Below are 130,850 nucleotides of genomic sequence, written 5' to 3'. Positions count from 1 at the left end.
TAACGTCTCTTTCTGTCTGGATTTCTGGAAATTTAGGCCCAGGAATCTGGAAATACTTACCAGATGAGAAACAGATGGCTTGTCGGATTTGTCCATATAAATGTGCCTTTAGTCCCTATCTAGAATTAAACACCACTCATTATCCTCATCTCATATCAAGAGCATGGATCTAAAAGATCAAGTTAATGATGAATACATCAAGTCAGACTTTAACTCTGATCTCACAAAGATACGTATTGCATGTAATATACCCTTATCCATTGATAATCATCCTACGTTCAAAAATTTATGGAGAAATACACGGGTAAACCCGTCCCTTCCCGAGGAACCATCATTAAATTAATGGAGGATGTTGGTAATGATGTCATTTATAGAAATACCCCTATTGTAAATTGTGAAGTTGATATAATTTTCAGCATGCTTTGAGTCATCCACACCAAATTACGATCAATGTTATCAGTAAAAAGTATAAAATATTTACTAATTTCGAAATTGAACTCTGAATTTTGTACCATCTAACAGTAAGTATTCATTTTTTTTAAATCGAACCATAAAATATGATTCTATTTCATCTAATGTTATCAAGAATTATGATACACAGCTCATTAAATGGCAAAAACAAGTGCTTAAATGGTTCGCAACTAGTTTGTCTGACATTAGTTTCTTCACTTAAAGACTTGTGTATGATCATTAGGTTTTTAAGATTACATAGTCAATAATTATTACTTTTTTTATCACTTAAGGATTAGCTATGCTTGATAATCTCCAAGAAATGGTGTTCAGAAAACTCATAAAAGGTAAAAACAACTGCTTAAATGGTTACAACAACGGGGGTAGTTGGATTGGGTCTAGCATTATAATTAGCAATTGTGTGTATCCTTCATGATAATAGTATGTTGTTATACAAACATAAATAACGGGGAAAAAATCTTTTTTTGATGTTCTTAATAAGGAGTAATATTGCCGTACATTACTACATAATTAGCTTTTGCTTTAACTATAGTTACCATTCGGCAGTGGAATGTATGTAGGTACATAAGTATATTTTATGATATATTCATTTATAATATTTTTCACTATAAAAGTATTTTATGTAGGGAATAAGTTGAACTATTATTTATATATCATTTTAATTCCTACAGATTGACAATAGACGAAATTCTTGACATTTTGGGAGAAGAGTCGGAAGACGAAGCAGAGATTCATGCAATTGAGCTGAGCCCCTAGCAGAAGATGGTAACGTCAATACTGATTGCGACTCAGATGATGAGGCTTTGGGTGATCCTGATCACATACCGAGAAGAATTTTGTTTGCAAATATTATTCCTAAGTCCGAAGAAGGTATATTAAAAATGAGCCTTCTCAGCTATCAAGAAAGAGACTTAGAAAGGAAACCTTTGTCTGGCATAAAGACAGTTCTAAATTTATTGATTGTGTGGATGATTAGGAAGTTTTAAATAACTCAGCAAACAATGAAAAGGATTTGGATGAAATTTTGGAACTTATTGGACATTACTGAACTAATGAATGGCTTAATTATGTATGTTAACAAAGCAAACTTTATACTGAGGAAAAGTCTCTTTTGCATTGTGTTTTTAGGGATAATCTGAGAGTATTTTTTTTTTTTTTTACTATTATCATCCTTTCTGTGTATAATCAATTGTCAAATAGAAGACTTTACTGGACACAAAAGCCTGATGTCAACAATACGATAGTTTTCAATTCAATGAGAAAAGACGTTTCCGACCAAATAATGCAATTTCTTCATTTTCAGAACGATATGGCCATTGATGAAGATCGATTTTATAAAGTAAGGCTTATTTTTGAACACTTAAATAAAACTGCTAAAATCAACAAGGCAGAGGAATTTCTTAGTTTTGACGAAGTGAGAGTTCCATACTATGGGAGGCACAGAGATAAACAGCTTATACGTGGAAAACCTGTTCGATTCAGCTTCAAAATATGAGCTGCCATTAAATCCGATGCAAATTGGCTCCATGTATTGCATCTCATATAAAGGGTTTTTCATTAACAGCGCTCATATTTAAAGAAAAAAAAAAAAATGGTTTAAGATATCGACGATTTCTTTATTTGCCGTTAAAATACATTCAAGTTAATTTATGAATGAAATTCGATGTTGTTTGAATGACCACCACGCGCACGTTTTACAAATTCCAATCGTTGAATCCAATTTTCGACTACTTTTCCGCATAAATTGGCTGAAACTGCAGCAATTTCGCGTTGAATATTTGTTTTGAGCTCTTCTAACGTCGACGGATTATTGATGTAGACCAAGGCTTTCACGTGACCCTAAAGAAAATAGTCTAGAGGCGTTAAATCGCACGAGCGAGGCGGCCAATTTACTGGTCCATTTCTGGAGATAAGACGCTCACCAAACTTACTCTTCAATAAATCGATTGTAACATTTGCTGTGTGTGAAGTGCCACCTTCTTGTTGAAACCACATATCGTCCAAGTCCATATCTTTCAATTCAGGCCAAAAAAAAAAAAACCTGGTTATCATGACACGGTAATGATTTCCATTTACAATGACGTGGCGATTGTCATCGTCGACGAAAAAGTATGGCCCAATGACACCGCCAGCATGCAATCCACACCAAACAGTAATTTTTTTGGGAATGTAATGGCGCCTCATGAATCACGTGTGGGTTTTTTCCGGCCCAATAGCCCATATTTTGCTTGTTAACAAAGTAATTGAGCCAAAAATGTGCCTCATCGCTGAAGATGATTTTACGTTGAAAATCAGGATCATTTTCGAATTTTCCTTCAGCCCATTTTACGAATTCCCGACGTTTGAAGTGGTAAAGCGGCTTCAGTTCTTTTGTCAACTTGATCTTATACGGGTGTAGTCCAAGATCTTTTCGCAAAATTCGCCACAGCGATGTCACAGAGATGCCCAACGATTGAGAACGGCGCGTAAGAGACAAATTTGGGTAATCTTGAATTGATGCGCTTGCAGCAGTAATATTTTTTACACTTCTTTGTCTCACTGGCACAGGAACATTATGTAGCGTGTATGTGGACTCAATTTTTTTCTCCAAACGTTGAATTGTTGATTTTGCAGGTCAATTACGTTGACCATAAATTGGCGTTAACGCTCTTAAAGTTTGGATCAAGGACTCACCACTTTTGTAATAAATTTTAATAATTTGCAAGCGTTGCTCGAGTGTGTACTGCTCCATGATGAAATTACAATTATTTTTGAGCACAGCTGGCAAAGAAAGAATAACAAATATTACGTCGTTTTTTAAACCTATCAACGTAAAATGTGAGCGTCCCTATTGAAAAACCCTTTACAAGAGTTCCTGACCATGTGCTCGAGCATGGTGCTAACATTGTAATGGAAATGGTCCAAAAAAACAAATCTTGTGGCAGGACAGCATGTGATTTGCAACAACTACTTTGGATCTGTTGCCCTTCTGAAAAAGTTAGAAAGGAAAGAAATAGCGTGCACCTCTACGTTGCAAGATGATCGTCTTACAAAAGCAACTTTGGAATCCAGGAAGATTATGGATAAGAAATCTCGAGGACACATGGATGAAGCATTTTGTAGAGGAGTATCAATCGTGAAGTGGAAAGACAACAGAGTTGTAAACGTTGGTTCTAACAAACTCTGAGCTCATCCAGTACAAAAGGCAAAACCATGGGACGAGAAAACCTGCAAGTCCATTTTCTGTTCCTAACTCTATACAGACTTATAACCAGCACAAGGGCGGTATTATTCTGTTTGATCAACAAGTAGGTGCCTAAATGCACAAGTTGTGAATGCATAGATGAAATATAAAAATGAAAAAAACTCATCTACTTAATGCCACAATGCAACTTTTCTTTTCCATTTTGACGTCCTACGGCACTAAACGGAAGCATCTTGGTCCTACAGGAGTTGTTTCCAAATCTTAAATGGATGAATGAAGGTTCAATAGCAAATTCATTGGCCAGCGAAAAGAGATTTTAAGAACGGAAGATACTAGAATTGTGGACGTCGTTTAGTATACATTTGCAAAATGTGCAACTTACCTGTTCACCCAGAGTGTATGGAGGCATTATATACAAAAAAAAAAAAAAAAAAAAAAAGGTAGATACATGCATTTTCTGATTATAATTTGATTGTAAATAGTAATAGTCAGTATCTCACAAGACAATAAATATATTTATTTACACTAATGCCGATTGGTAACTATAGTGACCAGTTATATTTTCTGTTCTTCCGGATGAATTTTCAATTTCAAGTTTTTTTTTGTGTTGTATCAACCCTAAATAATTGATGAAAAATTATAGGACTAACATTAAAAGTTACATTCACAAATCAATGAGGGTATCTGTTCATTAGTTCCATGCTCTTTTTAGTTGAATAAATAATTATTCGATTTTCATCCATTGATCCAGAATCAAACAATAAAATTAATAGACATTGGACTATAGTATTAGTATTTTAAATGTATGTTTCTTACGAATTTATAAGACTTGTTAATGAGTAATTCCTCGTTAAAAAAGATGAATATTACTATAATATATTTTTTGAAAGTGCTAATTCGTATAATTTTCTAGTTCTTAAAATTTTGAAAACCTTAATAAATCATTTTTCATCCTCTTAGCTATTCCCCACGATTTTAAATATAAGTTCTTTTTTACAAACGCACGATGTTTTCCTTTATTTGGATATCAAATCATTATAAAATTGAAAATGAGTTCTACCTATAGCAGAGTGCAAGAATATGTCCCTGAATTGAAGATTGCAGGGGTAAAGTTTAACTGCATTGGGGCCCAGCACTTCAAGTGTGCAACCTGTGTACCAGGGTGTATTTTGGGATATTAGAAGGTTACCTTGACGCTCAGGGAAGCGGCGGTGGATAAATTTAATTTGTGTCGAGGTCCAGCAGTTCACCTAAACAACATGTGACCCAGGGTATATTATAGTAAAATAGAGGGGTTCCTTGGTGCTTAGAAACACGGTGGCTGCGGATAGAACACCTAAAGGTGCGTTCACTGAAGTGCATGCTCACAATTTAGTACGCATTATAAAAAAATCCAAGTAAAAATTTTTTTTCTTGTAAATATTAATTAGATAAAGGAGAAGATACGGATGAACTATTATACTTATGTCTATTCTCCAATAACTTTATATGCTTTTTTTATTCGCTATTATTATTTTTGTTATCAATAAGGTTTACTGGTGTGGCAATAGATTTAATAGAAATAGGAATGACCTGAATAGACATATCTTTAGTTGATTGATTTGAAATATTAAAGTTAGGTGTGTCTATATCCGAAGATTTAATATTAAGATTGGATGTATCTATATTCAAAGATGTAATATTTAGATCTTCAGACACTGAAGGTATATTAATCTGTTCTTTACACCAGTTTTTAAAATTATTTAGCCCTGCATGGAAGATATATGGAAGATTTTAAAGGAAATCATCGTGTAATTACTACTTATACGACAATATTATTATAACAATCATTACTATCATGATTGGAGTAATGATTATTTTTTTATGTGTATAGTGGCTGCATTCAAGTGTTTGATTACGATAACAACAACATAAATTTGAACACTATATAAATTTATATCGGTTAAGGGAAGGGAATTCTAGTTCATCAATAATTTATTAAACTTTAAGCAATTCCATTAAAGTAAAGAGGAATACGCTGTATTATATTTAATATTTATTATAAAATTTTGTTCCTTAAATTATAATTATTATACATATATTTATAAAAATTCACATTTATTTTATTTTTATACGATTATACGTGACTTGTATTATATATAATTGATTTTATTTCTTTATGAAAATTAAATAAATTCCCTCAAAAAAAATTAATTAACATAACTTGAAGCACATACATTAAACTACAGAATATATTTACACTCATATTAATAGGTGTGTAGCAAAAATTATTATTAATTGGAATTATAAAGTTACAATTGCTATGATTAATAAAAATATAAAGACTACATAGGTATGAACTGCAAATATGGTACGTTTTCATGAAATTTTGTCATGTGATAGATGATAGATTGATAAAATAGAAGGATTAACAAAAAAATACATTGGAGGTACGATTTCGAAAATATAAACAATTATCCGTGACTTGAATTAATATTACTGTTTTTATTACATAAATATTCGAAATGTATCTATCGTCTTTTTTATGTGGCCGAAGCGCCCCCTACAATGTTTTAACATACCCCCAAAAAATACAACAATTTGAAATTTTATGTCATAGCGTAGCTGCACATTTAATTCCATAATTCTGTTCTACCCTAGCTATTTTAGGAACAGACACCAAAACTTTACTTTAGGAATCTGTTCACCCTGAATCTCACATTCTCTACGACCTATGTTACTTCTCTCACATTATCCTCTTTCTGTTTCTACCCTTTAAGAGTCAAGACGTATAAATATAAATAGACAATAGTTAAATTAAAATTTAATAAACATGAGGGAAAAATTCTTCTAGACCCATTATAGGTACCTATGTGGAGATAAGTGACATTACTAGAAAGTTAAATCGATCCCTACCCTTTGGATGAAGCAGTAAGCAAGGAAGGAAACCAATTTTTTTTTTGGTAGACTGGCTATGTGATTAAAGGAATGGGAAAATTTATATGTTTCCTTCCTGGATCCCTTCATTTCTGTGGAAGGGCATGCTTTTCTCGGTGAAATGCCTAAAAAAGAATGGAAAAGCTCATTAAGAACGCTAGAAGGATACTTTTAGTGTCTTCTTTTAAAGATCCCCCTGAAAACATCTATCCTAGAGGAGGAATCTAAAGCTCCAAGCCATCTGATATTTGGTCCTTCATCCATCAAGATGATGTTGGACAAAGTTCGGAATTACAAAGCTTTGTCTAATACGATATGGAGGGGTTCAGGTTATTGAAAGATACCTTTTGGATAGACAACGGCTAACATACCTTCGAACCCTTACCCTTCCTTACGGTCAACACTCCGTCTAATAATTTTATGGGACCTCCAAGAGGTAATGCAATACCTCCAAGAGAAGGATACAGAACTACACCTCTTTGAGAGTTGAGTTGAGACTTTAGATAAAGCAATTCAAATACTTTCAAATTTGGGGTTTATCTTCTTTTCTGAAAACTTTTTCCAGATACTCACAGAATTATATTTACATGATTGTGCAATTTTAATTCAAAGTAAATCTATATTCAATATTTTGAATATGGTTATGAACCACAATTTTTATCTAAAGAACCTTCTTGTTCCTATGTGGGAGGCAATCCTCTTTTATGCTCTAAGGCTATACAAGTAATATATAATGAAGTTGTAGAAATGTTGTTTTCTGGAGCTTTTGAGACAGCTACTGAAAGTTATAAGTCTCCTTTCTTCATTTTCGGAATATTCGCCATTCCTAAGAAGGATAACTCTCGATGGAGAGTAACAAGAAATCTCAATACCTTTAATAAGTTTATTCTAAATTTCAATTTCAATTAGTTGATTAATTAAGATTTTGGCTAAACCAAGATTCCTTTTTTTTATGCTCTTTAGATCTGTTTGGTACATATAATTCTTTTAAGATTTTTCCTGAACACCGTCGTTTTTTCAAATTTCGATGGAGAAACAAATATTTAGTTTTTGAAAAAAGTGATTTAATATCTAAGATTACAACTCAAAATAAGTACTAAATTAAATAGAACGGATTATCAATATAATGGTCATCATTTTTCAACATTATTTTGAAGAATTTTTATTGCAAAAGTTATTACTGATACAACGTTAGATCCAATGGAGCATTTTCAGAACAGAATGAAATGACATATGTATGAAATCTGAAGTTAACGTTGAAACAGGAATAATTGCAGAGATATTCTTGTATGTGCCAGAAATACCATTAATGAAAAAAACAGATAAATGTTTTTGTAGGCTCTACATATGTTTTCTAGCCCTGTAATTTTCCCTTTTGAATATTCAATTTTTTGCATGACATACACTTCATCAATGAGAATAGATACTTTATGATCTTTATCTTGGATTGATTTGAATCTGAATTTTAGATATTTATATGATTTTAATTCTGTCTCTGGCTTAACGTTCAAATTACATGATAAATCCTTCAAATAACGTACCGTTGGTAATATAGGAAATCCTTCTTTAAACATGAATTTATATAAAGCGGCTAAAATATTTTCCCATACAGAAGCAACAGTCAAAAGAGTAGGAGAATAGTGTTTTCCTTTGTTAGGTTTTAATACCAAAAGAAACGGTTCCATAAGAAAACTGATTGATTTAGCGATATCACCCTCAATATCTGAAAAAATATTCAAAATGGAACAAAAGAGTTATACTTGCAATTACAAAAATGACACCAACAAATCTGCAATACGAAATATGAAATAATTTATATACAAACATGGATTAGAAAAAAAAAAATTCAAAAAGACACCAGAACATACCTGTAGAATGAAACGTGGAGATAGAGTGGCTAAAAATTCGAAATTAGACTACTTATTTATGTAGACGTGTATCTCTCCGTTGGTAAATGATAATTATTGGGCCCTGTTGAAAATCAATTCAGATGAAAATCAAATCATGATTATCCTACCAATATATTAAAAAAACATCTAGGAAGCAATGGAAACTGATTACTGAACTATTGAATGATAAGAAAATAGAGGAGAATATCATGGTGATTATGGAAGATATCAGTGGCAGAAGGTAGGAAAATAAAATAAAAACACTCAAATTCTCTCAAATTAATTTTTGACTCTACTATACGTGCTTATATGAACTGTGTGTGAGAATCAGCGTTGAAAGAAGACTTAAGGAAACGGAACTGAGTACAATAGGAAACAAAACAAGATATGTCTTTCGGGAAAAAGAAGAAACGAGAAAGCTTGACATTTTTTAATCTAGAGGAAGCTTAATCAGATATGGCCTACAACTGCTCCAAAGGAGGGTTCGTTCCTTAAGATATAAAAAAAATGTGGAGGGACCAAATGGCTAAAAAAGGAGACATGCTAGAGTGTAGTCCAAGGGAAATAAGTTTGACTGTGGTGGAATATTTTCGAGAAACGCATGGATGTTGGAGTTGTAGGTCAGGGAAAATAAGGAACAAAGGCATGTTCCAATGTGAAGAATCTCGCTCTCTTATATGGGAATTAAAACCCTGTAAAGGCTCCTAGTTATCTGAATATTAGATAATCTTATTGGAGAAAGATATTTCGTGTGATGAAATCAAAAGCTACATTGTAAACTGTTAAGTATAAGAAGAAGAAGAAATCGCCAGGTCCTGACAAATCTCATTTGAAATTTTATGTGAAATACCGTACACTACTATTTAAATTTTTTTTTTGAGAAGCCGTCTTTATGGGCAACCTAGAAAGACACATTACGGATGGAAGGCTTATATTGATTCCAAAAATAGTTAAAGACCCTTAGCACATTGGAAATCATAGACCTGTAGCAATGCTAAACACAGATTATAAAATATATAGTGGAGTATTAACTCAAAGTATGAAGGTAGTTTTACCTTCTATATTGCATCAATCACAGAAGGGCTTTTGTTATGGAAGGCTTATCTTCGACGAGGAATTAAACATTCTTTGAGGTTGCTGTAATGGCAGTTGATTTTAATTAAGAATTTGACGCTATATCACACGAGTGGATATTAATATGTTTAAAGTCTCATGGTTTTGGTATTAATTTTATTCACATGGTGGCTATATGCTACTATAATTTATCCCTATCTTCAACAATGAGGGCTTACAACTGCCTTGAACCTTAAAAATAATAAAAAGATGTATGGCCTTTTTCTGAATGCCACGAGAGAAAAAATAAGGTCATATTTGGAATCAAGGGATCAAACTGTAATAAGTTAAGCATACGCTGGTTCTTGTGCATAAAAAAAGTATGATTTTGTTGGATATTAGAGGCGTGGGAATTAAAAAAAAAAGAAAAATGTTGAAGTTTTCGCAGAAGACATGACAACAATGTACTCTGGGAAGGTAAAGGAAATTAAATAATCTATAATTAGTTCACAATAAATTATCGAAGAATTCACCCTGGTCTCAGGGTTGACATTTAACTTACAAACGTCAAAATTTGTGTATAGCTGCAGAGGAGGGTTAAGTATTACTAACTTTGAAATGGTTCCCACCCTTAAAATATTGGGTACTGTAGTGACCTTAGACAAGAGTGACATAATTGAGAACCAAAGGGACTCGAACATAGAATAAGCAGTGGAATATCGAAATATGCAACTCTGACAAAAAAAAATCGACTTTTAAAAATTCTTGTTAAAAAAAATCAATTTCTTATATATCTCCGGTAAACAACTGGATATCAACTAGCAAAATCTTTATAAAATTATTTTAGTAGACGTACACATTATTCACTTGCAAAATGTTGTTTCGTTATCAAATATTTAGTAGGGTACATTAAAAACGTATTTATCTATGGCTACGAATACATTTTTGTGTCAGCCATAGCTTTATATACATTTTTTTAGTTTAAATAGCTATAATACATTCATAATTGACTTCTTTAAATTTGTGTTTTAAAAATGGTTAATTTTCGTCAACTATAAGACATCTCCGGTAAACTACAGATATGATGCGGATAGCTTTAGGCTTTTTTTCTAACAACTGTCAAAGTTTATATCAAAAATTATATCAGCTGACAAGACATTATATAACTTACAAAAAATGGATTTTTAATAACATATTTAATTATTTGGCTACCAAACATAGTGAATGCATTTGTATATGGATAAATTTTTGTCATTTACAACTCAGTGAAGAAAAGTTAGATATTAAATAGCTCTTATACATTCAAAATTGACTTTATAAAATTTCTGCTATAAAAGCGATTAATTTTCGTTAACTTCCGGATATTTCGAGACAAATAAGGGGAGCATCGGGTCAACTTAAAACTTTTATCTATCAGGTCGCAAAATTTCATGAAATTATATCAGCAGACATATGCACCAACTCAACATAAATACAATGACGTCTAAGTTTCTTAAGTTTTGATTCAAGTCCAGGGGGGTGAAAACATGCCTAATATTTATATCGATGTGTTTAATATATTTTAGCAAATGTGAAGCAAAAGTACATATAATTTAACGATCTATTAGCTATTTTAATCATTTTATCATTACTTTTATATTTCTTATTTGCTCAAAATACTTAATCTCAGACATAGTAGTAACCTAAAAATTATAAATAGACTAAATACATTTTTCGTCAATAATTATGCATATAGATAAAAGCTATTAAAATTATGAGTTCATTCTTTTAAGTTACAAGTTGACATGGAATTATTCAAATACATAAATAAAGGTCAAAAAATCATTTTTTAAATTTGTTCATTTATAAAAATGATTGGGAAATCTAATATAAAAAATAAAAAATCTTCAAAGATACAATTTTATCTCTATGAAATTGATCCGTTTGATGTAGATAATGTATTTAATTTCTAGCAAAATCTTTATTTTATGACTTTATTTAAATGTAAAAAAGGTGTTCGATTATAAGTGTAAGCAAGTAGCTCCAGACCTATAAGGGCTATTGTCCCCACTTTTTTGACTAATTGTAGTATTTCTTTAATAAAATTGTAAGGTTGTTACCAAGATTAATTAAACTATGTAACATCATTCTTATTCATGTTCTAAAATCCACTACTATTCTTGATATTTAAGTAGTTATTGAGTAGTTAAACGGAGTAATTCTTTATTTTGGAGGATATCATAGATGCCCTCGATAACTTGAAGTGAACTTCTAATCTTGAAATTATACAAGAGCAGCTATTACTTCATTCAAAACTCCATATGACAGGAGATATCCTGCACTAATTCTAGGAATGCCCATGGTATGGCAAACAATAAATCCGATTTTATATCAACAAATAATTTCGTCTGTCTTAATTGTTTTGCCTTCAGAAAAACACATCAAAAGGCTCACCAGCATAATGAATAAGGAAATGGTTCTACCCCACTCCATATTGAAAATCTGTTCTCCATCTCAAGAGAAAATATATTCTTATTATTTTATTCAATCCATATTCTCACCATATTGTCGAAATTTGTCATGAGAAATGGGCCTATGAATCAAATATACATATCAAATCTCTCACCAAGTCTTATTTCCTCAACTTATTGAAAAAATCAAAGTAGTATATATATATATATCATTGAAGTTCTCTTATGATTCTACTACATATATAAGCTTTGAAACATTATGGAAATAGCAAGAGCTCACGTAAAACCTATTTTAGTAGTAAATGAATGTTGTAGAGATACGCTTAGCTCATCTAAATATTTTAATCGATGAAAGTGGGAACCATCAAGTCATTAATTCTTTTTTTTAATGAACCTAATAGGAATGAACATGTGAGACCGAGTGTTTTTATGTTTCTGACTGTATTTCATATTTATAATTTACTGAAGTTTGTATTTGTTTGTGATATTCTAAAAAATTGTTTTTTTTTATGATGATCCTAGAAATGTATTTATATCTTGTCTAAAAGAAATACTGATGTCTCAAAATAATTAGACATGGATTTTATACAGCAAGTGTGCAGATGGCCAAGGTAGCTTTAAAATTTGGGTGTGAAAGACTGTGAGCTGAATAAAATATTTTTTTAGGAAACTTGTTTGATGACACTATAGCTCTGAAATTTCTATCCGTCCCAAAACCGACCAAAACACCAATTCCAAACTTCCTAGTAACAAAATACCTTGCATTAAAATCCAGGCTACGTGGGTCGTTTGAAAACTGGTCTTGTAACACCGAATGAAGGAGGGGAAACATTTCAGATCTAACTTGAGCTATCAGTTTCGACAAGGTGTCAACCACGACGTTCTCTTTCCCCAATTTGTGTGTTAATCTGACAATGAAACTCAAATATAAAGAAGAAACATCTAACTGCTTGTTTGTGCATCTATTTTTGAAATAATTAAAGTAAATTATATTAGTGATATATTGCAACTTATATAGTGTTGAATTTTTGTTAATTGTCCTATTATGAACAAAAATTTACTGATTTTAACTCATACAATCTGTATTGAAAAACCATATTAATGTAATTTTATTAAAAAAATAACATATCTGTGAACTTTTTTCTAAGCCACCCCTTGGAGTGCTCGTTTTCTAGTCTGTTGCCAGATAATCGAGACATCCATGCAGATCATAAAATTATTATATAAAAACAGAAAAAAAACAGAAAAAAAACAGAAGAGAAGAAGAACAATTAATAATAAAAAAAGAATTGTCAATATTTCTGAGTAGACAGGATAAACGTCGGCAAGCATATCTACCTAACCAGTACAATTGAAATGTTTAATTGTACTGCGTGGTATTTATTTCTGTAAACATTAAAAAGAAACACCGTAATAAGTGTATTTTTCTTATTAGTTCTTAGTATTTCCCTTCGATGAAGTGGGACCCGAGAATCAATATCGCTTGAGAGACGTAACCACTAAGCCAAGAAGGGAGTTCCTGGTACATGTGCTTCACAGAGTACATTATACATTGCACTTTGGAGATTAGCCACTCAATTTTCCAACTTTCTTTATACCGTGAGGATGTTACACTGAACCAATCCGAGAAACCCAATCTCACATGAAATTTTTAAAGACTTCTTCCTCCAACATGTAGGGATCGGAGAAACGAGATAATTACCTCCGAAACCTCGTCCAGAGAACATCCACCGTGTTCTAAGGGATATAATGAAGTTATACAACACGAAATCCGGTCTGATATATATTAGCCTGCAGAATTAATCCCTGCATTACTAAGAAACTCACTCCTACTGTTCAGTCGAGGATTATAATTGAGTGGTTCGATTGAACCTAGTAAAGAGAAAACATTATCAATATGGAGTTCCATACTAATCACATCTTACTCCAACGATGACCAAATCTTTTCACTGCTGCAAACATGATCCATACATATCTATTGATCTAATTAAAAACCAATCTGTTGGAAAAAATTTGTTTTCATTTTAATTGCCCAAAAATCACCAGAGCTTCTGAGTCGTTTTAACCACGAGAGATTTACAACCAATTGTCGAAACATCAATATTTCCTTCAATAGGACAAGGAATCCGAGGGCTTCAATAGATTAAAATTTCTATAAATTTTTTAAAGAGGAAATCTTGATAGATGTTGTCTGTTGCATTTATTTAGTTGCTAGAAAGTAATAATTCCTCAATAAAAAAGTTATCTTGACTTTCGTGAGATTAAATGTTTGTCACTTTTCTCAAAGCTCGAAATGAATGTTACGCAAAGACTTCATGTTGCTTTTATTTACGTTCAAAAAGAACATAAATCTAGAAAATAAATAATTGCGTAGTTAAGATTTTTTCGAACTCTGCTTAAGTTTTTCATCTATTACTTCGGTCAATGAGTAATTCATGAATATTCATATTCTATTGAAAAATCTTAATTTAAAAAGGTGTGAACTCTTCTTTATCTCTTTGAGTCAATTTTTGGTCACTAAAGGATGGAATTCGGAGGGTTTAACTTCTTTGACATTAGCATGCACTATCTAAATGAGGATAAGAGCTACTCGAAACTCATCTAGGAACTCTTACCAATAAATATTTAGTAAAGCTGAGGCAAGAAGACTAGGTGGTTTCCTTCTAGAAAACAACAGCTTTTCATGGACACATCAGATAAATTCTAATATAAAAAAGTCATTTGTTCGAATAATTGATTACTACTCATAATCTGAGCAAATCAGAGTTCCTATTATTAAAAAAAAAAATATATATATATATATTTTAAGTCTTTATGGCCCAATGTGGAGGTTGTGGAATCTCTCTCAAATATATTTACAAAAACCGAAAAAACAAAACAAAGAAAACAACAACACAGAATTCTAAATTTTCACGCAATTTTTATGAGTCTCATTCATTTTCATATGTTCTTAGGGCATATGCGTTTAATAATAATTTTTTATCTCAAATATTCATTTAATCATAAAAAAGTACTTTACGATAGAATTATCAAGGACTTTGTAGAATTGACTAACATGTCGGCATAAAAAAAAGTGTAAATAAATGTATTTTTAGTTGATACAAAAAAAATATTATTATATAATTTATATAAAATAACAATAGTGTATGTAAAGTACTAAACATTAGTTTTGATCTCCGATTTTAGATGTATAACTTCATATGTTTAATAATGTCACAAAATATCAATGAATTACAAATCTCACACAATGTCAAGTTCAGTTGTTGCTTTACCAAAATATTATTTACTTTAAAAATTAGGTTCCATATCTAATTTTGGCGGTGACTTCGAAACATTAATAATTTTTTTTTCGTATAAAATCTGTTTGATAATTTTCGATTCAATTTTTTTTTGAGTATTTTTACACTTTTCAAAGGTTTGATCCATCTGTTTTTTCAAAAAGAATCGATAAATCATTTATATTTATTCTTTGCAAAATATAATTTTAATTCAAAATATAGTTTTATATTTTATGAGAAATCCTCCAATTCTGAGAAAATGGAATATATAGTGTATATATACGTCAAAAAATATGCAATATGCAAGTACTTTGTCTTAATTTTTAACATTTCTTTTTTTTAATATCTATCATTAATTGTCTTTAGAGCGTGGGAAGATATTCATAAACTCAAATTTAATATTATACAATTCAATTCCAGGTATTTAAAATATCAACTTTTGCACAATACTGTGCTCTGTAATTCCTGAAATTTCATTCAATTCTCTTGATATTTAAGAAAGTTGTGTTGTTTTATTGAAACATCATATCTATTAGATCACAGTTTTTGATGTAGGAAATTCGAATAAATAAATATTTTCCCACGCTCTCCTGACAATTAATCATAGATATTTAAAAAAAAAGAAATGCTAAAATTTAAGACAAAGTACTTTCATATCGTGCAGTAATAAAGATTAAAGGTGGAAATGATGGATTAAAATTGATGTACGTCTCATGAAAAATTAAATACAAACTTTACAAGATACTAGATACATAAATGTTTTTGTAATTTTGAAGGCTATCTTGAAATGACTTATTTTCTAGCAAATGGTGCAATTAAACGAAGCAATGGATGGAAAAAAAAACAACTTTGTGAAATAATAATAATTTATTTACATTAAATAAAAATGACATGAATTTTATTTCGCCCATTTAAGTAATGAATGGGAATCCCTAAAACACTTCTATATTTCCGTTTCTGCCTCTTGTAAGTTTTTTTATTTCCGTAAATTAGCATTATGTTACATAACTACTTTATTTCCTCTATTTTTGGGGAATGTATAATATATTATTGACACTTATATTTAGATTTTTATCGTAAGTCCAATCTCAAGTAATTAATTTACTGAAGCTCCAAAACACTATGAAATCAAACTCTCATATATTTGGGAAGTTGCCCACCATTAATTATTTAATAAGCTTAGAGAGAGAGACATATGCTTTTAAGACCCGGTAGTATACACAGCTTGATGTATGGGCTTAGTAAGCCATGGAGGATCTATTATTGCAATATTAAATTCGAATCATTTGTCTTGCAGTATAATTCGCAGTTGCGAGTCTTTGAGTACCTACATAATTTTAGTCGATTTTATAGCTTCATCTTTGAGTTAGTTACTCATTTATGGGCCCGAGGAAAAGCCAGTTGAAAAATAATAAAAAAGGAGAATGGATAAAATTTGACTCTTCTATCTACTCATATTTTTTGTATTTAAATTTCATTTATATGGTATTGTGATCAACCATGCAATCAAACAGGGCCAATCTGAATCAATTTGGCACACTATGCAAAATATTAGTCAATAATATGTATATTCAATATTAAAGTGTTACATAAAGTTAATTGCCTTAAACATTTATTATATTCGGAGAAAATATAAATACTTCTAATAATCTAATAAATAATTTAAAAATGTATCATAGCCAATGCAAAATATAAAAACTATGTACAAAAAGAGAACTGTAGACAAGTTTTACAGAATAAAAATATTATTACTGTACGAATATATGTATAGTGTATACCGTTGATATGCCCTTATTATTTTGATACTAAGAAATGCAGGTACTTAATGGTTGGATCAGTGTATTCAGGTCTGGTTGTAGCCGAAAATATAGACAAGTGATTCGGGACTAATTTTATCCTCTCACACATCAAGCACCCCTCAACCCCAAAGTATAGTATTAATGTCTCTAACTATAAATAATAATAATAAAAACAGAACCCACCTGTCTTGAGAGGTTAACACTATAGACAAACTAGGAACCCTGTGGGTAAGTCAGAAATGAACTCACAGTAGGAATTTACAACATTTTGAAAAAATTAGCAAAGCAATTAAAAACCAATCAAGGCCTCTCCTAAAAAATTCAGCCAGAAAATAAAAAAATGAAATCTAGTTGGTTAAACACCGACCAGACCCTAGTTTTATGGGCGCAACTTGGCCGAACTATAATGTTGGAAAAAATATGCTAGGCACAAAAGTCGGGTTAGGTTCGGGGTCACCTTTTTTTTTCATCACAACCATTATGGCACCCCTGAATGAACGACACACTTAGCATTTGCCTCGTTTGTCTATGCCACGTTTCAACCTTTCCACTAAATAAGGTAACTCAGAAAAAAGATGTTGGTTCAGCTATTTTTTAATGGAGGAAGGCTGTTGAAAATAAATTGGATTTTGCATTTAATAAAAGTATTGCCTCTATTTTAAGGATATAAAAAAACAAAAACAATTTCAAGAAATTGGACACGATTGTATATAAATTGAGAGTATCATTTTATGAACCCTGGGATTGCCTGTTTTGCTTTTAGTAAACTACATCCTTGAGGCTCATTTTTATGTATTACGAAACAAAAAGGCTTCATATATTAATGAGTATTTTTTTAGGTTGGACTTTTTATACTAGATAAATATTAAATGAATAATTATAAAATCTAAAATGATCAAAGAAACGCAAAAAATATGAACAACGAACTGAAAGTTTTTACAAAATGAACGATTGAACGGTAAGTAGTGAATGTGTACAAGTCTGCACAAATGTGTTCATTAAATTTATACACACTACGAAAAAGGTTAAGCGTTATCTATAATACTACTTTTCACCGCTTCAAAGGATATAATCCGTACTATATTTAATGGTATACCCATAAATATTGCTAAGAAAGATTAAAGACTCATAAAAACTAATAGGGATAAGAAAATAGGGTCATTTGGATAATCACTCTTAATGTATTAATCTTTAAAGATGTAAGTATTTGTCAGCAATAATATTTTATAATTAATGAGTTTCTTCATATAAATTGTCATTCTAATAATCTTTTTGAATTAAACAAACTTCTTTTTTTTTTTTTTGCCTATTCTATATTTTATAAACAGAGCTCGACAGCAACGCAAGCCCGTAATGTCGTATATTATTTCACCTATTAGTGCATATGGGGTTTTTAAACACATCAGTATTCAAACTAAATTAAATATTTCCATGAGTTGTTTTTTTTTGCTAACAACATTCATGATGAGCAAGAATCTTCTTTAGATATGAAGTACTTTTACATCGACAGTTGTAGCTTTATTTATTGGATTTAATTAAAAAATGACGCTCTTGAATACTTAATAAAATATTTTTTATTTTTTTGGAACTATTAGTGAATACGTTAATTTTTTAGTTGTACTTTTTATCCAGTATAAACGTGTGTTTCACAGGAAATTTATGACTTTCTTTTTTTACTCCCAAAACAATGTATGGTTTAGTAATTAATGATAAGAAAACACAGATATTGACAAACTCTACGGAAAAAATAAACAACATTAGTGCTACTTATCTCGTTCAAAAAACATTGGTCCTTGGCAATGTGGTTTCGATGGAGAATTGGAGATTCAAGAACATACGTCGGATAGATGAGAAAATATCTCACTCAATAAAAGAAGCCTAGAAGCACAAACTTGGGGTTCTTGATAAGATAAAATATTGGAATATGGCAATACTCTCAGGAATTAATCGCATTCTTCGATGTACCCCTTTTGACTAATTGAAGACCCAAGATTTAAAAAAAAAGAGCATAGTGTTTGTTGGAACTCCCAAATCAATCAGTCATCAGAGACTCTTCTTACCAAAGGCTGGAGGTGGACTCGGAATGATGGATCTAGAGTTACAATGGGAAATTTTGATTTTCTCTTGGTACAAGAGAGTGCATCTTGTTGATTATCCTTGGAAAACTCTCTACATGGAAGCATGCAGAGAGAATATCACAAATACGCCGACATCATCTCCGTTGAAGGAATTAAAGCCATCCAAAGACAACCTCAAGGTGTATTGGAAGTCAGTGGGGGCGAATGCCCCTCTAGTTGGAAACCTAGAGGTAAAATAGGTCTTCCTATTTATTCCTTCTTCAGAAAGGAGCTGGGTCTTATAAATGATGTAATTACCAAGGGTATAATCAACCATCCGATCGTGAGTATGCTCCGCAATTCCTTCCTAAGGGTCTTCAAGCCAACCAAAAAACACTTCATCTAAGAGTATCACTAAATATTAATAACAAAGCAATTAAGGAGTGAGTGAGAAAAAGACAGCCTCCAAACGATCTCTGTAACACTTTAAAATGCAAAATAAAGGATAGAATAATCCAGAAACAATATGTGAGGTCATTATTCGATCCATATCTCAGTCCTACCTGAGATACTGGGTCACCTTTGGAGTGTATTATATATAGAGAGACACGCTTTGCAAAGACTGCAACAAAAATAAAACGCTCGTCCATGTATTTCGTGACTGTAAATATCTAGAAGGAATATGGTTTATATTGGCTGGACGACTCACTCACTACCTCGGGAGAGGGCCCACCCAAGAGGAAAACATTTATGGCTTTAACGACAGGGTTCTTCCGTTTCGAATTGGATCCAATTCCATTGCAATACATGATTGCAAGGCCCAATTATGAAAACATTAAACTTCACAAAAATATAGCCTACGCTGCTCTTAATTAATTTTGCTTTTTATCACGTGTGTTGTGATTGTATTTTAAATTAGATATTTATTTAGTAATTTGCCAGATGCTATTTTTTTATTTTTATTATTATGTATTATAGGTGAGATTGTTTTTTTTTTTTCTCGCGCCCCTTCTTTTTAAGATTGTTTTGTTTCAAAAAAAAAAAAAATGTTTCTATAGTTAAAAACAATATCTATTTGTAAATGTTAGCATACTTAATCCTCAGACTCCACACATCAATATTTTACATTATTCTGGATATAACTTATAAATATTATGATTTTAGTGGCAATGCTGCTTATTTATATATGGTGACAGTAAGAGGCTATTATATTTTGAAAGGTCAAAGTCAAAGGTCGAGGTAACAGAAAACATAAAAAATGGACCATAGATTTGTATCAAATTGAGATACATAATTCAATTTAATATTAGGTGGAGTTTTGCGTTCTATCGTGTGCCCATTCTAGTTTATAATGTTTCTTGTTTTGGACGGAGGGGGGAGTTAGAGAAAGAGTCAAGTTAGTAATTATTTTACTTGCGAAATTTAATTTATCAAAATATTCTCATTTCTTTAAACTAAAAGACTTTGGGGAAAGAGGGGACAGACAAAAAATCAACAACAACGAGAAAAATATAACGGCAAGAAATAAATTTCTTGATAATCTACTCATTCAGGGAGCACTATAATATTAATACACATGGAGAGTGGACGAACAATAAGTTGTATTTTTGACATGTTAAAATTATTTCGATAGTTATAATTTAAATTATCATTGTCAGTCTCAATCTTAGGCTCAAAAATGGTCTTATATATTTCTAATCAAATATCAGAAAAAATGTTGGAATCCTCATAATTACTTTTCTGATCCACTTCATCTTAATAAATTATGAAATTGTATGCATAGTGTGAAAATCAAAAATAATGTAGATATCATTCTCGTTAAAATTTGTTATTATTATTACATTAAAACATGTGATAGAATAAATTTAAATCAACTTATTTGAAATAAGCCACAACCCATAGATTCAAAAATAAATAAAAATAATAGTCAAATCGACATAAAGTATGAGTCTGCAGTGTCTAACTCAAAAATGCATTAAAATTTATAACAAATTATTAAAATATTGATATTTCCCGGCTTGTAAGCGTTCCACTATTTTCGCCTTCCATTCATTTCTTTTCGTTCAGGGTTCATCGTTCAGCCATTATTTTCGTTCTGTTCAGTGTTCCAATCATACATACACTAGTGCACTTACTAAAAGGAAGCTGTACTGTATTTGAGCCCCAGAAAAGTAAGATACTTTAATTTCGATTACTAAATTAAATTAAACGTAGAAAAAAGAAAACACTTTCATGTATGTTATGGGCACCAAAGCTTTTTTTTTTAAAATATTTATGGAAATCATAAAAAATTAATCAAACTAAAGTTTAAAATACTAATAGACTACTTAAAATTATATTATTTTCTTTTCACATAAGTGGAATTATCCGTTCTGCTTCATATCCATCTCTTCTGAATCCAATATGTAAATATAGATGAATTAAGTTATAATGAATTATTAAAATCGATTATATATATAGCTTATGACCAACTCTTAATAGTACTGAGTCATTGTAATCAAATTGTATACTTGTAGCACGTCTACTCAAAAGGAAGTTACACTAATTTTTCTCAAAATTGAACATGGAATATATTTTTCAACAAATTAAATTTCATTTCTATGAGCGTATGTTTCTGATTCATCTCTTGGAGATGCGCAAATTTATACGGAAAACAGCCAAAACAGGAAATTATATTTCTAAGACAATATTGTAGCCAAATTAAGTCAAATAGATAAAACGGAGGGTTTAAACTGCAATTAACACTCTCAGGTATCTCAATTAATCCCAGAAATTTGAATTTAATCCCTATAATTGACCATAACGTCTCCTTTAAATAATGCCTTTCATTTTATAAATATAAATGATTGAATCTTTTTAATATATGATTTGTATATTTTTCATAAAAATAATTAGTTCTTTTAATTAATCACCGACATGTAGGCAACAGTGAAAAATATATTGAAGCCAAGGTTAATGTAAATACTATTAACCTTGATTGTAGCCAATAACGTTATAAATAAAATCCAACTCAAATATCCAACCAATATGAAGTACTTTAAATCCATACAAAAAAATTTGTGTGCGTTTTTGTTATTTATTTTTGGTTGTAAAGTACTCGTGAAATAATTAAGAGCATGAAAATATTTTTCATTGAGTACAAGAGAAATTAAATTATTACTGCGTAAAAAGGACATAAATAATAGTTATGTACTTTTTAGAGTGGTTAATTGACATTTACTATGTATGTTACTAAAGAGTTACTCTAATCTTTTTTTCTCCCCTACATATCAAGTTGCTCGAAGAGCTGTTCGATAAGAAGTTTTTTAAATCATAAATTTGATGACTTTTTCTTACATACATTACAAAAAATTTACCATAATAATGTTTTAGAGGGGTTTAACTATATTGCCATTACAAAAATTCAAGAAAAAGTTGCAATTTACTGCTTCATTTAATAACTAAAACGACTTCCGAATTGGCTTTGCCGTTTTGGGGAAAACAGGACCCTTCTAATTAATAAATAATTTTTTTTAAACCTAAGGAAGCTTGAAAATGTTTCTATTCATTAGTGAAAAAAATATAAAATTGATAGACAACATCAGTTTTTATGAGATAATGTATAGACTGTGTGGTAGTTTGGGGAGAAAAATTACCACTTGCAGTTAACAAAGAAAATTTTAAAAAAAATCTAAAAAAAAATGGAACATTTTTCTATTAGTTAGTGAAAAAAATGTAAAAATTAATTGCCATAATCAGTTTTAATGGAATAAAGAAATTTGTAGGCGCTAATAAATTATGAGAGGAGTGTCATATTTGTGTTATGCTCATTCCTTTCCGGTCACAGAACCTTGTACAATTAACATCTAGGAAAGTGTAGGCTCCATGATTCAAACTACGACATTCCTAATTTTAGAGGGATATAATTCAAGTGAGATAATTATTAACAAACTCCGTGCGTCATATTTAATACGCCAGTCTTAAGAAACCCGTTCTTAGTACTTGCAATTCAAGGAGAAGACAAATTTAATTTTGGATTTTAATAATTGATGTATTTATGGAAAGAGATACTCTATACACAACGTAAGAGCCCCTTTTCAAATTCATATTTTGACTTTATTCAGACTCTGTAACTTATCTACATTTACTGGAATATTAATATCAGGGGTGTCTGGAGTGGAGGAGACTTTAGGTCCCTCCCCAATTTCAAAAAGTGACATTGAATTTGCATAGTCGTATTTCTAGGATACATATCCCGTGGACAATTACACCCCTTCCAAAATTACTATGACCTATCGGAACTAAAGGTTAAAATCTCATTTTTAGCGTTAAATAAAATTCCGTTACGTTCAGTGTTTCGTTAATTGAACGCACGTTCCATGGAAAGCCGTTCAAAAGCCTGAATTGCACAATGAATCAGAATAAACAGATAAATATAGTATTTAGATTTCCATAAATTGTATGAAGAGAAAGTCTTCATGGATATTCGTCTGTTGCTGTTGCCTTTATTTATGAGCAAGAAAGTAATCTTTCCTAAATAAAAATTATCTTCACTTACATGAGAGGAAATATTGTTCACTTTCCTCAAAGTTCCTATTAATTACTGTTATGCAAAAAAACTATTTTTAAGTTGATCATCCGTTACTACGTGTCAAGGAAAAATTCATGAATATTAATATTCTTTTAAAGAATCCTTATCCAAAACGATGCGAGTTCTTCGTTATCTTCGTGAGTCAGATCTTAGTCACAAAAGATACAAAATTCCGAGTTATTTGATATTACCGTCTAAATGAGGATGAAAACCAGTCGAAGCTCATCTAGGAACTTTTTCCGAAGATCAGCAATACTTAGACAAGGTGACGAAAGGCAGATTTCCCTTGGCAAAAAACGAATATTTTTTAATAAAAAATTTAATTAAACATTGAAAAAAAGAAAAAAAAAAGAACAACTATTTTAACCAAAATATGTGTGGATACTATTGCACCCATGCCGTCTGTTAAGAACGTAAAATGATGCCGTCTGACTAAGGTTAAAACACGAATTTCAAAAAGTAAATTCATAATTATTTAAACTAAAAAATATTTTACACAAAGTTGTACCTTACATAAAAGTGTATTTGTATCAATATATAAAAATTTAATTTCTATGTATCATTTCCTGCTAAATTTTTTATTATGAAACAGCATTTAGCAAGGTCAATAATATCTATCTGAGCTAAAATAATTCTACAAAATTTTGTCAGTTGATATGAAAAAATTTAAATTATACTGGAACATACCCGTAGTTTACCGGAAATATCTGAAAAATTACGAAAATTAACTTTAAAAAAGAAAAAAGTCGTTTTTCATCATTTGTCAGCCTAAAAATGGAAATATTTTGAGTTCAGAACAAGATACATAATTTAAAAAAAAAACATTTTTATTATCTTAAAAAAACCTTTTTACATCAGTTTTATTTTTCGTACTTCACTTCGATGATTGTCCTAATGGTAAAAAATGTCTATGAACGATAAAAGTCCTGAATCACTATGAACGATAAATGTCCTGAATCACTATAATCTCAAATTTTTCTGAAATTTGATGATCCAAACAAAAACTGAGATAAGTTTTGAATTTGCTCACAAAGATAAATTATATTTTTGGCTCCATTTCATTGGGAGACATTTTGATCCTATAATTGCTCCTTTGTGTTTTTTGTAAACATCTGACGTATCCATCCGAAAAGTCGATGCAAAGTTTTTGCAAACTCATAATCAGGACTCTTCTAGCTCATCCACAGTAAGTGATAATGGTTATTTATATACAAATTTGACTTACAGAAGTTGCTTCTCTGAATAAAAAAAAAGTATGGATATTTGTCTTAAAAAATCTCTGAAATATTCGATAGGAGAACGGACACAATTTTCATTAGAGATTAGCTTCCGTGGACTTGTATATCAATTTTTTATTTTTGCTTTAAAAGAAGTCGACATGAAAGTATCTCCTAGGATGTCGATCTCTTCATGGACCATCATATAAATGTTGTCAATTTCTAAAATAGATTCTTCATCACTTCCTAAAAAATTAAACAAATTGTTTTAATACTTTGGCTATAAATGAGACAATTTAGAAAAAATAAATACAAGTTTTATTTATGTATTGATTTGTGAAGACGTGCATTGTGGATAAAGAAGTCTAAAAAGTAAAGTTAGAATTTTTTTTTTACTTGAAAAGTGAATATTTTGAATCCTGAAGTTATAAGCATTTCAAATAGTGCTGACAAGTAGTGTTTGGTATTATTTGAGGCCTTTTAAGCGGTGTTTTTCCTCTCATAGGATTTCTACTCATGGTAATCATTTTTTACGAATTGTCTAGAAAAGATCATCGCCATCTTTTTATGCAACTACTCTTTAAATTTCTTCACTCATAAATATGAGTCAATACATGAGAATTTGGGGAGGGTTTTTGTTATATGTTGACATGTACAATACATGTAAATAAACATTTTGAATATAATCACATTTAAATCCTATTCAAGATTATATTATTTATTAGTATTTCAAATTACCTTTATAATATTATTGAATATCATTATACGGCACAGTAGACGGGTTAAGAAGAAAATACCTGGGACTGTAACATCATAGGTACCGAAGACTCCTTGGTAAATAATTTGATCGCACCACATACCCTGAGGTACGTGAGAAAATACTGGACGAAGAGTAGAACGTCTAGTTAGCCACAATGAGGATATCCCAAGGTCCCAGAGAAGATCATACAACAAACAATATGAATATGTTAGAAAATTACTTCGAGAAGATAACTCTTCTCCCTTTAAACTCAGTTGGACACTTGAAGCTGTAAAGAAAATAATTCAAATCTATAGTGAAAAAATGGAGAAAGTATTCAATTGTTCGAATGAATCGTCAGATGAGTATTCGAAGAAGCGGATGAGTTAATTCAGATGTAGGAAGAACTCGTCAAAATTGAAGCTCAAGTAGATGTTTATTTGGAGAGACCTTCCGAAGATTTGATGGATCTTTCAATCAAAGTCAAGAGCCAAAGTTACCCGAATGTCCAAGCCAAATTTCCAAACCAAACCAAAAACAGCACTGAATACTTATAGTTCTTGAAATGGATTGAGACGATGCATAATTATGTTAAGTTAACCCATCTGAAGGAAAAAAACAAGAGAAGAACAAATTGCTATTTTATGGACATGTTGCTCACCACCTGGATTCCTCATCAAGATACGGCATATCGTCAAAATTCCATTGGACACTTCTAAAATCTTAGAGGAAGTTATTCAAGGCGTGAGTAAATATCTTAATGCTAAAAAGTAGATTGCAGTTGCTAGATGCGACGTAAGTAAGCGACTTTAGACAAAGCTCTACCGACGACGAGACAAGACGAAATTCTTAAAAAAATCTAATAATTCTATTATAAGTTTAAAATGGGTAGCATAGGAGGCCGAAATCTATGAGATGAAATTAGAGGATCGGTTGGCCACTCTGATCAGTTACGGAGTCAAGGATGAGTCAAGCTTCTGTAGGACCTTTGAAGCGGTCAACAGCAATCAAGACATCTTAAACGATCTAGTTTTTAAGGGTGTGAATCAAATTTTGAGTGCCCACGATGATAGTAGAGGTCATGGAAGAAGGAGTATTCAAAGTCGTGTCAGATCATGGACGAGGGGTGAAGAGTACCTCTGTGGAAAGTGTGGTTTCTAGGCTCCTCATCAATTTGGAAGACCGTGCCCTGCAAATATGGCTGATTGTCAGAGCTACAAGAAAAAATGACATTATTCTAGAATATGTACAGCTAAATATGTAAGTTTAGTCTCAATATTCAATTCTGCTTGTGATTGTCAGCTAAAAGATGTCCCAATTGACATATTGGACGTCAGTGGGAGTTCGTCAGAAACAAAATTGTGCTGCAATGGCTTGTATTGCTCGCCTACAAGTTTATAAAGACTTAGAGTTACCATAAAGAACCCCAGAGAAATCATCAGCCACTTCCAATATTGTCGATGTAAACGGCTCGAGATTGGAAGCCGTAAAGGGTTTTGACTCATTATAGTTTCTTCTTTTTTCATTAATATTTTTACTACTAAAGTAATTAAGATGTGAGAACGTGGCCTAGTGTTAGAATTGATATATTTTATACTTTGGAACCAAGTTGGCTCCTTTTGGTGTATTTTTTTTAATGATTTTATTTATTTATGTTTTATAGAAATTTTAGCACTTTAGGTAATACTTATAAAAGGTGATAGCCACCCCCACAGGAGAAGAAAGCTCCAAAAACCAAACTAATCAGAGGGATGAGTGTATTGGTCTAGAGCAGCGTTTCCCAAAGTGGGTGATACTGCCCCCTGGGGTGGTGCTTTGATGTCGGAAACGATAGTAGTTAAAAGGTTGCAGAAATGAATATGTTGAATATCATCCGGTTGATAGGATAGAAGTACGTTGTCCAGAGATTATTACTTTATTATTGTACTTCATTATTGGTGCCTTTATATTTTATCCTTTACTCATTATAGTATTACTCTCAAACGCAACAAACTACTTAGAATAAATACTTATACTTTAGTTACAATGTGGAATTACAAAAAAGTAAGATCCATAAATCCTCCAACAAGTACTATAGGACGTCCAGTAATTATACAAATGTATTAAGATATTTTTTGAATCAATAATCTTTTATTTCTGTAACTTTTTTAAACCAAAAGTCCCTGAGAGTCATGAAACCAATTTGTCTCCTGCTTCGGCAAAAGTTCAAGGCACGAAACACTATTGGAAATATGGTTTCAATCAGTTCTCAACCATCCACTAATGGTTTGCGTACTTCCCAACTACATATCCTTGCAGATTGCTAGATCTGACAAGGCTTACACGGTTGGTGAGTAAGAAAAATTATGCAGACAGTTGTACAGAAATCACCGGCCCAAAAAATGAATTCAATATGAAAATATAGAAAATAAATTGAGCAGCATTCTTGCTGCAACATAATTTTGCTTGCAGTTAGATGAGTCCTTTTTATGAGGAAATGAATATGTGCTTGTTGCAAATGTTTTTTTTTCAAAGATGAAAAGTTGGTTCAAGAAATTATATCTGTAAGAAATCTAATTATAAATACTGAAGAACAGTTTGATATTATTGATTACTTTTTTCAAGAGAAAAATAACCTACTTTTTCAGATTTTTGCAGTGCAATAAATGATGCACCCACCATCAGTAATAGGTCGTCATCGTTGCTTCATCCGTTTCTTGAAAAGCAATACCTGGTGTACGTAAAGTGCTTTTGTGCAATCCACAGGTAGCATCAACCAGCATCAAAATTGGTTTGAATTTAGATATAAAATTCAATATACGACTAAAAAATAAGTGGGGGTGGTGACCTGTGATAAAGTGGCTTACCATCTATCCCAATTCATAAAAGTAGAACGCTTTAAAGTGCCCCACCAAAGCCCGTTGATGCACAGGACCTGATAAATTATTTTTTATTTCAACAGTTTCCTCATCCTTTAAAGCAGCCCAGTTCTTCTTTAAATATTCTGTCAAAAGGAACCTCCAAAAATGTGCCTTATCGAATACAGTCTGTAAGTTGGAAACAATTTCTTCTATTCTCTGACGAGCTATAAATTCTCACTTGAATTATGTATTGTACCTAGCAGTGTCTTCTTAAGCATTTCCACAATTACATGTGAAAATACTTTGTACAAAGTGTTTCGAAGGGTGATTAGCCTCAAATTCTTAATTAACCATATATCTTTTCCTTTTTTAGTCATTATAACAAGTAGACCATCGTTTGGAAAGGAACCCATAGTCAGTATCAGCTCAAATAGTTCCTTAAGAATCGGTGCAAGTTCATAATTATAAATTTGATATATTTCAAAACCAATGGGTAAGCCAGGTGATTTACTTTTTTTGCCCCATATTCTGATTGCTTCTACAATTTCTTCCTCTGGGAAGTGCTTTTCAGTTTTCCGAAAGACAGCGGTATGCATTTTGGAAGGGGGGGGGGAGGGGACAACTTGAATATTCAACAAACACTCTTTTCACTTAATAGCTAATAAGCAGTCGAGGCATCTACACAATTATTGGTAGTAGTTAACCACTTCATCAGAGTCAAATTTACTTGTCTCATATCTTGAACTGTGTTTATGATTAGGGAACTTTATCCCCGGAACCTTTTCTAAATTCTTCTATCAATCTTTCCTTAACTTCTGATTTTGTATCACTATTATTGCCATTCAAGAGACCACTAATCAATTGCCTACTCCCATTATCTTGTCCTTGCTTAATAAGATTTATGAGTTTCGCTTTTCTTCACCGCATTCCTACAGCTTATTTTATAGCTATTATTTCCATTGAATATTTATCTCCCTTTCGGTTTTACATTATGTATTGGTTCGAACTTAGCTAGAATAGACTGATGGTCAAAAATATTATTAAGAATAACGGTAAATTAAATAAGCCTAAATGTATTCCTTGTTCTACACAAACAAATGTCGAGACGTGAAGATACACCCTTATTGTTTCCTGTTTTAGTAGAGGAGGGTCTGAACATAAAATAATTGAGCTTGAATTACATGCCCATAGATCACACAATAAATTAAAATTACCAAAATGGGATCTTGGAAAGTTCGTTTTCAGAATTTCTGAAATCTCAGAGAAAGAAAGGGAGAGAAAGGTGAAAAAGAAAATATTTCGACGTATCCCCTAAAAAAAGTACAACATAGAGATTACTCTTCAGCTACTTCAATGAGGACAATTATGTACAAGAAAAAATATCAAACTAAAACATAAGATATTTTGGAAGCCTTCCAGAAGCATTTCTAAGATATTGTCAGTATTCAAGGCTCGGGGTTTCTTAGGAGAAGGAAATAATTCCTGAGGCCGTTGTCACCTGTGCAAACATTTCTGAGTATGTTGGTAAGTTTGTGAAGGGAGATAAAGCGTCAGGTTCTGACTCTTTTTTAATACTTTTAGAGAGGAAACTTCTCCTTATCTTTTATTAATGTGTAAGTCAATGGAAAATGTTAGAGAACTGCAAACTCATTGACAAGCAAACAAATTGTTCTAATTCTCAAGAAAGGTAATGACTGGGATGTAGAATACTCTCAAGGGTATTGTCAAACAAATTAAACCCACTTTAAGGAACAGTATCGCCCTAAATCAGAAGAAATAATTAAGAAGTAGGAAAATTTCTGATATTTCTAGTAACGCTCAATGTGTGGTTGAATCTGTTGCTTACATAAATAAATTTGGTACTAAAATGGATTGTTTTTCAGAAGGCTTTTGACTTTATTTTCCATAACCATAATTTGTCGTCTATAAAGAGGTCATTGCTTAATAATTTTTTTAAACCCTATTAGGGCTCTCCAATGGAAGGGGACTTCCACAATTAGATTGGATGGGCAAGAGAGAGACCCAATCGATCTTAAGAGAAGTTGTCATCAAGGATGCTCAGTGGCCACTCTTTTCTTGGTGGCTTCTATTGAAAATATTGCTCAGAAATTGTAAAGTAAATTCTCTTGCTTTTGCGAACAGTTTTTGAAGACTTCAGACACATGCTAGACATTTATGCAGACGATATCACTTTGTCAGTAGAATGAAATTCGGTAATCTAACTGAGGAAGAGGATTTGTGTTCTGCTGTGTTTCATTTCTAGATTTAAGAAAACCTCAGGGTTGAAATTGAATCTTAGGAAGACTGTAGTCCTTCCTCTTGGCCAATGGAAACCTACAGAAAACTCAGAAATTGATGGTTAGTTTTATCAAGGGTAAAATTAATGCATTAGGTTTAGAATGGGAGAGAAATGGAGTATCATATTCGAATATAAAAACTTTCAATGCCTTTATGACGATTAGATTACATCAATTGAGGAAATTATATTTAGAAACCCCTATATATATATACCATACCCGTTCTGTATTATATGTTGCGACTGCATCACCAGGAGTTGTGTTGTGGGCATAGGAGAAAGAGGAGGAATCGCCCCGGGTTATATTACATTGCAAATATATTGCGGTACTCAATATAACAAGAAGTCAACTAGGTGGAGGCCTTGTTTAGTTACGGCTTGTATTGCCAAAAATATACAAGAAGGTTATTATTGATCTGGCTTGCAACGAGTTTACTCGAGTAATTAATATAACGACTTGTGACTCGAGTCCAACTTGAACTGAAATGACTTATGGCTTGACATGGGGAAATAATGACTTGTAATAGGGATAAAAATCGTTGTCTTTAACAATTTAAAGAATGTTTTGGAGTAGAGCAGCTGTAATACGTTTCATTAGATCAGCTACAATCAGCCGTGACAAGGGAAAAGGACATTAGCAAGAATCACTCCTTTTTCAATCTTCAATCTTACTATGACTCCATTCGAACTTAAAATTATAACTCGTCAACAAATCCTTAAGGTTACTCTACGTCTTTTATGAGCACACACAAATGTTCAATCATGTTTTGGATATAATTGAATGTTGTATAAAAAGAAGTCCACTACTCAGAAGTTAAATAATAAGGAAAACAGCTGAGAAAAAGAAAATTCATTCTTCAGTTTATCAATGCCAAAACAAACGGCCAAATAAAAAAGTTACTACATAGGGATAATAATAATATTAAAAGAAAGAATAAATACGTGCTAAATTGTGAGTAAGTACTTCAGTAAATACACTTTTAGTTTCTTACTAGCTCTGCCTCTCAATCTGTACTCAACTTGTGTAAGTAAGTCCCATGATCTCGGATCCCACTTTTCATATTTTAAATAAAATCGAGTAAAAACTTATCCTTTATTCAATTGCTGATATAGTTTCCAAATGTGATGAATACAACGAACATAGATAATGGTTTTGTTATTTTTTTATAAAATAATAAAAATGAATTATGATCAAATGACATAGGTTTTATGCATAATATTACATATTTCGATTCAAGACTTTGCAAATTATATGAAACTTGTTAGTAAAATTATTCCATAACATTTGAGCATATATAGTGTGTTTATCTTGCCATTTTGCTGACATAAACACATTTGAAATAAATAAAAATATTTCAGTTGTTGGTAAATAAATCAATTACATAATTAATTTAAGCAATTATAATATAATTTCGTACGTTTTAAATTTGTCTGTGTAATAAAGAAAGACTACTTAATTAAACTTTGTGCATCATATCATACTTAGAAAAGAAAGGAACTAACTAAATTAAAATATACAATATATTTTTTTCATTGAATGCCATTAATTATTATCTCAATTATTTATAACTATTACTCTTAAAGGATTACTTGGCGTTGCTCAGGCCCAATAAGGGAGCTGGAAATCACATTGACAATGGTCAATGTTATATTTCTTAATATTTAGAACCCTTTGGTATGGACGACCATTATTTAAGTGGCGCTCGTATAATATACTGTATAAGATGTGATGATAACAAGAAATAATAATGCAAAAGAAATAGAAGGAAGGGAGAAAATGTGATTTTATTTTTCTAGCTATTTTTGATTCATAAGACAGAAAAGGATATTCTGGTAATAATTAATTTTACCACTTTTTCTAAAAAAATTCACAAAAACAGGACATGTTATTATTACTTAGAATCTTTAGTTTATTTAAAACAGATATTAAATAAAGGTTAATGCATCAGTAAAGCCGATATAGCCTCTTAAACATGTCAAAGGATAAAATTGTATCATAGGAAATAATTCATATTGAGGTTGATATGGTTAGGTTCTTAACCGGCTTATCTGAAATGAAGTTCTTACTTTATAATCTTGTTGAATTATTTGGCACCATCATTCTATAGATAAGTTATATTAATATTATCACAAGTTCTCTGATTTCATCTTCATCTCTTAGCAATATCTCTGAGATCCAACCTTCAGAACATGGAAATGTTAATGTAACATTTCGCCATGTAGATGTGGAAGATGCACAAAGAATTAAACGATTCCTCGAAAATAGTTGTTCTTGTTTTTTGGGAGCTTTGAATACTTTTTAAAAATAAAACTCCTTGTTTTAATAAGTTTACCCATGAAGACGTTTCTTATTGGCGAGATCAATGCATAGAAATGTCTTCCATTTCTCCATTGAGTTATAAAGCCTATGTGTTTGGACATTTTGCTGAATAAGGAAGATCAAATTCCAAATTAGTAAACGGAGAGTTCGTCTGACAACTTTTTCTTTCCTTTTGGGCATAAAAAGATCTACAGTTTAGAGACTCATTATTTAAAGAATGGGTTCAAACATAAACATCATAAATTGACTTGATCTAATAACCTGCACAATCGAAATATAAATGAAAGGAGCGAAGTTATTAATCATTTTCTGAAGAACGTAATGAAGGATCATGGTATTTCAGTACCAGAAAGAGTTACATCTCATTTTAATCTCAAAGCCATACGTTTCCCAAAATGTATATAATAAATATAAACAATCATGTTTGGATAAGAATGCGATTTATATTACATTAGATAAACTTTCATTTGTCATTGAGAATCTGTGTGTCCCGAGTCGGGTATAGTGGGAAGGCACAGCGATGTTTGTCATATATGTTATGATAATTCTCAAGAATTAATCTTGTTATTCAGAGAATCTCTACAAACTAACCCTTTAGTTAATAAGAAATTGAATGACAAAGAAAGTATTTAGGAGCACTTGCACCATGTCTAAACTGAACATATAAATTACGATTGCAGGGTCGAATATGGCAAAAATTATTAAGAATTTGTTACTTTATTAACTATGGACTTTTCTGAAGCTAAATCAATTCCTTTCACATTCAATACAATTGGGAAAAAATTATTTTATTTCTCTATATAAAGTTAATCTTTTTACTATTGAGAATGAAGGCTTAGGAACATCCAATATATACAGGGGTGACTGTAAGTTTTAAACCTTTTTAAATTTTATATATTGAGGGATGGATTGGTTGTAGCGAAAAAAACTTTAACTAAATATTTTAGAAAATTTATTAAATTTTATTCCATATTTTGTAAATTATTCAATATAACTACCTCCTTTATTGACTACCTTCCTTAGACGTGATTGAAATGCTTCACATACTGCACACACCATAGATTTGGGAAGTTTCGTCCATTCCATCTGAATTGAGCAACGGAGATCTTCCAAATTTAAATATTGACGAGTTTTTACCTTCGACTCAATATAACTCGAGTTAAGGTTTGGACACGAAGGAGGCAATATAAATTTGTCCCAAAGAGGAATATTTGATTTAAGCCACTCTTAGCATTAAATGTATTGGAGTTCCATCTTGCTGAAAGATCACCTTAATCGTTTTAGATGAGGCTCCAAGACATGAAATACGAAGGTCCTCCGGAATGAAATTCAAAGGAAGCTTATCTCCTTTACTTGAAATCCCTGCCCAAACAAAAAGAGATAGACTATTAACACGTTTCGGAATTGTTCTTTGTTTTAAGGATACATAGAGCAGATAATGAGGGCAAGATTAAGTCGTTTTGACGCTTGAATTTTGGATCAATGTCTCATTTCTTCTCATCCAATAAGACAATATTTCCTCTCCACGTGCAAAGTTCTAATAACGTTTTATTTCTTTGAATCCGTTTCATCCGTGCATCTTCTGTGAGACCGTAAAAAACTTCAAAGAAAACATCCCTCTGTCCTTATGAATGATTTAATACATCGAAATCCTTGACACGTTGATCTCCTTGATACGTTGATATCTTTAGTCATTTTTGCACTTGCTCTGTTGGTGTTTCTGAATACCTTTAATTTAACTTTCCGTACATTATTCGGGTTGCCAGTGGACCTTATGCGTCTACTTCTTAATTTATCATCAAATTTTTGAGTCTCTCGAACCTTTTTGACGTTAAATTTAACAGAACTGAGACTGATTGAAGGTCTCAAATCTTATAAATTGGAAGGAATTAATGTTCTAGCAAGATGAAGACTCTACTGATAATCTTGACTAATATATTTTTAAAGGTCTTCTTTTTATTTCAGAAGAGAAGGAATTAACTCAGATAGCATAACAACCAATTCTAGGTAGTATATTTTCCCTGCTAAAATTTTTCGCGCCAAATCTTGGAGGCTCAAGACTTTTGGACAACCCTGTATTTGTTTGATGATGTTGAACTGGTACATTTGGATTTTTAACGTTCTCAGTTTACATAATCTTATTCTAAAATATTTATTGGAAATATGTAAGAAAGGGTCAAATTGTGCAACATCTCTCTTATTCCATGAACCACAGGGTATAAGTTCAATTCTGCGTCTGGAAATTCAATATGATGATTTTGCATAAAAAAAATTTATTAGATTTTTAAATTTTTCCACATTCCACATTTGATTTTCCTTAATAGAGATCAGAATAAGAATTACATTATAATGTTGCTTGTGGCATATATTATTGGTTAAATATGGTTTATTTGATGAAATTTTTATTCATTTTCTTGCTGAAAATCATTCAAAGTTTTTGCCAGACCGCAGCTTCGGTGTCATTTCAAAATCGTACTATAATCTTCAAAAATTGGGAGCACTTTGAATTTTCAAGGAGAGACCAAATAAAATTAAAGGTGTTATAAATCTTTCTGTAATTCCAGATATGTTTAGTGTAATAAAATCTCTCCAAATTTGGAGTGACGGGCAACTCACAAACGCATGCATAACTATGTTGAATATTTTGCTGCAATATCCGAGGATATCTGAAATTGAGTAATAAATCCCTACCTCATCCTTAATTCTAATATGTTCAAGATCATTAACCGTGATTATATTCTTGGATAATGCTGTCCATTCCAACTTTTTTGGTTCTATGAGGTTTTTAAAGAAAAACTTCTTAGTACTATTCGGACGGACAATGTCAATAGCAGAATAAGATAAAAAGACTGGTTCCCCTTTCCAAATGATCCTCTGGACAGCTGGCCAAGAATGAGAGAATTCATAAATTTCGTCATTAATTAAATCCGTTCCCAGCATTAACCAATTGTAGGCAGGATGGAACTAAGTAGATGCACACTAGTTTCTTAAAATGTCAATTAGAATCTTTTGATAAATTTTCTTAATAATTCTAGAGAGCAAAGACAACGCTCCTCCTAACTGACTCTTGGGTCTTTTTAAGAAGTTTATGTAGCTTCTATGAAAAAGCTTATTGAGCCAGCAATTTTCTTCGTCAATGAACTTCTTGGCTAACCATGGAATAGACATTGAATAATTTTGACGGATTTTTGGCACGGTTCCAGATAATATTCTTCGCTTCATACAATGCAATTGTAACGTATCCAAGATACACCCTTGCAGTACCAATGCTTGTAGCAGCAGGTGACACGGGCTTTCATGTGTTTCTGCTTGTATTAATTGTAATGGAGCTAAGTGGGAGAATTGTGACCAGGAGAAATTTCATCGGACGAAGAGAGTGTTGGAAATGACGAAGAAGCAGATAGAAATATATTTGATATCTTTGAAGTTTAAAATCTTCATCAATCAAAATTTTTCAATTTTTTCGGGTTTTTTTTCGAGTACCAGAATATGTATATATAAGATATGGTACTTTTTTTGAAAAATTTCATGATCATAGCATTGCCGGTTCAGGTTTTAAGAGGGATATTGGAGGGTGGAGGACAATGGAAAAAGTGAGTTTTTATAAAATTTTACAGAAATACCCACTTTACTCTAACTGCAATAATTTTTTTTGCCCATAACCGATCAAAGAGGATTTTGGATATTTTAATTTACTTAAAATTGCACTTTTTTTTGATACCAAATTTGTTAATTTTTTTCCAGGTTGACCATTTTTTATTGCTTATATGACTATACTATAGTGTCTCGTCACAGAAATCGGAGCCCAAAAAATTGTTTATACTTTTTACTTCCATCCTTGTAATTGTCAGCCTTCTTAAAATCTTTCCCATCTATTAAATAAGGGCAACCTATCAATACTGCAGTTATGAATTGTAGTTTTGTCTAAGACAAAAAGGTTATCATTTCCTACAAGTTATTTCTTGATCTTAGACAGCAATACTTTACTTTGCGACTTCAATGATTTGGTCATGTGGCAGTGAGAAAGAATTGGAGTTCCAGTATAAAGTTCCATAAATTTTACAATATTTGGATGACTATTCATATGGAGTGGGGCATTGTAGGAGACATGCTTCTTGTTCATATCTGACATAAAGTTAAAAGCATCAAGTCTTGATTCAATTATATTCTTTGAATAACGCTTCCAAATATTATCATGAATATGACTTTTATTATGCTGTTGAAATTCGAATTTTCTAAAGGCTTACCTCCTAAAATCATGACAAAATTATGGAAATCTTTCTATAAATTTAAACTTTTTTCCCTTAATTATCGGCAAAAAAGAATGTTTATTGACATGGTAATTTAATATTGTAATACGTATATCAATGATCCATATCGTCAACTCTTCTTATGCCTTTATTGAGAGTAATTGCAGAACTGGCTCATTTTCTTCATATTTGATCATTTAATAAAGGCGGGTTACCACAACTATCGAGATTTTGCCCTTTAGTTACTCATATGCTTCCAATTTTTTTTTTTTTTTTTGCATTTGCTCTTCTCTAAGCAAGGTTCATTTTAAATCACAGAACCTCTTGATTTTGATATAAATAATTGTTGAGATTGGAAGATTATAATATAAAAATTCATTAAAAATACATAGTTTATTGGTCTATCCCAAACTTATACACGTATATTTACATAATCTTGATAGATGTGGTAACACGCCTTAAGTCATTCAACCTTAATAAAAACTGAGTAAAATAATGGATTTGTGTTTACTTTCTTTCTAACCCTCTCAGGGCTACTCCAATGAGATGTTATACTATGAAATCTCATTGACTGCTCACAGCTCATGTAATAAAACGTCATGACAGTTGATCTTCTTTTCTCCAAAAAAATATCTTCAAATTGTCAGGGTTACCACATTAAATTCGGTTTCTTTTCTTTTATACATATTTTATATATATATCACTAGAAACAAGGGTGCAACCTTACTTGTTTGTTGTCTTCCTTTGTGCTGGTGGGTGAACGTAAAATAGTTATAATCAGATACGAATATTATATATCGTGAAAAGTGTCAGCGGCTTTTTGCAGTTGGTAATCTTTATAATACTAGAAGCTGTCATCATTATTTTTTTCCTTCTTGAGGAGAAAAGGAGTGATAGTCCATCCCGGAACTGTGTTGCCTTTCTCATCTTTGGATCTGTCTATATATATAATTGTATCAAGTTGTTCAACTTGACGGTTGTCGACCCAGATACGATTGCCGGTGATATAGTCACTTACTTTATTCAATTCAACTTGATCATCTATTTTATCGTAAAGGAAACGATGCCCACTACGCCTTGGAAGATCACCGATGCCATCTCAGGTGTATCAGAGAAAATAACTTGTTCTCCGTGTAAACTTCGTTGCTTGCGCTTGTATATACAGGTCGAAGGGAGTAATTCCCAACACTGTCTCTATTCCCGTTGTTGGTGTTGATCGGAGGTTATGAGTCATGCCTAAGAGTGTTTTTCGCCAAATTAGGGTAATTTTCCTTATTCCACCTTTATTTGCAATAAAAGTGTGGCCCCATACAAGATACTATAGGTGATGATGGGTCTGATCATGACTTCATAGAGCCAAAGAACTTTATCTGAGGGTAACCCCAACTTTTGCCCTATGACTGTCTTTGCCATGTTCAATATACGGGAACGCTTCCCAGCTTTTTCTTTTAGGTGTTCGGTCCAAGCGAGTCCTTGACCAAACACCACAGCTAGGTACTTCATTTGCGTTGCTTATTTTATAGCTTTTTTATCCATATGTAATTGTGGAAAGTATTTAGATCTTAATTTATATTTTTTTCATAGCACTTTATATTAGGTGAATTAAAGGTGATCCCATTATTTTTTACCATTCCAGAACCAATTTATAGCATCCTGTATCCCATTGACAAGGATACTAGGATGTTTACCACTTACTAATAGAAGGATTTGATCTGTATAACTTCAAAAATCTGCATAATTAGTTATATCAACGCAGTTTATATAACAAAAACGTTTCAATGACTTAGGATTCGATAGATAAATAATAATTTCTTGATCAATACGACCAACTCTCTTCATTAATTAGTTCAGAGCATTACCATTATAGGAAAAAATACCAATGATATATACTGGGTCGTTTTCATCTTATTTGACAAAGAGTTCATCCTTGATAAACACAAAGTAAGATAATGTCTTAATATTGAACTAATATTTAATACTAATACATACCATAGAAAAACCGTTCCTCCCTATACACCATTGATAGACACGAATTTGGATTGGAAATTTGCGTGAGTTTATGAAAGAAGCAGAGTAACACTGAGGATATGTTTTGGAGTTATAAGTGTTAGTCTTCGTTGGACTCAGATTTTAATTGAGGATATTCATCGGAGTAATTTTTGTCTATGAGTATGTTTTTATTTCTTCCTATGTATATATGGAGTAGGACTTGTGTTTTCTTTCTTTCCAACTCTCTCAGGGCTTCTCAAAGCTAATATAATAAACCGCCATGACAGCTAAGCTGCTCTACTCTAAATTATTCTTCAAATTGTGAGTGCTACCACGTTAATTTTCGTTTTTTGTAAAAAACATACACATACTGGGGGGAGGGGAATATAATATTAACCACTGGTTATAATACATTAAAAGTTAATAATTCAACACGAATAAAGGTTAAATTAATTGTTTAAAAAAAAAAAAAAAATTGTACTATTAATATTAAAAAGTATTATAATTGTCTTCTAAACATATTAGAACCTAAACCAGATCAATTAAATCCTCCATTAATTTAATTACGAATTATTTATTTATTTAAATTGAAAGGTGAACATCTACATAGTTATTTATAAATAAATTGAGTTTCAGATAAATAAAGTATATTTTTTTTTGGAATGGAGATGCTATTGTTATTCGCCCTTAAATTGTATTTGTTGTCAAATGATTTTAAGTTGTAATTCATTTGCATTTACATACATATTTATGTCTATTTATGTTACTCATAAATGTCTACATGCAATACTTTAAAACTAACATAAATCGTAGAATTGCACTTAATATCTAATTTTTTCATCAATAAATGAAATAAGTCAAGGAGAGACCGGTTCAAGTTTCAGCAGTTTTTGTTTCTACTTCAATTTTCCGCAGCTGATTTGAATTTAACACAATATATTAACATATGTTTGATTAGTATTATAATTCGGTGAAAATCACTGTGATAACCCTCTTCCGGATCCTGTTCGTCTAAACAAATTGTTTACTCGGAAGCATAAATATATAAAATAGTAATAAAAATGTGAGAGAAATTATAGCACTATTTACGACACAACCCCTTGTATTCAGCATTACAAATATTTCAAATTTCTCTTCAATAAGAGAGTTTTGAATTCTGATAAAATTATATGAAAATAGTTAATAAATCAAATTAAATAGGTTACAATAAAAACAATACGGAAACTGACCACATAATAATATACAATTGTTATGTAAATTTTGTGTCTGTAGCCTCTGTTATGTTTGAAAAAAAGGGGTTGTTGCAATTATCCGCCACATCCCTTACAATTTAATATAAGTAAAATATCAGCATTTATAAATATTACTTGCATATTGTATATATGCATTTTTTTAAAAGTATATAGATACATGATGTAGAATATCATTTGATAACTGCTGTATCACAGAACAATCGTTTTTTAAATTTTAACCTTCTTTCAAGGTTTTCTTTCTGTGTTTTTTAACCTATTACGATGGGTTAGTTAATATAGCACCACACATACATAAATATAAATATCTACATGCAACATTTATTAATTAATTTATGTTTATTTGTTAGGAATACTTCACTGGATATTATATAAAAAAGAAGAGTATGAATTATTTTCTCAAGAGTCTAGGTAGAATCAAGAGGGTTGTTTAATTGAAAATTATGCCTTCCAGCATGCAATACCTCGTTAAATATAAGGTCTACATATCAAATTTGCCATCAATGAAAGCTAGAACAAATGTTTATCTGCCTCTTTTCTTCGTCATATTCTATGATAGACCCAAATCAATCATGGAGCACAGATACAAAAACCCAGTATCCATCTAATTTAGAGAGGAACAGCTAGGGAAGGTTGAAAGGTGACAATGACATCCACTTTATCAGGTGCACCTCTCAGTTAAGACGTTGCAAATGTATAAGGCAAATGTGAAATTCAACATTAGGCTACATCTATATTGCTTCTATAATTATCTCAAATAATAGTAATTATATTATAAACTTTTTTTTTCATGATTTTTTTAAAATTCTGAGCTGTTGCCATTATTATTTAGTTCTTGAGGAGTTAACTTTAATTTATACTATTTAAATATATATTGTAACCCTGATTGAACATTAGTAAGTGTTTATTAAAGACGAAGAATAAAGTGGAAATTTTTTTGCTGAGTTATGTTTGGAGTCAAGGTAGAATTGAGCATCGACAACGGAGTAATTCTTGCATATACCCTTTTTTATTTCATTTTCCCCCTCTTCCCTCGTCCTATCTGACTACAGCTGAACTAATGAAACGATATGCAGCTAAACTACTCTCAAAAAAACATTCTTACTATGTTGATTTTCGGTTTCTTTTTTTTACATGCTCAAAATACACTTCTTTTTCATCATTATTCAAAATTCCTAAGAAATGCATTCGTTCATTCCTCTAAATGTTAGTTTCTTTGCTTAAAAAAAGAGCAAATATCTAAATTTTTAAAAATTGAAATATCTCGGTGATACAAAATCTGAGACAAATCACATTGCGTCTATATTTCTACCTTACATTTTTACAAATATCCCCTTTAATTTGATTGATTTTACCCTCTACTTATTATTATATTCTTTCTTGAAATTTGGTTCAAATAAGCACAAAATGAATCTATGTGAATATTTTTATATAGCTTAACGTAGACGGGATAGCCACCTCCCCCCTAAAGCCACGGAAACCTCAATTAAATGGGGCAACCCGTGTAACATAAATACCCTTAAGACTGGGATATATTTGCATCTTCTAAAATCACATCTTTCACAACAAAAATTTATAAAACCAATACAAGGTCAAAACAGTCTATAAAAATAACAACTGCAATTTAAAAAAACTTCATAAAAATAGTCAGTTTTCTTAACGGCTTCAATGTAGAAGTAAAATTTCTTTTTTATGAGGCCGAGAATTCCACATTTTCCTCCTTATTCTCTCCAGGGCATCACACTCTACGACAAATTCTTAAAATTTGGTTCATATAATTACAAAATGAATCTATTTGAATATGCTTATATAACTTTAAGTTTGAATGCAATAGTTATACAATAAATATGTTTGTCTCCAAATCATGTATTTCTTCTTACATCTATGTATAAATGCTAATAACACTTGTGATAAGTTAATTAGTTATCTATAGTTGTACCTGGGATCTTTTAGGATTTCTTTTGAAATATAATTAAAATCCCTAAAATATAAAATAACTAAATCCCAGAACTTTTTCTAACTTTGTTAAATAATTATTGCCTTTAATGGATTAAATAAACTTATGTGGAAAACTGATTGACTATAATAATAGTCTGTTAATATAGTTCTTTTAATGATGTCAATTGTTTTACAATATAGATTTATTTGTGCTTTGAAGAATTGTGTGCCTATTTATATTTTATTTAACAAATAACAATCAATGATCGAAATACTTTTTTCCACTTCAACTCGAGATAAAATATAATATCTATACATCATTAATTGTAATTTCTTTTTGGTTTCGTTTTTAGATATAATAATTAATAATAATCCATAATGAGTGGGAAACCATAAATGATATTTTTATTTTTAAAATTAATGGTACTAATACGATGAAACAATACGTGTATTTCGTTTTATGAAAAAGTGACACAAAATATATATCTGATATCCATATCAAGGAAACTATATATAATTATTAAGTATATAAATAAACAGGGGATGCAGTTTTATATTTAACTCTATGTTACTTCTTTTCAAACTAAAACACAAGTACTACCTTGGGGGGTTTATTTCAATATTTAAATTGAATTTTTAGCATATAAAACTTTACTTTTAGTTGTTCCAAAATATGATATTATAAGCAATACTGAGCACTTTGAATATTTTTATACAACATATAATATACTTGTGAATTCATAATGTGAAATATTATTTGTAGAAAAGAATATTACACTCTTTAGACTTGAGAGGATATATTGTTTCTAAATTTATCTCCAATTGTAATAAAGTAGACATATTTTATACAGTATAATAGATCTTTTTTCATATTCATTGTTATAGTATGTAGATTAGGTTGCATCAGACCCCCCTCAAAAATAATGCCTTTGTGGTATGATAAAAATGTATTACCTACAATAAAATGCACCGTATGAAATATTTAAAATTCCAATAAATTTTACCGGTGCCACATAAAGCATATTGAAATGAGAATACTATAATTTAGGGTTATATTACTATGGCAAGCAACACTAAACATTCAATATTGTTTTTTTCAATAATTATGTGTTTAATATTATTGTTGTTAACTTGCACTATATATAGAATATTGTTTATTTTAATTTTAGTTAGTAATAAATACATAATTACTAATCTAGAAATATTGTTTTGATGGCTTAAGACAGCCAAGTGAAATAAATTGTATCACTTCAGTGGGAAACTATTGGGTACTTAGATGCATCAAGTTCCCCATGATTTTATAAAAGTTTTAATTTCGTTATGGTGGTATAGCAAAAGTGTTTTACCTCATAAAAAATAATGCTGTAGAAATTTCATACATTTTGGTTAACATTTACTGGCCCCACCTCATTGTTAATAAATGGGAATATTACAAGATTTATGTCCATAAACTAAAGGAATGAGACAAAAGAAATTTAAACCATAATAAATGTATTTCCCGTTTATACTTTCTTGCACAATACACTATACATCAATCAGTATTATTTGTTTTCGATGTTAATAAAAAATACTAGAATTTCGTTTTTGATAGTCAAAGTCCGAAATAAACAATTCAAACGTAAATACATAATTGACAAGGTAATAATCATCACAACTACTATGTTTACTCAATATTAGCATTCTCTTGCATAATCCTATCTGTTTTTAACTTGCAAAAATATTTTTCCAGTAAAAACTTCCATTTGAATGATGAACGATATGGAGTGGAATATTGCAAATCCCTTGCAAATTGGGTTTTTTAGTAAAATTGGAATGTTCAAAATTGGAATTAATTATATGAATTGTATGCAGTTCCAAATTCCTTTTGTGAATGTGACTTTTACGGTATTGTTCTACTTTGAACATTTTCAGGACTATTGTTCCATAATTACAAAGACGTTATGCCAAAAATCTAGAATCCTCGTCGTAACTCCATATATTTTTAGTACCATTATCAGTAATCCATGATTTTAAATTATTTCTAAAAGACATTTTCTTTTCTTATGATTTTACACAACTTTAGAACCATATTGAATTATTGTACTTACAAAACCAAATCTAAAGTTTTTATCTAAACTTTATCTCAAACTTAATCACGACGCAACTTAACACGTTCCTAATTGTTCCACGTTATTAAAATAATCAATACGTAGTTCGTAGTTAAAGGAATTTTGACATGTTTTCTCCTCAAGAATGAAAAAATGATGATAACGGCTTCTAGTATTATAAGGATTACCTACTACAAAAAGCTGCTCACGCTTTTGAGGACATATAATATTCAGGTCTGATTATACCCATCTTCCCATCAAAGTTATTTAGATTTTTACCAATCCGTTTTTCACTATCAATATAAACTGACTTTTCTATATATCAATTCGAAGAACCTTTTTCGAAATTGTCAATGTCTAAGATAGTGGACCCTTCAGTGCTCATTAAGGAGCTCAGTGGCACGAAAATTTGGACTTATGTCCCTGAAACAAAGAATTTGCTTTGCAACTTTAGCGCTGCAGCCAACAGGAAGTGTGCCCTAGAACAGCATGAGTAGTGCATGAGACAAAGCTACACAGAAGGTGCTCAACTTCATCCCCTCCAACGGTAATAGCGATGGGGTCTTCAATAATGACCTAGTGAAGGCCTTAGTCTCTGCTAATATCCCCCTTGCCAAGATGCACAATAAGGAGAAACATTGTAAACAGTGGATTTGGGTAGCTATGTAAAATCAATAATCTCATTGGTTGTGCACCCTGCATGGAGGCACACAATAATGGCCGTACAACGTTCGTATTTAGATGATATCTAAAGAATTTTGTGACACGGTTTTGTCAGTTGAATTTGATGAGCAAAATTTGGATAACATAGATTTCAGGGTTGCCAATACTTTGAGTTATAAACTTGTTCCAAATTTAAAATCCTTACTCTGTCAATATATATTCTAGCGCCCCGGAGCTAAAAATTTGCTTCTTATGGCATTAACACTGTCTTTCTTCTTCACTAACTCAATTTTCGAATAGTCAAATTCATCCATATTAGAAATAAGTGACATCATTTGAAGATTTTTGAAAATTTCTTTTATTGTAAATACTTTCAATGTCATTCCTGTCTTTTACACTGTACTTTTCTTACTTTTTTGTGAAGAGTACAACCGTATGGGAAAAAAAATATTCGTTTATTCCCTACTTTTGGACCACATTTTGTTGGAAGAGAACATCCTAAAAAATAAATCAACTGAGTTCATAAATTAAAAAAAAAACTAACTTAACTATACACTTTTAAAGGTAATAAATAAATACAGCCATAAAATATACAGATTTAATAAAAGAATAAAAATACCATATATATATATATATATTTATTATGTATTCCGATTATGCTAAATATAGAAGTCTAGGATGGGGTTTTGATTCAGGATTAATTCTACTTAAAACATTTATGAAAATAAATATTAAACTTCGAAAGGTTTGGTATATATATATGTACTAACCGTAGAAATATTAAGTGCTGATACTTCCATCTTTTTGTCCGCGAGTGCGACTACCTCCTTCACGTTATCTGTCGACGTCGAGACCACTGTCCGACTTCCGTATGTAAAGTTGAACAAACAATGTCTGTAAAATATTGTTATCGGTGGAGGTTGTGCCCACCACCCGACGCAGTAGTTGAGAAGGCTTTTTGTCTTCTAATTCCTCTATTACTAGGAATTGTTGCTATAGTCGCTGCTCGGATACCGAAAGACGATCAATGAGAGGAGAGCGATATGGAGAGAAAATATTTGAAGCGTCCTCTATGTCATAACATACCTATATAGTAATCCATGGAAAAAGAAAAGAATAGTAAAAAGAATAGAAACAAAAACATCACCTTAATTAAGGGATGTGTCGACTTGATTCGTATTCACTACATACACGGTTGTTCATAAATTTTATACCTCTCATTCTACATCGTCATTATTTTGGCACCAAATCAATCAATTGAGAATCTTTTTAGCTGACATTGAAAAGAAATTCAATCCTCATCAAAAGGTATTATTAGAGTCAAAATTTTTTTGACTCCCTCAGTCGTCATGCACCACTTACATAAAGTCGAAGTTTTTCTTAAGTATGGAAAAAGGTCAATTCAAATTTATCGACTTCAATCCAGAAAAATAAGCTTAAGTTCAATTAAATATAGAATTAAGAAACACTGCAATACCAGACGTGTCAATTATAGATCAATATCTGGTCCCCCAGGGACTGAAGGAAACCAGAAGAACATAGATTTACTTCGACTAAAGATTTATCGGAATCTGTAAAGATTGATGTCAAATATGAGTGATTAAATAGGAATTATAATGTTGTCATCACATAGAATTGTCCATGAGCATTGGAAAATGATGCATCATAAGTTACAGTATGGTCCAAACCTCAATGTCAGTACCAGAGTGAAGATAGTCAAACGTTGTCGAGAACTTTTACAAGTTTCTACGCCGAAGACAAAAATTGTTTTCAGTGATGAAAAAAGCGGGATTTGAACCAAAATATCAATAGACAAAATGATAGGATTTAGTCTAGGTCTAATGTTTTGTCTCAACCATTGATTCCCTTAATTAAAAACCACAAAAACTATTAATTTACACCTCTTCTCAATAATGAAATAATTTACGCTAAACAATTGGAAGATTTGAATGAATTTATTACATTACACCAAAATAAAGCATTAAATCGGAAGTTTTATTTATATGATCTTATTAAAAATTTATTATATATAGCAAGGCCAATACAACTACCTACTACTCTAATCCTTTTTTCTAAAGTAATTTATAAATATTGATTTTATTTTGTTATGATAAATTTTTTATCAAAATCTGTATGAGATATTTGACATCACAAAATTTGGTAAAGGTCAACCATACTTTTTCATAACAGAATTGCAAAACTCAATAGCTATCCAATGATGTATAATTATGATATATAAATATGTATCCATCAGATAAGTGATTTACGATTAACAATCCGAAAAGCAATAGCATTCAAGACAATTTTTGACCAAATTCATCATGAAAAGGAGCTCAGAATACAAAGCTGGATTAAATTACAGATATTAAATTTTATTTTTAATCCAATCATACCTTAGGTATGGTATATTATAATATATTAAAAGGGGTCTTAGATGCTCAAGGAAGCAATCTAACTTTTGGACCAATGATTCACTTTTACAGCACGTGGGTTTATCATAGGTATAGTTGATAATATTGTAGAGAAAAACGCGTGCAAGGAGGAGGGGGAAAAAAAAGACATACGGTATCATTGTTTAAAATACTGATGTGATTATCATCTGCCTGCTTTATTATGATTTTTGAGGGTATAACGAATGTATTTATTAGCAAAATGTTTAATGAAATAATCTACGTATAATTGACTTCGACGTTTTTTTATCCGTTACAGTAGATTTGAAAACGTCACACTCCATGAAATTATAATTCATTATGAACCTTATTCTCAGAATAATAGCTAATGAAACGACAAAGTAGAGTATTTGAAATATATTTGAAGCTCAAAGTTTAAAAAAGAAGGCTTTAATTAAATATAATCTACATACTAAAAAATAAACCATTAAACATTTAAGTTAAATATACAAAATTAAACAATTAAAATCATATAACTATTAAAAATAATAAATTATAAATACAGAATATCGAAATAATAGATTGATCCAGATAATTTTTTCTTGTTTTAACATCGGAATTCAGTTAAATATGTCATAACTTTAGGTTGCAATACACAAGCGAGACGTGGAGTTTAATCAAAAAGATAATCACCCCTCTTCTTCATGTGGAAGTTGCTATATACAATTGTGCACAGGATAGATATATCTCTACTGATGAGATCTAACTAATTATTAATAATAAAGTAAATGTCAAAATCATAAAATTAGACAATAAATATATTAATAAAAAAATGTTAGAAATACATTCATCGTAAAGATTTAGAGCAAAAGCCAATTATGTAGTAATGTCCGGCGATATTACTCCCTATTAAGAGCATCAAAAAAGATTTCCCCCCGTTATTTAGGTATGCTTATATAAGAACATACTATTATCATGAAGGATATACACAATTGTTAGTTATAATGCAACACCCAATGTAACTACCCTCGTTGTTGTGACCATTTAAACAGTTGTTTTGTCTTTTATGAGTTTTCTGAACACCAATTCTTGGAGCCCATCAACCATAGCTAAGCCTTAAGTGATAAAAAAGTAATATTTATTGACTATGTAATATTGGAAAACCTAATTATCATACCCAAGTCTTAAAGCGAAGTAAGTAGTCTCAGACAAACTAGTTGCAAACCATCCAAAGCTACTACCCCCGTTGTTGTGACCATTTAAGCAGTTGTTTTTGCCCTTTACTGAGTTGTGTATCATAATTCTTGATATGTTTAGCTAAAATAGAATCATATTTTATGGTTAGATTTAAAAAAAAATTGAATACTTACTGTGAGATAGTACAAAATTCAGAGTTCCATTTCGATATTCGTAAATACTTTTTACTGATAACTTGATCATCATTTGGTGTGGATGACTCAAAACATTTTTATATGTATTTCTATATATGACATCACTACCAACATCCTCCATTAATTTAATGATGGTTCCTCGGGAATGGATAGGTTTACCCGTGTATTTCTCCATAAATTTTTTGAACGTAGATGATTAGCAATGGATAAGGTTATATTACATGCAATAAGGATCGTTGTGAGATCAAAGTTAAAGTCTGACTTGATGTATTTATCGTCAAATTGATTTTATAGATGAATATCCATACTCTTGTTATGAGATGAGGATAATGAGTGGCGTGTAATTCTGGACAGGGGACTAAAGGCACATTTATATCGACAAATCCGACAAACCATCTGTTTCTCATCCGGTAAGTATTTTCCAAATTCCCGGGCCTCCATTTTCATAAATCCAGACAGAAGGCGACGTCATTTTGGGGATTTTATTCAGTTCTCTATCGACTATCACCATCTCATATTATATTAATATTGAATAATAAAGGCGGGAATGATAACGATAATGATTACCTATGATTAAGGGTGATAATTTTGGTAAGAATAGAAAAGCGTGCGAGGAGAAAAGAAGAATTACTTATGGCATCATTGATTAAATAATATACATCTTCTTCTATCAATCATGAACGTTATCATTCCCGCCTTTATTATTCAATATTAATATAATATGAGATGGTTATTTGGATCAATCTATAATTTCAATATTCTGTATTTATAATTTATTGTTATTAGTTATATGATTCCAATTGTTTAAGGTTGTATATTTAACATAAATGTATGATGGTATATTTTTTATTATGTAGATTATATTTAATTAAAGCCTTCTTTTTTAAACCTGGAACTTCAAATATATTTTGAAATACTCTACTTTGTCGTTTCATTAGCTATTATTCTAAGAATAAGGTTAATAATGAATTACAGTTTCATGGAGTGTGACGTTTTCAAATCTACTGTAACGGATAAAAAATGTATAAGTCAATTATACGTAGTATATCTTCATTAAACATTTTGCTAATAAATACTTTCGTTATATCCTCAAAAATCATAATGAAGCAGGCAGATGATAATCACATCAGTATTTTAAACAATTATACCATATGTCTTACAAGCGGTTCACTAGCATAAGCCTTGGGGCAGGGTGCATTACGATTTATTTGAAGGGGGCTTTGATACTCAAAATAGTCTTGATAGGGTTTGATTCACCTAAGGGACCAGCTTACCACCTGCACAGGTATATCTTGTAAAAATAAAATGGAGTCTCTTGTTACAAATTCTTATAATACTATAGTTTGATTTTCTGAATAAAATATAAATTGACTAATCTTTTAATATAATGGCTCAAATTGCCACTTGAAATATTTTAATGGGCTGCAGAACTTATTAAGTTAAATTTCTTGAAAAATGTCAATATAAAACAATACTATTAAATGAAAAATGTTATGTAGATTGTGGATGCCTTATTTTTTCTATGATTTTGACATTTGTATAAAAAAACAACAACAAAAAAACCTAATCCCTTGTTTTATGTATTTAAAAGCAATTCTTATATTTGTTTGTATTATTGTTGCAATAGTGCTGTATTAATGCATGGGTTTCACAACAATAGAAAGTATATCATTAATAAATATACTACTACAATTCAAAACTCCTATAAGGCATATTGCCTTTCACTTGGTACAAAAAAAGTTGTATTTTTTAAATAGTGGGCTTCACTTAACCCTTTGCTAATATTTTTTTTTGATTCAGTAATTAGAGTATACATTGAAAATTATAAATAGTATAAAAATATTCAAAAATAAAACTGTCTTCTCCTGGATTGGATGAAAAAAGGGAAAGGTGGGTTATTTAGTGGTTATGGATTTGTATAATACATTAGGGGGGTAGGTTTTTTAACTTTTTTAAAATTTAGATTAAGTTTAATGCGAAAACGTTGTCACGTGATATGAAAACAACATTCTCAAAAATTTCATTGTACTAGGATGTCATCTATAAGTCGCACATCTAGGGCAAAGTTTGAAAAAGAAAAATGGAAAACTAATTAATTTTATTTTTATAAAATAATTTTAATAGACATTTTTTAGTATATAAAATCTTTATTAATGGACTAAATAAATAATTTTTACCTTTTTTCAAACTTTTACCGAGATGTGCAACCTAAAGAAGACATCCTAGAGTAATAAAATTTTAAGCATACTGTTTTCTTACCACATGAAAACTTTTCTGCACTAGTTGTAATATAAATTTGAAAAAGCTGAACTAACAAACCGCCCTAATATAAATATATACAGACATATTGTATCGATTTTCAGATGTCACTGTGTAAATATGTACCAACATATTTACATGAAAGAAGTTGTTTAATCGTTACAGAAAAAGAAACAGAAGAAAAAGAAAAAAAAATCACTATTTTGATAGTTTCTCCTCAACACATACATAGGAAGATAACTAATCAAAATAATAATAAAAGAACAAACGTCCCCACATTGTTGCAATTTTGGGTCAAACTCCCACATGAAGAAAGAAAAAAAATCAAAATTTAGAAAATATTACAAAAAATGATGTAAGTCTATTTATTGAACAATACTTTAATTAGTAAATTAATTAATATAATATTTAATCAATATTATATTTAATCATCTTGCTTTTACATAATTATTACCTTGAGCGTGCTTTTTCATTGTATAATTAACGTTATTCTTAATTAGAGTGACATTATTCATTGTTAAATTACCCTATGTAGAACTAGTAATAAATTTGATTTCTTAAAATTGGTGCACAAATATGAATTGGTTTTTTATTACAAACATAAATATATATATATATAGAAACTTTAGGGTAGAAAAAAGATATTTCGATAAATTGTTATGATATTTTTTAAAGACATACTAAATCCTTTCAAAAAAACATTTTTGTCGGACTTGATTGAAATAAAATAACTTTAGTAGGTCCAAAAGAATATGTAAAATCCATAAATTTCATGAAACAGAATATAAGTGTGACAATACTGAACAATTTATGGAAATTTATCTTATTTGGAACATCATAAACATGGTTGACGCACAGATTTCTTAAATAAATTGTGTCTAGAAGCATTATAATTAAAAATAATCTACACTCCAAGAATATTTCTGGAAGGCGGGTTACCACATTTCCTACGTATATACGTATAAAAACATATAATATCTGGAGAAAAGGTGCTCTACGGATCCTTCCTTTAATCAACTAACAAGAGTTAATATATATATATATATATATATACATATACGTTTACATGATTAGTAGATGGGGTAATCCGTCTGTAGTGGGTGGGTAATTTCAATAGAATTTCTATTGGAAAAGCCACACACCATATATTGAAAAACCCCCACACTTTAATATGAGGCTATTAATGAGTATGTTAGAATGCCCAATAATTCACACGAAGAGCTATTTTCAACATTTCTACGAAAGATTATTTTACTTTAATTTAATTTCCTCGCTCTTTTTTAAATTGTTATCTTTTTTCAAAAGTTTAAAATTCATACTTTTTTTGCTATTATTAATGCAAATTAATGAGGCAAAATATAAATATAACCATTTTTGGTCAATCATAGTCCACCATGTAAAAATATTCTAGAAGCTGCCAATTTGGAGTTTTATTGAGAAAAAAGGTAGGGCAAAATATTAACATTTATTTAACATGATTTATTGCTAAAGAAAAATTGAAGTATATATTGCAAATAAATTTACCAATAGGTAAGAAAAGAAAATTTAAATTAAGTGTATGTAATTGTAATAAATATTTTAGCTCCTTTTGCAAATTGGTTTTTCCCTCAAAAAAATATAATTTGCTATACCTATATATTGGAAGTTGATGTTAGAGTTTTAAAAAAAATCGGGTTTTCTATTTGAAGGGATTTTAAAACTACATAAATCTCTTAAAACGAAATGCCTCCTATTGAGATTCTTTCAGTGTGTTAAAAAATATTATTTAAGTGCTAATGTAACATACTTAAATAATAATAGTACTGGGAAGAAAAGATCCAAGACATGTAGTTTTTAACACTTATTAAGTGAAGGGTATTTCCTACTCTACTCTAAATAATTTTCTATACAATTATTTTAAAAATATCAATTTATAATCATTTTTAACAAATCATGTATTCAATGTTATACTATATAGGCAATCAAAACCATATAGAAGGTTTGTTTGTAACTAAATTTCCTCTGACAAAGAGGAAGTCACTTGCTACTTTCTACTATGACTTATTAATCTACATACTTATAAAAAATAAAATGCCCATTTTATTTCAGTCAGTCAGTCTATGAAATGTGATTCTTGAGCTTTATATGAACACATGGCTCAAAACTTGGATCGACCAAAATCAACTAAACAGTTCAAGAAGAAAAAGAATGGTAAGAGCTAAAAAATTCCTGTTTTTACATTTTTTATCATAACCAGCAACAATTTTCTTTCCAAATATCTGTGCCCTTAAATAAACGATTGATGAAAGCAAGCTAGAAAATGGATATAAAAAGTAATACAAAATTAAATTTGAAATATGGAAATATTATTGACAATTAAAAAAAAATTATTATAGCAGGCCCCTTTTTCCAATTAAAAAAAATCAATGCTCAAATGCCTATTATAGTCTCATTATTCTATGAATCAATTTAAATTCGAATAAAATAAGAATTTAAAATCATCTTTTTAAAATATCTCAGCTTATAAATCAAATTTCTTTATGTTTCTCAGCCAGCAATGCTTGTCTATATTTCAATTTAATAGTAAGATGAAAATGAAATTATTGAAATAAATACTCACTCATATAAATATATTAGGGTGATGCATCTGCTCCAACATGATCAAAACCAATGGATCCTAATTTTGATACTGCAACTAGGTAATAGAACACAAACATAACATTTTAGCAAATTTGGCTATCGTTTATCTCTTTTACAATTACAATAGAAGAACATAGTAAAAGAAGTTTCTATGTTACATTTTGGCAAAATTGAGTTTATTGCATTCCTTAAGTTGTTGGTATGTACTGTTTAATTTCCAAGTGGTTTATTTCAAAATTTAAACAAGATAGGGTCAAGTGGTCACACCTCCAAATTCACACCTAGCACTTTTGTGGTGAAAGATGTTCCTATTTGCAGCCATTGTCTTATCTGTCTTAGACACCCAATCAGTATATATAGCACGTCACATGACTGGTTCACTGTACACACAAACAAATATACAGACTTAAGTAATATACAGACTCCATTTAAGGTTAGGTATGTGAAACACCCGCTTACTGACATAATGGAAGACGATGGGACACCAGTAGTAAAGGTAGAATACTACAAACGCACACTTGAATCCATCATCAAGGCACCTCCTAATATTGCTGCAACTCGTGGGATCAACTTACTGAGATCCAAACCACCTATGGTTAGGCAGAGCATGATAGGAAAGAAAATATGCTCCTGAAGTGGTGCATCAAATTTCTCAGTATCAAGAATGCAATTTCCAAAATGAATCTGAAAGACGCCCATCATGACTTCCTCCCCATTAAGGTTACAAAGCTCGGAGATGTTAAAGCCCTTCTCTTTTGTGTAACTTTTTATGACAACTTGAGAAGAATTAGCAAGACAACGAAGAACGGGGATGAGTAACACTGTCAACACTTATAACAAACATTAATAGAATGAACCTTTAAGCCCGTAATTGAAATAGAAATGAATATTGACGTTACTGCAGTACTATAGAAAGGGCCAACTGATTGTGGTGATGATTTATAATTTTGGGTGGAACTGCAACACTCTAAATGGGGTTATTTTCTGTATATGTTAGAATATAAATACCATATTTACGTTATGAATTTATATTTATATTATATTAGACGCTTAATTAGTAAAAAAAAAAAAAAAAAAATACAAGACTTTATTTATTTTATTTACTGACGTTTAATAACATTTATTTTATTTAATAAATAGTCTAGGAGCGAGCATTTATTGCTCTTTATAATTAAGAAAATTAGCGTCACAGAAAAGTTATCAAATATCATTTTTTTTTTTTGTTTTTGTTTGATTTAAATACGTGTTTTTAAAATAACGCAAAGCAAAAAGTTTTGCTTCATACATGTTTAGAAATTGTGATTGAGGATGAGGTTAACGTTAACAAAATTTAGTATTTTTGTTGTAACACAGAAAAAAACTAAAATTTAATCAAAGGGATAGGATAAACAAGAGTTCGTGCAAAAATATAATTTTTTTTTTTTCAAAAATACTGAATTGTAGATTGGCTTTATATAAGGACTATCCATTTTTAAAACATGTAAGTAAAGTTTAACAACTAAAAAAACACCAATATAATTTCAGTTTGATTTCACCAATGAGAGGAAGCAAGTTTATCATCCCAAATATGATGAGTCTTTGTAATAGCTGTGTTAATAATCTCCCTTTTTAATAATTTTCCTGCTATTATACCTAAGAACTCTTATTAATTTAAAAAAAAAGTCATACTGAAACGGCTATTATAACTTCATTATTCTAGAAATCAATTTAACTTGGTAAATAAGAATTTGGAATAATATGTTGCAAATCAAGTGAATACTATTTAAATATCTAAGTATATAAATTATAATTATGATATTGTCAATCTAGCATTACATAAAAAGTACATAATGCTGTACATAAAAAGGACATTCATAGAGGGTTTTACAGCCGCTCTCTTTTATACCATTGAGTGGCAAAAAATTGAAAAAATTGAATTTTACTATTATGGAAAATTTAGATTACTAAGACAAATTAAAGTTAATAACCTTGATAAAGACCCGAACAGCTTTGCAAATAACCAGTCGACCCCCGATTTCACCATATGGCCGCCAATATAGTTTCCAGATATTTATATATTTGTACTTGAATTTAACTACAAACAATGTCGATTACGTTGTTGATCATATATATAATATTTAATATATATTTTTTTAATGCTCTTTTAATTGGTTAGATGGAGTTGCACTGCTTAAGTATAAGTAAACATTATGGTATTACATTTACTCCATCTAACCTAGAAATATTTTGGTGAAATCCATATAAATAACGTATATTTCTTTCTCCAGGAATAACCTGGGCACGAATGTACACATGCAGAATTCAAGAGAATAACTTCTCCTGAGCACGTTGTCCATGTGCTACGGCGATTCCATTTCAATATTTTTATTATCTTCACCAAATATTTTGCAAATTCTTTATCGTATTTTTTGAATGTAACTTGTACAATTTGCTTATAAAAGTTACATCTTATGCAAAATGTCAACGATGGCACGATGTATTTATTTATATGTTGCGTAAAAATTGAGATTCTATAAAAGCTGATAGTATAAATTACAATCAATGAAAGATAAATAAATAATGATTAAATTTTAATAAGAATTATAATTTACGATGATTGAATTTTCATTTGGATTTTTGGTATATTAATGGAACTTGGGGCATTTGAATGATCTAATGTACGCCATAATAATTATCTATTAATAGTTATCATTGGAAAATGTCCAAAGCTCCATGACAAATAAAAATGCATAAATATCACATATTAATTGGTCAAAATGAAATGATAGTATACCTTAATATCTAGTTACTAAAATAGATGTTGTTATAACTGAATATAAGTGGGCTCATAGAGTATAGTGTATTTAAGAGTTAAAAACAGCAAATAATAAGATTTTTATTCATTAAATATTATTTATTTCATCAGTTTGCTAAATTAAATAACTTAATTAAGTCACAATATGTAGTGAAACAGTTTCCTTGTGTAGGAATAATTCTTTTTAGTCGATTGTAGAGTAGCTCTTCCTTATTTTTAATGTTTTTATGCTTCAATGTAAAATTTATACTCTGAAAGTAGTCTCTGTTTAATATTTTTGCCGCTCAAGATAATCATCTATCGAAAGTTGTGTCTGCTACGTCACGTGCATGCCCTATATTTTTAAAATAATATTACTTTTGAACCTATTTACAATATATATATTAAAAGAATAATTTTTATACGTATGTTTGGAAGATTGGGAAGGGTTGTATCACTTTTTTCTTTTGATTGAATTATCCGCTGCTGCACAGTGCTCTATTTAAAAGAAAAAACGGCCAAATCCCTAACTATTGATACTGTATCTTTGTATTTTTTTTGCATACAACTAATTAAAATGTGTCTATTTTTTTTGTTCAAGCATTAAAAAACAATTAAATGAACAGTAAAATTGTGTTTTAAAACTTAATTCGCGAGTATATTTATTATACACAATTATCATTTGTTAATTAATATTTTAATATATATTCATTTTGATTTGTAAATTTTACTGTTTTTTATGATTTAAATGCATAAAGCTATTAACATACCTAATGTTTTAGTATATCAGAATGTACGAAAAAAATCACTAAGGTTCGTTAGATACGTAATTTATTAGGAGTATAATATAAAAAACTATTTCCACACATTTCCAAAATAAGGATTTGCTTGAGAGTGTACTGAAATATTGAAAATGGTATTTTCCTCCAAATAGTGAACCAACTTGTGCAATGGAGATTAAAATGAGGAGTGGAAGAGCAAAGGAAGAAAATACTGTGTTGCTAAAAGATAAAAAAAAACATTGAAAAATAATTTAAAAACCAATTAAGCTTAATTGTAGATCAACTTAGAGTCAGAAATGGAACTACTAACGAAGGCAACACTGAACGAAGAGTCTTTCAAAATTCCCCTAAACTTGCTGAAGTTACTTTAATTTAAATTATGTTCATTCAAAGACTCTACACTATTCTTTAAGTGATATCTGTGAACACTTGCATTAATTTGAATCAATTTCATTATTATACTATCAAAACGGAAGAAATCTATGTCGATCTATATCATTCGTAAATGATGCCTCTCTGTATCCATAAAGTCTTGATTCGTGAGTAATTGCCTCACTTTTTTTTCCATTGGGGTATATGTTGGAGAAGCATTAAATAAAGAAATTAGAAATGCAAATTTAATCACTCAAGAAAATTATTCATAGGAAATGTAATTGTAAAGGTAATAAATAATAGTTAATGGTAGATTAAAGATTATTATTGTATATTCATACAGTAAATGATGATGGCTCTTATATTAAACAGAATAAATTTATGTTTATGTTTATTTGCCCGGATCACCAAATATATTACATTCCAATTATTTTCTAACTATCAAAATAAATGTTTTAAAAATCATATGAAATCAGTCGAAGTGTTATGTTTTTGATAAACAAATTATATAAGACTTAAATGAAAACTGGAATGGTTAAAATCACCATATAAATTTATTTTTTATAGTTTTGGCTGCTTTTTTATGGAAATAAAGCATTGTGTGCTGGTTTGACTTACATTAGATCAGTAATACTCAATCTTATAATTCTAATTCAATGTGTGTACGCAATTACCCTGTGCCTTGCTCTGAATAAGGGCCAACGATATATGGAATTTATGTTTATTAAAAAATATATTCTTCAGATGGAATTTCCAAAAAAAAATAAGCAAGAAAAAAAGGTTAATTGAAAAAAAAAAACGAAACTGTAATTTATCCGATATTTTTGGGCTCATAACTTTTTTAATTTTGAATAAATTTATAAAACGTCCTTATTCGTATGGCTGCTTTTTTAAGACGCCAGTCACTTAATTATGTAGCTTAGAACTACTTACCACTCTACAAAAATAAAGGATCAAACTAACATTTTCAGGGATATTGCTTTTTCAAAAACTAGCACGTGTATTTTTATTATGTTTTTGCGATGGTGCTTTTATTTCTTAACTTAATTATTGAAGTAGTTTTTATCAAAAAGTAAAAAGCAATTGGGAATTCCTCTATAACTATGTCGACATATACTTATTATTTTAAGGATAAAAATATCTACAACAATATAAGTAATTAAATGTGCAGGATAAATGCATAATTATGTTCACTTTGCATGAAATGATTTACATTTCATGGAAGGAAGCTGACCAATTAAATGAAGGGTAATAAATATTTAAAAAGGGTCTAATAGATACTTTAGGGTTCAAATCCATATGTTTTGAATATTCAGTATTACCTCCTCCCAATTTGTGTTTAAGTTTTAAGGTTTAAAGGTCGTTCAAGTCCTTTGAAAGTTAGAAAATTAACAAATATTTAAAAATATCTTCTTTTTATTTATTATCAATGAATACAACCCTTACTAAAACATAAAATTATACTGTATTTTGTTGTCAGCTGTCAATTTTATGTTTATGTTCTCCTAATTAGTGTTTGAAATGTTAATTGGTTGAATTTGAATAAACTATTGTTAAGTTGTAAACAATTCACGACTGTTATTGAATCATGAATCCATAGTTTGGAAGAATTGGCTAACTACCAACTGATTTTAGGCCATTTTTCTGTTTCTTTCAGGGAAAATGATCGCTAGATAAAATACAGTTTCCAGAGAGTGAAAGAGATATATATATTTAGATAAATAAACTTTAGTTATATAAATTTACTCGAAAACGTGTTTCCAAAAGTTTTCTGTAAATATAATTTTACTATTATAATGGAAATATTTTCTAATCCACTTAATAAAGATTTTTGTTCCTTCCTAGGACCAGACATGGAGGATGACTTGGAGAACGATGAGGATGATGAAAGTGAAGATCTTTCTCAGGAACTTGATTTGATGGCTTATGGAGTTAACAAAAAAGTAGCTGAGGCATCCATTGATGACGAGGATCTTTGGAATGGGAAAGTGCCTTGCTATACCTTTGTAGAGCGTGGAAAGATCACTAAAGAGCAGTATAAGTAAGGAACTTCAATAGTTATAATATTTGACACGTCATGTTTTTCGTAGGTAACTTTGAACCCACTTTTGTGAGCTGATCAATACTTTTATGTTATATAAATATATTAATATGAGTGTATTATACATATATGTATTATATATGTAGGTATATATATTGTGTGAGGGATTCCTTTTTTTGAATATATTTGAATCCTGCAATGCAGACAAATGGCATGGATTGGCTATTTGTATTTGTTTGAAAGTAAACGTTTAATATTACTCTTTATGAAAGGAAAATAATATAATTTATGAAAATCATTAATGTAAGCACAAGTACAAGGGCTCTGGAACCCATTCGACAGTGGAGAGGTATCTTGATAAAAATGACGTCATCTCTTTTTAGAACTGACCCTAGCTAGTTCTAGGTGGTTCTATAGCCTCAAAAGTAACCTTACTGCTATTTAATAATTACAAAGATACTTAGATCGGACTCTCCAAAATTACACCAACATAAACTGAGTCCTCACTCGTTGTAATCAGTTATGCTTAGTGAGAAATTGAGTGTAATGTGTGATAAATTATCACTGATACTGGGTAATTTAACTTATAAAAAAGTTTGATTTGAAGGAAAACGTGATAGAAATACGTTAAAAGTTGAATTGAATAATAAAAATTGGATTATTTTCATTACAATTTAAAAAAAAAAATTCATTGCGTATCAATGCGAGTATATCTTTTTTTTGTTTATGTTTATTATTTTCTTCCCATTACAATAATGCTGTTTCTCACTTATTTCATGGCTGAGTCTGGTCTTCTTAAATTGTTTTGCCTCTTCATAAAAAACCCTATTCCTTTTTTTGGTGCCCCTTCCCAATAGCACTCTTAGCATTTGTAAAGACTGGCCAACCATACCATAGGAAATAGAATATTATAATTAGCCAAATATTCATTTGATTTTTTTTTAAAAGGGGGGAGGGAAATAATGTCCCAACGCTTATAAAGAACTGTGTTAAATTTTTTTCAAAAATGTTTCTACTGCATTTTCATATCGACTTATGATTCCTATTTTCTACTATGATGTATAAATATTAAATATATTATAAATGAGTTAATATCAAAATATTTTCCGATCCGATGCAATATTTTAGAAAAGATTAGATGTTCCCATATTCCTGTTAGTATTATTCATATACAATACAATATTTAAAGACAAGTATAACTAAATATTTATTCAGTGACAAAATATCTCTAGTTGAATAGAGAGAGAGAGATACGAATTTATTAAAAAAAAATACTTGATTTATAATGTACATATTAATCAATTAGAGACCGGTCTAGTAATTAAAAAAAAAGAAGACCAATTTTAAATGAAGACAAACTTGACAAGCCTTGGTAATGAATAAATCTTATTTTGAAATATTTACTATATCCAATGACCAGTAAGGCAAACTTTAAGTCGAACTATTTGGTGTATTCCCTGACTACAAAAATTGAAATTTCTTTTTTTCCATTGACTACTTTTTCTAATTGCATCACATAAAATATCGGAGCAAATATATAAATTCTTTAAGAATCTCCAATACCAATACGATGCAGATATTGGATATTTTATCTAATACCTCCGGTTTTCTTATTTTAATCCTATATATCAGCCCACGTCAAACATAAATATGTACAAAGTTTTACTCCGTAAAAATTTTACTATCCCTCTATTTTATGGATATATCCATTTATTTTATAAGCAAGGTAATACATTCAAACTTTTAGTCCAGTATATTTTATAGCATGTACCTAAATTCATATGATTGAATTGATTATCAATTAGTTTTATCGAAAAAAAAAAGAAACTTAATACCTAAATTGCTGATGAACAAGGGTCTATAAATTGAAAGATAATGTTTTGAAGTACACATTTATTAATTATGCATATAACCACAAGAATGACAGAGACATCAATTTCAGGGAAACGATGGGACAAGACTCGATAAATGAAAAAAGTGTTCATGATCTCTTTGGAGAATTTTTATTCACGGATACAGTACATGAGTCAACGAGTATAATCAAAATAGAAGAGCCAGGAGACTTTCAGTAAGGAACATTCTTTGAATCCCATCTTTTTTAATAATATTTTTTTTCTGTAAAAAATAGTCAAATTATTGTGTTCATATATTTTGTTGCTTGTTTAAATGGGCTTTATATAATTAAATATAAAGTATGCTGAAGCTACACCATTTAAAACTATAAAAAAACTACAATTGTAATTGTTTTGGACTTATAAATTGCTACAATGTCAGTAATTTAATGTTTATTTTGTACGAATCTCCTATATAAGTACAATGTACATATAAATAAATATTGTCTACAAGCAGCAATGTACTTACCTTTAACGTATATTTTTTTTACCTCCTAATATGCATACACATGGATATACTAGGGTGATAACTATTTTTTTTTATAATTTATCAACCTTAATTTCGATAAACAGTTATTTTCGGATGCCATAGGTTATATCACTTTTTAAAACATATAAAAAAACTTCCTTCTTTCTAAATATTTCTAAAATTCATTTTTCATTATATTTGTAATAGGTCCCATGACGGCGTTTGTATAAACTAAAGTATTGTACTTAGGCCTAAATAAACTTTATTGAATGAAAGTCAGTATACCATTTTAATAAATTAGTGAAGTGTGTATTTGAAAATATATATTTTTTTTTTGTGCAAATTATTACAAAATGTCTAAAAATGATAGTAGTACCACAATGTCAAAATTCGTCAATTTAGAAGAAAGTCTTTTTTTCGAAGCAAAATAATTGCACTCAAGAAAACAACTCATACTAACAATCCAAACTCAGCCTTTACATGTAACTGACTTTGAATCTAGGGATTATTCTTTACCCAAGTCATAATCAATTTATTCTTCAAAAATCTAAATCTCCACAATACAAGTAAAAAAAAAAAAGAGGAGTAACCAAAACAGCAATTTAAATGACGCACAGAAACAATATTTCAACCCATAAGACATATGATGTTCTTGCAATAGGGATATATTGTACCCATTCAAAATTAGTCAAGTATCTGAAAACGAGTGATAAGAGAATGAAACAATATTACAGAATGGAGATTCTTATTATATTCATTTTATTGACAAAAGACTAAGAGGAGAAGAATATCTTGTTGAACTGCTAAAAACGCCACTTTGGAAGTCAAACTGTGTGTCTTAGATGTAAATGGTTCTGCCAAGGCCATATATAATGAATCAAATAAATTAAGGGATGATTACGATGCCTGGCAATTTTTTTGGATCATAATATGCAACATGCCAACATATTAAATACTGTGCATATGAACCCGATTTAACAGCGTATATGTTTTATGCAATGGCTTTGAGAAGTTCTAATTATTTTCTGTCAAAACCACATTTTCAAGTACATATTGAAATATAATATGAATTTTAAACTAATGAAACATGAATAAAACTTGAAAAGAGTTAATTGGTTGTCAAAAATACATCAATGAACTGCGAGTCCCTTCGAAAAGATTATAGCCAAGTTGCTATACATGATGTTAACAGAAGCAAAAACACTGAATTGATAAATTATCTTAAGTCCTTCCCTATATGAACTATGCCAGTCATATTGTTATTAAACATAACTTCCCATTGACCTCAAATCAACTTACATCAGGGTTTGCAAGATTCGATGTGATATGGCAATAAAGTGTCTGAAAATCATTGTGAGAAATATGAAAAAATTATTGATTGACATTCTCCGATCCAACCAAAATGCAAAAAGAGTAGGGAAACTTATGAAAAACATACATGGAAGTTCAAAAACAGAAGAATTTGAAAGGAAAAAATAAACTTGAATTATATAATTTTTGTTTGTCAAAAACATTCATTTCTATTATTTATTTAATAAATATATAAATGATAAAAAAAACTATATACTTATAGCTATATGAAATTTACGTACATATAAGAACATAAACTTAAAGGACAGAACTAGTTATTCCGCTAAAGTGCTGTGAGTAAAACTCGTACAAACCTTCTATACAATTAAAGTTACTATTCCTCTCCCCTTTAATTTTAAGTGTTTAAATTGAAGCTGTTTATTTTAATAATTACATCTTTTTTGGTAATGTCCTCATACTTATTCTTAAAAAAAAAAAAAAACAAGTAAATTTGAAACTTCTTTTTGTGTATTTATTCGCTCTACAACCACGAATTATTTATTTCATTGATTTAAATCTTATTTGCAGTATTATAAATTTGATATTTTAAGTTTTTTGTAATATCTAAGTCTAAGTAATGAATAATTCTTTTTTCAGAAGCTGAAATGTTTCCATCAATTTATATTGACTTTTATTTTCATCTATATAGTTCTTTCATGTAGAAATATGGCACTGACTCGTAGTTATACCCTAAAAACTTGTTTCAGCGTACGGGTCAAAATATTGGTGCATGATGTCATAATGATACTGGAGCATACTTTATTTCACATAAAAATGAGCATTTGCCAATTTTAAATATTTTTTATTCTATATATCATCATCCTGCTTCAAGGACAGCCTCCTGAAGAACCTGAAAGCTTTAACGGACTTAGAGACATCGGCAGCGTTTTTGGAGCTGGCCACGGATCTGATGGACGGCTTCAGGGTCTCCATAGAGTTATGGTAGGTTGCACAGGCCTCCCTTTCCAACATTCCCTTCAGTTAATAATCACAAGGATTCAGGAGAGTTGGAGAGCTAAGTCTTGATGCCCCAAAAGTGAGGCACATTATCCTTAAGCCATTCCTGATCAATCTTGGCTTTATGGGTGTGGGTTGAGTCCTGTTTGAAGGTGTACCTCCTGCCTCCAGACACTTTGTCCATCAAGGGGTACATCATGTTCTTGAGCACGTGATTTCTTTGTTCACCTTCTGTATGGGCTTGAAGAAACACTTCTAATGACGCCCAAGGCCATCGCGGTGGCTGGGTTCTTTATCCTGAACACCATGGATACTTCAGATGGTTATTTATTAATTCATTTTTCATTTTGGCTGCTTCTTTTCTTGTCAACAGTGAATAATTAATATTTTCTAAACGGAGAAGAATCGCAAATGTCCTTCAGGGTTCTTCAAGGAAGACAGGGTTTTCTTGCATCTAGCCTCTCCGGTGAGCTTCATTGTATCTGTTAACTGGTGCTTCATCTTTAGGACTTAACTGTTGTACCCTAAGTTCTCATCGATGGCTCTGGAAATGTTACTGCTGTACACTGGGTTGTTTTTAAAGGACCAATTAGACCAGTTCAAATTTTAACTTTTTTTCAAATCTTTTTATATTTGACTTTTTTCCATTCACATGGTCTACCTTTAGAAACTAAATATACCAGTACTTTGGATTTAGGACCACGGCTATGCCTTCTGCATGGGCCTTGAAAATTTATTGTTGGTGTCTCTAAAAAAAGGTAAAAAAAATATGATTGTTTGTATTCTTTCGACTAGAGCTTCGCAATGGCTTATCGTATAGCATTGATATGGATATCAAATGAAAGCCAATAAACTGTCCTTTAATTTTTATAAATACGTTATTAATCTTTTATTTGTGCCCAGGTGTAAATTTAACGTCAGATATTTTAAAAAAATGTTTGTTTTTATTTTTCCCCTGTCTTTTTATGTATTCTCCTAATTTATTATTATCTTGACCAAGAGTCACCAAACTTTTTTTACTGTGGGCCTGATAAATGAAAGAATGGCGAGAACGGGACACACGATCATTCTGTTTTGTAACTTGTAACAGTGACATTAATTTTCCTCAAATTTTTTTATGAAGAAGTTTCTTTGATTTTCTAAACTACATTTAATGGACTATTAATTGTCAGAGTGAACGCTCCAGAAAACTTTTGGCGGATTTTTTGATTCATTGTGACGCAAAGATTGTAGTTTTTCAAAACTGCAACACTTTTGCTGAGTATTAAGCAACCAGCCTTCTGGGCCTTTGTTTCCACAAAGAAATACTTTGTGCTAACTCTTCTATAAAACACTTGGTATTCATTTTTCACATTTTATTAGCCATAATGAAGAGTGAAGGAAACGGGATCTGAAAATGAAAGAATATGAAAGTTACATAATTGTGGGATACCTAAATGGAGATGGAGAAAATGAATGTAGCTCCTGCTAGTACTACATATGCACTGAATATATATTTTTTTAAATGCATAGAACAGGACAAAGATACTCTATAGGTATTTAGAAGATAATATGCATTAAATACACAACAACGTTTGTAAATGTAAGGCTCATTGCAATCAATATTTTCTAGTTTTCCCAACAACAGATTCAAATTTAAATTTTATGGCAAAGTTTCGCGTTCCATACGTTTTATTAAGAACATTCAAGTACTCTCGACAGGCCAGATGAACTGACGTTGAGGGCCGGATCTGGTCTGCAGGACGTAGTTTGGTGACTCCTGATCTTGATATACATGTATACAAAAATAGAATACAATAGAATAAAATACAATATATACATTTATTCTTTGAACAAAGCTAATAACTCTATATTAAAAAGCAATATAATATAACTTACTAGAAATACATTGATTCTGAATAGTTTAAATTAGATTTCTTGGAACTAATTATTTATTTATGTGATATTCCACTACTTGGAAGTAAACAGTTTCTCTGCTCTTGGTCGGTGGTAATCCTAGATGCAAATTCACTGATGTGTTTATGCCTCTTTCAGCACCTTTATTGACCACTTTTATGGCCTTTACAAAGCTCCCATGCTACTCTATAGTCTCATTATCTTCCTAGGTCTAAGCCAGTCACTTTTCAATCGAAGAGCGTCAAAAAGAAAATGTGACTCAGGTCCTGGAAAGTCTGTGAGATATGTAGCTTGAGTGAGGACTTAAAACTGGCATGTCTTTTCTTTAACACTCCGGCTTTTCAATTTTTGATAGTTTGATTGCCAACTTTTTTTAATGGGCGTTGTCTTGCTCTCATGTGAACTGAATACCGTGAATGGTACTAATTCCTATGTCAGACACTAACCGTGATTTCTCAATTTCTTCAGAACATAGGTTGCGTATTTATTATCAACATGTTCTTAATCAATTCAAAATTGTGGGTAGGAGCATCGGCGGGAGATTTTACTGTTATCATGTGCTTTATATAAAATAAAGCCAGAAATTTATTTACTCTCTCTAGTTTAATGATGGTGTCCTTTATAGACCTTTATATATTTCAATACATTGACCTTTTTATAGCATAAATACATATTCTTGGCCGTCCAACGGGCTTGATGAATTATACCGAGCTTGGTCAAATGAATACCTCGACTAGGTTTGTTACCGAGAATAATAAATCACAGCTCTGCTACTTCTGTGAAGTCTACCCTTGGAAATTTCTTCACAAGAAAATTGTTTATGTCATTAATTGATTTTTTCTTCAAGGGGTCCAAATCTTTTTGAACATTGGCTAAAATTCTTTGATTTTCCTTATCTAACATGGACCAAACTTATTTTATTTTAACAAACATTGTATTGTCCAGACCCTGACTCTTGCCAAAAGAGGTCTCACAAGCTCTTCCAATTATCACCTTTGATATATGAGGTCTGTAAGCGAAGTTGAAAAAATTTCGTCCAATTTTGTCTGCAATCAGCTTTGATTTACTGTTGTTGATACAAGCTGTTGTGTCAAATCCTTGCATTGTTGAAGTTCAATGTAACTTGTCATATAAGAAACACCAGACATTTCCCTTCTTCGTACAACGGAGCCCTTTAGACGAGTACAGGTAACAAGGTAATTCCAACCAAGAACATCCTTTCAAACTTTGCCATCCAAGTGTAATTTACGATATTTTGGTGCCTTTTCTTTAAGCTATTCATGTATATTTGGCACAATCTATAGTGAGTATTTGTCCTATTTCTTCTATTTGTTGAGGTTGATAGGTTAAAATGTTTAAGATCTGCATCTCCTGCCTTCTATAGCTGCATTTTGTTTGAAAGAAAAGTACATTGAAGATATTATTTATGTGTATGCTACAAACATTTAAACCATTCAGAATCAATAAATTTCTATTGTGTTATATTGTATTGTTTTTTAGTATAGAATTATTAGCTTTGTTTAAGTAAAAAAATTATTTATTTGTAATGCATTCTATACAAGATAATTATAAATTAGGAGAATACCTAGAAAGACAGGGGGAAAAAAAATATAAAAACAAGCATTTTTTAATATCTGGGGTAAAATTTACCCATTGGCAGAAATGAAGAGATACAAATTGAAGCACAATTTAATAGCTCTGATTTGATACCCATATCAATGATATACGATAAGCCATTGTGATCTATAGTCATCAGAAAACAAACAATCACGTTTTTTTTGCCTTTTTTTTAGAGCCACCAACAGTAAATTTTCAAGGGCCATGGTCCAAAATCCAAATTACTGGTATATTTAGTTTCTATAGGCCTTGGAAACGGGGAAAAGTCAAATATTAAAAGGTTTGAAAAACAAGTTAAAATTTTGAACTGGTCTAATGGACATAGATTTGCCTGGGTAAGCTTTGATTGACCTCATGAGCCCAGTCAGGAACCTTGGAGTCCTCTTTTTGTTACTCTTGGGGCTTTGCTTGGACCTGCTGGACATACCCTTGGTTATTTGTTACCACTTTATGATGGTATAGACGGTACATCAGGAATCTGTTGATGCCAGGCAGAGAGTGTCCAAGCAATGGAATTCGATCTCAGTGGACATTTTTGGTGCTCTATCCTCATGAAGTGGAGTTTTGTTTGTTTTTCTGGGAAAAATATAAATACACCATACAGAACTTCTACAGATAAAAAAGCAACTTGTAGATACCACTGTGGTTGCTCTCGAGGGTCATACACTTGGTCCAAATTTATACACATGGGTCTGTATATAACATATAGGCAAATTAATGGGTGTTCTTTTGCAAATTTTTAAAATTATATTCATTAATGATCATTATATAAACACAACACAGTAATTAATATATGTTTTGAATGTAGTTTGAATCTTTACTGTTGTATAACATTAAATAATGAAGATACATTACAGCAATTATAATCAAACAAGTGCTACTCACTTCTCCGTTATCAGTTAGTTATCATTCAACATGATGGATTATTCATATTACAAAATAGTCGTGGATTGACCAAGAAGCATAATATCTTACAAGGGCAGAGACCACAATAAACTAAATTAGAGGATTACATGAAGTTACTAATATTTTTGGGAGTTGTTTCTTTAGCCATTAAATATGTATATAATATATATACATAATACTTATGCGTTTATCAAAGCATAACTCATAAAAAATATATTTAAAAAAAAAAATGGTCCAAAGTCGTATCGTTTTTTGTTTTTTTTTGGATAAACACAATTTTGGGACGAATTTTTTTTTAATATGGCTGTAAATGATAAATGATGTTTGAGTTGTAACTGATTTCAAGATGCTATACTCCCTTATATTAGACAAAAAAATAAAATTAAATCGAAGAAATAAAGCATCTCAAATTGAGAACGGTATAGAGCGTTATTGGAGAGGCTCTTTAAAAAAAATTAAAGTTCATACTTTTGGCTATCCAATGCAATAATATTAAACTTTTTTAATCTATTCGTCTTGAAGCCTCTGAATAAAAAGCACCTATTTTCCACTTTAAACAACGATAATTCGAGTTAAAAGTATGATGCATACATTTTAAAAATGGTTTTAGAATTTTTTAACATCCAGCTTTAAAAAATATTAATACGATTTATCCTAATCTTCAACACCAAGGGCTTAAAATAGCTTTGAACCTTAAAAATAGCCAAAAATAACACAAAATGTATTACCTTTTTCTAGAGGCGATGATGCTGTGAGAGAAAAGTTAAAGCCAAATTTGGAATCAGGGGATCAAACTGTACTAAGTTGAGCATATGCTGTTCTTGTGCATAAAAAAAAAGGTGTGCTTTCTTGGATAGTATAATCGTTTATCATATTGTTGTCTTTTAATAGGGAGAACAAACTTAAGATTTTTTTCCTTATTATTCTCTAGGTGCCCAGAACTCAATATGGGGATTGATAAAATTATTTCTTTCAGCATAAGCGGATGTAAGAATCGTATTTCCCATCACACCTTAATAAAAAGTTTATTTGATGATAAACCAGAAATTATTTGCTATCAAGATGATAAGGCTCCTCAGCATTTTGTAAATGAGCTGCCCTCTTTATATCCTCCATAATTATCATTACTTTTTCACAAGGGTCATTATGGATATGTTATTAATTCCCCTGATTTCAAAATCAATACGAGAACTTAAATTTTTAAATAATTATTAAGGGTTGGCGATTTATATAAAATTGTTCTCATGTAATTAACTCATATGGGTCTAAAGCGAAATACCGCCTCTTCTTTCAATCTGTTATAAAAGTTAAAAATAATAACATGTGTTTTGATATCCCAACCAACAAATTTTATCTGACCTCTTACAGAACTGAGTTAGAATTACATAATTAGAATTTTGAGACCAGAATACTACAAATTTATTTTGATTCTCAAAAATTGCTGAATTAGAATTTAAAGCAAAAGTAGACTTATAGCGAAACAACTTTGCTCTACATCTCCAATAAATAAAATAATAAAATTGTCAATTAAGGCTCTCAGAAGATATTTAAACTTTTTTACATGAGCTTCCAAAAAAAAAAGTTGGTGGTGAGAGGGATAATTTGTATCACCCAAAAGTTAGGTTATTACTCATTTTTGCTAGAGAAGTTATTACTTATTTTATGCAAGTTTTAAATATTATTTATAGTGGAACTTTGCTGTTGGAAGTAGTACACTACTAACTTTCATTTTCCGATACTAACTTAAAATTCTTGCGCCAAGTAACACACAACTATAAGAAATTTATAGCTGTTCCGTAGTTACAGAATAATCGTTGTCGTTTACTTATCCTTTTATTTTAAATGTTATGAAACTCATACCTTTTTTTATTTGTGAATTTGTTTGTTTACATATTTTTTCCCCCTTATTTTATTGTCCATATTTTTAGTTAAACTGTTTTACTAGAAATTAATTGATAAATAGTATCATGTACAGCAATTCATATATCAAGGATTTGGACTTATATTTAGATAATTATCTTTATATTTTTAAAATATAATTTCACTAAATTAATAAAGTTAGGTAAAAAACACGATTATTGTATTCCTCAAATACAGAGGTATGAAAAATATATAAAAACATTACAATATTAGCAAACTTTACCTTGTGAACAAGGCTGATATGTTTGTTCGTGAATATTTCATTTATTTAAAACATTAAAAATTTCTAAAATAACAAACTGAAGGAATACAATTAACGTATCAGATATTTTTACATTATTGATAACGTTTTTAAAACTTTCTCATGTAATTGTAACTTTAACATAAGTTGATTTGATAATATATAACAAATTAGATTTTTTCTTAGTTTTTAAATAAGGAAATACCAAGTAATTTATTGCTATATCATTTTTGCTAAATTTATAAATATATTTATTCAAATAATTTTTTTTTCTATTCTAGAGATAGTAGAAATAGTAGTTTAACAGAACATTCTGACAATTTATCCCGATACGGACATTCTTCCTTAAAATACACGCCGATTAAACAATCAAATCCCTTCAGAGCGAATAATATAAAACAAGTGTCTCCCCTTGTCGAAACATCACCAGCTTTGTCCTCTTCCTATCCAGGTACCGCCAAATCGTCGGTTAAAAAGCATAAAATTGTCATATATCAAAAATTAACATAAATCAGAATTAAGTATGAAGACTTTATTTATAAATTTTAGTGTTTTCAAATTTTTCCAAAATCTTATTCTATATATTCCGAATAATCTATTGTTAAATATTAGCATTAAATACATGAATTCTAGAATGATATATAGGCAATAGCACTAAAATTCGTAGTTTTTGAGTTACGACAATTTGGTGCCCAAACCACAATATGTAATTACCTAATTGAACCCCTTGTCAAAGACACATTCACACCCATAAATTCATTTTTATTTTATAGAATTGCGAAAAGCCAGTGGTTTACGAGTATTGAAAGAAATCAGAGAACGGAGAAGCAACATTGAAAAATTCCGGTCACGTGAGGATAAAGGTATGCGAGTTATCATATAATATACATTGGTATTATATCTGTCTTTTACAGATTCACGATCACATTCCTCATCCATTGGTAGAAGTGTTTGTAGCAGGAGCTCTTCAATGGACACCATTTCAAAGGAATTTTCCATTAATAAAAAACCACCCCGTCGACCTCCGGCTAAATTAAAACCGTTATTGCTCTCAGAAGATGAAATCATTGATGCTTAATTTTATATTCTTATTTGTTCATTTAATGTATGTGTCGTGATTAAAGTTATACAATTGAACTTTTTCTTATCCGGAGTTAAAGTTAAAGAAAAGATAATTATATACCTATATTTTTAACATCAAAGTTTTTATTTATCTCTTTGAACAAATTGTACATAGTACACTATTCAGATATTTTAATGACTTACTAAAACCCGGGCCTAATATATTTTTACTGAAGTTATATAAAAGCAAAAATAAGTTATTTTGACTATGAGGTATATGCAAAAGGTTATACGATTTAAGATATAGAGCAATAAATGTGCCTTTATGTACCTACACTCGAGGAGTTGATTCTTTCTTGCACACAACATGTGACATATTCTCAACTTTGCACAGTTGATTGTCCGAACAAAGTTACTTTTGTTTTCAACCCCTGCTGGATGGATTTGAAAGTTGTCGTTGGATTCCTGGGAACCTCTCAGACTGCATATCTCCCTTGTGTCAAGCTCATCTTGGACTTCCTGCCATGTCAAGGAAGATTCTTGACATGTCCAGTTCATTTGAATATGGCGAGGATGATTTCGAAAGATGATTTTGGGATGGAAAACTCCATAGAAATGTCTTTTAAGCTGTCACCTTGATTATGGCAAATGGCTACAAGCTGGTGGATGTCCTCACTTTACTCCTTGGTCTTGATCATGTTGAGAGTTGAATAAGACTGAAGAAAAGAAATTAGCTCATCACACTTGTATGCTTTAGATAATAATTCAAGAAATTATCTTAATCTTTCTAAACTTCAACATTATAAAAAAACCAGGAAAATGAGTTTATTTTTTTTCCTCTTTTGAGGTCGAGGAATATTTTTGAAACCAACAAAAATTGGTTTTGGAGGCATAAAAAAATAATAAAAAGTTGATATTTTTAGTAGATAAATAGTAATTATTACCAAAAATTTTACTTAAAAGAAAATTAAAAATAAGTGTTTAAGATTTCTTTAATAGATATGGTAAATATTGAAAGGGTAAGAATACTTTTGGGTTTAACTGTATACTATACATATATAAACTTATCATATGTTCCATTTGCAATATGTAGAAACTTTAAAAAATTATTTTTTTGTATTTTGAAGTTATCTATAATTTAAAAGAGTTTCAATAATACGAAAGAAATAATATTTTTATCAGTTTTCAAAGTACTTTAATTTAAACTCTGTTGAAATAATTATTGTGCAATTGGCATTTGTCAAGTTATGCATTTTCTAAATACAATAGTTTCACGTGTTATTTCTCTTAAATTAATGAAGTAATTGGAACTAACATTTGACACAACAATTTGTTTACTTATAATAAAAGTATTATTTGTAAAATCTTTAAAGGATTTAGTTAAAAATATACAAACATACAGTGAATGTCAATATAAAACAAAGTTTTATCTACATACATATAATCGCTTGCGGACACTTTGGATTTATATATTTGATGATGATGATTTTAGGATTTTTTTTTTTTCCAATACCCAATTCCTTCAGAAGTGTCAGTGATTCTAAGCAGACTAAGGTATTTCCAATGCATCTAAATATTGTTTCTTAGTTTCTATTTTATTTTCAATTTTCTTCGTTATCCTAATAACGGGCTATATTATACGTTAATTGGTTGATTTTAAATAATTACCTGTCCTTAAGCTGTAAATAATTCCCTTATAGTAAATAAATAATAAATCCATTGTTGAAAATTGCATTATAATCAGTTTTCTCTTTTTTTTCCTCTTTTCGTAGGAAATGTTCAAAACATGTGTCACGAATAGAAAAGGACATACTTTTCTAAGTAAGTAATATAATTGAAAATGACATTTCCTATGGTGAAGTGACACTTCCTAAGGCTTTTTTGTACTTATAACATGGTGATAAATGATGTTGAAGAAAGAATTCACCATTTAGTTCATTACTTTGGTGAACTACATTTGTCATCCATTATTCATGTAGAGTGTAAATGTTCTATTTTATATTATGTTGGAATCTAGTATTACTCAAACTAAAAAAAAATGACTTCACAAATATTGACAATTTTTCTAAAAGATTATTAAAAACCCTACTAAACTCGAAGTTGAATTATTAAAATTCGAAATATTTAATTATAAATTAATATCATCTCATTATTTCGAAAAAAAACAAACAACTTTGGTAGCAATGTGGCTGAAAAGTAACAACTATAAAATATAACAACATAAATTTACTTAATTTATACTTTGCTGTAATTGTATATCTTCTTACTATAATTTCTTATTATGCAAATCAAGATTTTATAAAATGTATATTATTTGATTAATAACTGACTGCCGTATTACGATAGTAAAACTGTCGTTATTATTGAACTTAGAACAAAAAATATTTGTCCTTAGCTGACTCAAAACTCAAATCGACTCAATAAATCTAACTTTATCAAACTCATTAGTTTTCACTCCAACACTATTTTTTTATGAATTAATTTATCTTTATTTTTAACCAAATAATTATAATAATGCAAAATAACACATAAAGATCTTTTATTGATAATTGATAGCATGAAAAATTATAATATATACCTTTATTGAAATCCTGAATTGATTAAACAACTATTTTCATAAATATTGAACTTAAACAAAAAAAAAAAATTAGAAAATGTAATTATATTATAAAAAATATGAGTTAGGTATATAAGATATTTTCTTTGAAGAGTAGAACTTTTAGGGAAAGAAATGGTATGAAAGTTTGTATATTATAAAAATATGGATACATTATTATATAATATATGAACATTTTCATTAAAAAATATATATACAAGTTAAAAAACAAAAACAAAAAAAAAAAACAATATAAATAAATACGTCAAAAGAAGAGATATATTTGTAATGTGCTTTTACTTTTTTGTTATGATGATAATTCATCAACTAAAAATCAAATGTTTTTTCTTTTTGTCAACATTTCTTTAAGCAAATTCAGGTTATTCTAATTCATAAGAGGGATTTTTATAAACAATGTCGGAATTTTTTAGCGTCTTTTTATACCTCTCTTCTTCTAGAAGTTAGACTAATTGTGATTTTTCTCAAAATATCCTAATTCTTGTATAATTTATTTTTTTCTAATAAAATATGTACTTCAATAGTAAAAAAATTAATAAAAAATCAAAGTAATTTGTAATTTTGAGCTTATTTTGTTATTAAACTTATCGAACCTTTTCATGTACTTTATTTTCTTATTTTTAAATGTATATAATCTTTATGCCGGCACATGGATACTTAGTCCCTATCCACTACGTCGTCATTATCACAAGCACTTTCTAACATCACGCAAGAATATTTATTAATCTATCAATAATCAAAATAAATGTTCTGTTGATATTTTAGAACAGGGGTATACGGATTAGATAGCTTTTTTGAAGTTTAAAGAACTAAATTACCTTAGGAATGAGTAAACAACTTAACAACAAAGAAAATGTTCCTGGAATCAAAAGTGAGATAATTCTGATTGATACTTTCAAAATTTTAAAATGACCTATTTTATTAATATAAAGTAGAATATTTTAAAGCAGCACAGAAGGGAAAAATCACTAAAAATCCTAAAATACCGAAAAACTACAAAAACATAATAAGTAAACGAGTAAGAAAATTACTATTCTCTCAAACTGTCGTCAAGTATTGTTGAAATGCCTGACATCAATCAATAAATTCAAAAGTTTGCTTCCATACAAATATCGAAATTCTAAATTAGAACCTTAATATAAAAGTAGTAACAATATAAAGAAGCTGTCCGAAAGAAAATATATTTTCAATAATTTATCTATGGAACAATCTAACACAGACTTATTACATTTTACACAAATAATCTCAATTATTGAGTCAAAGCTAATGTAAATGATGAATTACAACAATTATAACGAATTTTATCTTTATTTTATGTGATCAATCTTTATGAAAAAAGTGATCTTAAATTATAAAGCAACATTGGAAATTGACTTTGAGGACCATTAATTTAACAAGGATATAATACTTTATAAAATAAATTAAAAAAAACACCAAATTTTATGTTTTAAACTACATTTACCCATATATGGATAGATTGTTGTAGTTTATAATTTTATACATACCAATAAACTTTTTGAAATTAAAAATAACTATTGGGCAATTTTCCTAAGAAAATATTCCTTGTCCCCTTAGAATCATAACTATTCATAAGCCTGCATATATAAATTACTTATACATTGAGTATCATTTTCACCAAGCGTTATTGACCTTGCCTTTTGACTGACCTACATACTTACACAAATTCGTCAAACATTGTCTTTTGACGAATAAAATCTCTCCTACTGGATAGTGACGTTGTTTATAAATACTCTACCCCTTAATATAGTTAAAAAGCCAAATACATAATATTTTAACTTTTATTGGCAGGGAGCAAATGATGGGCTGCTTATTATGACCAATTATTCAAATATTCTCCACTTTGTAGTTTGATACATGATATTGAGTTTTAAAAGAAATTATTACATTTTTCATCGATTTTATTTATTAGTTATACTTTAAATGAAGCAATATTTTGCCCATTAACTCTTCAGATGCCCATAAAGGAGTTAAAATACTAAATGTAATACTTTTATAGACATACATTTAAAAAAAAATTATAAAATTAATTGGTAAAATAATTGGATATTAATAATATTCATGGATAGTTATCATAATAATTAAATTAGAACATTTATTAGTCTGTTGATCTAAAACGATCTCTACATTTACAGAAAGGGAGAAGTGAAGGATTTTCATCTGTTTCTTCTTCAAAGTCAACTGAATTTATTTTACCACCATTCCCTGACAGAGTTGTTGAATGTGGAGGGTCACTGTTAAATTTGCACGAGTTGATTTCAATGTTGTTATATAATGGTAGAGGAATTCAACTTTTCAACTTTCAACAATTCAACTTTGAACAGGGCTCAAGCGAAAAAGGGTCCTCATATGTGCAATGACCGCCGACGCTTATTACTTTGATCCACCTGCAGCAGCCCCAAGGTCACACATTTTTTATTATATGATAATAAAATATGAACTTATATACTCGTAATTTAAAAGTTTAAAAATATAATATAGAATTTATGTACTAAGAACCGAACCATATATCGTCAAACTGATTAATCATACAAGTCAAAAAGGGGGGAAATGTTACGCTCCATATTCAATCCCATAAGTACTTAATCGGTAATTCGTTTTTTTGCACAAAATCATGTTTCTGAGAATTTTTGCTTGGAATGTTTGCTATATTTTTACTTTTTTATAGGTTTGAACCAACATTGAAATAAGAACAAAAACAAGTTACCCACATGATAGTTAATTTATTATTTGTCAAATTTTTTATACTGATTTATTGCTGATATATTATATGTGATCATACAATTCTAATTAAATGTTACTTAAAATTAAAAAAAAACTTTGCATAGAAGTTTTTGTTTAAAAAGGAATAAAGCATTGAGGTTTCAATTGTTTTTACGTCTAAGAAGTTCAATTTAAACATAAATAATATGGGTTCCATTTCAAGTCCTAGTTTGAAAAATATATCAGATGATTAAGGTCCTTTTGCACTCTCATAGTTAACAACATGATTTAGTGACACGCATGTATAGGATGGTTTTCTTGTGAGAATGAGCAGCACCCTTTCTTTCTTTCCTTTTTTTAAATTGATTTTTTTAGAAATTTCTTCTTAATGTAAATTTTTAAATTTTTACAAAATCCTATACTGCGCAGGTTCTTCATCAAAACTGGGCATTTGTACGTACAATTCACTATATCAAGAGGTATAAACGCTATAAGGACACTTCGACGAAATAACATTTGCTTAAAAAAATACTAAATATACATACATATTTGAATCGGAAGATTACAGATTAATGGATCTTAATATACATAGTTTATTTTTATTAGTTAGAGAATGAGTAAGTAGGACAATGAAGGCTTATACGCCTTGGCCAAAAACAATTTTTTCTCCTATCTACCGGGTGTTCCATTGAAATCTGAACAATTACTAATTCAATAAGACTATCAAACAAAATCACACTATTTTATGCACAAGAACAGTATATGCTAAACTTAGTAAAATTTGATGAGTTGATTCCAAAAATGGCCTTATTTTTTGTCTCCGACCCTAGTGGCCTTCAGAAAAAGGCCATATTTTTTTTGTTATTTTTAAGGCTCAAAACTGTTTTAAGCCCTTGGTGTTGAAGATTGGGATAAATTATATAAATATATTTTAAAGCCGAATGTTAAGAAATTTCTAAAATCCCTTTTAAAATGTCTGTATCATACATATAACTTGAGTAATTTTTATTTAAAGTGGAAAATAGGGGCTTTTTATACAGAACCTCATAGCTTCAAGAAGAATAAATTAAAAAAACTCCCTAGTGTCTCATTAAATAGCTGAAAGTATGCACTTTAATTAAAAAACAGAACCTCTCCAAAAACCCTCTGTATTGTCGTCAGTTTGAAATTAAGTCGCGATAATATTTCAAGGATAAAAGTAATTTTTGAATTGATCTCATAATAAAAGCCCATATGTATCGGTATGCCCAGCTAGAAGATATAGAAACAAAGAGAGAAAAAGAAAAAGTGGAGGGAGAAATTTAAAAAAAGATGAAATTCAATCCATCCCGAGCGTATAATCCCGAATTTGGTATCGCAGTTCATCAATGGAGAAGAGTGCATGTACGGGAAGGAATCCCTACGGAACTGCCGCTAGCCAGTAGGATTTGCTCCGAGGACTCCCTTGAATGTCCGTCTTTTGGAATCACTCATTCACTATGGGTCTGCAACGAGTTATCTATTTCATATTTGGAATCAAGGGATTAAACTCTATTAAATTGAATATATACAGTTTTTGTGCCATTTTTCTGTTGGACAATGTAATTAATTAAGGTTGAGTGATTTAAATTAATTTATATTTTATATAGTAAAGCATAAACAATTAGTTACAGAACACAAACAAACCTGAGCACTCTAGTAGACTTACAAGTCGAGAAAATTACACCTGAACGTGATCGACAAATTTCGTGCACTCCAAGCAAATGAGCGTCTCCAGGACAACTGTCTACGTCGTCAACAAGTCCTTAACGCTGGAGAGGAAAAAGGGCTCAGTCAAAAAGGGCAAACTGGATCCGGAGGAGTAAAAAAACAGCCAATCCAAAAGATTTACACCAAACTGTCCAGAGAGCTATCAAAAAAGTGGGTGGGTATATATTGTGAGGGTGGAGAGTTCCCTTTCGACAACAGTAATGAAAGAAACCCATCTCTTCTGTTCCAAGACTTCTTTGAATGAGTCTTTTACGTTCTTTTGAACTATTTTTTTGACACTTTTGGCCCCGTTTTCAAATTTTTCCAAAATCTTATTCTATATATTCCGAATAATCTATTGTTAAATATTAGCATTAAATACATGAATTCTAGAATGATATATAGGCAATAGCACTAAAATTCGTAGTTTTTGAGTTACGACAATTTGGTGCCCAAACCACAATATGTAATTACCTAATTGAACCGCTTGTCAAAGACACATTCACATCCATAAATTCATTTTTATTTTATAGAATTGCGAAAAGCCAGTGGTTTACGAGTATTGAAAGAAATCAGAGAACGGAGAAGCAACATTGAAAAATTCCGGTCCCGTGAGCATAAAGGTATGCGAGTTATCATATAATACACATTGGTATTATATCTGTCTTTTACAGATTCACGATCACATTCCTCATCCATTGGTAGAAGTGTTTGTAGCAGGAGCTCTTCAATGGACACCATTTCAAAGGAATTTTCCATTAATAAAAAACCACCCCGTCGACCTCTGGCTAAATTAAAATCGTTATTGCTCTCAGAAGATGAAATCATTGATGCTTAATTTTATATTCTTATTTGTTCATTTAATGTATGTGTCGTAATTAAAGTTATACAATTTAACTTTTTCTTATCCGGAGTTAAAGTTAAAGAAAAGATAACTATATACCTATATTTTTAACATCGAAGTTTTTATTTATCTCTTTGAATAAATTGTAGATAGTACACTATTCAGATATTTTAATGACTCACTAAAACCCGGGCCAAATATATTTTTACTCAAGTTATATAAAAGTAAAAATAAGTTATTTTGACTATGAGGTATATGCAAAAGGTTATACGATTTAAGATATAGCGCAATAAATGTGCCTTTATGTACCTACACTCGAGGAGTTGATTCTTTCTTGCACACAACATGTGACATATTCTCAACTTTGCACAGTTGATTGTCCCAACAAAGTTACTTTTGTTTTCAACCCCTGCTGGATGGATTTGAAATTTGTCGTTGGATTTCTGGGAACCTCTCAGACTGTATATCTCCCTTGTGCCAAGCTCATCTTGGACTTCCTGCTATGTCAAGGAAGATTACCTAAGACGGTTTTTTGAATTTCCCTGTAGGGGTAGTCCATTGTCGGAATTATTAGGAACTCTCGTTCTTGAGAATTTGATACTGGATTTACGATTAAGTTTACCTAAATTTAAGGAGTTCATTTGATTAGCTTCAATTTCATCTCTACTCTTGAGACATCCAACAGTTCTGCGAAAATTATCCCGAAAATTTTGACTCATGAATCCATAGATAATTGGATTCAATGCGCTACGTATAAATAATTCATATTTCATTTTATTCAATGAATACTTTAAATTCAAATAACTTACCTATTCAAGTAAGCCATTAGAGTGAAGGTCGTATTGGCATATTTGACAAAGCCGTGAAGTGATATATTGACTACACCAAATGATCGAAAAATATTCATTACAAGAAAAGGGCTCCAGCACAATACAAATACTACAACGATGGCTGCCAGCATTCGAATGACCTAAATTAGAAACACTTTTATTTTACCAATTAGAAAAAAAAAATGTATAGTCCAAAACAATTTAATCAATGCATTTTATAATTTATCGAAATATAAGTGTTACATCTATTAAAAAGTAAGAAAATATACTTTAAATAACATACCCTTCTGAATTTTTGAAGTGATTGTTTTTGAACCTTAAACTCTGCATTTATTGGAATCCATGGATTTGAAGTCTTTTTCATATCTTTATCCCTTGAGACAGGAGTGTTATATTTGACCGGCTGCAAAATTAAGAAGAAAAAAAAAACAAAGTTTTTTTAAATAACTTATTGGACAAATATTAGTAATAAATGTATCAAATAAACATTGACCACTTTTTCAAACACTTATGGAGATTTTATCTCAACCGAATTGTTTTATAACAAAGATTCTCACTTATTCGATATAATATTCTGAAAGTGTCAATTAGTATAAATTACAGTAGTCGTATATATTTGAAATCTTCGAATACATATTGACAGGTTTAATAGAAACAAATTAAAAATCCGCCCCTAAGACAGAATTTGTAGGGAATAAAACAGGAGAACATAAAATTTTCTGTAGATTGCGCAAAGTCAATGAAGTAAGTATTGTTTAAATTATTTTCCTATTTAAAGCATGTTTTGAGTCATCCACACCAAATTACGATCAAAGTTATCAGTAAAAAGTATAAAAAGTGCCATTAAAAAAATAATAGATACAAGCAAATTTTTGCTCAACTGGCAACACAGTAAATAAAAAGTTTATCTTGACTTTTTGAACATAAAAATGAAGCCCTGGATTGAAACAGTATTTCCACGTCAAAAAGTTTACTTCATTCGAAATTCAGCTCCAGCTTATGGTGCCCACTAAGTTCAAAATTGGTGTAACAAAAATTCCAGTATTTTTGGGATAACGCTATGGAAATTGGACCAAATTTCAAATGATATAGTACGTGAAGTTATATTGCGTTTTGGAAGAGATTGGTTGCTCTAAAAAAGCCTCAAGAAGCCAAAATTTAATAAATTCATATACTATTTGTAATAGTTAAACTAAATGTTTCAAAAGATTTTAATAATATTGTACTTTTAGTTTTTGATTAAGAGACAATTATTTATGGGACAATTTTACTGGTGTACTAGGGTGATGCAGTTGCCCATTATTATCAGAATCAGCAGAACCTAATGTTATACTGCAGCTGCAAGGTAATTAGAACACTAATTCAAAATTTTAGCAAATTTTGTTAACGTTTACCAGCAGCATAATTGCAATGTCTAAATGTTTAAGAAACAAAACTTTTCTACTATGGGTTTTATAAAAAACATGTTAGAAAGTACATATTCCTATAATCAAATAAAGATTAGCTTGTTTTACAATTTCCTAAGTCATTTCACTTTCCTGTTGTATCAAACAATATGTGATCGTACCAAGAGCGTTTATTAAATAAAGAAGACATTATTAAACTTTAGTTGATAAAAGAAGTTCAATGATTATGATAAGTCTAAGTTTGATACATTTATTTAATTATTTTTACAATAATAATTTATGTTTACATTAGCAATAATCATCTTGGAATATATGACGTATTCAAGTGGATTTTTACTCAAATTTTCTTTGAAAAATAGCTCTAAATAGAAATGTTCTCAATAAACTACAACAAAAAATGTTTTTCCAAAATTTAAGTTTTCAATAATACAAATTAGAGTGGGCATTTTAACTTTTCCGGCCATGGGTCTTATTAGAAAATATCCGATTTATGTATAAGAGGGCTTCTCATTTCTAGGATAATTGTCTTTGAGTTTGATCCAAGGAAACCAATGTTGAAATTTTGGGATCCTGGAAAACTCCAGGCCGAAATATTGAATTATAAATTACATATTTTGAGTATCATACAAAATTTAATTAGTAAATCTTGGCCATTCATTCGTAAAAGATCTGAAATGAATTTGTTTTATTTATGTTGGAAGTTGAAGTAATAGTTAAATATTTATTTGTTGGTTGATTTTAGGTGTTTTATTGAGTTTTCATTTTTTATCAACATACATGAGATATCATTTGTAAAATATACTTTAAAAAAGGATAAATAAGTACGCCTAATGTTATTTCAAATTTATAGAAATAATTTCCTCTCCTTTATTATGAAAAAATATTTGAAATGCCCTCCATGTTGTTAACATACCTACTAGTAAGTCATTTTAAAGGAGGTTTTCCAATGAAGATTTTGTGAAATAACAGTTGAGAGGGAGGTTAAGGTTTTATTCAAGTAGTGAAATGAGAACCCACGTTTCAATAGCTGAAAGATGTATTGGTGCACATAAACTGTTTTCTCGCTAGAAGTACTGCTTGGTTATTTTTGGAGATATAATTAAGAGTTATGATGTTATCTAATATATTTTACTTTTAAGAAGATACTCATTCGAAGTATGGAAGACGGACTTAGCTTAATTTGAGAAGATTTTTTATAAAATTGAGTTTTGTTAACCCAATAATTTGTTTATTCTAGTTCAAAGATCATGATGTTTATTCTGCGTTATTTTTTCATATATCACTAATGTAAAAATATATTTTTTATATCAAACTATGGATTCAATTCTCGAGGCCAAATTCCTACTTTTGACAATAATTGACCATTGTATCTTAAATTATACATTTATTATTATAATAACAATCAATAACTCATAAATTTATAATTGAAAACTCCGGCCTCTTCTCTTTGGTGGGAAATTAAAAAACGGAAAAATTAAAAAATTAAATAATTCCTTCCTTCTGCACTGCAATTTTAGAGTTTAAACTAGGCGTGCTTCATTAATAACTCTCTTTATAACATCCCTGCCTACGTCAGTTGTAAGAAAATGAAAGAAATGAAAAGCGACATCTTGCAAAAAAGTGTTAAAGAGCTGAACCATTGTATCTCCTCAGCCTAACGGTTGCATTTCGCTACTTGATTTAAAGCGTTAGCCTGTTCAATTCTCACTTCATATATATTTTTCCTTCCAAGCACCATCCATCTCTATACCGGGAACAGAATGATCTAGCCTTGCATAATATGATCAATTATCATTAATCAATTGATTATCATTCTTTCATATCCATCAGGTGACATGTAGACTTTAATAAACATTATATAGAAAGATTAAAAAATTGAAATAATAGTTTTCCCAAATCCAATGAACTAGCTATTGAGTCCTACTGTTTTCCAACAATAAATACATCATTTTAAAAGAGTCAAGCTCTATTAGCAATCTTTTTAATAATTTTTCAATCCCTACCGGGACACATTCAGTGATGACTTTTGCCACATATAGTATGACCTAGACTTTGGCTATGACGAACTCTATTTTGAAACCCTCTCTCATATTTGCCAACGTCGAGACCAACTAGTAGGAGGGTTCAGTCTCTCCTTAGAATGCCTCTGGATATAAGCCTCAACTACATTCACCGCAGGTGAGATACAAGAGCAAAGAAAGAAGAGGTGGAAAGAAGTATCGATGTTAGTTCCACAAAAATGGGACATTTGCTCCTCAGGAATATATTTGCTCCTTTGGTATAGATCGACAAAATTTTCAATCTATACCAAAAAAACCAATTATTCTTTGTATCACAAATGGATTTTGGAAAATCCTGTTCGAAAAATCCTGTTTGGACTTATACCAGAAGCATTTCAGTGTAGATTAAGTCTCTGTATTCTTTTTCTCACAAAGACTATAGGGTTAGTACGCTGTTGACTTTTGTATACGGCTCTTCTAATTTTTCAGACAGCTCAAAACAAAAAAAAAATGGAGTCGGGCCCAGTTGACAAATCTCGTCTCCTATGCTGTGTGAAACTTCTTCGAGCCCTCCACACTAGTACGAATTCCTTTAAGCCTACTTCCCCTTAGTGGAGGAATCAATTAGCTGAATTAGGTCGCCCTCCTTAGCAAACTTATTTAAATATATGAAGTATTCAAGAGGATTTTTAGTCATGATTATTGAATTAAATCAAAGTTAAGTCTCTGCCGTCAACATCCCTAAAAAGGGAGTCACAGTCATGGTGCGCCCGTTCTCAGAGCACCAAGAAGTTATAAGACAGTAGTTATCGTTTTGTTTAATGCACATAGTTTGTGTCATCAATCAACTCATTTTACAGATCACATTTTAAGTAGAAAGACCTAAAATCGATTTAGAAACCTCAAAAGAAGGTTGGAATAGTTATTTTAGCCTCTTGGAAATGATTTAAAAGGATTGCAAATGTCGGCAAGGGTGAGATTGTCGATCAGTTTATCCAAATTTGCAAAGTCTTGCTGGGTAACGATATTTGAAAGGCCAATCCCAAGGTGTTAGAGGAAGATCTAGAGTCTGTGCTCCTGGGCCTTGAATCCCTCGCCATTGTTCCAGAAATACGCTCCATGCTCTTGATATGAGATGAGGATAATGAGAGGTGTTTAATTCTAGACAAGGGACTAAAGGCACATTTATATCGACAAATCACACAAGCTATCTGTTTCTCGTCCGGTAAGTATTTCCAAATTCCTGGGCCTCCATTTCCAGAAATCTAGACAGAAGGAGACGTTATTTTAGGCATTTTAGTCAGTTCTCTATCGACTGTCAGTATCTAATATTATATTAATATTGAATAATAAATGTGGTAATTGATATCGTTCTTGATAGGGGAAGATGTTTATTATTTTAGTCACTGGACAATGATACCATAAGTCCCCTCCCCCCTTCTCCTTGAACGCGTTTTTCTCTACAGGATTATCAACTTTGGTAATAGCTTTATTGTTGTACGTATTAAATTGTGATGAAAATTATGTGTGTTTTGGGCTTGTTAAAAAAAAAAAAACAGCCTAAAATCAACATGGTAACCCAGACAATCTCAAGAATATTTCGGAGAAGAGGAGCTTAGCTGTTATGATGTTTTAAATCCAGAGCTTCATTTTTATGTTCAAAAAGTCTAGATAAACTTTTTATTTACTGTGTTGCTAGTTGAGCAAAACTTTGCTTTTATCCAACTCCTTAACCTCTATCAGACTCAATTCCATCCTCCCATCGCTTTTTGCACCTGTAAACAATTCTTCGATTGACCATGGCAATCTTCTGAATTGACTTGGAAGTGTACCAAGCTTTTAATATAATCATAAAATGTCCCCTTTAGGATTTATCCATGTTTTTGCAAAAATTATATGTTCCAGGGCAATTCTAAAAATTTGTTCCAATGTATTTTCGGAAAAAATTATATTTGACAACAAAACCTCTCAGACAATTATTTCCGAAAATACAAGTTTTTGAAATATATGACAATTTCAAAATGCATACCTGTAATATTCTTCATCCTTTCCTAACATTACGCACAAATGTAAATTTAAAGAATTTATAAACTGACATATAAAACCTATTTGAGGCAATAATTTTTTTTGATAAATTTTTCAGTATTATCGTTATTATCGATTCCTGAGAATCTCAAAAACTTGGATAATTTATCATCACAAATACCTAAATTAAAAGGTATACATATATTGTTATAAAAAATCTATTTCTTACTTTAATGTTGTTTTTGATGACATATGAGGATGTTTGCACCATGTTAAACACTCCTTTATTTGGCGACGAAACTATCGAAGATGCTGCATGTCTGTTTCGACCCCTAGAGAAGTTACATCTTGTAACAAAATCAGTTGATCGATTTAAACTACCATTATTTTGATTTAAAATTGATTATAAATATAGAAGATAAAAAGTTAAAAGAAAATAATTTTTGATTTTTAAAATATTGGTTTACCGATGAGTTGGTGAGGTTTGAGTATTTCCATATTCGTAAGAGCTATTCATTAGAAATGTTCGTTCTTTCATGCAATGACAGACTTTACGAGCAATGATACTATAGGCAATAACCATAAATGTACCTGGGAGGACCAAGAGAACAAGAAGCGAATATATTTCATGTATTTGCCAAAATAAAGGAGATTCATCATCACGAACACACCAAAAAACTTTTTGAACTAATCCAACTTCCTTGTGTCTCTAAAAAGAAAAATATGCACACTCCACATTTTCAATTATGTATTGATTGTAATAAATTCATATATTTTATTTACAAAATAAGTAATAAGCCTATTCAAATAGATAAGACTATGTACATTTACTTTCAAAACTACAGCAGCTTAGCTAGTGTTATTAGATTAGCTACAAAAATTCTTCTTCATATATGGCAAACGACATTGACAATTACTTCGATCCTCAATTATATTCTGAGTTCAACCAAGACTTACCCTTATAACTTCCCTCGGGCTCCTCAGTGTTACTTTCTGTATACCATGAGCACACCCATAGGTGGTTTCTTTTTATTTTAACTCCTCAAGAATTAAAGAATTATGATAACAGCTTTGAATAAAAAACACAACAATGTTCAGACATATAACACTTGAGCCTCTACATTAGCTTGGTTGTACTTTTCATTTTTTCGATAACCAAAAACCGATAGTGACTTACTATATTTTTTAGTGTAGATTTCAAAAAAGATTGAATAACCCTTAACTAAATCATATTACTTTTAAAATGAGAGGAAATCCGGTTTTTTTTCTATATTTCGTGTACTGGCTTTCTTTATGCAATTTATAGATATTCATATTAAGGGATTTATCTTGATTTGAAGAGTTCAAATTTGAAGCAACTTTAATCATCACTTAACATTAAGTTAAATTAGTTTAAGATTTCATGATATTTGTTGTAGATATATACTGGGTGTAGAAAAAGTACTGAGACTTGCCTCAAAGTAGTAATTAAAATACTCATAATTGATCAGTATGATGTTGTATATAGAAAATTTTATTTTATAATATTTTTTACTATAACAATGCACTTTAACTATGAATTTGGCCACCATCAGCCTCAATTACAGCCTCCAACTGCTTCTGAAACCCTATGCCCACATTGGTAACGTAGTCCTTTTTCATGATCCTCCACTGTTTTTTTTTCGGAGGTCTTCCGGGCCTCCAAAATTTGGATGACAGACATTGCAGGCCTAATGTCTATTTGCCACCAAATGGAGCAATCCAGTGGATTCAGATCTGGGCTCTGAATAGGCCAGAAGTTCTTGCACGAGAAGTTCATGTTGCTACTCATACACTCTTGTACAATATTAGCAGTATGAGCCCGATCCCGATCCTGCTGAAATACGTACCAAGTCCTGTTAGACTTCTTCATGGTCTTATGATCTAGGGGACCACATTTTCCTTCAACAACATCAAGTAGTCGGCTGAGGGTAACTGGTATACAATAGGAAACTAAATTTGAAGCACTTTTTCTCCAGTTGATGTCACAGCCCCAAACATCATCACAGAGGCTGGATGTTTGGTCTTGGTGAGTATCCTGATCCTGTTGTCAGCCTTGTTAAAGTATATTCCCCGATCATTTTTCTTGTTGTAGACGTGATCAAACGGTAATGGTCTTTTCATTGCCCATAGCGGACCGATGTACCTTCTTCTTCTTGTCGTAATCTGGCATTTTCATCTTGGTGGCTCTTCCAATGTTGGGTTAGTCCTTAGGGTTGTTCCCATCAGCCAAACAACTTCTAACCCAACAGACTATGGTCTTGCTGATGTTGATGTTTAAGGCCTTCATGATGTTGAAGTTGGTTCTCCGGGTGCAGATTAAATTGCCTATGAAGGCTCTTCTTGCCCCATCGTGACATATACAGAATTTTTGTTTACAACATGTACATCAATCAAAGGCTTAGAATCTAAGCTATTCAAAAATAATCGAAAATTTAAGATTTAGTCAACAACATCTATTCAAAACTGTATTTTGAGAAGATATCATTATTTGTTTAAACTGTAAGTCATCATTTAGCCCAATTGGTAGTTTAAGTTATCTTTTAAATATTTTATGCATCCATAGCCAAAACCTATTTTAACATAATTTACATAGACTTTATATTAGTTAACACAAATAATAATAGAGTCATTGATTAATTTAATAAAATGTTAACATAAATCATTTACAAAAATAAGATTATAAGAGTGCAATTGAAGTTGATGAAAGAGATGAGAGACGAGTTTGAGAAGAAGAGTATCCTCATGTATCCTCTTTGATGGAAGAATGGACTTGACTAATATTGTGATAGAGGCAAAAGGCAGTAACATTCATTTATAAGTAGGATCAAGCTAGAGTACTCTTGGGTCACTCTACGTCAGATCGATCACTCGTCAGACAGCACCATCTCCGATTTTTTTTGAAATTTTGCGTAAAGCTTGACTAGAAACTTAAAAATCTAAAATTTTAGTTTTCTTTGATCTCGATATCATGAGTTAGAGGCTCTTAAATTCCAGCCTCGAGGTCAGTACCCATATATTTAAATAGCTATTTCTCTTGTGTTTTTAATTATATCGATCTTCTTTTAACGAGTTTGGAATTGTTGTTACCTTGAGGTCAAATTTCAAACATGGTTGACTTCAATTTTTCTCAAATTTTCATGAAATGGCCGTCAACATATACTAAATAATTTTGCGGCTGCATTCAAATTTGGGTCTATGCTATAAGCGAAATACCAAAACGGGATGTAACAAACTTTGGTATACTATTAGGAAAGTGAATTCATTTAGAATAGTGGCCGAATTTGGAATGGTGCTGTCTAAAGAATGATCAATTTTACTTGGAATGACGCTATAGTATTATATAGTTAAAGTTGATAATATTGTAAAGAAAAATGCGTGCAAGGAGAAGGGGGGAAAAATACATATGGTGTCATTGTTTAAAAAAACTGATGTGATTATCATCTGCCTGCTTTATTATGATTTTTGAGGGTATAACGAAAGTATTTATTAGCAAAATGTTTAATGAAGATATACTACGTATACTACTTAGACGTTTTATCCGTTACAGTAGATTTGAAAACGTCACACTCCATGAAACTGTAATTTATTATGAACCTTATTCTCAGAATAATAGCTAATGAAACGACAAAGTAGAGTATTTCGAAATATATTTGAAGTTCCAGGTTTAAAAAAGAAGGCTTTAATTAAATATAATCTACATAATAAAAAATATACCATCATGCATTTATATTAAATATACAAATATATATGTTAAACTATTGGAATCATATAACTAATAACAATTAATTATATATACAGAATTATGATACTCAAATAACTCAATGGCAAAAAAAGTGCTTAAATGGTCACAACAACGGGAGTAGTAGCTTTGGATGGTGCGCAACTAGTTTGTCTGAGACTATTTTCCTCACTTAAATACTTGGGTATGATAATTAGGTTTTCCAATATTACATAGTCAATAAATATTACTTTTTTTTATCACTTCAGGCTTAGCTATGGTTGATAGGGTCCCAGAAATGGTGTTCAGAAAATTCATAAAAGGCAAACACAACTGCTTAAATTGTCACAACAACGGGAGTAGTTACATTGGGTGTAGCATTATAATTAGCAATTGTGTATATCCTTCATGATAATATTATGTTGTTATATAAGCATAAATAACGGGGAAAATATCTTTTTTGATACTCTTAATAAGGAGTAATATCACTGGACATTACTACATAAATAGCTTTTGCTCTAAATCTTTAAGATGGATTTATTTCTAACATTTTTTTTATTAGTATATTTATTGCCTAATTTTATGATTTTGAAATTTACTTTATTATTAATAATTAGTTAGATCTCATCGGTAGAGATATTTCTATCCTGTGCAAAATTGTATATAGCAACTTCCACATGAAGAAGAGGGGGGGATTATCTTTTTGATTAAACTCCACGTGTCGCTTGTGTTTTGCAACCTAAAATTATGACATATTTAACTGGATTCTGGTGTCAGAACAAGAAAATATTATTTGGATCAGTCTATTATTTCAATATTCTGTATATATAATGTTATTAGTTACATGATTCCAATTGTTTAACTTTGTATATTTAACATAAATGTATGATGGTATATTTTTTATTATGTAGATTATATTTAATTAAAGCCTTCTTTTTTAAACCTGGAACTTCAAATATATTTCGAAATACTCTACCTTGTCGTTTCATTAGCTATTATTCTGAGAATAAGGTTAATAATGAATTACAATTTCATGGAGTGTGACGTTTTCAAATCTACTGTAACGGATAAAAAACGTCTTAGTCAATTATACGTAGTATATCTTCATTAAACATTTTGCTAATAAATACTTTCCTTATACCCTCAAAAATCATAAAAAGCAGGCAGATGATAATCACATCAGTTTTTTAAACAATGACACCATATGTATTTTTCCCCCTTCTCCTTGCACGCGTTTTTCTCTACAATATTATCAACTTTATATATAGTATATTATATAGTATAGTATAAGTGAGCCTGGGAGTAATTACTTGCTCCACTTTATAGCAGAGAAAACAAACAAGATTACCTGCACATATTGCAAAATTTAGATATAAATGGTTAAAGGAGAGAGGGGGTTTGATAAAAACTAATGGTCATTGGAAGGGACTCAACAAATGTGAACACTGGTGTAAATACTGGAGTTATGCTAAAACTTGAAATACAGTCTGTGAGAAAATTGTTCTGGTATGTGTGTAGTCTGGATACTAATGAACTTTCCTTACGCTGTCTAATTCTTTAGCTTGATGGTCGAACTTTCTCTGATAATATATTTACTGGACCAATTGGAACGCTGATAGACTCGGTTAATGGCTTGAATATCAATCCAAACTTTCCCCGAATCACTATTGAATCAACATTAATCCAATTGTGTGATTATGTTATTCAAGATTTGTCTACAGTCTATAATCTTTCTTTGTACCCCCCTCCTTTTTTTTTTGAGTTTGTTTGAATGACATCTTCTAGTTTTGCTATTTTGCTAACCGTAATTTAGTATCCGAAAATAAGCTTAAATAAGTTATATTATCCATATAAATAAATAATTATGCATAGGTATCTGTAGAATTGTCATTATTGAGCCGATTCCGATAACTAATACTTCAAAAAAGGCCAATTCCTGCTGACTGTGATACCTCAGTACACCCCTAATTTTCATTCTTTAATTAAATGTGCAATAGCAGGTATTTATAAGATATATACTTAATACAATGTCTCAGATATACCTTGTCTCCTCTACTAATGTATCCTTGCTCTGATGACCTTCAGTTTAGAAAAGTAATTTTTGAATTACCTTTTTTTAGGAAAAGGAATTTATCGATTTGTTTCAAATGATTTTTTTAATTTGACTATTAATAATATATAATTACATATCTGCAGATCGAAAATAATAAATTTAGAAACACCAATTTCGAATGTTCTTCATTTGATTAACATCTCAAGTTTATAGAGTCACATGATTAAAAGCTTATGTACATATTCCTTTATCAAATATTAAAACAATCAGTTATACCTGAATAAACAGAATGGGAGTAGCGAGGAAAAAGGCAGATACCCACACTCCAAAAACAACCCTTTGTGCTTTACTCACAGTACATATAGACTTTGCTTTCAATGGGTAAACAATTGCATAACACCTAAAAAAAAATCCAATACATAAATAAATTATAATAATGATTTCTACTTACCTTTCGAGGCTCATCACTGTTAAATTAAGAACAGAGGCTACAGCAGATATATATTGCATGTAATTCACAAATTTACAGAGGAATAAACCAAAAGTCCAAGTGAAGGAAAACAGTTCTGCCAACTGGAAATATACATATGGGTTTGTACTGTATATATATCTATGTAAATTGTACAATTAATATAAAATATTTACCGTAAAAATTACAATTCCATTGAGCAAACAATGGCAAATGATAAAATTAAACTTTGGAATGTGCTTAGATAAAATAAATATTCTTACCTTAATGGGCAAACAAACTACACAAAGAATAAGATCTGCAAATGCGAGGCTTGCAAGGAATATATTGGTTGGACTTTTCATGCTACGATAACCAGTAATTGAAACAATGATGAGTAAGTTTCCAATGACACCCAAGAGGAGTGTTAAACTAAATGATAAAATGAAATTAAAAATCATTATCTACTTCGGTTTAAAAAAAATATAACTACAATATTTACTTTGTACCTATTTAGAGCAATAATTATTATTTCATTGCTTATTATGAAGTTTCACGTTTCCTTGTGCCCATTTCCAAAAAAGTGGTTACATGAGTAGAAATGTTAAAGTTTTAAAGTCACATTTAAGATGTTATAGTAAATAAATTTGATTGGGAAGTGAAAGAAAAGGGGAAAAAATTGCAATAAATGTAAGAAATTCTTTGTACTTTGTGTTTTTCCGTTTTCTAATGTTTCATTGAATTTTAGCTCTATTTTTTTTTACATGTACATACCCATAACACATGAGCTGAAAATACTGGACTTTACACAGAGATAGCGCTATACATTTTTAATTCACCTAATTTTTAGTTAATACCAAAATTCAAAAGACATGTTACAAATTTCATGACAATCTGTTCTTTAGTTTGTGAGTTACTGTGCTATGTGTGACCCTAATTCTTTTATATCGGAAACAATTTTTGTTTTAACTTTACAATGACTCTTGGTCAGAAAAATACCGTTCAAGCTAACCAATGGCTTGAAAAGTGTGATAATCACTCTGTTCAATGAAGAGAATAAATAAAAAAATACTGATACTAATTTTAAAAAATCCAATTTTTGAACTTAAAAAAAAAGTTTTCTTTGCTAAGCCATGACTTTTCAGCCTATATTTTATGTATTGTACATATAATGTATAGTGTATAAAAACATATGATGTTGGGCTGGCATGCAAAATATTTGCAAACCATATATTTTTTTTTATAACCAAAATTTGTTTCAAAGATTTTGAAATACTATAAACATATTACAGAATGTTACAATAAGGTAATAACAATTTATAAAACACAAACAAATATTTATAAAAATATTCAAGATCTAAGTTAATTTTATTTAAAATGTCAATATAGTTTCTTAAAATATTTATCACGCCCAGGTCAAACTTGGATCAGGATGCCTTCATGGTGTAGATACAAAATTTAATTACGATGATCACTGCGCGAAGATATGTTTTTTATTGGAAATTAGTGTGAAAAAGTCTTACTGTCTCTACTTACTGAGTCTCGGAGAGCTCATAAAGGATCGCTTCGAAGAGCAAAGTAAACAGGTTTTAAAATTAGGCACTCTTACGGAAGGTGTAAAGCTGTTCTCTTTCTCAAGTGCAGAAATAACAATTAAGGTTATCAGATAGGTATCCGGATACCTCCAGCGTTCCTGTCACTACTTAATACACGAACCATTTCTCTTATGGTAAGAGGAGAGGATTTGTGTAGCTCATACCGGTCTAAGAATTGTAGACATCAATGTTTCTACGATTTAATACCGACTTTACTACATCCGATAACGACAGTAAGACAAATCTTCGAATAACTTCTCATCGACTTGTTTTTGTTTATTTGATTGAGAACCAGGCCCACTTCCTTTATGAAAAGCAAAACCGCTATCAGATTACCTTGTTTACAGATTCTTGATACCTCGAAGGTTTTTAAGCTTTTACGCATACCATATTGAGTTTTTGATCACAACATTATTGACGCCATTACCCACATCATAAAATTTACAAAGCCCATATTTTTTAGTGCTTTAATCAGGTATTGGTCCAATATTAAATCAAACCCTTTTCCAAAATCGAGGCCAATAATGGCACAGTCGTTACTTTTTTCGAACGCTGTTTGTAAATTAGCGTTGACATCTTCCACCATTTACCCTTTTATAAAACCTATTTGAGACTAACAAATAAAATTGGGAAGTGTCAATTTCAGCCTTTCGGTAATCGCATGTGACAATATTTAAAAATTGCACTATGGTTTATTTAAATCAAGTTTTTGACATATAGGTGGTCTTTGACATTTTTGGAATGGTTATGAGCAGGCCGTTACTCACAAATAGAAGAAAAAATCCTTTTAAAAGTATATGTTTTAATACATTTTTCGGAAATTGGTACTTAATCGCCCGCAAACAATTGATAAATTTCAATTCTTATTCCGAATAAACAAGGTGATTTATTCCGTTAACTATAGCTTTTGAAAGCATAAATAATCTATTTTTCATTAAAACTTTTTTCGGTCATTGATACTGAATCAGGAATATATGCAAGGTTGAGTAACATCAGTGACAAGATCCACAAAATCTGCACGGTTCTATCGACTAAAACTCACTGCTCTACTCTTTTTTCATTTAAAAAATAATCACCTTTCTTTGACTCATTCTATGAATTTTTATTCAAATCTTTTCTATAGGGATATCTCAATATCCTCTCTAGTAGACATTTGTCCAAATAGTTTAACAATGGTTTTCCGATATTTTTTGTTGTGTTATTCATTTTTTTAGAAGAGGGTTATGTAATTGTGTTGATGTAAGTATTCTTGTTTGTACCATTATGATCAAAGATGGGTTTAATGAGGTAGTTCGGATTCTTGCTAGATAAAATCATTCCATAGTAATAAGTCACATTATTCTTACTTAGTTGTTTAAAATTGTCATCAGATGTTCCATTGAAGCTGATTTCAATGCCATGAACACCCTCCCTTTGAGTGATCATAACATTAGACTCTGCAGTTTTATACTCCTTGGTATACAATTCCCTAGACTGACATTACTATTACAAACATGTAAAAATGGAATAATCTAAAAAATTAGATCTATAATTTTTTAATATACAGATAAAACTTTATTTTAGGCACCATCAAAGATAATAATTATAATTATACCCATAATCAAGAAACAAAGATGTAGTAATCTTCTGATGAAATAGTCAAAAAGTGATCACTAATAGACTATAAGAAAATGAATGCCATTAATATTTTTTTCTGTTTTTCGTTCATTCGTTCAAGAAATGAACGGAAAGTGAGAACACCGTTCAATGTTCAAGCCTGACTAGAAAATGATAAAAAAAGAAATAAAGTTAAGTGACGTCATCAAGGACCAAACTTAATGAGGTTTATGACTGAAGTGAAGGGACTGCAGTTTTTAGTCCTAACTAAGCAAGGGTTTTTTTTTTTTTTTTGGGGGGGAGAGGCTTGGGGTTTTTTCCTTTTCATTTTCCGTTTTATTTATTGTTGGGGTTATAAAAAGCTTTAAAACAATTTTATGTTTGTACTAGGGATTCTCGAATAGAGGTACTTGGAAATACTCAAGGGATCAGATGAATTTACAAACATATATTCATTTACTACACAAAATATTTTGAACTAGGTAGGGAATACGTGACTGAAAACATATTTCGAAGGGGGTATGTCAATGGAAGAAGTTTGAGAACCACTAGTCACGACTTTTGAAATTCATCTATGCAAGGTACCAGTTATTTAAAGAACAATGTAATAACTACTAAACTTAAATTTTTCGAATTATCATGTAATATATACTACAAAAATAAAAGAATATGAAACATTAATATTTAAATCCTGTTTCGGCACCTAAAAACGTTTTCCTTTCAATCTGAAATTTGGTAGGTACGAGTATAGGTAAATTTTCATACATATGAATGTATTGAAAATGAAAGAATAATATGATGAGGACCTTTTTTTACTTGTTTTGGTACATTTTTACATGGGTACTTTTTGAATACATATATACACAAAAATAAAGAGTCCATACCTGTTTTATATAAATAGTTTTGAATATTTGCTACAAAAAAATCAAAGCAATTTTTTAGTAATAATTTCTTTAAAATATATGTATATATATGGAAATAAGCTCTTCTTTGCATAAATTCATATTTGAGACCATTTTCATGTATATAAATATCTAAGAATATGTAGGACCAAATAAAATACCTGTAAATAATTAATGGTGGAATAAGTTCTCCCCAATAGTAGACCTCCCATGTTTTTGAGGGATCCCATGTATGTTCACAAAGATTGTAGAGGCGCATCAGCATGAATTGAGATACGTTGAATTTTTCAATATGTTCTAAGCGAAGACTACAATTGCTGGCCACATCTTCTAGCCATTTTATACCTGAAAAATTTATAAGGAGTTTAATATATTGAATTTAAAGTTTCTTTTTTATGAAAAATTTAAATAAACTTTAAATATGTACAATAATTATGAAACAACTATAATACTTTTCTGAAATATAAAACATGATTTATTGCCTATCGGAAAAAATGAGTTTATGTTGGTATTTTTTACGACTTAAATAAGAATAATGCATTTGGATATCAACAAAACTACTGTTACATTGTGTAATCTAAATTAGTCGTTGGAGAAAAGAATTTTAAATTTAGTAAGCTGAAGGGAATAAATCTGTTAAAATAAAAATTTTATCGAACAAAACATGTTCTCTATAGAATAGAACACCTTTCACTACCTTTCCAGTATCTCTTTTTACATTTCATCGTTGGGGATTGATGAATATAAAAATAATTTTTTAAGACCTCAAACATTAATTGAGAATTTCTTCATCAACTAGTGAAGTACCATTACACAAATTATATGCATGAAGTATACGATAAATTTACCATACATTTCCAGTATCATATTCACTAAACTCATGAGTTAAAATAATATCATCTTCAATATATGTAAACCCCTTTGACCTGTTCTTTTGTTTTGCCTTGATCCATGTGAGGATTTTCTTACATGTCTTTTTGGCTTTCATTCCCTCTAAACACGTGTGGGATTGTTTTTATTTTGTTGCATTCTGCAGAAACAGAACGTGAATATTTAAAGTGTTTCCATGTAAAGAAAACCCCCGAAAATTTTTATAATCTATACCTTAGATACATCTGGATTGGACTAAGAATAGAATCCCAGACGTACTTTATGTAGTGAAGCCTTGCTTTTTACTGCTTCCACAAACTTATTCTTAAAGTCTTATTTTGCGAGGTAGCTACTCATTCCCGAATTAGAAATGATATATGGATCTCCTCAGTATACTCGTAGTTTAAAGGAGTATCCTTGAAGGGAATTTTTCAGCATTTTCATTAATGGATGAGTTTCTCGAGTTTCCAAGACGTCACCTACCGTATTTAATCCTAATCTTGTATGTACCAATCTTTCAGGGGTTTTAATTTTGACGAGTCTCCTTACCTACTGCAAGCCAATGGGTCTTTCAGGTCTCTCCAGATATACTTTGCACTTTTCGACATGGTCTTTCTGGTCGTCATTCCTGTAGAAGTCACAGTCGTATAAGAAGATTAGAGATTATTCTTTTAGAACAAGGATATAGCCGTCTTTGCATGAGTTCTTTATCAGTTTCTTGCAGATTCCTGTTCTATAGAAGTATTAGTTGGACAAGTGGGATAGTGCCTCAGAGATATTTTGAATTAAGATTTCTTAAATATATGAGTTTCTTTCATATTGAAAATTTTTCTTCCTCCTGGCACGGTTGTCTCGGAAAAACATTTTGATCTATTGATTGTTTTTATCAAAAGGGTTTATATTCACTCTGTTTAGTTCAGCTTGTGTCATTGCTGCTGCAAGAGGCCAAATATTAGTAGAGACGCTATTCCTAAAATATCCATTGTTATCTATCTTTTCGCCTTGTGATCTCTGTTCTTATATTCTTCTTTCTTTTTAGTAAATCTAAAGGGTCTTTATATTCTTTTCTATAAACGTTTCAGGGGTTTCCAGCATGGAATTTGAGTCTGTCTTGTAACTTTATTGTTGAACGTACGTTTGGGTCTGCATTGAAGTTAAGATTGTATTCATTATTTTTAGGAATGGGATAGGGCTGTTTTGATCTTCACGTGTGCATAAGAGATGCCGACTAACATCTTTTTATTTTTGGTAAACACGCCCAACTTCATGTCTTAAATATCTTTTAACTGAGCCATGTTTGGAGATTGAGATGTTACAGGCACAGTCCATAATATCCGAATTTGAAACAACATTATACAGAAGATTAATTAGTAATTATAAATGATATTTTTAATTTTTGGAATTTTTTTTTTATAATTTTTATTATTTGCTCAGATACATAATAATTTATTCGTTTTTAATCTTCAATATTGTCAAATAAGTTCTTTCAGATTTCGTCCTTCTTTGATTTTAACCTCATCGTTAACTGGGACGGAAGTGGTCTTTACGATTTGACTTTTATGATAATAGTTATTGGCTTTGTAATCGGTGATGGTGGAACTCGTTATTCTTATATAAAGACGATCATGAGGAATAGTAAAGAAATTGGTCTGATACTCTTACATATTACGAAGATTTGTAAAGATGGCAGTCGAATTATTTCACCATGTGGAATTGCTGCCCGTTTTTGCCTCTTTTTTGATATTCTCAATTCAATCCCCTCATTTTCTGTAGAGCTAGCTTGCTTCTTCCTCTTCTTCGTCTAAAAATTATTCTTTTATTGGATCGAAGATAACTTTTTTTATCTGGGGCAGATCCCTATAATAAGAGTTGCGACAATAGCACCACCTTAAGTCAATCTTATGTAACTACAATTGAGGCCTTAAACAACTTAAACTCATTACATTGAAAGTAGATAAAACCTAATAAAATCATTATTAAATGATAACATTTCTTTCAAACATAAAACTTTCATTTTAGTTTAAACAACTAATTCGAATTACATGACATTACATGTACGACATAAAATTGGAAGACTTTTTATTTTATACATATACTCAATAAATATGAAAACTAACATTTACAGAAAATGTTTGCATAAATGACCAAAAATATAAATTAAATAAAGGTTTTATAGAAATAAGGAATTATCTTTTTCATTAAATATTTATTCTTATGAACTTCCAATTTTCAATTATATTCGACGATTATTCTCGAATACATCATTTTTAAATTTCTGTTGCTTTATAAACTTTTTGTTCTAAATTTATTTTTAATTAATGATTTTTTCTGTCAGAGGAGCAACTGGAATTATGACTATATTGTAGTCTTAAATTTTCATTCATTTTCAGTGGAAGTTATAGGAAATGAAACAATTACTTGTAATTTAAAAAATGACAACCCATGCTAATATTTTAAATCTAAAATGAACTGAATAATGCTTTAGCTTTAAGAATCACAAAAATTTGAAAACTTATAATGTCAAAAAAATCGATTTCATAAAGAAAAAGATAATATGATACAATAATAATCTTTTTTTTAAAAAGAATAAAATTGATTTTGATGTTTCTATTTTGAACATATTGCGACTACTGAAACTATATGTAACTTTTTTACCCTCTTTTATAATTTTATTTTGTTCTCTTAAATGTATGTGCAGTCGTAATAAGTATGTCATGGTGTTTAGGAATTTCGTTAGACGACTTTATCATTCCGATAGGCATTTAGTAATAGATTTTTCATTTTTTGTCATCTTTTTTCAATCTGTGATCATTGATCTAAAAATGATTTCCACGATCGAAAAATCCTCCAAAATATTTTTAGAGCTGTAAACTAATCCATTTGAAGACGTATAATTTTGTTAGGGTATCAGGCTGTTTCATTTGTGACATCCATTTTTCTGAGACACTTTTATCCTTTGGAAAAAAAAAAGCGTGGCATCTTTGTCTTCAGATTTGATCCAGCATTTAACAGAGCTACATGAAGACATTTATATCCTAATTTTGGGATTTTAGGTCGATTTATTGGAAAAATTACTTTTTCTTAACAATTAATAGGATTTGAATAAGGCCACAAATTTATTACAACTGATTGTCAGCTGACGTCAGGCAGTTTGCTTGGTTTCGTAATTCTTTTTATAGGGATCTGATCTAGGGTTTCCCTTTCACTTGGTCTCGATTAATTGAATCGTTGCCGGTTGGAATTCTTTAATGCCTGCTATAACAATGTACGGTCTTACCCTTTTGATGAAGATTTTTGCCGATAGTTAGAACCTTTCATGCTTTTCTTTGCGTCGTAGTACTAAGTCCCCACATTCATTATGTTTGGTCGATTTGTTTCGGTCGTAGTATTCATTCATATGTTTAGTTGATTCTCTGGATTGGCATGTGGATCATCCAGAGTTCCAACATTCATGTAGAATTATGCGTTACGATCTTTATCATTACTGTGTAGTGTGGGCATGTCTTGGTTGTACATTACCAAGTCGTGGTATATACTAGTTAACATACGTAAGAAAATCAGAACAATGCATAGAAAATTATAGTTAAGACTCATCTTAACGTTTGTCATAATTGCATGGGTTACTTCTCTTTTTTTATATTTGTAACAAAGTTTATTCATTTTGTTTTATGAATAATAGCAAAAATGATTTTTTTATGTGTGTCTTTAAATTTAACGGATTTAAGTTTTTAAGCTTTATAAAAATTGGTTTTATCAGAGATACAGCAATTTATGTTTCTTGTTGTATTAATTTGTAAAATCGTTATTAAAGGGATATTTTAATACATACATACAGGGTAACTTATACGAATAATTAGTTAAACAATTTTAAATTATAACTTATTCAAGATATCATATAGGATTTGATTCAAAAATAAATTTAAGTGAGCGTCACGGGGCTTGTAATTTTATAACTTTTTTACGGTCTTTCTGTTGATTAATTTTTAATTTTATGTATCCCGTTTTAATAATTTATTCGATATGGTTCGATAACACAGTTGAGCGAAATCACATATAATGTTATCCGAAGGCTTATATATACAAAATGGAAAATAGTTAGAAGTAGAAGATTCTCTTCTTATTAAAATATGAGTATTATTTTAGGAATATTCCATTTGAAATGTAAGGTTGTTTCAACGATTTTCAATGCATCCATTTTATAATTTAACTAAAATACTTATATAAAATTGATATAATAATGTCGGACTTTCGTCTGACAACTATTACATTTAGTCTAAAAAAGGGAAGGACAATAGCCATTGGTCCCTATGGTTCATTTCTCACTGATGCAGAAAGAGAGGTTCAAGTTAAATGATTGATATAGAAATAGAGAAATGGAAGGAAAAAAAAAGTTAAAATGGTTGAAGTTAAAATATCTTTACCCTGCCCACCATGACATTTTTTGACTATGTGTTTCGTATATGTTTCAATAATTGAATAATCAGCATGAAATCATGGTTTAAACTTTGTGATGCTCCATATTCAATAGACTTTACTTCTGCAACTGATTTTTTTGTTTCATTTTCACTTATGTAACTCTTAATACAGAAAGTGGAATTTTTTTCTTCTAATATATTATGGATTTATATTCTAAAATATATGCGAATGTCTTCTTAATTATCATTAATTTAAAGCCTATAAAATATGACGGATATAATTCCGTCTTAAACATTGCAAATCTAAATTTTAAATCACACAACTGTATGGAAATTATTATTTAAAATTTTTATTTCATTAAATATAACTTGTTGATTCGTCTATTAAATAGTATTTTATGTTCTCATCAGTACGTTATCGCTATTAAATCTTCATTAATTATTAAATACTTAGGTGCTGTGATGTTAAAAAGCTTATTAAGGAAAATAAAGTACCAGAAAACTGACCAATTTGTTATTCTATTATAGAGGACACCTATGACATTATCAACAGAACTCATAATGCTACTCCATTATTTCATGGAAAAATTAAAAAACTATTGAATTATTGAGGAATCGGGATATGAAAAAATTTATCCTAAATAAACTATGAACAATTAAAAGTGTTTTTTATAGTTTTTTTTGTCTTTTATAGTTCATTTTATTGAATTCGTTCATTAACAAGTTTATTTAATGATGAACAATTTACAATTGAGCAATTATAAATTAACTTAGTTGCAATCTATATACAAATTACTTCAAAATGTAAATTAGATTTTATCTTTGACGGAAATAGCACAAGCATTATACAAATCTACTTATTTATGGGGGTTTTCATGTTACATTCATTCAATAATTCAATGTATCAATTTATTATGAAAATATTAAAACATATTAAATAAAAATAAATACAAAGTAATTAAATTCTTTTTACTTCCACCAAATCTTCTACTACCGTAAATATCATTCTATAAAATTACATTTTGAACAAAAAATATATACAAAATACGACATGACATATTCATAATAAACCAGGCTAACAAGGTGTACAAATTAAAATATGAATAGAAACAAAAAATTATATTACTTTTCATTATATTAGACTACGAGTAAGACTTTCCCTCTGATGTCTTTAAGAGGGCCTTGACTAGGACTATTATCATTATTCTTTTTTGGGGTGGGGGACAATTAAATTGTTCTTTTTTTATAATTTTTTTGATAAATAAAATTTTAAGTAAATCATAAAAAACAAAATTTGACAATTCACTTTTTTTTTTTTTTTGAATAGGCAAAAAACTATTTTTAAATTTTAATGTGAAATTGTTTTTGGAAAGAGACCAAATTTGGCAGCATTTCCATTTATTTAACATTTAGTTGTTAAAGCATTTTTGACAAGATGCTAACTTATTTGCTTATATTGACAGTAATATCTATTTTTACATCGAGACGCGATTTTGAATACAACATATAAAGTTGTAATTACAGCAAAATAATTGACAATTTTAACTTTAATTGACATTAATGAAAAGAAATATGATAAAGGTTTAGTGAAAAAGATAGATAAGATGAACGTATTCCAAATTTTATTAGTCGCCAATGTGGATGACTTCTGCATTTACTGCAGCTCCTATAAATGACATGACATTTTTTCATACATGTTATTGTTCAAAAGAATTGACCATGATTTAGCAGAGGTTGCTTTAAAAAGCTTCATAATCACATGTGGTTTTTGACACAGGAGTAGGTTCCGTTCGCTCTATTCAGCAATGTTTTAGATGATTATTAAAATAGGAATATAGCCCTGAAATTATATTCGACAAAAAAACCTACCAGGCTTATAAATAATTTAGATTATAACTGAAAAAACTAAATTAGAGAATCTTATTGTCCAAAAATCGCATCTTTTTTAGCTATACTGAATATAGGGTTAGATTGGCTTTAAGAACATTTTGCATCTTGGTCAAGGAAGGAAAGCAAAAAATTATATACATAATATTTGGGTATTACAGAGCGAGGAATAAAAATGATTGCTGACTGTAAAAAAATAATAACTAAAAATCCCAAGCAGAGAGAGTATCTCCTTCAAGCAGTAGAATAGAATATGTAATGAGTAGATTGTTGGAAAAATAAATAAATGGGTAATAAAAATGATCACTTTTGTAATTATTACGTTTTTCTTATTCGTAGAAGTTTACGAAAATATATAAAATTATATAAAATGTATATAAATCTGATTTGCAAATTTGTATTATAAAAATTATTTGAAATAAGAAATGGAGAGTTTTGAAAATAATAATATTTTTTCCCTAAAAAAGGGCTAAATATAAAAGAAAATAACATTGACAAATGGGAATATACAATTTTACTGCTGCTTTCCGCGCACTTAGATGTTTCTTTTTACCTTCACTTCACTAGATAATCTTGATACTTACATAATTTGTTATATATAAAGTATTACTCAAAAATGGTTACATTTTAGTTTACTGTCTTTTTTTGTCATTCAATGTGTGTTTTATCTATATTTCTTGTCCAAAAGGTACCCAAAATCATAAAAAAGACATTTTAGAAAAACTTTAAGACCGATAGCATACTTAGATCCCTAAGAAATAATTTTCTAGCTTCTAATATCTTAAAGTATGGGAAAATGCGGAAACATATCAAAATAAAAATAGGAATTTTTGAATAGGTCTAATGGTATGTATGTGAAGGTTTGCAAGTTTTCTTTCAGATTTTATTTTTATATTGAACCTTTTCGCATCAAAAAATATTTATTAGAAATTCTATGAAGATCTCATTAATAAGTTTTTGTATTTATTCTTTTCTTGGAGTTCTTTCGATTTTACTTACATTTTTGACGAATTTTCTTAACACTTTTAAAAAAAAGTTTAGGTTGAAAATGTTCTACAATCTATGATGGCATGTATTTTTTTTGTTACACTCCTTCAATTATATTAATTTTGGCAAAGTAATTCTTTCATGTATTTTCGTCAAGTTATTTAAGTTTTTTTTTTTGTAAATTCTAGTCTGAATGGTAACTCTTCTTCAAAGTCAATTATTTTGGGTGTATCGATTCTAAATATGTCCTTATCTATGTAAAATATATTAATTGGGTGCATTTTGCTTATTTTAATTATTTCACCATTATCTTTTCTAACTACATAGCGGTTGAATCTTCTCTGTATTTACTGATGTTTTTCTTTTTGAAGTTTCATATTATCCACTATTATCCTTTTTTCTTTTTTAACTTCCTTAACCCTACATTACCTTCCGATCAAGACCTCCCAATACTTATTGGCACTGACTTCAGTATTAGAGGAAATTTTGTTCCTTTTTTCTTTGAAATTTTCAACACTGGAAATCTTTAGAGGTGAATGAAAGTTTTACGAATTAACATATATTTCTTCCATTCTTCTCCTCAGGCTTGGGGACTCTGCATGTGACTTATTTTTACTCTCAGGTTTGATGGTTCCCACATCATGCTTATAAAATAATGGGTTAATGTTTTACTACCTTTTTTTTCAATCTCTCTCCTATTGTTGTGAATATAAAGTTCTTTTTTTTTTTTTTTGCCCCATAATCTGAGGATGGGAGAAAACTTAATTAAATAAGTTTATCTGTCTTCTTTACAGTCTATATTAATATAAAATACATCAGAAAACTTTATTCCTAAGTATCTTATGTACTCTTAGATGATTTTTTGTTTAATTAAATATAATGATAATCGTAGAGGTTTAAGCAAAATGCTTATATCAACATTATAAGGTTATACTCATAGTACAAATAATATGATTTTACAATATTTGGACAATTTAATAATTTAGATTAAATTACGCTCTATGTAAGTTTATATTACTATTTCAATAGTGACTACTTTGATGTCACGATTGGAAATCATTTTTTGGCTTTTTTAACGTTTTTATATAGCTTTTTATTGTATTTTCTATTGGGTCCAAGACACACCAGTGCAAATACCTTTGTGGAAGTAGGCGTTAAAATTCGAATACATATTCTATACATATACAACCAAAGCATTTTAAGCACTTTTAATATAAATTGTAAAAATCCCTTCAACGTACAAAGAATAAACTTGTTAGTATTGATCACACACAGAGCAAGATTTTGTATGGCGGGATCTATGACTTAGAAAATATGCTAGGCAATTTTCAGTTTATTTATTAAATTTGAATTTCATTTTTAATTTTGTATGAACTATGATGTTTTTTTGCATGAGTGTAAATGGTGTAAGGTTTTTACTAGAAAAATGAACTAAAAAGGAATACCCTTCTTAATTTATTTATCTTGGACCTCCAAATTACATACTTTCAATAATTACAAGATAGCTACTTTAAAAAGTTTCTTCGAAAATTAGATGAATTTTTTTTTATTTAAAACATTCAATATTAATTCTTAAAAATAGCTATGTCTTACCAGCCTCCGCTTCTGCGGATGATGAAATATTATTTCCTGTAAGAGTCATATCTGAAAATATATAAAGTGGAACGAAATTAAAAAATGCAGTTTGAATTAATTAAAGATTTATTGAATATCTTATAATAACAAATAAGAATTTCCAAAACTGATTAATAATTTAATATTAATATAAATAATATTGAGTATAACCCTTTTTTGGTAAAATCAGTATTTTTTTTTTTTTAAATATATTGAAATAGTATAAACAGACTAAATCGTAATAGACGAAATAATTGAGTGTAAAATATTTCAATCTATTTACTTAAACTTGCTATCAATATAAAAATACAAAATAGAAGCAGCTGTTAATTATCATATATATATGTGTTGTTTTTTTTCATTCTTAAAAAAAAAAATGACTAATCTTTTGTACATACCTATATAGATTCATATATTTAAAGGTTGAAAATAAATACAACTATTTTTATTTAAGTATCACTGAGTGAACATTCTCACAATAGTGAATGGAGTAAAACAAAAATTACATGAAAAACAATTGAATGATTATAATAATTATTTTATTTAAATTTTGTAAATTTTTTTTTACCTATTCCGTCCATTTTATGCACATAAATATTAATTTAAATATTTAAAATAATTGAATCAAAAAAAGAAATTGATAAAAATAAATCCTAATTTTAAAATAATCATACCAGCATTAGTATAGGTTTTCAACAAGATATAATTAGTTATTCTTAAAGTTAAAAATATGATATTTTTATCTGAATAAACAATTCTATGAAAAATTCTTCACTTTATATAAATTTTGGGAATCAAATTAGAATCCTACATTAAAAAAAAGGTTCCAATGAATCAAGAGAGAAAAAAAGGAACAATTTCTAAATAAAACATTATATTTAATTCACTAAAAATTCTAATATATACTAAACAAGATATTATTAAGATCGATAAATAATTTCAAATATTCAAATTTAAAGTTTCAGAAGTATATTTATAAGTATTGAAAAAATATGTAGATTCAAAGGAATACAAAGCATTTTTATATATCTAGAGGTGTATAATATCACAATTCACTAACGGAGGTTAAAAATAAGCTAAAATTTCTTAAATATTTGAGTGGAATCAAAATAAATTGTAAAACAGAAGGAAGTCAATGGAGTCAACCGATGAATATACGTATATATTGGAGTGATGCTGAAAAACAACAAATTCATAAATTTTGACAATGTCGCATAATCTTTTTTTGGTACTCTTTATTGAAATAGCAGTTTATATAATTTTAAAGATTAAGTAAAATTGTAAATAAGGGTGAAGCTGATGACTTTATCAAAATAAGTTGGATCTATTTTTGTTATTTTGTATGGTCCAAATTAACACATTTGGTCAAATCACATTGAAATATATTAATTTACCTTGAACAAATCGATGAAATTTTGGAGAAAACACCTTCTGTCAAAATTATGAAAATCAGATTTTTATATGTACTTTTATGTTTCGTTTTTTGCACAATATGTACGCATTTTATTTTAAGATAAAATGGTTATTCAAAGCATTTATTATTATTATTATTATTTTGAAAAATGACCTTCTACTACCAAAACACTATTTTAGATAGATTTTTAATTCGCTTGTATTAAATCTGTCCATAACTATTGAAAATGTCATGTCTTGCATAATGAATCTGAAACTTGCATATAATGAGGTATATAAAGAGTTGTTCTTTTTATTTAACTTTTATGAAATCTTTTAGTCAATGAAGTTTAAATAGGCCCATCATTGTTTGCAAAATTTAATCGGCTTTGTGCTTAAGATAAATACTAAATATCGATAAAAGTACTTCTAACTTACATCTAATCAATAAGTAATTTTAAAATACATTTGATGTGAAAAAAAAAATTAATTTTCAAATCTTCTTGCCTCTCCAATATTCATTACTTATTACAATTAATCAAATGATAGACTTAATTATCTTTTATTTCGAAACATATTAACTTATTAATTAAATATTCTATAAGAAAATTAAAAATTAAACGGAAAAAAAAAATCAATATCGAACTTTTTTTAAACGGCAAATCTTTTAAAGTTGTAGTATATGGTTTACTCTTTAGTTTTAGCTATAATAAAGGGGTTTTCATTTCGGACGCTTCATGTTTTTTTTCTGTTTTGCAAAAAGCGTCAACAATTTTTTTTCTAAGACATTTAAAAACTTCATCAGTATACATTTTGTCATGGAGCGATATACACTTGATCAGCAAGTGTTTATTAAATGTAAATTGTCCGAATCTATTATCAATATAACCGTAATAAAAAAGAACTAATTTTCATTGCAAAATCATTTTCAGAAATGAAGCTCCTTTTTTGGCTCAATGACTTTGTTATCAAGCAAAATATGCGTAATTGGTGAGGTTGCAATCCACAAGTGCTTCACGAGACATTATTACATCACAAAAAAAAATAATGTTTGGTGTATACTTCATACTGGAGGGATCATTTGGCCATATTTTTTCGTTCATGATGATAATTACCACCTTAAAGTAAATGGAAATTGCTATTCCACTATGATAACTGATTTTCAAAAATTTACTTGTTGATTGGCTGCCTCGATCGTGCATTTTAACACCTTTAGATTATTTTCTTTGGTTCACCTTAAGTCATTTCTCTACACCAATAAGCAAAGTTCAATGGAAAAATAATAATTTTATTTAGCGGTGGGATGGACTGGATCGTGGACTAATGCTCAAATTGATCACTGGATAGCTAAAATTAAGGATGATGGCTCTAATATGTTAAAAATAAAGTATTTAGCTTTTATCATGACTCTTGGTGTCTTTGAGATCAAGGCAGTGACACAGGACTTTTATTTTTCTGGCCTCATATTGAGCAAAGGATTGCTGCTGGATGTCCAATCAATTCAATTAATTTTATATATTATATCGTTAATTACATTCCTTCATTCTATACTCGCTGTATAAATAACTGTTTAAAATAGTCCGAATTAATCTAATCGATCCTGTAGTTAATAATTTGCTTATTTATAAAATTCATTTTATTATATATTTGTAGTAACTTTAATATTAATCAAAGATATAAAGATCACGTTCAAAAAATCTTTTATTTATTAAAAAGGTACATACTCAAATTAAATTAGCTCTTTGTAAAAATGAACAGAGCTATTTGTATTTTATATAAGTTAACTACATTTTATATCCAGTATTGATTTATAATAAATATAAATCAATGTACTCATTTATTCCCATATTTGATTATACTAATTGAGATCCAATGTACTCATTTGTGATTTACTTTTTTTTTCTTATAGCAAATACTCATGTCCATATTTTGAAACATAAAAAAAAACAAAAAACGTGAGACTTGACTTGGACTCGAGAAATTAATGGACTTGAAATCGTTAACCCCTTTGTTACAGCCCGATATTTATAAAAATGCTTTTTATTTCTTTGAATATACATTTTATCACCAATACTTTTCGATAAATGAAATTAAAACTAAATGACATAGTTATTTTAATCGTTCAACAGTTTATCATGTAATTAAATACATTATATTTTTAAGTTTCTTTTTTTAATCAATTCAATAAACGTGCTATAAAAAAGATTTTCACTAACGGAAGCTAAGAAATTTTTCTTATCACAATCATCTCTATAGGGCCAAAAACTCAATTTGAGTAAAATAAATATTAACATTGAACGATATATTACTTAATTATCGATGCCTGGTTGTGGTCATAAACTTTGATTGAACAAAACTATGTTATACTAAACTCTAAAAAAAATATTATGACTGAAGTTAAGAAATGAATAGTTCATAGATTTTAGATGAGATTTATATAAAGCTGAGAACTCGATAAAAATATTTAAGATCTTCAACTTGTGTACAAAAGACTTGAGACTCGATACTGAAAGACTACTTAAATATACTCACAACTAACTTTTTGAAAAATTTCCAATCAACTAATTTCGTGAGCTAACTCATGTATGACTTTAACTCACTACGTATTATGAGCTCAAAAAAGGGTATTTCCTATACCTTTATTTTTTTATTGATTTATATAAATCAAAGTTTTTTTGCAACAAGAAATGTACTACAAGCTGGCTACTGTATGCTTTTTTCTTAAAATTTTGCATTTGCCTTTTGATAGTTGAGATTGCTAATAGATAAAAAAAAACTGAACGTGACCATATACATAGCGATATTATCCCACCTTTGCTTTATAGTAAGAAAAAGGAAGAGATAAAAATCCCATCTTTTTGGTAAATAAAAAGATTGACAAATGAATTGTTGCCAAATTTAATACTAAAAGCGTGGATTGTAGCGTGTTAAAACATTGGCATATAATACATTTCATTATCATATACTTACATAGCACATGACGTTGTTAAATGAAAATTGTTTGAAGAAAAATAAATTGCAAGTATAATTTGATCCTAGACGGAAATACTTTTGATTTTTTTTTTATAAAACGGATTAGAAGAAGGAACAACCAATGAAAAGTGTGGAAAGCTTTGGATAAGCTACAACACACACAGTTTTTTTTTCAGTTGAGATTTTTGAGTTGTTGGTTAAAAATTGAGAATCATTTATATTCAAAGTGAATGACTTTTTTGCTATTTATTAAAGAATGGATGATTTTCTCTATTAAACACCTTTAAAACTATACATGATATTGACTCTTTTTAGATAAATCAATACGTTTGCAACACTGGAAAGTCATAAGTAATATATTCCCATTCTTTTTGCTTAATGCTCCACGGATTAATCATTCATATGCAATTACATCTATGACGTTTTTTGACCAAAAAGTTATCCAACTACTCCAATTCGGTATTCCAAAATGCATGTTACAAACATGATATAAATGCCTTTAAAGTTTAAATATCTATTTCGAAATAGGAAGCTAGATTTTGGAGTTAAAAAGAGTTTTCATACGCACAAAAACAGGAAAATATCCAACAATTGCATCATACTTTTTATGAATAATTAATCTAAAGTTTTTTTGACGTGTGTTTTACAGATAAAAATAATAAAATGATAAATTTTAATATTGGATAAAATAAATAAATTGGGGAAAAAATTGAAATTGTTAACTTAGTATATTTTGAACATAAAAAGAAAAGGAATATTTTCACTCGATATAACTAACCTCTATTAGCTAGAAAAAGTAAATACAAGATAGTTTTAACTTAGGACCTGAATAATATTACCCATTGACTGTGTTTTTCTGGGTATCAATGTTTCATTGGTTTCAATATATATACAAAAAGGTTGAAATTCAAAATTTATTAAAAATCAATAGTTAAATAAGTCATAACAGTTGCTGATAAAATTTTTGTAGGATCCACAAGAAAATATATAAGAATAGGAGACCAGATAAGTTTTTTTTTCTTCGAACATCAAAAAAGATGTAGTCACAAAATGGAGAACTTAATTCTAAAATCAAAACACGAAGATAGATACGAAACTAAAATATATTTTATAAATTAGAAAAACCCTTATGAAACATGATGATATATATACATACGTATGATATCTTTACCTTATTGCTTAGACTGAAACAACAAATTAATGTGGGTAAATTAGAAAAATGCAATACTTTTGGTTACAATTTCACCAATACCGTTGTACATTTTTTATAAGAAAGTCACTCTATGTATTTCGATTAAATTTAAATAGAAGGAGCTAGTTCAAACGAAATTCACTTTTGTTGTATTATTAATTAGTATTTTTTTAAATGCAAAGTTCAAAATAATAAACAACTTTTGCCACAAATTTCATTACTTAGACTTATATTATAAAATAATAGTGTTTATCAGTATTATTGAATCAAAATTTAAAATAACATAATATATATGTTATTTGATTCATGGGCCTCTTATAATTTCAAACATTTCAGCTTCAGATTCTGTTTTCTATTAACAACAAATTAGAAAAATAAAATATTATTTTGGTTTTTTTTTCATTTTTTACACGTCTTTAGTTTTCCCAGCTAGTATTTGCCTCGCAGCTAGTCTTTGATGACTTGTTTTGAACTTTCCACTTAAAAAAATTACAAGCATAGTAATATGACTAAAGGTATTTTCGTTTCAATTATATATTTTACTAACAAAATACGTATAGGTATTTGAGAATTGTAAACAAAGGTATTACCACTCCACAAATTTTTCCTCATAAATTTGCTGTTTATGTCTAAACAATAGATGAAGAAATCATACGTCTATAAACCCAAAAATAAATATTAATTTTTCATCAGCGGAAACATTTTTCATAAAGTATACTTTGTTTTTGTCCATACCTTCGTATTTTGATTTTAAATAGAATTGTCTGTAAATTTTGTGACTAGATATTTCACTGTTGATGTTCTTCCCATCACACTTATGTTTGAATACTTGATTAACCACATATAACTATAAGAATGTACTTAAAATAATTATAGTTTCATATAGGTCTAAGAATGAAACTATAACTTAAAATTCAGAAGAAAATGATTGATTGATTAATAAAACAATTACTCTGAGTTTTTTAATTCAGAAAAAGTTTCACAATTCAAGATTGGGTGCACTCTTCAACCTTAAAGAACCTTCGAAATGAAGCAATCTCAAGTAGTCTTTCTAAAAATTGCTTCAATATAACATAACTTGTAGGAACTACCTAGAATTAAAAGTGTGCCAACTAGCCCCCACTCTCCTATTATTAAATTGTAAATATTTAATATATTTCTTCATTTACATGTCTCACAGAAATTCAACTGGGATCAATCTTTAAATATTAAAAGTATTTGATGTTGTTAGATCTTCAGGATAACTAGGTAACAACAAGGCAAAATTTTATGTAACGGTAAAAAATGGGTTTTTTTAAATTTATTAATAATTTTATTAATGTACGTTCATAAACAAGAAACAAAAAATCCTAGTGTTTAAAAAAAATTATGAAGGTTTTTTTAATTTTCCAATAAAAAAAATGATTTATGTATTTTTATTTGATTGTTTGATGACTTTATGAAATAAGAATCTTTATATATTTCTAAAAAACATTTTTTTATCGATCAAAATCGAAGAATCTCAATTCTTTTGAGATGTTGACTAGAAATTGATTTAAAAAAATAGAATTAACTGACTCTTTTTTCTATTATTTATAAGTAAATAAATGATTTTCTCCGTTCGTAATAATACCTGTAAAATTATTCTTGTAATTTTTAGAGAAACTCATGGTTTTATAACTTTTTACATGACACAATACCTTACAATTCTAGAAAGTAATAAGTAAAGTATTCAATTATAAAATAAATTTAAAAAAAATAAAGTTATTCAATAATAAGTATTGAAATAACTCATATATTAAATACAGTAAGACAATATTAGTAAGAGTAAATAAAAATAAATTTATTTCTCAGATATGTGACTGTATATTAAATTTGTACTATTTTAAACTCCCTTTTTTATCCTTTGACAATATTATTTGAACTATGAATTTTTTAGAAAAAGTGATATTTATCTACCACTGTGGTGTTTTGATCTGTAAATCCTTGATCGGTCTGAGACCGTTACAATTTTTATAAGACCGAACTAATTATGTCCAAATTTGGTCCTACGAAAAAAAAGTTATTTGATATTTAGTTTCTTCCTATCATGCAGTTTGGACCAAAATATTGGTCCGTATTGGTCTAAAAAACATTTAATACCAACTCATACTAATATGGGTTTCAAAATTAGTCTCAACAATATTACCTTTACACTTGTACTTTTTTTTTATCCTTCAGAATAATATATTTATACAAACTATAAAGGAAATGAACCAAAATTATTCCAGAGACATTTCTTATTAGTTTTAGTCAAGTCTGATTCTTAAGAGAAATTTTCAAATAAAGTGTCATGTCTATGATACGAGTCCTCCTCAATCAGAAAGTTTTGTCGAAATAATTCAAATAAAATCTCGAGCAATAATTAATTTGATCTCGAAGTTTTGGACAACCTCAACTAATATAATAAGATGAATGATTTCCTTATAACTTTGAAATGATTTAATTTGATAAAATACTTATGCAAGTCACATCCAATATCTGAATTTTTAGTTTCTAACCAAATGTACAACACATTAATTAAAATACATCTAATATTTTTCTTTTGTATGCATTTTCCTCGAAAGTAATAATTTCAGTGTAACAAAAATACAACTTATCCTGATTCGATTTGCATAATGTCTATTAAACAACAAAATATACAGAATTTTATCTTATAAATATCTTTCATTATGAATGTTAAATTTAACATGTCAAAAGGAGGTTAAACTTGAATTATTCAAATAAATATTTTGCTTCATTTAATTCTGATGGGTAGTTTTTGATGATATAAAATATTTGATAATCCAAAGATGGGTTCTGAAGGATTTTTTGTTGTTCACCACTTTCTTTTTATCCCAAGTTCTGACCAAAACTGATATCTTTCGACTACAAGTCCCAGTCAAAAAAGAAATAAATTAAATTGTACTCAAGTCATAATCCTCAGTTTTTGAGTTAAGTAAATTTACTGAATAATTTCGTCTAGATCTTCGAAGTCAATGTAAAAAAATTGAATTTGAAAAGCAAAAAATTTGAGTAAAAGAAAAATTTAAATTTTAAGAGCTGGATGGATTGTGAGTTCTAGGAACGTATAAGAAAAAAATAATTTTTTTTAATAGAAATGGACAAGAACCCACTGTTTATATATAACATTATGATATATCATAAAATTTTTATTGAATTAAACCTTAAATAATTTTGTTAAATGAAAGAAATAAGGAAAAAAGATTACAAATTTTACGTTTTATATGCAGCATATATTAGAGTGATGCAGTTGCCCCAACAATATCAGAATCAGCAGAACCTAATTTTGGTACTGCAAAAATAATTTTACATAATTTTTAGGAAATTTGGTTAACGTTGAAATTTCTAAATTTCTAAATGAAGCAAAACTTTTTTATTATGGATTTTGTAAAGAACATGCTCTAAAGTAACATATTTCTCTAATGAAACAAAGATTTAAAAAAAATATATCTTTTATCACTTTACTTTCCTTGCTTGTATCAAACAATATGGGATTGCGCCTTGACTGTTTATTAAATAAAGAAGACATTATTCAACTTCAGTTGAAAATGAAGAAGAAAAATAATAATGGTTTTTCCTTTTTTGTTATTTTCTTTTTTACTAATTATTATTTTTATATAATAATATCAATTATTATTATAATTAAATTAGTAACTACTTTACATATATAAATACATAGATAATTTGTCAATTTTTAAATACCAACTACTTTTTTTTCTTTCTGTTTCTTTGATTTGAAAGGGAATATCTTGGGCTATGCTTCATGCTGTAGACTGTTATCTTAAAGTCAGTAATTTCAATAACATGTAGGTATGTTTTGATGGCATTTCTAACTTGATCAAAAAATAATGCTAATGGTATGAGTTCTTCTGTTAGGTAACACAAATGTGCCAAAATTAGGTTCCACTGATTCTGACAAGGAATTCTAATTTCGGGGGCAACTGCATCACTCTAGTATATATTTATTTTTTTCCATAAGTTATACTTCCATTATAAGGTCAAACTTTTTTAACTTTTTTTATTTAACTAAAAAAGTTTTAAAATAAACTAAAATATATTTCCATCTGTACATTGATGATAATGAAAGCTGAGAAATAAATTTACCTCGAAATTGATCAATGGTATGAACTTCAAAGAAGACGAGCGACCTCTAAATGCTACAATTTTTAATTTTTGCGATACTGATACGATATACTGATTTATATGCACAACAAAAATGTGTTTTTTTGGGGAGGGGGGCTTCAAGTCAACAAACAGTTTAAAATTGAATATATTCATCATATTTACTGGCACCCGAATGTATTTAAATCAGTGTTGCGTAGGTTGGCTTCTTTAAGTCTGCAGATACATTTGAACTCATTTGACTTCAATAGAAAATTTGACAAAAGCTTATAGTTTTCATTTTTTTAAATTTGTTATGTATTATGAGTTACGCCTTATATGAATGAATTATGAAGTATTACTTCATTAAGCGCCTTAATATAGATCAAACTATTGATTCAAATCGATCTTGCGAAATTATCTTAAGAAAAAACCAAGTCTGTATCCTACTTACATAATAAACATTGTATTGTTGTCAGCTATCAATTTCCATAGTTATTTTCCTTTTATCGGTGTTCCGAACGTTGATTTGTTGAATTTCTTATTTTAATTTAGCTGTGATCATTTTCCAACAATAATGGAGAGATAATTCATGGTTGGAAAGTATTGGCTTATTTCTACCTACTTAATTTAGGCTCTCTTTCTGTTTCTTTTTGGAAAAAAAGGTTACAATATGAATAAAGGTAACACCATGTTAAATTAATTTGAGTGTACATGAAAAATTATGTTGTCTCTTTATTTATTTCATGATAATATGAAATATACAATACATATATATTATGTGCAAGGTAAAGTGTATATAAAGTTAATTCAATAATCGAGCTCATTTTTTACTAAGAATACTCTAATAGCATAATTTAAGGTGCATATTACATTTTTACAAAAATATTCTATTTTTATATGTTGAACACTAAAAAGGCAAACGTATAATTTTTTATACCAATTTGGAACTCAATGATATTTTGTGAGAAACTTCTTGATTGTATTTGTTTATAGGTTCTTAAATTTTTATAATTCCTTGTATTCATTACAAAAAATGAAATTAAAATTAATAATCGATTCGTTGATATAGTGAACGCTACATAAGGATTCGTGGGTATCATATTTGATATTTTATTCTACAATTGTGTATGAACAGGCTCAAGCAAGTACAGAGATGAATGAACATCTCTAAAAGGAATCATCTACCTTCCTTATATAAATATAAACATAGATTTTGCTGAACTAGCAATTCTGTTTCCACCTTTGATTGTTTAAGAATGTCCAAGAAAAAATTATCAATTGAAGAAATTAGACATTATCTTGTGTCAACATCGTACTTGATTTTGATGACTGTTCTGATGTTTTTGATAAACCTTTGAGTAATTAATTTTCTTGAATACTATAATTAGTTTTGCCAGATCTATTTATTTACAGCTAATTGGTAAATTTAATATTTCAAGAAATACCAGGATACAATCAAGTGACTCAGCTCCCCCTTTTAAGAAACATAAATCAACCGACTATTAGGAGAGTTAATAATTGTTGGCAAGGATAACGCAATCTGGCACAAATAAATAGAAAATGGAGAAAGTTCAGCCCGTTTTAGCCAAGGTAACATTTTCAATGAAGTCGTTTGCAAAACGTAACATATATAAAACATTATCAGACTTTGAACTTTAGATAGATGATTATATTATTGATTACATTTAAAATGTACAAAAGTTGAGACTCGTTCAACCCTTAAGGATGATTTATGAACAACCGGTAAACAAAAAAAAAATACTCCAAATAATTTATATAATGTGTATGCGAGAGGAATCTTAGCCAAAGGGCAGCCGACAGAAGTAATTTGGTTAAGTAAATTCGAGATCAATCTCTTTTGGAATACCATGCCTCGCAACAGATGTAAGGAATGATTGAGGTTTATCAACTTTCATATTTGTTCCACAGAATCACAAAGACTTCAAAGCAACAAGTTCACCTTCATTTTAATTGTATGGGATTGATTCGTCGAAAATTGTAAGTCAGCATACAGGACAGGTGAAAATATTACCACTGATGAGCAACTATTCCTAACCAAAAACCAGGTTACCATTTACGCTGTATATGGCCAAGCAGTACGTTATTTATATGGAACGAGAGAAAAGAAGATTTTATTCTTTTCACTTGCATGTTTGCACCAAAAAAAAAAAAAAATCAACGAGTAAGTAGTTATAAAAGAAGAACACTACTAAAAATTTAGGTAGCAAAAGCTGCAAATTGCACGTGCCTTTTACTAAGTTATCATCCTTAGAGTTTTAAAGAAGATTATTTGGTGGAGGTAACGAAAATGCCAGGTAGGAGCTCAGTTCCTGGATGTTGGTCTAGGTGTCAACATAAAAAAAGGAGATTCTAAAGTAGTAGGTGAAACTGAGGACAAAATAACGTTCCGTCAATATCCAAAAGATCCAGATAAACTCCAAGTGTGTAAAAAGGTCACTCCAAGAGATTAGACGATTTCCTCTAAATTATTTAATGTAATTAAAATTTGTTGCTTGCGTTTTCCCAATGAAGATTTCTTGACAGAGTTGATAGATTCTGATAGTTTCCGAATAAAAATTAAAAGATGAATGTTTCTTTTTTTATTTCAAAACTGTTCTTCTTATTCATCAAGACATCAAGCAGATCGGAGGAGTGTTACTACAACTAATCAAGCACGTTTCTAAAATAAAAAGAGTATTGGTAATATTTTAAATGTTTTTGTTTGTGTGTGTATGTTTCTCAAAACACATATGCCCTATTAAGATTACCAATTTTTCGATAGATATTAATATATATATATACATAGATTAATAGTTATGTACTTTATCTTCTAGTCAAACGGAAAATATTGGCCAACAGTTTATTGAAGGGGATAATGTTAGTTCCATAGAAGAAATTAAGCTCAATATCTCTCTTTAGATAATTGTCCTGCTAAAATATCAATCGCAGATATTGAAAATGGAATCTTATTTGCTAGATGTCATTTTGATTCTGTTCTTGGAAGAGCAGTTATATAGTATCAATTATAAATATTTCACGACATGACATAAAGTGCATCATATAATGAGCAAGAAATAGACTATTCAATCCATGTCTCAAGTATTAAATATTTTAGCTTTTCTGAATAGCTACATTTTTGAGGAGGAAAAGAACATGAGAAAGTTTGCTCATTTCAAACTCATTTTACATGAACTCAAAAGTGAAGCAGAATTTATTCATACTGGTGAAATGTTCTATGCTAAATTCAATTTTTTGTTTGGACAATTAAGCCTTGCAATGAAAGAGGGACAATGCCTTAGATATTCGGTTGAAGTTTTAAAGCTAACTGTTTAATTTAGAAACAAACAAGCCCTACTCTGTATAAGCTATTTCAAATGTAAGGAATTCTTACAATGTGTCCCATTTGATGAGAATTTCTGGAGTGATCTCTGTCAGCACTGGTATTAATGACGCCACCCTTAAATAACTTAAATGTAGACGTGAAAATTTGAATCTAATACTGAAAAATGTGTATCTATTAATTGTCCAAATTCACAAACCAAAGCAAGTTGGCTATAGTAACGATAAATTATATGGATTGAATGAAGATTTTGTGCCCTCAAAAACTATCTTAACATTTATGATTAAAAGTTCGTGTGGGAAGTATGATAACGTTGTGAGCTTAGATCGTGTGACCAAACTCAATTCCAAAATATGAAAACAATTTTAGGATCGATTGCTAAAAGCTGTAAAAAAAAGATGGATTCCGAGTAACTTGTGCACTTGTCGACAACTACAGTGCAAACCGAAAATTTGTATTCGAAGAATTATTTTCAAGTTCATCATTGAGCTATTACATTCACTCTTCCGAATGAGAATCTTGGAAAAAAATTCCTATTTTTGATTAAACCCATAATTTTAAGAACTTAACCAATAATTTCGCCAATAGAAGAATTTTGGCATGTCCAAAATTCCATTGAATTAAAATTGGTTCTCCAAAGTTCATCTTGAGTCTCTATACAACATTGAAGACGGAAAATCAATTGAATATACTCAAAATTGACTGATAAAGTGCTCCGTCCAAGTGCAATCGAAAATTCTAATGTTAGTTAGCTGACTTTCGCTTATATAGAGCTTACTCAGGAACTTCTTTAAGCCTATGATATTCACTTTGGAATTGGGGGTGTTATTCAAAGGGGCTTCATTGAAGCAAGATTTAAAAGATATAGATAGTTGACTGGTACAAATTACTCTTAGTTTGTGAAGAGCTGCTTGGAAGGGTAAAAAAATATTCGAGTGAAGTTTAGATGTTGATAGTTTAATAGATTGTGATTGTGAACTTGATTAAATTTATTATTTTTATGAGTGGGTATGTAGCTCGAAACCTCAAGAAATATGTGTTATGAAACTGTGGTCAATCCAAATTTTGTTCACTTGAAGAATTTTCTAATATTAATTTTGAAGAAAGATTTATGGATGATGAGTCTCAAACAGTCAAAGTTTCTTTCATCAATATGATAAATCAAGAAGGACTTATAATCCTTCAGATTCTATTTATTTAATTTATATCGTTTTCTGGAATCTATATCAAGTAATTACACCAAATACAGACGCCAGAACAATATTGTTAAATTTTGCTAATCAAAAATATATATTTGTATCTATGATTGAAATTATTCAATTATAAAAACAATAAGTTTTTTCATAATATTAAATTTATGTGTAATATTTGCGACAATAATTTAGACAATTATATTTACAAAATTTCTGGGACAATGTTTAATATTTTTATGAAAAACTTTAAAAATGAATATAATAGCATAATTCATAAAACTAAGAAAAAAAAATCATAAGGCTTAAACAAGAAAAGTTCAACAAAAAAAAATTAATTATTATAGAATTATTTAAATGATTTGGAGAAAATGGTTCAATAGAGTATAGTATGACCTACTACTATTTTATGTAAATAATATAACTTCACAACATATTATTTTGGCCCAGACATACAAGAGGCCAATAAACATGATAAATTTGGTATATAGTTTTGTTAAAAAGTTGATTTATCGACCAAATACTTGGTATATTGATTTCCTTAAATGGCAAATATTCTCAAAAACCGGCTAATAAATCTTTATCCAGAATATGTAGTATTGAAGTTAATGAAACCGTTTTTGTGTAAAGAAAGAAATGTTACAAAGGATATTTTATTTATTTCATTATCTCTTTCAGAAAAAGAGGACGATTATTTTAGGAACTACAAATCGTGTTCACAAAAAAATACCTTCCGAACTAGAGGCTACGAAACAAGCCCTATGTTCAAGGTTATCTCTGTAAATAGTAGCAAAACATTCACTTCTTTTCAAGAAAAAAAGAACTAAAAGGTTTTGACTATAAGTTCTGCTTGAAAAGAGTAAAAATTTAGGCAGATAATTGATATTACCAAAATCAATCCAGTATTTTAATAAAACTAAGTATAGAGTTGATATTCGAGATAAAATGGCAAGACTTTATTACATCAAATTGTCTTCTAAAGTTTTTAATAATATTTTAGATTTTGCTGGTATAAATGTTGTTATCTTGTTCAAAGAAGCGATTGGAATGAAAATAACTCGTCTTCAGTTGAATAATTTGATTAACGAGCTAATTGGTGAAGGTGATTAATCAAAGAATGACACAGAAAAAAATAGTCATGTTTTCCAATCAAACCTACCTGATTAACTGAAAATAGAAGCTTGTGTACAGTCAATTGTACAAAAAAAACAAGAAAACCATGTAGTAAATATAAAATTTTTATATGCAAGCCTGGTATTGGTTCGGAAAAAACAAATATTACTTGTAAAAAATGCTAATTTCTTTATATCCTTATTAATAAAAGTTATGTTTATTTTTTTAAATAAAAAAATATCTATACTAGGGGAAAATAAAAATTAATATATTACTTTTTATTTTAGCACCACCAATAGTTACAAATATTAAAAAATAAATAAATTATTGAAATTGCCTCGACGCGTCGTTTACGGAGGGTCGTTATAATCGTTTTGTTCTAGTTTTAATAGGAACATACTAAATTGCCATTATTTAAAAGCCACAAATATAATTAACTATTCTCCATGTTGTATACATACAAGACAAAGAAATAAATATCTTATTTTTTTTTGTTTTTATTTTATAGCACAAAAAGATAAAGTTGACGTTAGACATTATAATTTTGAACCAAAGTTAGGACTTGGACTCGAGTCCATATTTGAAACTTGCAATTTAACTTGATCACACGATCAAACCTCCAGACTGGACTTGGACTCAGGAGTCATAACACAATTTTTTTTTTTTTTTTGATAAAAAGTGCTCTTAAAAATTTATTTTATTTTCTGAAAAATTAAACTGGACTCCGTGAAAATATTTAAGGACTTGGAATTGACTTGAGTTTGTCAGAAGAGACATGACAATCGAATTGGATTTGCAGTATAAGGGAATTTTCTAGCTTCTCAATCTATTAATGTTATTTTTAATACTGAAATCTTGCATATCTTTATTCCAGATATATTCCAAGCACCCAACCTCTTCGTTAAAACCTCCCTGACCCATGGTTGCCATTACTCTTTTCTTTTTTAGAAAGAGTACTAAAGAGAATATTGAAAATAAATAAAGAAACTGTTAGGTTTTTTGAGTTGTCTGTGTGATTTTGTTGTTGACATATTTCAAAAGATAAATAAATTATACACAAAACTATATTCAAGGGTGTATTTGTAATAACCAGGAAGTAAAAACTTTCAAAATGAATCTTATAAATTTTACCAGGCAGTTGCAGGAGCAAAACTGTGTTCATTTCCCTCTTTGAAAACACAAACTGTCATCCCACTAGAATGGTCATAGAATTACAGCTCTCAGCTGTAAGTATTACATGAAAAATTTCCCAGATTATTTGTAGATTTTAATACAATGGAAAATCAGTTTCATTTATATAGCTTACCTTTTGCCTCTGATATTGAAACAACACTTAAAGAACTGCATTTGAAACTGATTGGTTTGCAAGTGGAAAATAAGTAAAAGCAAATCACTAATTGAGTTTTATCCATTGCTAAACTCGTATAAAATTAAAAATCTCAAAAACTTTGGAAGAAAAATACTTGAGATATTTTGACAACGTAAATTTGCGAGCAGAATTTTTAAATACTCAAAGTTAACAAATACAAGAACAGAACTGATCATAAGATCAAATTTATATTCTGTTTTAAGTAGGGATGCGGAGTCGGAGTAATTGACTTTTTTGGTGGAGTCAAGAGTTTGAAAATTTGTACCGACTTTATTACTTTATCTCAAACCAAAATTTTATTTTAGCAAATTGATAAGAAATTAAATAACAATATGTCACAAAATATGTATTTTGTTACATTTATTTAAATATGTTCAAAGAATATAATTTACGTATTTTATATAGTTATTTGAAATTGTCACAATGTATATGTCTTTTGTATGATAAGTAACTTCTTAAGCACATAAATATTTTCATATATGGTGAGTTAAAACAAAAAACAGTCTTGAATATAAATCAAGAAAAGGAAAAAGGTTTTTTTTCTGAGATTACGACAAGATACCGAAGAATATCGACCATACTTTAGAGTCTTCATTTGATTTATGATACTTAATTTGGCTCCGATATGGTCTCCAAAATATAATTTGTTTTATTTTATAATTATTTTACTGTACAATTTGTAGTGCCCAGAATAATAAAAATCAACGGGAAAATAATTTTTAAATTCCGATTAAAATTTAAAATAGAATTGGTAAAAAGCAATAGAGGTTCGAATCTTCTTTGTTTAGAAGGATTTATCTTCAGACTTGACCAAAAAATATAGGTACTTATTTTAATAGAAGTTGTTTATAACTTGTCAAAAAATATAAATCTATTCCAGACTCAGTTTTGATAAAACCATTCTAGCTTGTTTTGTGTTGATAAGCCGCATACAGAAAGTTAAATAATTGTATATAGATATATATGAATATTACCTGAAAGTTGACATAGTAATCTTTGCAGTCCTCCCTTTGTACTTGTGTTTTGCAGGATTATTTAATACTTAATTACATTTTTCAATGTTAATATTTTATAATTTGTTACTCCAGCCATATTTTTGAAATTTTTTTATTTGAACATAACTAATTTATACTTACTATTAAAAAAAAGCATTGTAATAGCTTCTTAATAGCGCGTTTCAAGAGTTTCCTCAACACATGGTATAATTAATTAAATATATACAATATCCATAAACTTTTTTTTATATGTTTATATAAATATTATATATAGTAGATATAAGAATCACAAGCACTTTTAGCTACCTTAAGTTTCCAATGTGGATTATAGTCTAGTTTCTTTTTTTTAAAGAGGGATTTTTGTACTTATTAAGGAAGAGGAATATGAGGAAGCGCAGATAAATTTATGAGAAGTTGCTTTAGAACCTAAATTTATAAAATTATATGGTGTAAAGACACAAGAAACTGGTATTACATAATTATGGAATATAAATATGATAGATTTTTATTGCTTTTTTAAAATTGAAATGTAATACCTTCGTTCAAAAATCCTTCATAAAACAAAACATTTCATGGAACGTTTGACGTCATATTGATAGAAAATGTGAGAAAAAGTTTTAAGTTTTGTCTAGCAAATATTGTAGATCCTATCCAATTAATACATCCTTTAATAACCATTTAAATATAGTTTGGTAAAAAAATTGTTTAACTAAAAATGTTTTTTTTCCAGAAATATATCTTTAATATTACTGAAAAACTTATTTGAAGCTATGCAAGTAGTGCTACCAGGAAGGTAAATGCTATCAGTGCGCATTGGTAATGTTTATGGTTTCCAGTGATATTGCTAAATTTCTAGTAAATTTCAGATTGTTGTACATTTCCAATAGTATTGTATATTAGACCAGTTTTATTTTCAACTTTTGTCAAACTTTGATTACGGATAGGGATGAAAAATTGAATGTAATAGCACGACTAAATGATTTTGAAACAGAAAAATTGATTTACATACTCATTCTGTATACAAAAAATGAACACAGTTTATAAAATATAGAAAATAATTATACAACAACACATAACGGTTGTAAAAGAACCTGGATCAGACTATGTAGGACATATTACTCTTGTTTATGTATCTGCATAAAATATTAGTTCTTCCATCCTTAGTTTTCTAGATAATGAAGATGTCAATATTAAACATTTACAGGCAGTCGGATGTTTTGGAACTGTGACCAACACTGGGTTCAAAAATGGGATTATGCCTGGAAATCACTCTTCAAATGTCTTTACAATAGGTGATTTGCCTTTTAAATAAAAATGAAATTCCACTATGTCACCTCATTACAACTTTGGATGGTAAAACATCAAGACCCACAGGTCTAAGTGGAGAAATAGTGAAACAATTTGGACAAATTCAAAATTTTACAATACAACCCCATCAATTCCAACTTTTTTAATAACTTCCCTAATAATATTTATTAATGACTTCATTAATGACCAACAATACCTATTAGAAATTTGAAAAGCAGTATCTATAGGTACTTGTAGCAACTCATTGCCCAAAATCCGAGAAAATGGCACATTCTAGATGGATTACTACTGCCAATAACATTTTAGGGCTCTATGTTTCTAGAAAAAATCTATCTAAAAACCTGAAATAAACTTTTTATTCGTATAATAAATGTACATATATGATCCGATGTGTTTCAGAATAAAAAGTAAACCATCTGTTATAAACGTATCTAAACACCTATTTGAGTCAATAAAACGACAATGAAATTTATGTCCTCAAACCCAAAAAATAGTCAAGCCAATTATACAACGAAATATCTAATTTTGTCATCCTGAAAACATTTTTATGTCTGTGATAACCGATGACGAAACCAAATCTATGAAGTTGGGTGGCATCAAATATTGGAAGCAACAAAGAGTAATATTTCAGAAACGGTTAGAAAATCTAGAAAACCAACCATTTAATTTCATACAGACTATTATTATAAAATGACAGAATGGGAAGAAAATGTTGCAGAACCGCCAATGACAAATTTGACAAAAAAATATATACAAGAAATAATTATATCAAAAGGAAAATATGAAAACTTTTTGAATATACCATGCCACAACCAGTCGGTAGAGCATATGACAAAATTAGTTACAAAATTATTGGAGAGTGCATATGGAGAAAATAATAGAAATAGATTTGTAAAAGTATCTTTAGCACAAAGAAAAAATTGTCTTTGTTTGAAACTCTGGCTCAATATAAATTTTGAAAATTATGTAATAATACCTTTATATATATATATATGTTTTTTTATTGTTTTTGTTTAAGAGTTTATAAGAATATAAATAGGAATAATAAATAAATCACTTGTCATCTGTTATTGTAAATAATTCAATCAATTTTTTAGGTTTTTAAAGATTTGAGGATCATCTAAAATCACATTTTTATGAAATTTATTACATATTAGGTGCAAGTCACAAAATAGATATTTACCAAAATTATATATTTTGTTCCATCGAGGTGTACTGTCTCAGAGGTGGGAATTTGAGACTTGTATCTTCACTTGATATCACAATCAAAGACTTGCAACTTGACTTAGACTCACGACTCAGCTTATACTCAAAGGCTAATTAATATTGAACTCAAGATACCACTTAAGACTATGGACTCTATATATAACTATGGACTTGTAATGAACTGAAAATAAATCTTGGAAATCGAAATGAACTCGCTAAAATACTCAAGTACTGGGATTTTTCAGCTAAGACTTAATATTCGGCTTAGACTTGTAGTGTAAGGATTTTTTACCCATCTCTGGAGATATGATTAATCGAAAGAAGTGAATCACTATTTAACGAGTACATGTCTGTATTTAATAAACAAGTTTGAAAATTCACCTTCTTCTAGAATGAGTAATAGTACTCCACAGATATTCAATAAATTATCTGAAGGGTAGGGTGGGAGTAGGGAGGTGCTACTCTAAAAGTTTGAAAAAAATTTAAGCAATTTGTTGGATTGAAGACTTGGTAAAATCTTAAATGGATGAAAAGGTTAACTTGAAACCAAATCATTCAATTACATACCTCTTTAAACCTAAGACCTACTTATCCATTCATTAATTGATCAATAATCCACAATAATTATTATTATCTCATGATTTGAGAAAGTATTCATGTAGTAAAATTAAGAGTGAAGAAGAAAAAGCCGCACCGCTTATGCTTTTTTTTTTTAAATTTATTGTATTATTCGGTGTTGTCCATATATATGAATTCCTTAGTAAAATATGTATTTCCCCAAGGAGTACTAGAGATAAGAAGAGTGTACCTAACTAGCGAGTATACAAACTCCGCCCTATATATTTAAAAATGAAGGGGGAGAATAAATTATGAAGTATAGTTATTTACTAAAATGGTTTATTTTTAGTAAATTACTTCGCATATAAATCTATTATCTGTAGAGCATACTTTTAAATTAACAGTTTAAATATTAATTCTAGCTTGCAACAGCGAATATTATGTAAAATATACCCAAATTAAATAATCATATTTATATTTCATACTATATTTTTATCCAATGAGCCGAAGCCATCTCTTTCATAATTTATTTAAGATACCATAGTTTATCCACAATTCTTTAGGTAAATATTTACTTATTTTTTATTTATATTTATTTATTTTAAATATTTAAGTTACAATAACTTTTACCTCCTTCTCAGCTGTTTTTGCACGTCTTCTTCACCAGTAAGCCTCCTTTTTAATTACTTATTAACTACATGCTTATATTGTTAAATATAGAACTGAGTCAAGGCTCAAAAACCAAAATCTTCAGTTTTTGGTCAGGCAAAAGCCCAGATATCAACCCAATTGAAAATCTTTGGTCAGTTATGAAAGACAGTCTGCCTTCTGTTCCTCGAAATTTGAAAGAGTTGGAGAAAATTATAAAGAGAGAGTGGAACAAAATTCATCTGGAGACTCTTCAAAATATGATTAATTCTATGCCTGCTCGCTTAGATGCCATATTTCGTAGTAAAGGTTCTAAGATTGTAAGCTATATAGAAATATATGTTTTTTGCAATGAATGTGTTTATTCAATGTACCATGTATTATGAGAGAAATACTGTATAAGAGGGGACTTATTCTATACTCATAACACAAAAACTGTTTTTGAAGCTAAAAAGGAGACTAGATGGGGAGTTGAGTTTAAAGTCAAAAAGTTACTAGCGGCTCAGTTCGATTTTTTTTTTTTTTCTTGGTGCAATAAAATGGATTGCCAATAAAATAATGGATTATTCAAAGATTTAATAAAGTTTTTAGAAATGTGTCCGGAGATTGGCTTTCATATAAATAGACGCATAAAAATTGACGTTTAGTCGAAGTATATGTATGTCATAATCCGAATATTTTTCTTTTTTTAATCTAACGTCAATTTTTAAGAAGAAATGCCACAAATCCAGAACTTTTTGTTCCATAATTTTTGCTATATTTGTAAAATTGAACCAGTTATCGGGGATTATTTTTTTGTCGACATTATTCTCTATAACATTTTGATACAAAAAAACTTGATAGCCTTGTGTTTCTCTTTACCATGCCAATAAATGCTATTATTAACTTTTTTTGCAAAATTAGTTCAAACAGTTTTTTGCAATATTCTTAGCAAATTTGGATTTGGCAATTTGGGATGAAAATAGAAGATTAACATTTTATTTGAAGTTCATAACACATTTTAAAAAAAATTCTAATAATATATTTTGATATTATATACAGGCACTATATTATAATATTTGCCCGCACCGAAGTGGTCTAAACATTAAGAAGAAATAAAATTGAACTTTGTCAATGTGAATTCCTATTCCTTCCTTGACTGGAGCAACGCTGGGTAACCCTGTGGTAGTACAATATAAATTGGAATCAAGGTAATTGAGTTAAAAAAGTTGTACGACCTATTAATATTATTTTGATTCGAACATATCCATCCAAGTATTATAACATTATTAGAAATTCAAACAAATATTTGTATTTTCAAAACAGCAGAATGGATATTTAACATAAATATCTTATTCTATAAATTCTGAAAGTCCCTAAATTATTGAATTTTAATTTTGACCCTATTATTTAAGAGTGAATTAAAAGTTCGATCATGTATCAAAATTTGTGTAAGAAAATATTATAACTAAATATATCTTTATATTAGACTTTAGATCCTATCAACACTCAATATACTATAAATTTTCATTATTTGTTTTTACAAAATCAAGCATATTTTTGAATTTGTTAATTACGAAAAATTATATTTGAAACCATAAAAATTTATTTCTCTATTATTATATTAAATATGAACACAAAACGAAGACTTCTTGAGCCTAATCACATTTATAGAAATTATATCCTTGGAATGAGGACACCTAAATTAATAGTTTCCTCGTACAACAGGGAACATATTGAGTTGTGAACTCCAAACCCAACGGTGCACCTTATATAACTTTGTTGTTGAGTTGATATTTAAAAAGTGTCCAAATTCCTAAACGGAAGGGCCAAGGAAAAAAAATCAAACAATGGATGTGATGAAGTCAAACAAGGAATGTCTTAACGTTATTAATAATTCTTCTAAATTGAAAACTAATCAAGAAAAAACAAATATTTATGCAATTGAGTTGAAAATCGATAACTTGTTTACCAATACTATAACGAATGATATTAAGAAAAATGTTGCCATTTGTAAAATGATTTCATTAAATGTTGGGAGGTGACAAGGAGTGTAAGTCTCGTCACGGCCTAATGAATCGTTTAATATCAATGAAGCCCGATGTGATAAATCTACAGGTTGTAAAAACCACTATCGTAACAACGTATATCTTTTCTTACCCTATGTGTCTCCCAAGAATTTTAGAAGTTATATTACCGCCTCAGATAAGATAGTTTTAACAATAGTGTCAAAAAGATTGAATGAATCTTCTGTCGTAAAGGAAGTTGTGATTTCACAAAATTGTAGTATCTAAGACAGATTACTGTTTTTCAGTAATAAAATGTACAGTCCTAACGAGAAATAGTTAACTTTTTTTCATTCAATTATTAATAATCAAATAAATATTAGTATTCCTTAACTATTTGTCGGCGACTTGAATGTTGGGATACTAACCAAATAAGCCCATTTTAAATAAAATTATCTGACAACTTAACTTAGTAGATGTTACGAAGGTCACATCTGGAGAGGTAACAGTTTCCTGGAGGAGTGGGCTACATTATTCACCTTCATTTTCTTCAAGAATTAAGACTGCCAAGTATCGTCCAGAATCTAGTTCAGATAATAAGTTAATTGAAATTGAATTATACAACTCATTAATGCATTTAACGATTCTCTCTAATCCTTAGTAAGGGGTCCAAAAATTTCAGTCAGAAAATAATGATTATATACAGTAGTTCTCACATCGGCTTAAAAAGGAATATATTAAGAAATTCCATAAAGTTAATAAAGCTTAATGCCCAGATAGAGTGGGTGGTTTATTTTTTTTATTTTTTCCCCTTCTTATTAAAAGTGGGCAAATCTATGGAGAAATTTAGGGAATTGCCAAAGTCAGTCTCTAAAGGTCAAGTCGTATTAATCCCAAAGAGGAGAGGGTGTTTATATCAGAGATTAGAGACTCATAACAGTGTTAAACAAATTATATAGGTTAAATTAAATAGAGCCGATTCTCACAAA

At 29.5% G+C, this 130,850-nt stretch overlaps 2 protein-coding genes and 1 long non-coding RNA gene across 5 annotated transcripts; 1 reads left to right on the top strand and 2 right to left on the bottom strand.

Annotated features, from left to right (window-relative positions):
* The first annotated feature begins 21,153 nt into the window (after positions 1 to 21,153).
* On the top strand, positions 21,154 to 72,382 carry LOC121117545 (uncharacterized). Of its 3 annotated transcripts, none has more exons than XM_071888519.1 (6): positions 21,154 to 21,268; positions 53,385 to 53,486; positions 59,688 to 59,883; positions 61,826 to 61,951; positions 71,413 to 71,582; positions 71,905 to 72,346. In XM_071888519.1, the coding sequence occupies exons 2-6, from the start codon at positions 53,429 to 53,431 to the stop codon at positions 72,012 to 72,014; spliced, it is 660 nt and encodes a 219-aa protein (XP_071744620.1). In that variant the 5' UTR covers positions 21,154 to 21,268; positions 53,385 to 53,428; the 3' UTR covers positions 72,015 to 72,346. The 3 variants fall into 3 exon arrangements, with proteins under 3 accessions (XP_071744620.1, XP_071744621.1, XP_071744619.1); XM_071888518.1 differs by lacking the exon at positions 21,154 to 21,268 and adding an exon at positions 51,499 to 51,651; XM_071888520.1 differs by lacking the exons at positions 21,154 to 21,268; positions 61,826 to 61,951 and adding an exon at positions 51,498 to 51,651 and having other exon boundaries at positions 71,905 to 72,382.
* LOC139905400 (uncharacterized) lies at positions 48,447 to 49,593 on the bottom strand. The gene is made up of 3 exons (XR_011780105.1): positions 49,017 to 49,593; positions 48,824 to 48,963; positions 48,447 to 48,761 (listed from the first exon to the last, which is right to left on the bottom strand). It is a non-coding gene; the product is annotated as an uncharacterized lncRNA (long non-coding RNA).
* Positions 72,320 to 124,490, bottom strand: LOC121117546 (G-protein coupled receptor 54-like). The gene is made up of 10 exons (XM_071888517.1): positions 124,298 to 124,490; positions 106,447 to 106,497; positions 96,856 to 97,039; positions 92,886 to 93,033; positions 92,605 to 92,726; positions 92,430 to 92,553; positions 81,214 to 81,333; positions 80,910 to 81,070; positions 80,508 to 80,847; positions 72,320 to 72,624 (listed from the first exon to the last, which is right to left on the bottom strand). Exons 1-9 carry the CDS (start codon positions 124,311 to 124,313, stop codon positions 80,616 to 80,618), a joined length of 1,158 nt encoding a protein of 385 aa, XP_071744618.1. The 5' UTR covers positions 124,314 to 124,490; the 3' UTR covers positions 72,320 to 72,624; positions 80,508 to 80,615.
* Positions 124,491 to 130,850: the final 6,360 nt, after the last annotated feature.

This window comes from Lepeophtheirus salmonis, chromosome 5 (genome assembly GCF_016086655.4).
Source record: "Lepeophtheirus salmonis chromosome 5, UVic_Lsal_1.4, whole genome shotgun sequence".
NCBI classification, from domain to species: Eukaryota; Metazoa; Arthropoda; class Copepoda; order Siphonostomatoida; family Caligidae; genus Lepeophtheirus; species Lepeophtheirus salmonis.
Note: the sequence above shows the minus strand (reverse complement) of the source record. Positions and strands in the feature narration are given on the sequence as shown.

Coding starts and splice junctions, on each gene's coding strand:
- LOC121117546 (XM_071888517.1), bottom strand. Junction 97,040..106,446: donor ATCCGCAGAAGCGGAGGCTG/GTAAGACATAGC, acceptor TAAATTTTTCAG/GTATAAAATGGCTAGAAGAT. Junction 81,071..81,213: donor CACTTCAAAAATTCAGAAGG/GTATGTTATTTA, acceptor TTTCTAATTTAG/GTCATTCGAATGCTGGCAGC.
- LOC121117545 (XM_071888519.1), top strand. CDS start 53,429: ATGGCTCAAAACTTGGATCGACCAAAATCAACTAAACAGTTCAAGAAG. Junction 53,487..59,687: donor GTTCAAGAAGAAAAAGAATG/GTAAGAGCTAAA, acceptor GTTCCTTCCTAG/GACCAGACATGGAGGATGAC. Junction 71,583..71,904: donor TTTGTCCTCTTCCTATCCAG/GTACCGCCAAAT, acceptor TTTATTTTATAG/AATTGCGAAAAGCCAGTGGT.